Consider the following 144,179-nt stretch of genomic DNA (forward strand, 5'->3'; position numbering starts at 1 on the left):
TAGGGCTCTTAATCCTACGTTTGTTGGCGGCTCTCACAGTCTGCGCCCTGTAACGGCAAAGTGCAGACCTGACCCTCCTCCAGGTGCGCTCACAACGTTGGACAAAAGCCTGAGCGGAGGGAACGCTGGACTCGGCGAGCTGGGACGAGAACAGAGGAGGCTGGTACCCAAGACTACTCTGAAACGGAGATAGCCCGGTAGCAGACGAAGGAAGCGAGTTGTGAGCGTATTCTGCCCAGGGGAGCTGTTCTGCCCAAGACGCAGGGTTTCGAAAAGAAAGGCTGCGTAATATGCGACCAATCGACTGATTGGCCCTTTCTGCTTGACCGTTAGACTGGGGATGAAACCCGGAAGAGAGACTGACGGAAGCACCAATCAAACGACAGAACTCCCTCCAAAACTGTGACGTGAATTGCGGGCCTCTGTCTGAAACGGCGTCTAACGGGAGGCCATGAATTCTGAACACATTCTCAATGATGATTTGTGCCGTCTCCTTAGCGGAAGGAAGCTTAGCGAGGGGAATGAAATGTGCCGCCTTAGAGAACCTATCGACAACCGTAAGAATCACAGTCTTCCCCGCAGACGAAGGCAGACCGGTAATAAAGTCTAAGGCGATGTGAGACCATGGTCGAGAAGGAATGGGAAGCGGTCTGAGACGACCGGCAGGAGGAGAGTTACCTGACTTAGTCTGCGCGCAGTCCGAACAAGCAGCCACGAAACGGCGCGTGTCACGCTCCTGAGTAGGCCACCAAAACCGCTGGCGAATAGAAGCAAGCGTACCCCGAACGCCGGGGTGGCCAGCTAACTTGGCAGAGTGAGCCCACTGAAGAACAGCCAGACGAGTAGAGACAGGAACGAACAGAAGGTTACTAGGACAAGCGCGCGGCGACGCAGTGTGAGTGAGTGCTTGCTTTACCTGTCTCTCAATTCCCCAGACAGTCAACCCGACAACACGCCCCTCAGGGAGAATCCCCTCGGGGTCGGTAGAAGCCACAGAAGAACTAAAGAGACGGGATAAGGCATCAGGCTTGGTGTTCTTATTTCCCGGGCGATAAGAAATCACGAACTCGAAACGAGCGAAAAACAACGCCCAACGAGCTTGACGTGCATTAAGTCGTTTGGCAGAACGGATATACTCAAGGTTCTTATGGTCAGTCCAAACGACAAAAGGGACGGTCGCCCCCTCCAACCACTGTCGCCATTCGCCTAGGGCTAAGCGGATGGCGAGCAGTTCGCGGTTACCCACATCATAGTTGCGTTCCGATGGCGATAGGCGATGAGAAAAATAAGCGCAAGGATGGACCTTATCGTCAGACTGGAAGCGCTGGGACAGAATGGCTCCCACGCCCACCTCTGAAGCGTCAACCTCGACAATAAATTGTTTAGTGACGTCAGGAGTAACAAGGATAGGAGCGGATGTAAAACGCTTCTTGAGGAGATCAAAAGCTCCCTGGGCGGAACCGGACCACTTAAAGCACGTCTTGACAGAAGTCAGAGCTGTGAGAGGAGCAGCCACTTGACCGAAATTACGAATGAAACGCCGATAGAAATTAGCGAAACCGAGAAAGCGCTGTAACTCGACACGTGACTTAGGAACGGGCCAATCGCTGACAGCCTGGACTTTAGCGGGATCCATCTGAATGCCTTCAGCGGAAATAACAGAACCGAGAAATGTGACAGAGGAGACATGAAAGGCGCACTTCTCAGCCTTCACGTAGAGACAATTCTCTAAAAGGCGCTGGAGTACACGTCGAACGTGCTGAACATGAATCTCGAGTGACGGTGAAAAAATCAGGATATCGTCAAGGTAAACGAAAACAAAGATGTTCAGCATGTCTCTCAGTACATCATTAACTAATGCCTGAAAGACAGCTGGAGCATTAGCGAGACCGAACGGCAGAACCCGGTATTCAAAATGCCCTAACGGAGTGTTAAACGCCGTTTTCCACTCGTCCCCCTCTCTGATGCGTACGAGATGGTAAGCGTTACGAAGGTCCAACTTAGTAAAGAACCTGGCTCCCTGCAGAATCTCGAAGGCTGACGACATAAGGGGAAGCGGATAACGATTCTTAACCGTTATGTCATTCAGCCCTCGATAATCCACGCAGGGGCGCAGAGTACCGTCCTTCTTCTTAACAAAGAAAAACCCCGCTCCGGCGGGAGAGGAAGAAGGCACCACGGTACCGGCGTCGAGAGAAACAGACAGATAATCCTCGAGAGCCTTACGTTCGGGAGCCGACAGAGAGTATAGTCTACCCCGAGGAGGAGTGGTCCCCGGAAGGAGATCAATACAACAATCATACGACCGGTGAGGAGGAAGAGAGTTGGCTCTGGACCGACTGAAGACCGTGCGCAGATCATGATATTCCTCCGGCACTCCTGTCAAATCACCAGGTTCCTCCTGAGAAGAGGGGACAGAAGAAACAGGAGGGATAGCAGACATTAAACACTTCACATGACAAGAAACGTTCCAGGATAGGATAGAATTACTAGACCAATTAATAGAAGGATTATGACATACTAGCCAGGGATGACCCAAAACAACAGGTGTAAAAGGTGAACGAAAAATCAAAAAGGAAATGGTCTCACTGTGGTTACCAGATACTGTGAGGGTTAAAGGTAGTGTCTCACATCTGATACTGGGGAGAAGACTACCATCTAAGGCGAACATGGGCGTGGGCTTCCCTAACTGTCTGAGAGGAATGTCATGTTTCCGAGCCCATGCTTCGTCCATAAAACAACCCTCAGCCCCAGAGTCTATCAAGGCACTGCAGGAAGCAGCCGAACCGGTCCAGCGTAGATGGACCGACAAGGTAGTACAGGATCTTGATGGAGAGACCTGAGTAGTAGCGCTCACCAGTAGCCCTCCGCTTACTGATGAGCTCTGGCCTTTTACTGGACATGACATGACAAAATGTCCAGCAGAACCGCAATAGAGGCAAAGGCGGTTGGTGATTCTCCGTTCCCTCTCCTTAGTCGAGATGCGAATACCTCCCAGCTGCATGGGCTCAGTCTCTGAGCCGGTGGGAGGAGATGGTTGAGATGCGGAGAGGGGGAACACCGTTAACGCGAGCTCTCTTCCACGAGCTCGGTGACGAAGATCTACCCGTCGTTCTATGCGGATGGCGAGTGCAATCAAAGAGTCCACGCTGGAAGGAACCTCCCGGGAGAGAATCTCATCCTTAACCTCAGCGTGGAGTCCCTCCAGAAAACGAGCGAGCAACGCCGGCTCGTTCCAGTCACTGGAGGCAGCAAGAGTGCGAAACTCTATAGAGTAATCCGTTATGGATCGATCACCTTGACATAGGGAAGCCAGGGCCCTGGAAGCCTCCTTCCCAAAAACTGAACGATCAAAAACCCGTATCATCTCCTCTTTAAAGTTCTGATAATCGTTAGAACACTCAGCCCTTGCCTCCCAGATAGCTGTGCCCCACTCCCGAGCCCGACCAGTAAGGAGTGATATGACGTAAGCGATCCGAGCTCTCTCTCTTGAGTATGTGTTGGGCTGGAGAGAGAACACAATATCACACTGGGTGAGAAAGGAGCGGCACTCAGTGGGTTGCCCAGAGTAACATGGTGGGTTATTAACCCTAGGTTCCGGAGACTCGGAAGACCAGGAAGTAGCTGGTGGCACGAGACGAAGACTCTGAAACTGTCCTGAGAGGTCGGAGACCTGAGCGGCCAGGGTCTCAACGGCATGACGAGCAGCAGACAATTCCTGCTCGTGTCTGCCGAGCATTGCTCCCTGGAACTCGACAGCAGTGTTGCGAGAATCCGTAGTCGCTGGGTCCATTCTTGGTCGGATTCTTCTGTTATGCTGGTGAATGAGGACCCAAAAGCGACGTAATAGAAACAGAGTCTTTATTCCAGTCTTAAACAAACAATGATTCTCCTGGATATTATCAAAGGTAAATCCAAAACAGGAAACTGAAATCCTCTCGTCAGAAGAGAGGAACGACTGGAGACGCGACCACAGACTGCAGGTCGCTTCAGGAAGGCACAGGCCGTAGCTGACATAGACACCTGCTCACACGCAGCATCTGAAGAAGGCAAAAACACGACAGGGCGGAACAAGGACACAGAACAGCAAACATCAAACAAGAATCCGACAAGGACAGAAGCGGAAGACAGAGGGAGAAATAGGGACTCTAATCAGAGGGTAAAATAGGGGACAGGTGTGAAAGAGTAAATGAGGTAGTTAGGAGAATGGGAAACAGCTGGGAGCAGGAACGGAACGATAGAGAGAGAGAGCGAGAGAGGGAGAGAGGGAGGGGGAGAGAGAGGGATAGAAAGAGGGAAAGAACCTAATAAGACCAGCAGAGGGAAGCACAGGGACAAGACATGATGATCAATGACAAAACATGACAGTTATTGACTGTATGTTTGTTTATCCCATGTGTAACTCCATGTTGTTGTTTTTGTCACACTGCTTTGCTTTATCTTGGCCAGGTCGCACTTGTAAATGAGAACTTGTTCTCAACTGGCCTACCTGGTTAAATAAAGGTGAAATAAATTACATTTAAATTAAAATTGAGTCTTGGTTTTAACTTAACAGCCCTGTCAAACAAGTAGGCTTTCATAAATTTCTTAAATAGGAAGAAATTGGCTCCAACTCAAAGCCCTCTCTCTTGTTGTTAATAAAGTCTAATTAAAATGGAGACAAATGTTTCTACTGAGCTGTCCTTTTACGATTGATTGTGTGTGCCTCGGCTGCTGCTTCAAGTTTCAGCACCACAATGTAAGTTACTCGAATCTGGTTTATTGTGAGGTCAATAACTCTGTTAAATACATAATGGGCAAGAAACATATTGTTTTTTAATAAAAAACAATTATAGTAGTAGCAAGCTATTTAAATTGCACGCCCAGCGGAGAATCAGAGATGAGGGGTGGCATTAGGCACACATTGATATATAGCCTAATAAGCGACTAATTCTAAAACACTGAGAAATATTTACATTTCATAAATTACAAAGTACACGACCCTCCCCTGGACTAGATTTAAAAATAATACTAAACCCTCCCCTTGACTGAAATTGAAAAAGCATGACCCTCACCCATTTTCCTCCAGGTAATCATTCTGTAAGTTTTGATGCTTCCCTAACCAAAAATATTGTATTTTCGGCTGTTTCAAGCTGGTGTACAAAACCGAAAGTAAAAGACTCAAAATCGAAACTTAAGCATGAGAAGCATTGAAATAGTGCACATAGAACAGATATATTGCTTCTTAGACTTGCTCTCAATGAGAATGGCATAACTCATAATTCTATGTGAATTTGGTTGGGTCACCCAAATAGTTACATATTTCAGTTTTACAGTTTTTACAATCACTAGGACCCATTTCTCAATGCTTAGGTCACTTTTTCAAAACTCTTCACACAGTGAGCACAACAGCAGTCTATGTGGGCTAAACTGTGGATCATTTTTCATTGCTTGTCACAAAATGCATTCAATGACCACATCTTTATAAATTTCATTATTTTGTCACTCATACACAACCATCACCAAAACTATATGTACCTACAGGCCAATTTGCACATGTTTACAAACTCTTTTCAAAACTGTTAAACTTAAGTTCAAAACCTAACATAACACAAAATTGAATAAGACAGCAACATTTCTACAGTAATACCGTATTGAAATATATTCCAAATCTAAAAAATGAAATGCAATCAAAACAATTAGACCAGCCACAGCTGATTCCCATTGTAGCTGAACACCTACCCAGGTGTTAGTCTTTCAATTTCATTACCATCTATATACAAGGTGACAATGCTGTACTGTAATGTAAACATGGACCCAGCCTGAGATAGAGAAGTGGCTGACAGAGGAAGAAGAGTGGCTGGGAGAGGGAGAAGGAGAGGAGTACGTATGCGTGGTGGAAGAAGACTGAGAGGAAGCTCAAGAGCTGTAGTCTCAGATGAGATTAGGGCTACTATAATTGATCATGTTGTCATGACGTTGCCCTCTTTGGGTACAGCGAGCACCACCCCCCTCTCTCTGTCTCCCACACCCAGGCTGCTATGGTCAGAGAGAGGTTGTAAATTCCTAGGGAAGATCCTGCCTCATGGCCAGACAGTATAGAGAGAGAGTGAGTTTTCATAGAGAGAACAAAGGAACTTCTTCCACCTCACAGAACTTGAGGTCCGAACAACATTTATGTTCTGGAGAAGGTATAAAAGATCGGTGAAGAATCCAGCTACGAACTGGTCCATTTGGTACAATTTTGTGAAACTCATGAGAGACAATACGGCCACATTACCATAACGCTGTTTATACAATAGCCTCAGATATGAGGCTTACATCTAATTGTTGTATAAGATGAATGAGTGAGGATGATACTGTTTGTGAAATTGTGTAATGTGATTTTGGACTGTTTAATGAAGGAAACTCCAATTCCTTTTGGAGTTTAACTAAATCATTGGGCCCATGAGCACAATTATGGTCAGGCATCCTGGGACAGGCCCTTTTCTGCTCTTCCGAATAAAACCCCCACCTGGGTTTTCTATCACCAGACCAGCTTACCTCGATAACGAGAGGGCCAATGTTTGAGAGGAGACCATAAACCTAAGGTTTGAGTAGAGGGCTGAATCTTTTAACCACACCACATGAATGTCACTCTGAACTATCCATTCTAACCACGACAGAGACAGAGAGAGGGCAGACAAACTCTCCAACAGAAACAAACTTTTCAACAGAGATCCCGATATATATTGATTGCAGTTATTCCCGAATGAGTGAGCGTTCATGTGCAAAGGATTAGCATTTCAATTGTTATAATTATCAACTTTGTAGTGTCTCATCTCAGTTGACCCCCACTTCCCTTTTTGTCCACCAAGCCGCGATACCGGTTTATCCCACTAGGGAAACTCCGTTATCATTTCCTTGTAACTATCTACTGTTTGTTTATGCATTTCTGTGAATTACTTAGTTAGTAAATAAATATTTTAAGACAATTGATGTATGGGTGACTCATAGTGAAGACTGGGTTGTGCAGATAACCAACAATTTACGACGTTTGGAATGAGACTAACATGAGGTAGATAATGATTCATTAATCAGAAGACTAATTGATCAGATATTAAAATATCTGAAAGTTATATTGGGAAAATTATAACTTTGTAATCTGAATATTTTCCTTGGTGCCCCGACTTCCTAGTTAATTACAGTTACATGATTAATCAGTTTATTCGCATAATAATAATTACAGAGAGTCATTTGATAAATAAGTCTTCAGTTTAATGATGCCAAAGACACGACAATGTAATAAATCATGGTCTATCAATGAGAGAGGCTGGTCAGTGGCATCTATTGTGAAAAATTTCTGGCAAAACAACAGGTAAGATGTGCATTCTGCAAGGGCATCTGGCTAAACTGCACATTACAGAAGTAAATTTGGCAAAGCCTCCAAACCCACTTGTGTGTAATTGTTTTTGTATTTCTGCTTAGGACCCAACAGTTACCTCCCACAGGCGGGAGAGGTAGGATTTTCACTGCTCGTTGATATGGTCATCAGAAACAATGGCATAAAACTCACAGAGATTTGGGACAGAGTGTTGGCAGACAACATTACATTTGGAAATATTCACAATGTAAGCATAACAACTATTTCTAGGGTCCTGAAACAACATAAAGTCAGGAGGAAGCAGGTGTACACTGTCCCCTTTGAGAGGAACTCTGAACGAGTCAAGCAACTCAGGAACCAATATGTCCAGGTAAGATGATTATAAAATACAGAACTAGTTTTGAACAAAACCAAACAGGGCAGAGGCACACAATGGCATGTTTTTAGGTATAATGTAAACTACCGTAATAGCCTAACTCTTATATTGGCTTGTGGATTTATTTGAGAGAGTCATGGAGATTGAAGCCAGGCAAACACCCCACATATTTATCTTTGTGGATGAGGCTGGTTTCAACTTGGCCAAAACACGGCGGCGAGGAAGTAATGTGATTGGGAAAAGAGCCGCAGTGGATGTCCCGGGCCAGAGGGGTGCCAACATCACAATGTGTTCAGCAATATCCTCTGATGGATTGCTGTTACACAACCGCAGAAGACAGGGTTGACTAGCATTGCTCGGTACTGGGAACTGTCGCCGGAAGCTCTGGACTGGGAACTGTCGCCGGAAGCTCTGGACTGGGAACTGTCGCTGGAAGCTTGGTGCGTGGGGCCGGCACGGTACCGGGCTGGTGACACGCACCTCAGAACGAGCGCGAGGAGCAGGCACAGGACATACTGGACTGTGGAGGTGCACTGGAGGCCTGATGCGTGGGACCGGTACAGGTGGCACCGGGCTGATGACACGCACCTCAGGGCGAGTGCGGGGAGGAGGCACAGGACGTACTGGGCTGTGAAGGCGCACTGGAGACACAGTACGTATGGCCGGCGCAGGATATACTGGGCCGTGGAGGCGCACTGGAGGTCTGGAGCGTAGAGCTGGCACAATGCATCCTGGACAGAGGACCACCTTCGCACGGTACGTGCGAGGAGCTGGCACAGGACGCACTGGGCTGTGGAGGGCGCACTGGAGACACGGTGCGTAGAACCGGCACACATTGTACCGGAACGGTGACACACACCTCAGGGCGAGTGCGTGGAGGAGACACAGGACGTACCGTACTGGGGAGGCGCACTGGAGGCCAGATGCGTGAAACTGGTGCATATAACACCAGACTGGTGTCTTGCTCCTCAGCACGCCCGCTCTGCAGCGCTCTCAACGCCAGCACCTCTCTCCGGAATCTTTTGTCGAGTTCCTCACTCGACTCCCTGACAGGTTCTGGTTCACCCCTCAGCTCCGCCGACCACTCCGTGTGCCTCCCCCCAAAAATGTTTTGGGGCTGCCTCTCGGGCTTCCGTCGTGGTTGCGAATCCCGGAGTCGTCGTTGATTCTCCCTCGCTGCCTCCGTCTGCTCCCATGGAAGGCATTCCTTTCCAGCCAGGATCTCCTCCCATGTCCAGGATCCCTTACCGTCCAAGATATCCTCCCATGTCCAGGATGTCTGCTCCTCCTGGCCACGCTGCTTGGTCCGTTTGTGGTGGGATCTTCTGTCACGATCGTCATAATGATTGGACCAAGATGCAGCGTGGTATGTTTCCATCCCTTTTATTAGGAAGAGAAAACTCAAAGAACAAAACAATAAAGCGAACAAAATGAAACGTGATTTTTAGGTCATTGTTTTATGAGTGACAAAGTGTGATTGTTGGGTGACAACCTTTGCTATTGTTATGGAAGATTGAGTTGATTTGAGAGATGTATGAAGTGTTTTGGTAGTTTTAGTGCATTTTGGATGTGAAATGAACTGCTGTACCAAGCTGAAAGTTGGTTAGGAGAACTGTGTGACGAGTTTTGAAAAAGTGACCTAAGTATTGAGAAATGGATCCTAGCAATTGTATAAAACTGTAATTATTTAATGTATTTTACATGTGATAAGACCACACAGAGGGCCAGAGATGATTACAGACATCTGTACAAATCTGAAGTACCCAAAAGGGCTACTAAATGTCTTGTAATAGATTACATAAAATCCTTGAAATATTCGAGTAGTTTAGTGATAAACAAACATTTCCAGTAATATATCCTGCCTTTGCAACCCTAATCACAAGACACAGGAGAACTCCAAACAGTCAGGTAAATAAAACACATGGCTCTTTGATGTATAAAAATGAAACATCTCTCTACTCAGCATGTTAAATATATTTTTTATTTGCGTGCGTGCGTGCGGTGCAGTGTGTGTGGGGTGTGTCATTTCTGCGCTCATGTGTACATATGTATGTGGTATCAGGGGCCCAGACACCTGCTGTGTTAGAGACCCTGGGGGGTGTGGAGGCTGCCTCAGGAAGGCACAGCGAGGCGAGGCCTCAGAGCAACAGGAGGCAGTGACATCACCATCGGAGAAGTACAGTGCCTTTGAACAACTGCTATAGGAATCCCTTGGTCTAGTTATTATATAGTGTCATATGTACACACTACCAGATCAAAACTGAGACAGAATGACAATGCTACAGCACCAGTCCTTTGTAGAAGAGACTGGAATGTTGAGTGAAGAACAGAAGTTAAAAAAACGTTTAGTAAATTTGACCCTGTGTTGTCTTCCTGATACAGCTTTTCTTCCATTTTTCTTCCCCTCTTCTCTGTTCAGTTCTGTTTTGATATAAGTCTGTCTTTGTCTTTTTGTGTGAATGGGTAAAATGGTGAATTATCAGATACGAACAAATGTATAAAACATTAAAGCAACGTAGCAGCCGTCTTCATGCTAACACAAACACACATCCTCACTAGTTCTGTAGTGATAGAAGTCTGCCTTTGTCATCTCTCTCTCATCTCGTCCTCTCTCCATCTCTCTTTCCATGGTGTGTTTATGCACTAATGTCATGTGTGCCCTGCGGCCCTGTGTAGTTGTGGGCTTGTTTAGGGCTCATTACTCCTCTCTTGGGGGTAATGGTGCATTGCTGCTCCCTCTGCCTTGTGTGTGTGTGTGTGTGTGTGTGTGTGTGTGTGTGTGTGTGTGTGTGTGTGTGTGTGTGTGTGTGTGTGTGTGTGTGTGTGTGTGTGTGTGTGTGCGTGTGCGTGCGTGCGTGCGTGCGTGCGTGCGTGCGTGCGTGCGTGCGTGCGTGCGTGCGTGCGTGCGTGCGTGCGTGCGTGCGTGAGATGTAGGGTACTGCATTAAAAATGGCTCTACAAATATTTAATCGGGGGGTGTATTTACTAGGAACCAAACAGAAGCAAACAGGCCGAAACAGGGAGGGACCCATCTGAATTTGTCCAATAAGAAGATATTGTTTCCCTTGCAAAATGTTTTGCTACGGCGTGCACTAATAAATACACCTCTGATGCTGCACTTGATGATGTGACTGTTGTTGTGACCTGTACCCTTAAGATTTCCTCTTAAGCCTAGGTCAGAGAGGGGAGGTGGGCCCATTTGAAAGTGTCAAACTAGGGATTTTGTTCACACCCACCATTCCAGGGGAGGCTAAGATGGACTTCCACATCAAGTTCTCCAACCCAACCTGTGAATCGGTAAGATTTCCCTCATGAACTAACACTAGGCCTACACTCTGCTAGTTACAGTTGAAAACTCACAGTAAGACCAAAAGCATATTCAACCAAAGCCAACATTTATGACAAAACAACTTACCTCTCGTGCTTTGAGAATTTGGAGTGATGTAATCAGTAAAATAATATTTACTCAATATTTACAATATAATGTGTGAAGACTAATGAGAAGAACGTCACTCTGGCTTAACCTTGGAAATGTCCAGGCACTAGTTTTGATTGGCGGGGGCCTCGTTCATTCACAGATATCCATTGGAGTCCGAGGGACGGCTGTGTGCGTGCCTATGTGGGTGGCTTAGCCAAGTCCAAAGCAGATGGGTCCGTCAATTGATCAGAAAGGGTCATTCGTTCACGTTATATACAGTAGAGCTTTGCAGTTTGCTTATTAAATAGTTTTGTATTAGAAAAAAAAGACAAGGCCTGTGCCGGAGTCAGGTCTAGTAGTAGTGCTGACAACTGTGTTACAAATCCTGCCTCTGCCTTTCCTCTCTGTCCCTCCATAGCTGTCTCCTTAAAAACGAATGCAGTGTAATAACACTTTTCATGCCGTTCATATTTGACACATTTATAGAATTTGATTGTAGCTGCTGTTGCATATTCTGAGTACTACTCTGACACTGTCCTATTTAGCATGTGTAAAATTCTGTTTTTACAGAAAAACAGCTCACGGAAATCCCATGCAATCACACGGCAGCACTTACTCAAGCTTTCCTCACATGTAACTCGGCAAAGATGGGGACAACCCAGAATATACAGTACATAATATTCAATAACATAACAAATGGCATGGAAATGTATTAGGCTTCACTTAAACCCCCAAAACCCTGGGACTACTGAATTGGATGGGGTCAAAGAACGCTGGATAAGCTGGTTCTGCTCTTGCTGTTTGAGATCTCAATCCCCTCTGCTTTAGATATGGGATTGAACAACAGCAAATCATTTCTTATTATGAATGTGAGACATTATGCAGAGGGTTAAGAAAGCTCTGCCAGCAATAACATTTACAGGCATGTCTCTCCACCTGCGTGTCTGTGTCACACGTCATAGAGCGAGGGTGGATTTGTGGCAGCTGCCATCTGGAAGCTGGAGCGCACAAAGTGCACGTGATGATGTGATGACAGCGACTCCGAAAATGACAGCTTTTACCCCCCCATGTCCCCAAAAACAGACACCAACTAGCAGCATACAATATGTTACTTTTGCTTTTTAGTCAATGGTTTAAAGTAATAATATACTGTATACAGCACTTGAAATATTTTGGGGGAACAGCAAGAGCAACACCAACCAGAATAACGCAATATGACTTAACTTTTGAGCCAACCATTAAAATATAGCCTAGAATAACAGTCGTTGACAAATTTCTGAGAAATGCGAGAGAAACACCAACCAGAGTTACACAATAAACCACTTTTGACATATTTCAGGGGACAGCATGTTTCATCTCAAACACCAAATCAAAGCCAAACATTGAAAACCATTTCCCACTAACACCTGCACTAAACCCCAAAGACGACAAAGCAGACAACGTGCTTTTCCTAAAACCACCTCCTTCCCTCTTTCTTCCCCCATTTATGTATAACAATACCTCCTGTATGCACAACCGTCCTCCTCTCACCTAGAGGAGAGAGGCTGTGTTGATTAATGTCTTTTGTTTCTGACGCCGCTCCTCTTCCTCCAGAATTAATAGTTGTTCTCTCCACCGCCTCACTTTTGAATCGAAGCCGGCAGATTCCTAAAAATAGAGAATACAGGTGCCTAGACATTTCTACATTCTGCAATTGCCCTCTCTTGAGTTGGTTGATTTAGGGTTTATCTTGTGACATTGCCAGGAGAAAGGAGACATGGCTGTGGTAGTGGTGGTGGTAATTACCCAGACTATTTCTGGGGTTTAGGGTATCCCATCAGGCCTTGGGCCACATGGGGTTTCACCAAGTGTGCCATCTGTACGTGCAAGGGATGGAAAGTGGCAACAGCTACAGTATAGCCATTGTCACCTTGACTAGTGACGGATGTTAGTAGAGGCCTAAACCTTAACAAGTCATGAATGTTAACAATTATTATTATTATGGGAAAGCCTGGTCCCAGATCTGTTTTGAATGACAAGGAGTGGCAGGATGGCACAAACAGACTGATACCCAGTCTATCCATCGTCACCTTCAGCACTAAACCTTCACCAGTCATGGATTCTATCATAAAATGGGTGCGAGCACTCTAGTCAGTCAGCTTTACCTTAACCAGACGACATTGTAAGGAAGTCTATCAGCCGAAACAAGCCTCATCAAAAATTATAATATCATTCCACCATAAAATGTATGTGCCTTAGCACTTTAACTAGTATAACTGTATACGCATTAAACATCCACCAGTCATGGGCATTATCACTAAACCCCAACTGGTCGAGCGTATTAGAATATAATACTTGTCTAATACCCTTTTGATAAACATGGACTTATCCAGTCATGAACGATGGGTGTCAGTTCATATATAGGATGGGGAGCATCACTGCACAGCTACTTTCAGGTCTCTCCAGAGATGTTTGAGACATTCAGAGACTTGTCCTGAAGCCACTCCTGCATTTCCTTGGCTGTGTGCTTAGGGTTGTTGTCCTGTTGGAAGGTGATCCTTCGCCCCAGTCTGAGGTCCTGAGCGCTCTGAAGCAGGTTTTCATTAAGGATCTCTCTGTACTTTGCTCCGTTCATCTTTCCCTCGATCCTGACTAGTTTCCTAGTCCCTGCCGCTGAAAAACATCCCCACAGCATGATGCTGCCACCACCATGCTTCACCGTAGGGATGGTACAAGGTTTCCTTCAGCGTAACGCTTTGCATTCAGGCCAAAAAGTTCAATCTTGTTTTCATCAGACCAGAGAATCTTGTTTCTCAAGTCCTCTAGGTGCCTTTTGGCAAACTCCAAGCGGGCTGTTATGTGCCTTTTACTGAGGAGGGGTTTCCGTCTGGCCATAAAGGCCTGATTGGTGGAGTGCTGCAGAGATGGTTGTCCTTCTGGAAGGTTCTCCGATCTCCACAGAGGAACTCTGGAGCTCTGTCAGAGTGACCATCGGGTTCTTGGTCACCTCCCTGACCAAGGCCTTTCTCCCCCGATTGCTTGGCCGGGCATTTGGCCGGGCGGCCAGCTCTAGGAAGAGTCTTGGTGGTTCCAAACTTCTTCCATTTAAGAATGATGGAGGCCACTGTGTTCGAGGGGGACCTTCAATGCTTCAGAAATGTGTTGTTACCCTTCCGCTGATCTGTGCCTCGACACAATCCTGTCTCGGAGCTCTACGGACAATTCCTTCGACCTCATGGCTTGGTTTTTGCTATGACATGCACTGTCAACGTGGGACCTTATATAGACAGGTGTGTGCCTTTCCAAATCATGTCCAATCAATTGAATTTACCAAAGGTGGACTCAGATGGACATCAATTTGTAGAAACATCTCAAGGATGATCAATGGAAACAGGATGCACCTGAGCTCAATTTCGAGTCTCATAGCAAAGGGTCTGAATACTTATGTAAATAAGGTATTTATTTTTTGGATTTTTTTATACATTTGCTAACATTTTTAAAAACCTGTTTTTGCTTTGCCATTTTGGGGTACTGTGTGTAGATTTTAGAGTAAGGCTGTAATTTAACAAAATGTGGAAAAAGTCAAGGGGTCTGAAAACTTTCCGATATGCTTTATTGTCACATACACCGGATAGGTGCAGTAAAATGTGTTGAGTAGTTAGAGAGTTAGAGAGTTAGTTTTATGGAGAGTCATGCCTCATAATTAGAGAACATACAGTAATCGGTCATCCTTTTACCTAGAGCCATAGTATATATATGGTATATACAGTACCAATCAAAAGTGTGGACACACCTACTCGTTCAAGAGCTTTTCTTTAAACAAATCAAAATATATTTTGTATTTGAGATACTTAGGTATCCCGCCTTTGCCTTAATTACAGTTTTGCACACTCTTGGCATTCTCTCAAATAGCTTCATGAGGTAGTCACCTGGAATGCATTTCAATTAACAGGTGTGCCTTGTTAAAAGTTAATTTGTGGATTTTCTTTCTTAAAGCAGAAGATAGCCCTATTTGGTAAAAGACCAAGTCCATATTATGGCAAGAACAGCTCAAGTAAGTAATGAGACATGACAGTCCATCATTACTTTAAGACATGAAGGTCTGTCATCGAGTGTATAAGAGGCGAAGTCAGGTGCAGGAGAGTAGAGTGATGTAAACAGGCGCACTTTATTTTAGTTCCAAAACGAGAGCACTACATAAATCAAATGCGCTCAAAACACAGAACATAACAAGAGTAAAGCGCAAAATAAAACACCACAATAACATGAAACAATTACACACAAAACATGATGGGAAACAGAGGGTTAAATACAAGTAGATTGATTGGGGAAATGAAAACCAGGTGTGTATGGAAACAAGACAAGACAAATGGATATATGAAAAATGGAGCGGTGATGGCTAGAAAGCCGGTGACGTCGATCGCCGAACGCCGCCCGAACAAGGAGAGGAGCCGACTTCGGCAGAAGTCGTGACAAGGTCAGTCAATGCAGAACATTTCAAGAACTTTGAACGTTTCTTGAAGTGCAGTCGCAAAACCATCAAGCCCTATGATGAAACTGGCTCTCATGAGGAACGCCACGGGAAAGGAAGACCCAGAGTTACCTCTGCTGCAGAGGATAAGTTCATTAGAATTACTGCAGCCCAAATAAATGCTTCACAGAGTTCAAGTAAGACACATCTCAACATTAACTGCTCAGAGGACACTGCGTGAAGCAGGCCTTTATGGTCGAATTGCTGCAAAGAAACCACTACTAAAGGACAACAATAAGAAGAAGAGACTTGCTTGGGCCAAGAAACACAAGCAATGGATATTACGCCAGTAGGTGAACGGATTATGTCCGCATGTGTGGTTCCCACCGTGAAGCATGGAGTGGGAGGTGTGACGGTGTGAATGTGCTTTACTGGTGACACTGTCAGTGATTTATTTAGAATTCAAAGCACACTTAACCAGCATGGCTACCACAGCATTCTGCAACGATACGCCATCCCATCTGGTTTGCGCTTAGTGGGACTATAATTTGTTTTTCAACAAGACAATGACCCAACACACACCTCCAGGCTGTGTAAGGGCTATTTGACCAAGGAGAGTGAGGGAGTGCTGCATCAGATGACCTGGCCAGCACAATCACCCAACCTCAACCCAATTGAGATGGTTTGGGATGAGTTGGACCGCAGAGTGAAGGAAAAGCAGCCAACAAATGCTTAGCATATGTGGGAACTCCTTCAAGACTGTTGGAAAAGCATTTCTCATGAAGCTGGTGACAGAATGCCAAGAGTATGCAAAGCTGTCATCAAGGCAAAGGGTGGCTCTTTGAAGAATTTAAAATCTAAAATATATTTTCATTTGTTTAACACTTTTTTGGTTACTACATGATTCCATATGTGTTATTTCATAGTTTTGATGTCTTCACTATTATTCTACAGTGTATAAAATAGTCAAATGTAAGAAAAAACCTTGAATGAGTAAGTGTATCCAAACTTTTGACTGGTACTGTATATATTGAGATCTCGTCACATGTCTCTGCTTTCACCCACAAAATGATGAGTTCATTAGACTGCTCTATCCAATTTAAATCTGAAATGGCTATAATTGATTATGGGTCTTTGAATTCCTGGGAGAGCAGTTTGAAGGTTGTCATTTGGCTCGGGTAAAGATGGCTGCTTCGACACCCCTGAGTGTCCTTGTCTCTGGGAGAAGAGCCATCTGTTTGACCCCCTATTCAAAGTGGGTCACATAGTTGGAAAAAGGAAAAACGAAGGAGTGCGCCCGTTCGGTGGCGCCTGACAAAATAATTTCGCTGCGGGTTCAAGACGTCTCACCTCAGTATCCCTGAAGAAAATGGACATGATGGAAAAAACTGAGTCACTTGAGTGGAGCTGTTGAGAAGGGAGCTTGTGTGTGTGTGTTGTTAGGCTGCATGGAGAATTCCCTGGGTTGGCATTCATTTATATCACCACAGCTACGTCAGGAAACTCTTCGCCACCAGCACTACCATCTGTTGGATCCCCCTGAAATTGGGTCAGCTACAGTGCCTTGCAAAGTATTAATCCCCCTTGGTGTTTTTCCTATTTTGCTGCATTACACCCTGTAATTTAAAATACATTTTTATTTGGATTTCATGTAATGGACATACACAAAATAGTCCAAATTGGTGAAGTGAAATGAAAAAAAAAATAATAATAATAATTTTAAAAAACGGAAAAGTGGTAGGTGCATATGTATTCACCCCCTTTGCTATGAAGCCCCTAAATAAGATCTGGTGCAACCAATTGCCTTCAGAAGTCACATAAGTAGTTAATTAAAGTCCACGTGTTTGCAATCTAAGTGTCACATGATCTCAGTATATATACACCTGTTCCGAAAGGTCCCAGAATCTGCAACACCACTAAGCAAAGGGCACCACCAAGCAAGCGGCACCATGAAGACCAAGGAGCTCTCCAAACAGGTCAGGGACAAAGTTGTGGAGAAGTACAGATCAGGGTTGGGTTATAAAAAAATATCAGAAACTTTGAACATTCCACGGAGCACCATTAAATCCATTATTAAAAAATTGAAAGAATATGGCAACACAACAAACCTGCCAAGAGAGGGTCGCCCACCAAAACTCATGGACCAGGCAAGGAGGGAATTAATCAGAGAGGCAACAAAGATAACCCTGAAGGAGCTGCATAGCTCCACAGTGGCGATTGGAGTATCTGTCCATAGGACCACTTTATACCGCACACTCCACAGAGCTGGGCTAGAAAAAAGCCATTGCTCAATGAAAAAAATAAGCAAACACATTTGGTGTTCGCCAAAAGGCATGTTGGGAGACTCCCCAAACATATGGAAGAAGGTACTCTGGTCAGATTAGACTAAAATGTTGCTTCTTTTTGGCCATCAATAAAAATGCTATGTCTGGCGCAAACCTAACACCTCTCATCACCCCGAGAACACCATCATGGTGGTGGCAGCATCATGCTGTGGGGATGCTTTTCATCGGCAGGGACTGGGAATGTGGCCAGAATTGAAGGAATGATGTATGGCGCTAAATACAGGGAAATTCTTGAGGGAAACCTGTTTCAGTCTTCCAGAGATTTGAGACTGGGATGGAGATTCACCTTCCAGCAGGACAATGACCCTAATTATACTGCTAAAGCAACACTTGAGTGGTTTAAGGGGAAACATTTAAATGTCTTGGAATGGCCTAGTCAAAGCCCAGACCTCAATCCAATTGAGAATCTGTGGTATGACTTAAAGATTGCTGTACACCAGCGGAACACAACCAAGGAGCTGGAGCAGTTTCCTTGAAGAATGGGCAAAAATCCCAGTGGCTAGATGTGCCAAGCTTATAGAGACATACCCCAAGAGACTTGCAGCTGTAATTTTTGCGAAAGGTGGCTCTACAAAGTATTGACTTTGGTGGGGTGAATAGTTATGCACGCTCAAGTTTTCAGTGTTTTTGTGTTATTTCTTGTTTGTTTCACAATAAAAAATATTTTGCATCTTCAAAGTGGTAGGCATGTTGTTTAAATAAAATGATAGAAACCCCCCAAAAATATATTTTAATTCCAGGTTGTAAGGCAACAAAATAGGAAAAATGCCAATGGGGGTGAATACTTTCGCAAGCCACTGTATATGTGATTGGTTGGGAGAAAACGAAGACGTTGTTACATTACAGCAGTACCTACCAGGCAATTTGTGTTCATGTCACCCATACACTCACACAGTCCCCTCTCTGACTTCCGCATTAAATACCTACACTGTAACAAAGGGACATCCCCAGGAGTCCGTTGTGCACTGTACTGTACACTCACCTTGAAATTTGCTTTGTGACTGCCCTCTTATAGTTGATTTAGTATCCCAGCCATCTAAAATGTATACAACAAATTCATAAACTGATGAATGCCGTTTTTAGCAGTAGCTTGGTGATCAATGTCAACAGTGAAATGTGTTGTCATAGACATAATACCGCTCTAACTTACTGAATGGGCTCTCCGTTGAGTTAGCAGCCCTAACTAACTACTAACTAGTACAGGGCCTAACCAAACAGCACTGTTGTCTGTTGTATTGCAGAGCAACCACAGATCTCGAGGTGTGTCCAGAGATGAGGAACCACATCGGGATCCTGCCATAAGACCGGCTACATCCAGGCCAGGTCCAGTTTCAGCTTATATTCCTGCCAGGTAACCACACAGATACCAGGGTCATATTCATTAGTACATACCCTAGAAAAATGTAGCAAAACATTTTGCAACGGAAAACTCAAACAAGCATTTCTTATTGAACAACTTCACGTAGTCCATCCCTGTTTTAGGGAAACAGTTTTCTTCCGTTTGGAGCCTAGTGAATACAATGATAATGGATAGTTGATTGTCGTTCTACGTGCTGAAAGCTGGTTATACATCTATAAACCCTATAAAGGTACTCTGGTCAGATTAGACAAAAATTTTGCTTTTTTGGCCATCAAGGATATGTCCATAATGCTTTACTCTAAAATGATGGTGTGCATATTTCAGACCATATTCAATTAAGCCCTCTAGAGCATCTTTGTTTTACTGCCCGTTAATTTCTTATTCTGAAACTGGAGGCATATCCCTGAGAAAGGAGTTTGCCTGTGAATTTGAGTGGCAGACTGGTATTCTTAGGTAATGGAATTGAACTTCAGTTCAATGGAAAAACTAATGGCAACAACAAAAAATCCCGCCACTGCCAGGAATTACAATTATGAAACATGTCCTCCATCATCTTCACCATTTAACCAGCGCACAGCGAATCACTCCCAACACAGAAATGGAATGCCATGAAGGCTTCAGATAATGGTTTTTAATGACTTTGAAGGACATGGTAATTTCTGGGAGGATGGGTGGGCTATTTTTGGGACGGTGAGGCTGAGTTGAGCTGCAGTTGTAGCACCAGGGGAAGGGAGAAGAGGACCTTCAGGGCATGGATGAGACGCGTACAGCACGCTGAGGAGAGGGGGCGAGAGTTCTCGTTCACGCCTCTCTTAGTTTTTTCTCCTCCAGAGTTTGACATATTGATAGATAAGAAGATTTTCAGTCTGCTGATGGCAGTGGAAGATGAGGGTGGTTTTACATTACAAAGGGTAATGGCACATCGGATGGCCAGACCCAGAGTGCTGGACGAGAAGTGGAAAACAACAATAATCTGCTTTAGTAAATCAGAGAGAGGTTTAAAACCAGGATTAAGGGGAGAGAATATAACTGCTGCCATGCCACGGTGGGAGGCATGCCCCTTTTCCCTCTCTCTCTCTCTATCTGCTATTTCTCTCTCACTCCCCCCTCCTCTCTTTGCTTCTATATCTCTTTTTTCTCTCTCTGCCCTCATCCCTCCATTAAGCAGTAGAAGACCTGCTTATGTATCCAGCACAGTGCTTAGTTACATAAAGGTCTGGGCCGACGCACACAGGCCCATTCTGAGCTCTCTTGGAGAGTACATCTATCCTTAACATGCTCTAAGCTCCTAGACGTCCTAGCCTCAGCAGAAAGGAAATCCAGACGGAAACTATAAGTGAAACAAATACACTACATGACCAAAAGTATGTGGACAACCCTTCAAATTAGTGGATTCGGCAATTTCAGCCACACCCGTTGCTGACATGTGTATAACATCGACCACACAACCATGCAATCCCCATAGACAAACATTGGCAGTAGAACAGCCCGTACTGAAGAGCTCAATGACTTTCAACGTGGCACCGTCATAGGATGCCACCTTTCCAAACAAGTAAGAGCTGCCATTGGACTCTGGAGAGGTGGAAATGCGTTCTCGCGCTTCACCATCTGGCAGTCCGACGGACAAATCTGGGTTTGGCAGATGCCAGCAGAATGCTACCTGCCCGAAAGCATAGTGCCAACTGTAAAGTTTGGTGGAAGAGGAATAATGGTCTGGGGCTATTTTACATGGTTCGGGCTAGGCCCTTTAGTTCCAGTGAAGGGAAATCTTACAGCATATAATGACGCTACAGCATACAATGACATTCTAGACGATTCTGTGCTTACAACTTTGTGGCAACAGTTTGGGGAAACCCTTTCCTGTTTCAGCATGACAATGCACCCATGCACAAAGCGAGGTCCATACATAAATGGTTTGTCAAGATCGGTGTGGAAGAACTTGACTCACCTGCACAGAGCCCTGACCTCAACCCCATCGAACACCTTTGGGACGAATTGGAATACCGACTGTGAGCCAGGCCTAATTAGCAAACATCAGTGCCTGAGCTCACTAATGCTCTTGTGGCTGAATGGAAGCAATTCCCCTCAGCAATGTTCCAACATCGAGTTGAAAGCCTTCCCAGAAGAGGGGAGGTTGTTATAGCAGCAAAGGGGGACCAACTCCATATGAATGCCAATGTTTTTGGAATAAGATGTTTGACGAGCAGGTGTCCACATACTTTGGTGTATCCCATGATCTCTAGTGTTTACAAAAACATAACTTCTGTCAAGCATAAAGAGCTGGGCGCAATGGCCAAAATATAATAAAACGGTATTTAAATTTTTTTAAATATGGTATGACGGTATTTGACGGAATTTTATCTTTTTGAATAACAAAAGTTCTAAATCTGTGTAAAGAGTAGTGCATGACCCTAGGGTGGCAACACATAAAAAGAAACGTCCTCTGACAGTCAACTGCGTTTATTTTCATTAAACTTAACATGTGTAAATATTTGTATGAACATAACAAGATTAAACAACTGAGACATAAACTGAACAAGTTCCACAGACATGTGACTAACAGAAATTGAATAATGTGTCCCTGAACAAAGGGGAGGGTCGAAATCAAAAGTAACAGTCCGTATCTGGTGTGGCCACCAGGTGCATTAAGTACTGCAGTGCATCTCCTCCTCATGGACTGCACCAGATTTGCCAGTTTCTGCTGTTAGATATTACCCCACTCTTCCACCAAGGCACCTGCAAGTTCCCGCACATTTCTGGGGGGAATGGCCCTAGCCCTAACCCTCCGATCCAACAGGTCCCAGACGTGCTCAATGGGATTGAGATCCAGGCTCTTCGCTGGCCATGGCAGAACACTGACATTCCTGTCTTGCAGGAAATCACACACAGAACGAGCAGTATGGCTGGTGGCATTGTCATGCTGGAGGGTCATGTCAGGAAGAGCCTGCAGGAAGGGTACCACATGAAGGAGGAGGATGTCTTCCCTGTAATGCACAGCGTTGAGATTGCCTGCAATGACAACAATCTCAGTTCGATGATGTTGTGACACACCGCCCCAGACCATGACGGACCCTCCACCTCCAAATCGATCCCGCTCCCGAGTACAGGCCTCGGTTTAACGCTCATTCCTTCGATGATAAACGCGAATCAGACCATCACCCCTGGTGAGACAAAACTGCGACTTGTCAGTGAAGAACACTTGTTGCCAGTCCTGACTGGTCCAGCGACGGTGGGTTTGTGCCCATAGGCGACGTTGTTTCCGGTATGTCTGGTGAGGACCTGCCTTACAACAGGCCTACAAGCCCTCAGTCCAGCCTCTCTCAGCCTATTGCGGACAGTCTGACCACTGATGGAGGGATTGTGCATTCTTGGTGTAACTCGGGCAGTTGTTGTTGCCATCCTGTACCTGTCCTGCAGGTGTGATGTTCAGATGTACCGATCCTGTGCAGGTGTTTTTACACGTGGTCTGCCCCTGCTAGGACGATCAGCTGTCCGTCCTGTCTCCCTGTAGCACTGTCTTAGGCGTCTCACAGTACGGACATTGCAATTTATTGCCCTGGCCACATCTGCAGTCCTCATGCCTTCTTGCAGCATACCTAAGGCACGTTCACGCAGATGAGCAGGGACCCTGGGCATCTTTCTTTTGGTGTTTTTCAGAGTCAGTAGAAAGGCCTCTTTAGTGTCCTAAGTTTTCATAACTGTAATTGCCTACCGTCTGTAAGCTGTTAGTGTCTTAACGGCCGTTTCACAGGTGCATGTTCATTCATTGTTTATGGTTCATTGAACAAGCATGGGAAACAGTGTTTAAACCCTTTACAATGAAGATCTGTGAAGTTATTTGGATTTTTACAAATGATCTTTGATAGACAGGGTCCTGAAAAAGAGACATTTCTTTTTTTGCTGAGTTTACATTCTAAGTGATTTCGATGGTCTTTTGCCATTCTGATTGTTATACTGTTCAGTTAAACTCCATTTTCATACATTTCTGCATTTCGTGCACTCATTTGAGGTCATTTCCACACTGCCACGTAGGGCTGCACGATATTGACAAACAATCTAGGCCTTATTTTTAACTAAATGTTGCAATTGCGATTTGACTTGGGATTTAGAGCAAAACACTTGGGTGAACTGTTGGGATCATGGAAATAGAATGATTATTCAAATTCTATAGTTAGAATATAATAGTGGGCACTTTGAATACAGTGTTGTTTGACATGACAATGATTGAAAATGTCAGGAGGAGTTATGTTATGACTTCCATCGAAGGTGGTTCCTCTCCCTGTTTGGGCGGTGCTCGGCGGTCGGCGTCACCGGCCTACTAGTCATCACCGATCCCTTTTTCCTTTTCCGTTTGTTTTGTCTTTGGTTCTTTCACACCTGGTTTCATTTGCTTTAATTTCTGTGTGTACCCCTGTTGCCTGCTTAGGTTTGTGCAGGATTATTCGTGTCATGTTGCTCGTTGAGATTGTGCTTTATTTATTTTCACGTATTATACCGAGTGTGTATAAGTTTAGGAGCGTTGTTTTCCTCCTTCCGTGAGTAACTGGTTTCTCTTTTGTCGAGGGTGTTTATTTTGGTATTGTACCTGACCTATATGTTCGTGGACTTGCCTATTAAAAAACGCTACTCGGACATCTCTGTTCTCCTGCGCTTGAGTCCTTCACCTACCTCTAAACACAATATCATAACAAGTTATTGTAACATGGTCAGAACAAATTTTAATACGTGTTTCCTAGGGGACCCTATAGTCTTTGGCTACATTGAATATTTTCTCTTAACTACTTCATGTAGCTAACATATTCATGATTTGCGTATTCCTCTTTGATGTAGAAGATACTGTTGAACAAACAACATACTGATTTAGGTCTACACCATCACTGGTATTATCAGGCTGTATAGCTAGTTACGTTTGTTCAAACTCAGTACATTTATTAGCAGCAAATTAGCAGTTAGTATTAGCGGCTAACACGATTTAGGCCCAACTTGCTAAGAAAAGACAAACTAGCCATTTTCAGATGTAAGAAACAAACCAATAGTGTAATTATAGAACGCTAGTGGATGTATATTAAGAAGAAAAGGGAAAGCAGCATCGTTGTCATCAACATTGTTGCATGTACTGCATTGACCATGCAAACTGAATGCAAGAAGGTCGTGGTCGAGGAACAACAAATGCGCTCCTTGAGTAACAGGGGGCAGGGCTAGGTCTGTGTGGAAAGCGGCATGAGAGAGAGAGAACTTTGCAACTTTTGTCAACTATGAAAATGGACGTTGCACATGGCGTATCACATTTAACAAACCAAACATTCAAATACCGTTATAGAAGGTAACATACACTAACAACAACAACCCAAACTGCACCTGGATCAATACCGGTATATCGTAACATACGGTATACCGTCCAGCCCTAAGCACATACACTAGCTTGGCTACCACGACTAGCGCTGCAGCTGGTGGGTAGTGGTTGTACCATGCACCATGTGTGTGTGCGTTTCTTTTGTCTTAAAGTAAAACTATTTCACTAATTTTATAAGCAATTATAGGTCATATTTCATAGAAATCTAGGAACACGTGCAGTTACTTTAAACCGAATGTGACTGTGTGACATCCAAACTGGCAGCTTTGGTACTGCTAGATCCGTGGCAGTAAGATTTGTGTGAGAAGATGCCGTAGGTTGGCCAAATCCTCACCACCCGCGCAGGCAGGACCGTTTCATCTCACTGTTAGATGAGTAATTTGTTATATATTCTTCAGACGGCCGTTTATTTGCCTCTGCCTCTCCTCCATATATTCTCACTGTGAGTGTAGTCAGTGGAGGCTGGTGAGGGGAGGACGGCTCATAATAATAGCAGGAACGGAGCAAATGGAATGTCATCAAACACATGAAAACAATGTGTTTGATGTATTTGATACCATTCCACCCATTCCTCTCCAACCATTACCACGAGCCCGTTTTCCCCAACTAAGGAGCCACCAACCTCCTGGGGTGTAAATGTAGTGTACATTCCTGAACCAAGGACGGATTGACCTCAGGCTGCAGAATACTCCACAGACCTAGAACTTTCACTTGCTCTCGTTCTGTCTTTCTTGCTCTCTCTCTGTCTATTGTTTCTCTCTCTCTCTCACTCGCTCTGTCTTGCTTTGTCTTTATCGCGGGGGTAGACTATGGGGTAGGCCGTCATTGTTAATAAGAATTTGTTCTTAACTGACTTGCCTAGGTAAAGGTAAAAAAAAAAAAAAAAGAATCGCCTCAATTGTCTATCTTTTCTCTCTCTCCCTCTCTCCATCACTCACCCTCTGTCTCTCTCTCTCTCTCTCTCTCTCTCTCTCTCTCTCTCTCTCTCTCTCTCTCTCTCTCTCTCTATCAGCTCTCTCTCTCTGTACAGTACATATCTAGGCCAGAATATATGTAGTAGTAGATCATCTCTTATACTGTGGGTGTAAATAGCCTAGCTTTTTGTTTCGGGCAGATATTGTTTGCTTCATCCACTTTTTTTGACATACTCTATATACTTGGACCAGTTTTGCTTCATATGAACAAGGGGGACCTGATCCATGATCAGCACTATTACTCTGAGGAGCATTATGAATACAGGCCCTGGTCAGCGGTCAGGGACCTGTTCTGGATCATAAATGGTTTATGTCTAATCTGTAGAAAGTGGGAGATGTGGCCCAGCTCAGGCTGGTAAAAGGGTGATCACCCAGATAACATTTAACAGAACTTCTGCAGAGCATGCAGTGCATCATTCACTGGTCTACAACACTAACATCTGTAAATGTTACTGTATGCGAGTTACAGGGAAGGAAAAATATGTCTTGTCAAGAATATGATTTGGGGGGATGTGAGTTGTCAAGGGTGTTTTTCCTCCTTTTCCAAAATGTGATGCTGCTAATCTTCTTTAATCTGTTTTGTAATCCTTGTTCATAATTACTGTTTTGATGTGGAGCAGGAGCCCATATTGACTAGGTATGTATTTGTCCAAATATACCGTGCTGCCTTTTATCAGGTAGCCTAAAGTTTAAATCACTGTATAGAACGAACGTTGCCCCAAAATTAGACAGTGGTTTGTTTTTACGCTGTCACAGAGACTGATGGATGTCTCGCTCTCTCTCTCTCACTCTCACTCTCTAACTCTGTCAGTCTGCTGAGCCTTCCACTGTTAGGATTATAGGTGGTCTACAGATGTATGATCTTAATTTGAGCCAGTTTGCTCCAGCAAACTGCCTTTTGTAGGCGTTGATACATTTTTCGTAAGCAACAAAACAAGTCTGAAATTTCGAAATGTAAATTACAAACTTCAGAAGTACCTCAAATACACTACAAGTTAAAAATGTCCTGCAGGAAAGTTCTCCTGCAACAGGTTGATCAAATTAAGATCTTATATCTGTACAGATTATTGCGTTTTAGACTTTTTTAAGCGGTGACACGAAATTACTCCAAAAGGATCTTTTTGCCACTTGTGTTGTGGCTCAGGCAGATGGCGATAAAATGTTCATTGAAATGTCACCCTAATATTTGACTGCTGATGTGAGGATAATATAATGAATAGTGTTTTTACTTTACACACAATAAGTGCTTTCTACACACCACCGGTACAACTATTCAGTGTAAATCTAAGTTCTCTTATTCCCTTAGAATTACCTTGTTGAAGACTGTACACGTGCATAGTGTTATTTGGGTAAGATTTGGAGGAGATATAGGCTATAATGGATAAACTGGTTACCGAGTGGCATGAGGTAAAATTGCGGAATGCCAAAAACTTGAAACCTCATCCATCCGAACATTTCCCCTCAGCAGCATATGGGTCTGGCGACATCCTGTCAGGCTTTTCCACTCTGCCAAGCTAATTCAAGAGTGACTTTCCAGAGATTCTATTAGCAGAGAACACAAGGGCTTCCTTAAATAAGTTGTCTGTGCTGATTGGTCAAGGCTTTGCAACGGCAAACAACCCTTTTGCGTCTCTTTTGATATTTTAAATAGAACTTGTGCACCAATATTGCATTTTAAAAGCTGACATGTTAAATGAAGTTTCCTTTAACATAGTCCACATGGAAAACTCTATAAAATAGATGTTTTTATATGAATAAAGACTTGCTAAAATGCTGAAATTCAGCATTTTGACATCTCCCTCTGTGCACTCTTTGTGACTTCTAGCAAGATTTTAACCCACTTAAACCCAGCATTTCTCCAACTTCACCATCATTGTAAAGCCCTAGTTATTTTGTTGCTTTAAATAGGAATTTCTGAAGATTTACTATTTATTTCATGTGATTCATTTTAAAGTAAAGAAAATAGCTGTCCCTCATTTTAAGGTCAACCGTGAACTGAACTTTCGTTTAAATATGGTGAAACTTCCTTTTAAGAAACATTGAATAGTAAAATCATAGTGTAAAAGCATGTCACTGGTTGTACTCTTTTCAGCCATTTTCTGGTAATTTGTGGTGGAAAACTGAGTGGGTTGAGCATAACCCTATTTCACATAATAAAAATTAGGTGGGTGCTTACATTTGTCCTATTTCATACATGTACAAGTGTGTATTTTACGCATGTGAATTGAAAATTAGTTTTTTTGCATATCCCACTATCCCTGAGACACCCTCGGAGAGTGGGTCATGGCCAGGGATCAGCCATTATTGATGGTAACCCTGGAGCAATTGGGTGATTCTCGTGAAACCAGTTTTAAAATGTCTGTAGCAAATAATAGTATAATTACATTTGAAAACATATATATTTTCATGGTTATGTTTAACTCAGGCCTTTACATTATGAGCAATGTAAAAACATTTTTTTTATTACTTTTTTGGACGTAAGGAGAATTTTGAGAAAATGTTGGCAAATACATAATATCTTCATAAAAACATAATAATAATTATGAAATAGTACAGATCCTAGTGATTCAAGAGAAAAATATGTAAAAAAGTGCCTTGCCTCAGGGCACATAGACAGATTTGTTCACCTAGTCAGCTCGGGGAGTCAAGCTTGCATTCAATTGCCCCTCCCTGCAGTAGCAGTGCATGGGTGAAATCACTGGGGAAGCCAAGCCAGGAAAAAATTGCCATATTACAACCTACAGTTGAAGTCGGAAGTTTACATACACCATAGCCAAATACATTTAAACTCAGTTTTTCACAATTCCTGACATTTATTTCCAAGTAAAAATTCCCTGTCTTAGGTCAGTTAGGATCACCACTTTATTTTAAGAATGTGAAATGTCAGAATAATATTAGAGAGAATTATCACATTCCCAGTGGGTCAGAAGTTTACATACACTCAATTAGTATTTGGTAGCATTGCCTTTAAATTGTTTAACTTGGGTAAAACGTTTCGGGTATCCTTCCACAAGCTTCCCACAATAAGTTGGGTGAATTTTGGCCCATTCCTCCTGACAGAGCGGGTGTAACTGAGTCTGGTTTGTAGGCCTCCTTGCTCGCACATGCTTTTTCAGTTCTGCCCACACATTTTCTATGGGATTGAGGTCAGGGATTTGTGATGGCCATGCCAATACCTTGACTTTGTTGTCCTTAAGCCCTTTTGCCACAACTTTGGAAGTATACTTGGGGTCATTGTCCATTTGGAAGTCCCATTTGTGACCAAGCTTTAACTTCCTGACTGATGTCTTGAGATGTTGCTTTAATATATCCACATAATTTTCCTTTCCTCACCCATTTTCCTCCAAACATAACAATGGTCATTATGACCAAACAGTTATATTTTTGTTTCATCAGACCAGAGGATATTTCTCCAAAAAGTACGATCTTTGTCCCCATGTGCAGTTGCAAACTGTAGTCTGGCATTTTATGGCAGTTTTGGAGCAGTGGCTTCTTCCTTGCTGAGCGGCCTTTCAGGTTATGTCAATATAGGACTTGTTTTACTGTAGATATACAGTAGATACTTTTGTACCTGTTTCCTCCAGCATCTGTTTACTGTTGCTGTTGTTCTGGGATTGATTTGCACTTTTCGCACCAAAATACGTTCATCTCTAGGAGACAGAACGTGTCTCCTTCCTGAGCGGTATGACGGATGCGTGGTCCCATGGTGTTAATACTTGCATAATATTGTTTGTACAGATGTACATGGTACCTTCAGGCGTTTGAAAATTGCTCCCAAGGATGAACCAGACTTGTGGAGGTCTACAATTTTTTTTCCTGAGGTCTTAGCTGATTTCTTTTGATTTTCCCATGATGTCAAGCAAAGAGGCACTGAGTTTGAAGGTAGGCCTTGAAATACATCCACAGGTACACCTCCAATTGACCCAAATGATGTCAATTAGCCTATCAGAAGCTTCTAAAGCCATGACATCATTTTCTGGAATTGTCCAAGCTATGTAAATTCACAGTCAACTTAGTGTATGTAAACTTCTGACCCACTGGAATTGTGATACAGTGAATTATAAGTGAAATAATCTATCTGTAAACAATTGTTGGAAAAATTACTTGTGTCATGAAAGTAGATGTCCTAACCAACTTTCCAAAACTATAGTTTGATGACAAGAAATGTGTGGAGTGGTTGAAAATGAGTTTTAATGACTCCAACCTAAGTGTATGTAAACTTCTGACTTCAACTGTATTACAATTACTGTATACACTTCAACAGTGTTTACCAATCCTGGTCCTGGGAAATATAGGGTTACACATTGTAACTATGCAATAGACTAGAAACATGATTTAACTAGTTAAAGGCTGATTTATAATTCATATATACAGAAACATAATTTAAAAAACAGTACACTACACTTCCTATGCATCAGGTAAATACTCTAAACCGATTCATCTCAATATCTAATTTCTTTCATCTGCAGTGATCCGAGGACACAGGATAGGTGTAGTATTTCATCAAATGAGAGACTTAATTTCAATCAGTAGAGAATGTGAAACACTTTTTTGAAAGAAGTTCATTATCCAAGTGTTATAAATACATAATACATGCATTATAAATATTATAATTGTAATATTATATTATAAATAAAAGTAAAATCTGTACTTCAATGCACATCTGGTGTGCATTATAAAAACAGAGGAAGAAAGAGGAGGTGGGGAGAGAGAGGTAAGAGAGTGTAAAAGACAGAAAGGGAAAGAGGTAAGAACAGAGGAGCAGGGAAGATTAACAAATTAATGAATTACAGTGCTACTGAACTTAATATTCTCTCAGTTCATCACAATTACATAATAGTGTCTCTAACGGTGTTTTCTAACCAGTCTAGGGCCCCCAGTTGGACCGAAAGTTATCTTAAGAGCGGGTGAGGTGGCAATGACTGGACTGGGGTTTGGCATCCTCTCTCACATCAAAACATACCTGCAGATGAGAAACAGATGGAGAGAGAGATAGCATGATTAATCCTTGTGGTGGGGGGGGTTTCTAACACTATCAGTCATCATAATCATCAGGAGGTGAAATTCAAAACTGACCTTGGATAATTTACTCTGGGACTACTACATCTTTATCTATATTTCAATGTAAAGCATCTCTTTAACCTCTTAATGATCTCTACAGATTGATGTCCCACCCACGATACGTTTGAGCTAATGTGCACTAATGCGATTAGCATGAGGTTGTAAGTAACAAGAACATTTCCCAGGACATAGACATATCTGATATTGGCAGAAAGCTTAAATGCTTGTTAATCTAACTGCACTGTCCAATTTACAGTAGCTATTACAGTTAAAGAATACCATGCTATTGTTTGAGGAGAGTGCACAGTTATGAACTTAAAGTTATTAATAAACCAATTAGGCACATTTGGGCAGTCTAGATACAGCATTTTGAATCGAAATGCAATGGTTCATTGGATCAGTCTAAAACTGTGCACAAGAATATGCCTATCCTTTCTTCAGGTCCTAAGCTACAGGCAGTTAGATTTGGGTATGTCATTTTCGAGGAAAACTGGAAAAAAAAGGGGTGGATCCTCAAGAGGTTTTAATAATACTTCCTGTTGACCTGACCAAGAGACCTTTCACCTCTGATCATGCTGTGACCTCTATGTAGCCAGTTCAGATGTGGGAGGGGTTCACCGACACAGCTGATATAACCTAAAGGATTTAGGGAGAAGTGATGAAGTGAAGGAGAGAGACTGTTATTGAGAAAAGAAGGTAGTTGAAGAGACAGTGTTCAAGAGTAATCTGTGTGTGTGGCCTCACCTGGTGTCCACACTAAGTGGCTGCAGAAAAACATGCACAGACACACGAGGACAAACAATATAGTGTAGTTCTATAAATATAAACAATTAAGTGTCTTACTATTCTCCATGGTTGGAAGAAGACACAGTTATATACCTGAGCCTGCTTACTGCACAACACAATCCATTAATCAAATTGATACACAAGTGTGTAGTTGTGGGTTATAGTGTGTCTAATTGCTCTAAATGTGTTCAATATGGGTGACTCTTATACAGACATCACCCTTACCTAAACAGCATCCTCACCTGAGAAGTAGAAATCAAAGGGAGAGAAACTGGGAATTTAATAACTGCAGTAGACATAGCTAAGTAAATGGAAGAATACTCTAATTGCAATGTGGATGGGTCTTAAAAGAGCCTTTGGTTGTGCATAGTGTAGTCTATGGTGTTTCCAGTGAACAGCACCCTCTTTGAAGAAGTAGGAGGTGAAGATCTCCCACACACGGTTTGCCTCCCATGCTGCCTTGGTCCCCATCCTTGAAACATCCTGCAGAGCAGCAGACCTCTCCTCTGGCACATGGCGGTGAGCTGCAGATCCCCTCCTGGTCTTCTATCCTCATGAAGTTATGCAGGACACACGTAGCCTTCACACGCCTGAATTCCCCCAGGAGGCAGTCCCAGATGGCCCTGGTCACCCAACTGTGCAGTGCCCTACACGGTAACTCTAGGCAATCGTTTTGAAGGAATCTCCAGTTACAAGGTATCTGTAGGAATATATAGGAAGATAATTTCATTATTAGACTTTTACATCACCAGGTCATTGTGGATTACTAAAGCATAATATCTCTAACATTGGATAGATAGATGCATGTGCACCCACATGTGTAGCATGTGACACCAGCAGGATCATATCAAGGATAGCATAAACAATTAATACAGAAATACCACTTGAAGCTTGATGATGAGTTGATCATTTGAATCAGCTGTGTAGTGCTAATGTGCACCCCTTTGAGTCGCCAGGACTAGCACTGAGAACCACTGCTCTTCATTGGTACCTTTTCATCGACACACACACTTTCACAGCTCTCTGTATCTGAGGACAGAAAACATCACAAGAATAATACTTCATTAGACTGCACTGAATATTATGTTAGCATTATCTCCATCCTTACTTCTAGGGACTGGAACTACACAAAAGCACCTGCCCTATCCAGAATAGCCTATTCTCTCACTTTGACAGTTGGGGCTGCTATCCTTTCACCCTCCTCCATGGCTGTTAGCTAGCTACCTACAAATGCATTTGGAGTTTATTTTTTACAATGATAAATACATCAAGATAGCTAGCAAATATGAAGTTAGGTTGCTGGTGATATTTAATTCACTTAGCTAGCTAGCTATACAGTATGTCAACATTTCCAAACAGAGAGAGCGGGGAGTCAGAAGTGGGCTGGGATTGTGCTCCTCACTGTGGATTGACATCTGACCATTGTTTTCATGATAATAGAATCTTAGCTGCGTAGTAGTAGAGAGATGGTGCTCTCATGGGAGCAGTTATCCACCTGGGGTATTGATGGACATTGTGCTTTACATAAGCTCTCTGTATAACTGCGAGCCCTCTTTGAGGGGTACTTACGCCCAACATCACCATGGCTACAGCCAATAGTAGCACAGATAGAACAATGGCGCTCTCTTGCATTCCCTAGTGGTTCTACAGATCTAAACGGGGATAGTCGTCCTGTTTTAAAGTGAAACGCTGAACGTTTTCCACCATGGTCTCTCTATCCCTCGCACTGAGCATTATCTTATTTGTTGAGGGCTGGGACATACAGTGGGGTCTAAAATGATTGACGCTCTTGATAAAGATGAGCAATAATGACTGTATAAAATAAAGAATTAAAATACTGAGCTACAGTGCATTTTGTTGTTACAGCCTTATTCTAAAATGGATTAAATACATTAAAATCCTCATCAATCTACACACAATGCCCCATAATGACAAAGCAAAAACAGATTTTTAGATTTTTGAGCAAATGTATTAATTAAAGTATTCAGACCCTTTACTCAGTACTTTGTTGAAGCACCTTTGGCAGCGATTACAGTCTCAAGTCTTCTTGGGTATGGCGCTACAATCTTGGCACACCTGTATTTGGGGAGTTTTTGCAAATGTATAAAGAAAAAAACATATAAAACATTGCTATAAGACTCGAAATTGAGCTCAGGTGCATCCTGTTTCCATTGATCATCCTTGAGATGTTTCTACAACTTGATTGAAGTCCATCTGTGGTAAATTAAATTGATATTGGAGTCCACCTGTAGTAAATTCAATTGATTGGATATGATTTGGAAATTGCACACACCTGTCTATATAAGGTCCCACAATAGACAGTGCATGTCAGAACAAAAACCATGAGGCTGAAGGAATTGTCCGTAGAGCTCCGAGACAGGATTGTGTCGAGGCACAGATCTGGGGAAGAGTACGAAAACATTTCTGCAGCATTGAAGGTCCGCAAGAACACTATGGCCTCCATCATTATTAAATAGAAGAAGTTTGGAACCACCAAGACTCTTCCTAGAGCTGGTCACCCGGCCAAACTGAGCAATCGCGGGAAAAGGGCCTTCGTCAGGGAGGTGACCAAGAACCCAATGGTCAATCTGACAGAGCTCCAGAGTTCCTCTGTGGAGATGGGAGAACTTCCAGAAGGACAACCCCCTCTGCAGCACTTCACCAATCAGGCCTTTTTGGTTAAGTGGCGGAAGCCACTCCTAAGTAAAAGGCACATGACGGAAGCCACTCCTAAGTAAAAGGCACATGACAGCCCGCTTGGAGTTTGCCAAAAGGCACCAAAAGACTCTTAGACCATGAGAAACAAGTTTCTCTGATCTGATGAAACCAAGATTGGCCTGAATGCCAAGCGTCACATCTGGAGGAAACCTGGCACCATCCCTACGGTGAAGCATGGTGGTGGCAGCATCATGCTGTGGGGATGTTTTTCAGGGGCAGGGACTGGGAGACTAGTCAGGATCGAGGGAAAGATGAATGGAGCAAAGTACAGAGAGATGAAAACCTGCTTCAGAGCGCTCAGAACCTCAGACTGGGGTGAAGGTTCACCTTCCAACAGGACAACGACCCTTAGCACACAGCGAAGACAACGCAGGAGTGGCTTCGGGACAAGTCTCTGAATGTCCTTGAGTGGCCCAGCCAGAGCCCAGACTTGAATCCGATCTAACATCTCTGGAGAGACGTGAAAATAGCTGTGCAGCGACGCTCCCCATCCAACCTGAAGATCTGCAGATAAGAATGGGAGAAACTCATCCAAATACAGGTGTGCCAAGATTGTAGCGTCATACCCAAGAAGAGTCGAGGCTGTAATCGCTGCCAAAGGTACTTTAACAAAGTACTGAGTAAAGGGTCTGAATACTTAAGGAAATGTAATATTTCAGTTTTTTATTATCAATAGATTTGCTCAAAAATCTAATCTGTTTTTGCTTTGTCATTATGGGAATGTTGACACCCCTAAAGATCCTTATAAAAGAAATGTTGACACCCCTAAAGATCCTTATAAATGAAGTGGTCAAAAGTGTAGTATTTTGTTCCATATTCCTTTGAATTGTGACACTACAAACTTGTTGGATACATTTGCAGTTCGTTTTGGTTGTGTTTCATATTATTTTGTGCCCAATAGAAATTTGTGGTAAATCATTTATTGTGTTATTTTGGAGTCACTTTTATTGTAAATAAGAATACAATATGTTTCTAAATACTTCTACATTAATGTGAATGCTACCATGATTATGGATAATCTTGAATTCATCATGAATACGTGGAGTGAGAAAGTTACAGAGGGTCAAAGATACCCCCCAAGACATGCTTAGCTCCCCTGTTATTGGTGATGGTGAGAGGTTAGCATGTCTTTGGAGTATGATCTTTGACCCTCTGTAACTTTCTCCCTCATCATTATTCACGATTCACACAAACTTTCTTACTCATTTTGCTCATCTTTATCAAGGGTGTCAATCATTTCAGGCCCCACTGTATGTGTGGATGCAAACTTTGTATTATGACATCATACATAGTGGGGCGACTTAACGAAATCAAAAACAAAATTCCAATCTAACAAGACTGCTACCATTGGCTCTTTCCAATAGTGGCAACCTTGACAGATTGTTGTTGTTTATAAGCAGGACGTTGCCCCACTGTGTATGATTGTGTCATTTTGCAGAGTCTACCTTTAATGTATAATTATTTCCTGTGTTCTTATACCCACTACTTTGTTCTTCCCCCCTAGATGTTCCATGTCCGAGGATACAAAGGCATTTTTTGACAGTGAAAAAGGAGTGCTGGAAGTCCCCTTGACGGTGCAAGTGGTTGATCAGGTTTGTTGCACTAATACGCTCTAAATTTACAGGCCAGAATTCAATTGTGGCACAAAAATTAAACAATCTGTATCAGTCAACTACCACTGATAATATCTGTTGAAAATGTCCCCAAAAGGCCAGGGATACAGAGGGAAGCAATTTGGGAGATGGAGTTGGCCTCAAATACTGCAAAGACAGCCTTCTAGAGATTGCATTGTGGAAAATTGCAATATGCAATGATTGTATTCTGGCCACAGTCTACAGTGTGAAGTGTCATACAGACAACAGCCCATCTCAATCTAAAAGGCAGCATTGAGTACTTATTCATAAGTAGCAAGCCTCCTGCAGGTCCCCATGAAGGGCAAAGGCGCTGAAGGATGGTAGCAAGCAAAAATGATCCACCACCCCAAGGCCTGCGCTGTTCCATGAGTGCTAATGAGCCAAGCATAAAGGTTATTCCACATTGTTTTAATGAAAAGGTCTAGATAATATAATCTGGGAATCTTCGTTTTTCATGTTTCCCCTCTATTTTAGCTTTACATTCTGGGTGTTTCGCATGTATACTGCTGATCAGATATTACAACTGGAAATCATAAGGGGATAATTTTCAGGCACTTATTTGTGATGCTGCAGGGATTATTCTGGATATCCCAAATAAAGACCAATCCACCTATTGATGTATGATAACAGTAAAACCAAACATTTTATAAATTTATCAGGGATTGTTGAATTCCTTTCACACCAATGACTGTATTTGAATAGACAAAGCCATTGATCACGTGACACCATTAATTCCTATGTGAAGACTCAATAGCGCATTTGAAGCCAAGGAAGTCGGGTTTAGCGGGGAGATTTATGTAGACATAACATGCACTGTTTGAGCTACGTGAGGAAGTGATGTTGAAGGCTAGCTCAGGGCTGCGCCCTCTCATTGAGTATCTCAAGTTGAAGGTCGACCGGTGTACTGCAAGCTGCCAGTAGCATCTGAATTATCTTTCTAACTTCTTCTGTGTGCGATTTTAAAATAATCCGTTCAAGGACATATATCTGGTGTAATAGAATTAATGACTGGTACCATGACTGTCTTCGGTTTTCTTATTTATTTACACGAAGATTGTCCACGAAGATGATCATTTTCTGAAAACAATGCCTGTAGTATCGCGGTCGGCCTTAAACTTCGTGGCTTCAATGAGACGGGGCAGTCGTTCTCCCCCTCAGCCAAATCATTACCTTACCCGCCCTGTCCCACATGCCCCTCGCCCGCCTCCCAAACCCACACCCCTATACTGGGGAGGAGAGGATTTGGAGGCATTAAGTTCTCACAGAGCCACAAGCAGACCACCAGGATGCTCCTGCAGAGACTAAAAGCTGTGCCCCCAGCCTTGAGCCCTGCCTCCTCTCCAGGCTTCCCTCTCTGGCCCTCTCCTGGCCCTCGCTGGCCAGGAGAGCGCCGGTGCTGAGCGCGTGACTGGAAAACAAGGTAATCTGCCGCGCCCAGATACGGTACATGGCATTATTATTACATGGACAGGAACGCTGCTCTCAGGACAACAGATTGTGTTAGTTTTGAATGGAGTTGTGCACAACATATGGCACAGGGATTTGGTTTGGAATAAACAAATTGACTAATTGTTCCACCTGGATCAAAAACGGATTTGCTTTGATTCTATTACTTTAGGATGTGCACTTGATTTAGCTTGCCTGGTGGACTATGTGTGCAGGGTTTGCACTTTTGGGACAATTTCATTGTTTCTATTGTGCCAGGCGTAATCAAGTGCACCTATTGGGATTGAAACACATACATATTGGACCATAGACTTCTATTTTTGGACCCATTACTACTAATTGTTTGGACTAAAATGAACAAACTTCATAAAATGCCTCCAGATACAGGTTTATGTGTTTGAGGTGTTGTGAGTATGCATAGTCTTTTTGGACATGGAAAGGGTTATTTTGCATAGAAAAGAAATTGACAGCATAGGATATTATTTCATAAACAGAAAAAAGCATAAATACTCTCGAACAATTACTTCCTTTCACTGGGCTTTCAGGTGTGGCCTGTTCCCGTCACGGTCCATGCAGTCATAACCTTGTGCTTTGACCGGACAGAGGTAGACTTTGGCCACTGCTCCATCTACGAATAAGTGAAGACCAACATGCGCCTCACGAGCCTTGTCCTCCTGCCCCAGGAATTTGGCTTTCTGGGCATACTGTACCTCAGGTACGGTCCTCCATCTCCCTGACTTACAGCAGCCCTATGGATTGACCTTTGACCTCATTTCCTACTCAATGCTTATATCTCTCTACAGTATAGTCCACTATTCCACCTTGGCTAAATCAGGCCGGCATCATGAGCCATCAGTAGGAAAACACTCCTGTTATTCATTTGGATTATACTAGTTTTGCTCTGATGTGCCAGTTTGGCCTATGCTAATATAATAATAATAATAGTAATAATTAGGTGGGTGCTTATATTTGTCCTATTTCACATGTGCTCATGTGTGAATTGGGAATGTGTTTTTTGCATATCCCAAATCCCCCTGATATGAACTCAGCGAGTGGGGTCACAGCTATGCTATTCTCTCTAGCAGGTTATATCTGACCATTAAATTATAATGAATTATATTTCTGTGTATTTGACTCTGTGTCTGCTGTTATGCCTGTGGCTTTAGACCTCTATATCTCACCTGAACCTGTCCTGAATAGCTAATCCGCCCCTATGTAGGTTCTCTGCTTTCAGTCAGTCAGGACTCAGGACTAAAGCATTTGGATCATATGTGCCGTGATGTGACTTTTCATTAGACTGTTATATCAAATATATTATTTATGTGTAATTATTATTATGTGACTAAACTAATCATGTAACATTAATTGACTAAGAAAATGTTGTTTAAAGAGTTAATATTTCCCCAATTTAACTCTCTTCAGATATTTTCATATCTTATCGATTACAGTCTCTTATTAATGTATTATTACCTCATCAGTCATTCTGAACGTCGTAATTTCTTGTAGTCTGCATGAACCCTACTTTATTGATGAATCAGCGATACACAAATTGTCTCAATTGATGTATTTACCAACTAATTAAACAGTTACAGAATACACAAATACACACTAACATTATACAGTAAATAGTCTCTAGAAGACTAACAAAACAGGACAATTTGGTTATAACACGGTGGTGAATTCAGAGAGAGGAGGGGGGAGGAAGTGAGACAAAGGAGTTACTCTATCGGATATTGGGAAGCTACGCTCACAAAAATACAAAATCTTAAGCACTCTAATAACCGCTCATTTGGAAATAAAGAATGAAATTTATGTATTTACGATTGAGCTGTCCTGGATCGTCCAAATCCTTTGGTCACGGAGATGTTGGGTGTACGACTCTGGTTCGGCCACCAGAGATCACCATGTCCTTAGGTAGAGCTCCTGGTCATGGTGGTGGTAAGAATGGACATTTCGACGTACCCTGTACAGTAATTCTCAGAGTTAATCTCGTTAGAATGCTTCAGAGGTTATGGTGTTCTCATCCTAGGCTACGTATGTTTCCAGCTGCAGATTGATTACGCGACGTCTAGGATTGGCTTCTTCTGTAGTGATCGATAGTTTCAGAGTTTATAACCATTTTGCAACATCCGGCTCACGCCTTAGTCTGCTTGGTCTATAGAGTGATAGATTTCTCAACCATTTCAACATGTCGCTACAGCTCCATGCTCTCTGGTCTAATATGTTCATTCTTCAGCGCATCCTTTTAAACACTTGGAGAAAAAGGACGTTCCATTACGATTTGCATAAACTCTGTGCTCACGTGGGTGTGGTTACTGACTTGGTGAACTTTACATGAAAAATTATTTTCTAATTTAGAAGACTAAAAACCCATTTCTATCTTTTCAAAAGTATTCTGATACTTAATCATTCATTTTATACAACATTCAGATGCAAACTTCAAAATTGAGAAGTGTAGACAAACAGAGGTACAGTTATGTGGTTCTACCGTCTTTCATGATGTCACAACATCAAAACGAATTTGACATGAGGGTTATTTTAGTCTCCACTGAACATTTCCACATTCTCAAGAAAATAAATATTGTTTAATTCTCCAATTTTGGGGAGGTAGGAGTTTTGGTGGGAGAAGGTCCTTTTTCTACTAAGGTCTCTCCCTCCATACTGCTTGGCAAAGGGAAGGTATTTACGACCATCATAAAACTGTCCAACAGCCCCAGGAGAGGGGGGGGGGGGGGTCTAGCTGGCACCCCCGATCTCCATCTCAGGACTGGCAAGTCATGACATAGGATTTGGATGGCCTGAGCACTAATCAGTTGAGCAGTTTTCTCCTCCTAGTTTACAGAGGTGATGAAAAAAAAAATGACTTTGGCACTCTCCTCCCATTACAGCACAACAACAACTTTGGCACTCTCCTCCCATTAGAAACCTTGGGGGTGGATATGATCTTTAGCTCCAATAAGGCATGAGGGTACAGCTTTCAGCTAAACTGCAAATCTGGAATTAAAAGGTAATCAAGGTTTCGTTCCTTCCTACACCTTGTCCTGTCGCTGAATTCAGCGCTATCAAGTACATTTCACCACATTACTATTATTTATTTGTGTTTTTCCCCATGGTTGCTATAGACTTCACCCTGTCGTGCCGTGCGGTTCCTGTGGAGGTCCACCAAGGTGTCCATGAGCCCCAAAACAGACAGCCCTTCAGAGACCCCAACTAGCCAATATACAGCCAGGGTACGGCTCATCTACACTACCACAACTATCACTTATATAAGATACCATGCATACATTCATTGACATTTCAGTGAAAACGTACCACAAATGTTTACTTAATCATGAGGCAAATGTCCTCTTCAAAGCATATCTATGTTAAAAAGTAAAACACTTAGACCGAGGTTGATTGCAAGCAACATAATCTAAGGAAATATATATGACATCATTACATTTACCCATCTGCTTCACACCTTGCACTGCGTTTAGTGCGTTTATTTTTTTCCGTTTAGTAAGTAATGCATGTTGTCTTCTCTGAAATAATGACAGAGGCACTGGCTGGAATCTTTGCACAAATCATGTCAGCTAAAATGATTTATGTTTAGGGTTAGGATTGGGCCCATAGTTAGGAAGGTTTGTGTTGTTTGTTCCCAGGTCAGAGGAGTACGCTGCAGGCAGGGCCTACCTTCTGCACTCCTTCCCTGCACTAAACTGTCGCTACGTCATCCCTTGCTTCGTGTCCGCCAGGCCACATCCTGCAGGTAGGATACTGTACACACTATAGCAACATGTAGATCCTGGAGATCCATGGAGATACTATACAATATAAAATGTACTGTACAAACTAAAACTCCTTTGTGAAGCTATTCAATATCAACTTTACTGTACACACTACAACTCCATTGAGCTCCTAGTCCTTTACTGTTGTCCCACATTTGGGTATTTTTTTAATGTGGTCACCCTAGTTGTTGTATTGCTGACGAGCTTTCTTCTGTTCCAACGGCCCCATCAACACACTGTACCTGGAGCTGCATTTCCCAGTCATCAGGCCCCCCTAGTGGTCAATCAACTACAACCAGGTGGCTGTGGGTTAGTCCATTCAAATGTATTATTCTGACCAGAGCTTGGTTCAAATACTATTATCTTTCACATACTTTGAGTGTTTGCTTGAGCCTGCATGGAGTAACAGATGGACAGGGTTTGTGTTTTTGGGACTATTCTATTGGTTTATTAATATTTTGAACCAGGAAAGATCCATCAAGGACAGGTAATAAACTATTTGAAAAAATTGTATTTGGACCCAGGTATGATTCTGACACTGGCAGTTTTTTCCCCCTATTCACCCTTGCCTGTGAATACATCTCTACATATGTCAATTATGTGTTTCTTTTCTTCCAAAAACGGCCGATTGTAAATCACAATCTGGGTCAGGTGGGCATCATTTGAAAGTTTGTTCTATTGCCAGTTTGTTCTATTGATCTCACAGTGTTAGGCTTTCACAAGACAATTCAGAGAAACAGATTGTAATTTTGGTGCGCATAGAAAGGATTCATGAGTGCATTCAGGTGCCTGTTCCGCGACAAATTTTCTTCACAATAGACAAACAGGCTCATTCTGTTCAGAACAACCCAGGGTATGACGCCATGTCATCTTGTAACTGTACATCAAACATAGTGATCATAAACGTTGACACTGTATATGACATGAGTGTTATGATATGGAAATGTGATGTGCACATTTGGACTCACAGGTGTTTGGCCTGCTTGTATGACATCAAAGAGGTATTTATTATCATCCTCAACTTCTCATCTTTCAAAATACATTGAGTCCTCTTAGTTTACAGCATTTCCCTCACTCAGACAAAATTTTTCAAGTTTCAAAAGTTGCTCAATTAGCGGGAGGGATGGGGGCAACTTTTTGTAGCGTGCGGTGCTCAAGTTCAGAACAGCTGTCAGTCAAAACCCATACAGTAATTTTGAACCAGTATACAGGTACGAGTGTAAAAGGTTACTAGTCCTGGATTCTTTCTCTCCCATCTCCTAATGGCCAGGGACCCAGAACTACAGCGGTCTGAGTGTGTTCAGTGTGATGCCCACAGAGGGCGCCATCACCCCAGGAAAGAGCCAGGACATCACTGTGACCTTCCTGTCAGACCACGAGAGCCTCCACTACCTGGTCAGACTGGCGGTGGAGCTCATGAACAAGGTGCCACAGAATCAAATCATCTAACTCTCATTAAGACACACTGTGTCTGAAATGGCTCCCTACTAATTCCATATATAGTGCACTTTTCACCATAGGGCCATGATCTAAATAAATGCCCTATATAGGGAATATGGTGCCAATTTGGACACAACCAACACCTCTGCTTATTTTTTTAAATGTTTATAGTGCGGTGTTCAAATTAAACTTTATTTAAACCCCCCCATCACCAACCCAGTGGCAGTCCTAAGAGATGATGCAGTCAGTGAGAGCAAGGCCTAAGAATTACAGGCAATCTAACTTTACTAGGCCACTCATCTCCTCCCTTTAGGACAGCAGCAGTGCTAGGCCGCAGTGCTCACGTACGCACACACATAGCTGAATATAGAGCATGTTTTCAGTATGAACCAGTTTCCTGATAAAGGCTTTTATGTTTGGTTGGCAATAAATGGGAAGGTGTCTAATGCAGAAGTTCAGTATAACTATAAAATGATTTACTGACGCAGGATGTTTCAGATGTAATCACTATCTCAGACTGTAAAGATAAATTGACCCCTTTTCTGTCACTATGGATTGTATAAACAGAGCATGGGCTGCTCTAACACCCTGCCGCTCCTTCTCTCAGAGAACAGTGTGTGTCATGGTGCTGAAGGGTGCTGCTCGCTCTCACACTATTTACCTGTGTGGAGGAGACCCGCTGGCAGTGCCCACTGATGCCCTCCAACCTCCTGGGGATTTTGAGCCCACAAATAAGTAAGTCTCTCTCTCTCTCGTCACTGTGAATCTGTTTAGCCTGTTCTCTTCTCCCTGTGTAGTAAACTGGGAGAAGCCCCCCCTGCCTGTGCTGCTCCTCACCCTCAGAGGGGTCTACAGAGAGGGGGCCGTGACCCCAGCGGTCAGAGAGCTGGATGTGGGCGGCATCCGCTCCACATCCCTTGGTGGTAAAGGTAGGCTAACGCAAATGGTCACAATAATACTTATACTAATGCTGAATCAAAATGTAAAGACAAGGTAGTTGACTTCTTCTGGAGACAACATCTTCAGTACATTGAGTTGAGACATGGCCAGGTTCACTGCTAGCTCACTGGTTACAACAGCCTTACAAGCAGGTTGAAATAACATCATTACAAACAGGTTCAAATCTGGTTATAATAACATCAATACAAACAGCTTGAAATCTGGTTATAATAACATCAATAGGATGAGTACAGATTCATATGGAGATCCTAACATTGGGAAGATAGGGAAAGAATAGGACCGCAGCCAAAGTGTGCACCGCTCCCCCTTATTCCCTCTCTGTCATGGATTCAAAAACAGTGGATTCTTGTGAGCATGGACTAGGGAGTTAGTTTCTACCATATTTCTTACAAAACTCCCATGCTTTGTATTCCATGAGATAGGGTGAGTAACTGCACACTTCGGACCACATGTCTTCCCCTCCCTCTCTTCTCTACTTCTGTGTTCACCTAACCTATGTTGTGACCTTTGCCCTCTGCCATCCATGTGAAGAATGTGGAGTTCAGCTTGGAGCCGACCCAGGGGCACGATGGACGCCGGCCACGGACGCACCTGCACAATCTCCATGATCTGGACTCCCCTAGTGGCCTTAAGAAGCGACTGCCGTCTAAAAGCCTTATCATGAATGCACCGTATTTATGGGGTTGGGCTTTGGGGTCAATTCAGTTCGAGTCATAAAAAAAAAAAAATATCCCAAGAGGAAAATGTGGTTGAAAGTTAATCAATTCATGAGTTGAATTGCCATTAATCTCCTGAATGGACAGATCAAGAATGGTCCTGTACTTTAAGTGTTTCTCAAGGTGGGCATATTTTTGTTCTAGCCCAGCCCCACTACCACACCAGTTTCAACATATGAACTCATCACCAAGCCCTTGATTAGTTGAATCAGGTGTGGTAGTGTAAAGGACCTCACGCTGCTTGCTTAGCGAGTACCACTTCCTCCTGATTCGGCTCATGCCTTGCTAGCAAACGTGACCGCCCTCCTGAAGTGTCGCTGGTGCAAGTAGGGAGACTTAAGGCTGAGGATTACGTTTCACACATCCCAATGTGCTACATTAGCTCTGGATTATAACAAAAATGTGCACACCCTAGTAGTCACGCAGGAATAGATTGAAAAACACTGCTCTGTTGTGCAGCATTGGCCACCCATTCAGATTAATTATCACCCAGGATATTTTATTTATTTATTTATTACTAGGCAAGTCAGTTAAGAACAAATTCTTATTTTCAATGATGGCCCAGGGTTAACTGCCTTGTTTAGGGGCATAACAACTGATTTTTACCTTGTCAGCTCGGGGAATCGATCTTACAACCTTTCGGTTACTAGTCTAACCACTAGGCTACCTGCCACCCCTAGTTACCAGACACAGCAAGCTGTCAAGGTATTTGCCCAGGACCCACACAGTTGACTTTCTCTCCATGTGGAATCACATTTTTAAACTTCCATTTTAAAGTACTAGTTGCTGGGGGTTCGTTTGAATTTACAAAATGCTCCGTTATTAAATAAAATAATGGTTTTGCTCCACGAAGTAATCCAACAATGTGTACGCCGACATCTTGTCAATTTCAAATCTTCTCTAATTGATTGAGACAGGTGGGTGTGCCGCAAGTGCCGCATGTCATGATGACACACCTTTCACAATCAATGAGAAGATTTTAAATAGACAAGATGGTGGCATACACATTGTTGGATTACCTCATGGAGCAAAACATTTAATAACGCAGAATTTTCTAAATTAAAACGAACCCCCTACAACTAGACATGGAAGTTTAGAAAACATGTTGCCTTCCAAGTCAGGACTTTAGAAAGTATCGCCAAGTAAAGGTTGGTCGAAAATGTTCTGTGCTACACTTAACATCAGTAAAGTCTATCAGCCAGCTGGAACGGTAATAATGGTCTGACTAGCTGATATTTTTATAGATACATGCAGAAATGTCAAAATAAAAATCTGAACTAAAATTAGCTCTGTTAGGTTGTTAAAGCAAAATTATGTAATCTGTTGTGGATTATCTGAATCTGATTACCCCACGACTACAGTGACATGTGCTGGTAGCAGCTTCAGAGGGATGCTACTTAACTCGTCCAGATTATAGGAAAAACTGGGTTCAGAACCACAGAGAAGGGCGATTCCACACTAGCGTGGTCCAAAAATAATGTTTGTATTGTTCTGCCTATTCCAAAATATAAATGTAATTGGAGGAAGGATGTTCACATGCTTTTTATTTGTATTACAATATTTTTTTTCAAAATCATTGTAACGGCATCCTTCCCTCTCTTCACGAGAAGAGAGGGTGTAACAGGGATCGGACCAACACGCAGCGTAGCCAGTGCTCAACATGTTTAATAAAACGATAAACAGTGAACACGATACAAAATAACAAATGTGGCAAACCGATACAGCCCTATCTGGTGCAGAGAAAACACAAAGACAGGAAACAACCACCCACAAACCCCAACACAAAACAAGCCACCTATATATGATTCCCAATCAGAGACAACACAAAACACCTGCCTCTGATTGGGAACCATATTAGGCCAAACACAGAAACGACAAACTAGACACACAACATAGAATGCCCACCCAGCTCACGTCCTGACCAACACTAAAACAAGCAAAACACACAAGAACTATGGTCAGAACGTGACAGTACCCCCCTCCTAAAACTCTAGGGGAGGGTCTGGGTGGGCATCTGTCCGCGGTGGCGGCTCCGGCGCTGGACGAGGACACCACTCCACCATTGTCTTTGTCCCCCTCCTTAGCGTCCTTTGAGTGGCGACCCTCGCCGCCGACCTTGGCCTAGGAACCCTCACAAAGGGCCCCATCAGACTGAGGAGACAGCTCCGAACCGAGAGGTAGCTTAGGACAGAGAGGTAGCTTAGGACAGAGAGGTAGCTCAGGACAGAGAGGTAGCACAGGACAGAGAGGTAGAACAGGACGAATGGCAGCTCCGGACTGAATGGCAGCTCCGGACTGGAGGGCAGCTCATGACTGGAGGGCAGCTCATGACTGGAGGGCAGCTCATGACTGGAGGGCAGCTCATGACTGGAAGGCAGCTCATGATTGGAAGGCAGCTCATGACTGGAAGGCAGCTCATGACTGGAAGGCGGCTCCTGACTGGCTGGCGGCTCCTGACTGGCTGGCGGCTCTGGCAGCTCCTGACTGGCTGGCGGCTCTGGCGGCTCCTGACTGGCTGGCGGCTCTGGCGGCTCCTGACTGGCTGGCGGCTCTGGCGGCTCCTGACTGGCTGGCGGCTCTGGCGGCTCCTGACTGGCTGGCGGCTCTGGCGGCTCCTGACTGGCTGGCGGCTCTGGCGGCTCGGGACAGACGGGCGGCTCTGACGGCTCGGGACAGACGGGCGGCTCTGACGGCTCGGGACAGACGGCTCGGGACAGACGGGCGGCTCTGACGGCTCGGGACAGACGGGCGGCTCTGACGGCTCGGGACAGACGGGCGGCTCTGACGGCTCGGGACAGACGGGCGGCTCTGACGGCTCGGGACAGACGGGCGGCTCAGACGGCGCTGGGCAGACGGATGGCTCAGACGGCGCTGGGCAGACGGATGGCTCAGACGGCGCTGGGCAGACGGATGGCTCAGATGGCGCTGGGCAGACGGATGGCTCAGATGGCGCTGGGCAGACGGATGGCTCAGATGGCGCTGGGCAGACGGATGGCTCAGATGGCGCTGGGCAGGCAGGCAGCTCAGACGGCGCTGGGCAGGCAGGCAACTCAGACGGCACTGGGCAGGCAGGCAGCTCAGACGGCGCTGGGCAGGCAGGCAGCTCAGACGGCGCTGGGCAGGCAGGCAGCTCAGACGGCGCTGAGCAGGTAGGCAGCTCAGATGGCGCTGGGCAGGCGGGCAGCTCTGACCTGCTGAGGCGCACAGTAGGCCTGGTGCGTGGTGCCAGAACTGGTGGTACCGGACTGGAGACACGCACCACTAGGCGAGTGCGGGGAGCAGGAACAGGGCACACTGGACTCTCAAGGCGCACTATAGGCCTGGTGCGTGGTACCGGCACTGGTGGTACCGGGCTGAGGGCACGCACCTCAGGGCGAGTGCGGGGAGAAGGAACAGTGCGTACAGGGCTCTGGAGACGCACAGGAGGCTTGGTGCGTGGTGCCGGAACTGCTAGTACCGGGCTGGAGACACGCACCACAGGGAGAGTGCGTGGAGGAGGAACAGAGTTCTGGAGACGCACAGGAAGCCTGGTGCGTGGTGTTGGCACCGATGGTACTGGGCTGAGGGCACGCACCTCAGGCGAGTGCGGGGTGCTGGAACTGGAGGCCTGGTACGTGGCGCCGGCACCGGAGAGCTGGTGCATGGGGCTGCCACAGGAGAGCTGGTGCGCTGAGCTGGCACAGGACATGCAGGGCTAGGAAGGCGCACAGGAGGCCTGGTGCGTGAGGCTGGCACAGTCTTCACCAGACGGCTAGCCCGCACCTCAGGACGAGCATGGAGAGCTGACTCAGGTGACATCAAATCCCCGACATGTTCCATTGGGCGGATGTCGTGCCTCATGCACCAAACCAGCAAATCCCTCATTTCTCTCTCCTCCAATTTCCCCATTAGATCCTTCACAGTCTCTACTTCGCTCACCTCCAATACCGCCCTCACTGGCTCTGGTTCCATCCTTGGCTCCCTACGGTAAGCAGGTGGAGTTGGCTCAAGTCTCCTACTTGACCCAGCTACACACCCCTTTATCCCCCCCCCCCAAGAAATTTTTGGGGGAGCCTCTCGGGCTTCCAGCCGCTCTGCCTTGCTAGCGCCTCATAATGCCGCCTCTCTGCTTTTGCTGCCTCCAGCTCTGCTTTAGGGCGGCGACATTCCTCTGGCTCTGCCCAGGGTCCTTTTCCGTCCAGCTCATCCTCCCATGTCCACTCCTGAACTCGCTGCTGCTGCTGCTGCCGCCCGTTGCTACGCTGCTTGGTCCGGTTTTGGTGGGTGGTTCTGTAACGGCAGCCTTCCCTCTCTTCACGAGAAGAGAGGGTGTAACAGGGATCGGACCAACACGCAGCGTAGCCAGTGCTCAACATGTTTAATAAAACGATAAACAGTGAACACTTAACACGATACAAAATAACAAATGTGGCAAACCAATACAGCCCTATCTGGTGCAGAGAAAACACAAAGACAGGAAACAACCACCCACAAACCCCAACACAAAACAAGCCACCTATATATGATTCCCAATCAGAGACAACACAAAACACCTGCCTCTGATTGGGAACCATATTAGGCCAAACACAGAAACAGACAAACTAGACACACAGCATAGAATGCCCACCCAGCTCACGTCCTGAACAACACTAAAACAAGCAAAACACACAAGAACTATGGTCAGAACGTGACAATCATGAAGGTGGCAATTTTAGGCCCTTTTTGAAGCTATACATGCCTCCTGTAAGACCCTATGTATCATGACACAAGGCAAGACCCAGATGCAGACACAGGAGGCAGATGGTTGGAGTCTTACAATATTTATTAATCCAATAGGGGAAGGCAAGAGAATGGTTGTGGACAGGCAAAAGGGTCAAAACCAGTTCAGAGTTCAAAAGGTACCAAAGGGCAGGCCAAATCAAGGTCAGGCCAGGCAGGATGATCAGGCAGGTGGGAAAGAAGTCCAGAGTCAGGCAGGGGTCAAAACCAGGAGGACTATCAAAAAGAGAATAGCAAAAGGAGTATTTGGGGGAAACCACGCTGGTTGACTTGACTAACATACAAGACGAACTGGCACAGAGAGACAGGAAACAGAGGGATAAATATACTGGGGAAAATAAGCAACACCTGGAAGGGGTGGAGACAATAACGGGGACAGGTGAAACTGATCAGGGTGTGACACTATGATCTGTGAACCGTACGATACAGACAACATCTTGGTGTCATTATACTCCTTATATTGTTCTCTAAAATATGGAGTATGTCTACATTCTGAAATATAATATTTCACAAATGTATTCAACAATAAACATTAATATAGAAATTGACATTAATCGTTCAGAGGCTATCCCCATCAAAATCCGCCATTTTATGTTAGAGAGTTTTTTTGTTGTTGCATGGGCTGAATCTCAAACCACCACATCTACTTATGTTGGCCTTATTATTACTAGTATTTATTTTTGGGAAAAATATAGGCCTGCTTTTTTTGGGAGGGGGAAAGGCTGTCTAAAATAAAATAAAATGATCTGTGTGACATTGCTACATAGCTTACAAGGATAGACCATTACATTAAAAAAATGTAAACTGTTTTATGACAGTTTTTAGGAGTGCGCTCCATTAAAAAAGGACGCACCGGTAGCCTACAAGTTGGCCAAATGATGAGTAGACATTGGACGGGAAGCGCAGCAAAATAGCCTCAATTAGCCTTGTTACTTTAGCTAGCTATAGCTGGCTACTGTCGCTAGCTAGCTTCTATGGGCGCAACAAGTTTGTTGAACTAGTGCAAGACGGTTTGGCTACTTTCTCTCTCTCCCTCTGTGCAACACACAGACTGTCACACACACCGGCCATTGCTCTTTTCACACTCCTCCCCCACCCTTCTGTTGAAACAAGTAGAACACAGTGCAATTGTAAATCAAACATGTATTAGCACATGTATTTTGACTATCCGGATATCTGAAAAAAATATTGTGATATTATTCAAATACTGCAATCATTTCAAATGCCCATCCCTAGAATACTAATATTTTTAATGTTGAATAAATTAATGTGAATCATTATATTTCAGAATTTAGACATACTCCATATTTTAGAGAACACTATAAGGAGTATAATGATACCAAGATGTTGTCTGTATCATGTACATGTCACGTTCTGACCTTAGTTCCTTTTTTATGTCTTTATTTTAGTTGGTCAGGGTGTGAGTTGGGGTGGGCATTCTATGTTGTTTTTCTATGTTTTGTTCTGTTGTTATATTTCTATGTGTTTGGCCTAGTATGGTTCTCAATCAGAGGCAGGTGTCAGTCGTTGTCTCTGATTGGGAGCCATATTTAAGTAGCCTGTTTTCTAGTGTATTTTGTGGGTGGTTGTTTCCTGTTTCAGTGTTTGCACCATATGGGACTGTTTCGGTTGTTTGTTTTTTGTTCTGTGTTCATTTTGATTTATTAAAAATCTATTATGGACACTTACCACGCTGCACATTGGTCCGATCCTTGCTACTCCTCCTCAGACGAAGAGGAAATCCGTTACAGTACAGTTCACGGATCATAGGGTCTTACAGGAGGCATGTAAGCTCTAAAAAGATCTGAAATGCACACTTTCATCATGATTTTTTTTTTACAAATACAAATGTAAAAAGCATGTCAATCATGCTTCGTCTCAATTAAATTTGTGAGTATTGCCAATCTGAGATACCAAAAATATTTTCTGTCCACGCTGGTGTGGAATCGCCCAGGAGGCAGATCACTTACCTTTCCAGTGTGGCCTGGTACTTCTGCAGGAGAAAGGAAAACATTTTTAAACAGCAGTATAATGAAAGATCAATCAAAATAAATACACACAGTGCCTTCAGAAAGTATCCACGCCCCTTGACCTTTTCCACATTTTGTTGTGTTACAGCCTGAATTTTAGGTTGTGTATCACTGATCTACACACTACACTATAATGTCAAAGTGGAATTATGTGTTTAGAAATTTTTACAAATTAATTAAAAATGAAAAGCTGAAATGTCTTGAGTCAATAAGTATTCAACCCTTTGTTTATGGCAAGCCTAAATAACTTCAGGAGTAAAAATGTGCATAACAAGTCAGATAATAAGTTTCATGGACTAACTTTGTCTGCAAAAACGGTGTTTAACAATACTTTTTTAATGACTACACAGTCTCTGTACCCAACACATACAATTATCTGTAAGGTCCTTCAGTCGCGCAATTAATTTCATGCACAGATTCAACCACAAAGACCAGGGAGGTTTTCCAATGCTTCACAAAGAAAGGCACCTATTGGTATATGGGTAAAAAAATGTTAATAGCAGACAGTGAAAATCCCTTTGAGCATGGTGAAGATATTAATTACACTTTGGATGGTGTATCAATACACCCAGTCAGTACAAAGATAAAGGAGTCCTTCCTAACTCAGTTGCTGGAGAGGAAGGAAATCGCTCAGGGATTTTACCATGAGGCCAATGGTGATTTTAAACCAGTTACAGAGTTAAATGGCTGTGATAGGTTTAACCTGAGGATGGATCAACAACGTTGTAGTTAAGCCACAATACTAACCTAAAAGGACCGAGTGAAAAGAAGGAAGCATGTACAGAATAAAAATATTCTAAAACATCCATCCTATTTGCAAGAAGGCACTAAAGTAATATTGCAAAAAATGTGGTAAATAAATCAACTTTCTGAATACAAAGCATTATGTTTGGGGCAAATCCAACACAACACATCCCTGAGTGCCACTCAAGCATTTTCAAGCATGGTGGTGGTTGCATCATGTTATAGGGATGCTTGTTATTGACAAGGACTAGGGATTTTTTTGTGATAAAAATAAAAAGGAATATAGCTAAGCAAAGGCAAAGTCCTAGATGAAAACCTGGTTCAGTCTGCTTTCCAACAGACACTGGGAGACAAATCCACCTTTCAGCAGAACAATAACCTAAAACTCAAGGCCAAATATACACTGGAGTTACTTACCAAGACGACATTAAATGTTCCTGAGTGGCCTAGTTATAGTTTACATAAATCGGCTTGAAAATCTATGGCAAGACTTGAACATGGCTATCTAGCAATGATGAAAAACCAACTTGACAAAGCTTGAAGAATGTTTTAAAGAATGGGAAAATATTGTACAATCGAGGTTGGCAATGCTTTTATTAAGACACTATTCTTACAGTACGCTCTGCTGCTTTATCAAAGGGCTTTCTTACTGCATCCGAGAACCTCAACTTCTGCTTTAAGAGCTCCTGTGCAGTCTTGACTTCTTCCTGAAATTTAACAGCATAATGAAGAGAAGTTGAGGGGCACAGTAGTAGTGTGGATGGATACTTTACCATCGAGGACCACTTTGGAAACAAGTGTTTTAATTAATGCGTTGAAGTGCCATCCTCTAGAGATCCAATGTACATTTCCTTGCATTATTCCCACCCCCAAAAAATTATTAAATTCAAACAACAAAATTCACAAAAATAACATGCATACAAATATGTATTTTTGGTGCTGTATTTGTTTGATTTACAATTACACAGAACCAAGAAAATAAAAAACGTACAATGTTAATGAAGGCGTGACATTGGATGGCTAGGTGCCCAATCTGGGGGGCCTGGAGTAAATTATTCAGAATTCAAATTTATTTGGTTGGAGGCAGGTGATTCTCGTTTACTGTGCAATTTATCTCACCTTTGGGAATTAGCAGGTTCCTACCTACAGGGTTAAAAATGCCATTCAATTAGTTTTGAAAAGAGAAAGCAGAACATTCTGCTGTTGCATGCCCCCCCCCCCCCCAGATTGGGCACCAAGCCATCCAATGTCACAAGGTACCACGTTCATGACCTTGTTTAGGAAGCTCATTGGATCCCACCCAGGGCGGGGTCAAATTGACAGTTTTTTTCTAAATATTGTAGTCATAGTATTAGGACCAATACTGTGTGTAGCCTACTAAAAGAAGTAAGCAAACTTTCACTCATTCATTCATTTACGTTACAGTCATTGCGTGATATGCTACTGTAAAAGTGAAAAATGACAGACTACTCCCCCCCTACTAATTACTCAATTTTTGACTGCTTTAATACACAAGTTAATTTTTCCCAATACTTTTGGTCCCCTGAAATGGGGGGACTATGTACAAAAAGTGCTGTAATTTCTAAACGGTTCACCCAATATGGATGAAAATACCCTGTCAGTCTGCACTTTAACCTCATAGTCATTGTTTCATTTCAAATTCACACACACAAGTTCTCAGAGGGTCTTTCACTACTTTACTAATTACTCTTTTGATTTGCTGAAGGTGTTAGCTGTGAAAATCTCTGTCGTGGGCTCTGCCCTGTGAAGTTGTGTAACCTGTGAAGGTCTGTGTCTGAGTGTTGCTGCCTCTGTCTGAATCAGGGGTTAACATGATATAGATGGGTCAGTACAGGGAGACTGATGTCCTTCAGTTCAATACTCCGGTTGTTAAAGGTTTTAAATAGTTAATTAACTGTACAGTGAACAGGACTGTATTCTTTGTTTATTAGTCCAGACAAGACCATATTTTTTACTTTTGGGATTGTTTGATGGTATAGAGAACAAAACTATTTTTTTACTTGTTTGACTACAGACAACAGGATAATTTAATTGGTTAATTGTCCATACAACAGGACTGTACCATTTGATTGAAGGTACAGAGAACAAAACTATTCTTTAATTGTTTGGCTACAGACAACAGGACAATTGAATTGGTTAAATATTACAATGAGTCATCCTCCTATACATCTGCCCACCAGCCTCCTCTGGTACATTGTAATTGGTGTGTAGCCCTGCTCATACCTTCTCTAATTGAATTGTTCAATTACTACTACTGTAATACAAATGATCTAACTACACACCGAAAAAATAAAGTTATTCACTATTACAAGTGCAGATAATTCTTGATATAAAATGTAAAAGTATAATAGTAATAATTAATACACACATGAATTAGAAATGTGTTTTTTTGCATAACCCACTCTCCCTGAGACACCCTCGAGTGGGGTCCACAGCCACTGTCTGCCATTATCAACGGTGACCCTGGAGCAATTAGGGTTAAGTGCCTTGCTCAACGGCACATCAACAAATTTTTCACCTTGTCGGCTCAGGGATTCGATTACTGGCCCAACGCTTTAACCACTAGGCTACCTGCTGCCCAGTGAAGAGAACTTTACTAGCAACATGTTAAAACCAATACATACAGTAGCTCTCTGTAATAATAAATCCATGTCACTTGTAAAACAACAAGGCTTTGACGACGAAATGAGCAGTATATACACTACATGACCAAAAGTATGTGCACACCCCTTCAAATTTGTGGATTTGACTATTTCAGCCACACCCGTTGTTGACAGCTGTATAAAATCAAGCACACAGCCATGCAATCTCCATAGAAACATTGGCAGTAGAATGGGCTGTACTGAAGAGCTCAGTGACTTTCAACTTGGGAACACCTTCAAGTCAGTTAGTCAAATGTCTGCCCTGCTAGAGTTTCCCTGGTCAACTGTAAGTGCTGTTATTGTGAAGTGGAAACGTCTAAGAGCAACAACAGTCTGGGGCTGTTTTTCATGGTTTGGGCTAGGCCCCTTAGTTCCAGTGAAGGGAAATATTAACGCTACAGCGTACAATGACATTCTAGACGATTCTGTGCTTCCAACTTTGTGGCAGGAATAATAGTCTGGGGCTGTTTTTCATGGTTTGAGCTAGGCCCCTTAGTTCCAGTGAAGGGAAATCTTAATGCTACAGCATACAATAACATTCTAGACAATTCTGTGCTTTCAACTTTGTGGTAACCCTTTCCTGTTTCAGCATGACAATTGCCCCGTGCACAAAGCACAGTCCACAGTCCATAGAGAAATGGTTTGTCGAAATCGGTGTGGAAGAACTTGACTGGCCTGCACAAAGCCCTGACCTCAACCCCATCGAACACTTTTGGGATGAATTGGAACGCAAACTGCGAGTCAGGCTTAATTGCCCAACATCAGTGTCCGACCTCACTAATGCTCTTGTGGCTGAATGGAAGCAATTCCCCACAGCAATGTTCCAACAACTAGTGGAAAGCCTTCCCAGAAGAGTGGAGACTGTTATAGCAGCAAAAGGGGGACTAACTCCATATTAATGCCCATTATTTTTGGAATGAGATGTTCAATGAGCAGGTGTCCACCTACTTTTGGCCATGTAGTGTATTATGTTCCTATTCATTAATTTAAAATGGATTTCTGTCATTACATGCTAGACAGCACTGCTACAAAAGAGAATATAAGGAATATGAGAATGAGGTTCTTAGTTTAAACATATGGCAAAGCTCTATATAGGAACAGCATATGTCAGTAATGCTGTGGTGGGCCAATAGCATCCATCCATTCTGTAAGATATATTAGTAAGCATTTATCAGAGATTGAAGCAGATTACACTAAATCAGATTAGTGCAGCTCATCCAGGCTATAAAAAGCAAGGTCATTATGAGCTTAATGTAATGTCACCCGTTTTATGAATTGTTTGAGATCATATTTGTGTTGCCATTTCGGCTTTTTGTAATCTGATTTATTTTCCATTAAGTCCATTAATACTGCTACTTGCTTTCTATGATCAGTGGTGTGTGTGTGTGTGTGTGTGTGTGTGTGTGTGTGTGTGTGTGTGTGTGTGTGTGTGTGTGAGAGAGAGAGAGAGAGAGAGAATTTCCATGCATTTTTCTGAAACGTACATTGAAGATGTGAGGGGCCAGTATAACAAGACTGCCAATGACTAGAAGCAGTTACTGTCTTAAGCCACTGGGTGGAAACATTTCCCCGTTTTAGAGTCCACTAACATTTTACAGTAGACCTATTATGCTTTAAACGTCACAAATGAGTGACTTAATAAAGTGTAAAATAATGGGAATTTCCCAGATTAAAATGGCAAAACTGACACTGCATGACACATTACTTTACTTTATTTTGATTAAAAAGCTATCTTTGATACATCTTTCTATAAACCTGTTTCGTAAACAATGGATATTACAGTGAGGCTTTCTCTTACCGCCTATAAGTCAAAGGCAAATGCAAGTCAGACAATCTTTGAAAAGGTTCCCTGGGGCATATGGCATTAGCTTCACAACACATGCATGCAGACAGTGTAGCCAGGGCAACTAAATCTCACCAGCACTCAGGTCTAGCTGAGATGGGCTGGGCTGTGCAGATGAGTCCCTCTGGAACCAGCCACCAACTTAACTCAGAGGTGTTGGCTGAAGAGATAGCAGTCTCTACACTCCACAGGGTGTATGTTTTACAGAGGAATTCGCTCAAATGTATGCAGTACACACACACACACACACACTCAGAGTTTGGTGTAAATCTGTGACACTTTCTGTATTTTGAAAGTTCTATATATTGAAAACTTGATTGTTGACATGTAAAACATTTTGGGGCTGTATCAACATTGGACTAATTAAACAAATACCAAAATATAAGTTTCAAAATACTTAAACAGGGTTGCATTTCAGTAGAATAAACACTTCACTGACCCAATAACCCTCATAACACTGCTCAGATATAATGACATACAAATGGTCCAGGCTGACTGGGGTGTGCATCATGTTACCACTAGTGGCCCATATGATATCAGAGAGGTCATTGTGCAGGTGTCATCTCTGTGAGCACATTGTACAGTATGCTGAACAGTGCCATAATTTCCTCTGGACTAGAGCTGTGTGTTGTCACTCAGTGCTTTCAGGCCTCAAAAGTGACCTGAGCAACACAGGAAATTGCAGAGATATGTAGACTCAGGTGACCTGGTAGAAGGTGTGTGCCTGCCAATATAGCACACACACACACACACACACACACACACACACACACACACACACACACACACACACACACACACACACACACACACACACACACACACACACACACACACACACACACACACACACACACACACACTCTGTTGTCCTGTAACACACCTACATACCTACACCCTGACAAAAATGAAAATAATTCTGATGCATGGGCAGGATGCATTTTATATTCTCAGAACAGAGTTTGTGTAGTTTTACATGATTATCATGCCTCTGTCTCGAGCTAATAGCAACATGTCATTTTATGATTTACTAGAATGAAGCATTTGCACAAATTCTCCTGTCTATACTTCACAGCAGATAAGCCCCAGAGACTGGGTAGGGTAGTAGAGGATGTCTGGTTATACAGAAGTATCATTGATCCTAAAGGCCCAAAGTATATGTTTTTATTTCAATATAAAATCATTTATGGGTGACAATCAAGTACATTACTGTAATAGTTTTCCCTTAAAATTGTCAAAAAGCCACAAATATAGCTTTTTACAAAAAATAAGTCTCAAGCAACAATTTTGCTAGGACGGTATGGGAGTGGTCTGAGTGAGGGACCTAATTGGAGGAGCCTAATGGAAGGGTTATGTTACCTGAAAACTAGCTGTTATTGGTATATTAACCTATAACGTCTGGTGAAGCCAATACTCCCCCCTTGCAAAACCTGCTGATTAGAAGGTCCTGTGTAAATTGTATTTTCAACAACCAACTATCAGGAACTAACATTGACCACATTTTTTCACACTTTTACAGTGTTAGTTGCATCAGCTGTTGTACAATATGTTAAGAAACACAGATAAACATCATTTTGACTGCACTGGGCCTTTAATGAACTTAAGCTCCAGGAGAGGGGTTTGTTGATGCTGCTGTCTCCCCTGGGTAATGGACGAGGGGATATTGTGTTCCAGGTGTCTAAGTAACATCTTAACCCACTGAGCATCATCAGCCCTTCCTCTGAGCGCTGTTACACACACTAGCTGCTGGTGATAATGATCTGTTGTCTCTGTGTGGACTGATATGTTCTTCTACTAGACAGAGATGGTATAGTCCCCTGACAATTTTAGCTTTCACTGGTACTTCTGTTTTCTCTATTAAAGCTATACCTTAATTTAAACAATAACAAAGTGGGCACCCCACCTTTGTTTTGGTAAAAAGCTGAGGGATGGGCCTGGAGAAATGTAACCACTCTCAAATTCCTAGACAGAGCTATGGATGCAAGGACTGACCATCCATGAAATCAAAATGATAGTTTTAACCATGTTTTGGGGCTATATACGGTGTGTTTACATTTACAATGTTTACTAACATTGGAGTAAAACAAGCTTATACTTTGGGTTCTGATGGGGTATGACAGTTAAACTAAGCACATGAGGCATTTGTAAGTTATTTTCTTCAAGAATCAATGGGTATTTATCAATAATTTATAAGTCCAAACATAGTTGTAGCAACTAACAACCGGTATTAGCATTTTTGGCCCATCATGTCCAAATCATCCGAAAATATCTACAAGTTATTGTGAAGCTCAACAAAGTCACTTACAGATGTTTTGAACATGATGCGTGGAAAAAATGCTAAAATCGGTCCCATGACTTGAATGTGATTTGTGCAACAAATGCTAAGACGTTAGCATGTGGTCACAGTGCCAGGGAGACCCAAGAATGGATTGTTGTCATACATTGTCCACAGACTGCTTACAGGGTAAGGAAACCAATGTGTCAATTTGTAATATGGGTGAACTATCCCTTTAATGTTAACACCCATTTATGGGAGTACAAACTAAAATCACATGAAAAGCCAATATTTTGGTTTTCTATTACGCTAGCTACCAGCAAAATGACCAAGGCCCAGATTTTTTAAGCGACGACGAACCTTTGCTGTGCGTTATGACGCACCCGTAACGTGGGGTTTCCTAGAGCTGAGAGCAGGGTTACCGCGCCCATCGCTGCTGTTTGAGGGCAGTAGGAAGAGTTTGAGATATTACTTGTGTGAATAAGTAGTGAATAGGGGAACGGTGGGAAAGACAAGGACAGAAGATTGGAAAGAGGTTGTTGTGAGTTAGAAGACCGTCCCTAGACTCAAACTCATTGCTGTTCCACAAAGGAGTTGGTAGGGTTAACATTGCCTCATCATTGTGCTGGTGTGTCTCCCCTTGGCGGATCGAAAGCTGGGTTCGGGGAGTGCCGCTCCTCGATAGCTTGCTAGCTCTAGTCTGTGTGCTAGTAGGCGGAGAGGAGTCGATCTTCGCTGTTTCCAGTCAATGCGATATAAACAACGGATACCCTCGACTGAAAACGGGTAAGTTATGATTTGGGACGGAGGATTGACAACTTATATATTTTTTTTAATGTAAGTTAGCCTGCTAACATTGGTTTACTGTGGCTAACTAGCTAGGAAGCCAGGCGAAAGGGGTTAGCTAAATTGGGTTGAGTGACTCGCTGGTTGAATCTGACTTTACTGCGACGGGGGTGGGGGTAGGTACCTAACTAAATAGTTGATCGACAATACACTCACTTTAAATGATTCGATGTTGAACTACTTTGAGTTGTGGTCGTAGCTACTCACAGTATAAAACAGTAACTTTATGCAAATGTTTATAGTGCGGGTTAGTTATTTACCGTGGCTGGGGTTTAACTTTAGATGTTTTGCAATACTGTACATTGAGTGGGCTAGCAAGCTAACAAACGTTAGCTACCATACTAGCAGCTAAATTTAAACTTCAAAATTAGTGGTAGCTAGTACTAGTTGCTAAGATCGATTGATAGCTAGTTAACGATAGGTAGCTACTGTCAACATCTGCATTTCTGAGTTGCACTGCCTGTCACTCATCTAACTAACGTTAGCTAAATAGCAAACGTACTGTAGCCAACTAATGAAATGGTGTGAGTGGATTCAGTCTACTGTAAATTTGATTTTGAAAAGATGAATATGTTGGTTGACCGACATTCCATAGATAGCTAGCTATTTACAGTAGCTAATTAGTAAATTAGCAATGCTAGTTCTTAAATGCTAGTTAAATACTACTGTACCAAGTGGCAGAGATGCTGATGCATAACGTTCGGATATATCTGACTTTGTATTTTTACAAGGATTAATTGATACGGTTATCCCGTAGAGGATTTGTTTTAATTTAATACAAGTCAGTGAGACTACAAATGTCTGGTACACCAACGCTGGAGCCGACAGCTAGCTTCTACGATCCCCACTTTTTCGTAGTCCATACCTGACATAGACACTATAGAAAGCCGTAACGTTACAGCCTACGTTTGCTGGTTAGCAAGACAGTGGGTGTTTGCCTGCCAAGAGGAGCCAACCAAGATGTAACGTTAGCTAGTTGCTGCTGGGACATTCGTTTTGTGTCCAGCCTAACACTGTCGTCTAGCTAGCTAACGTTAGTTATGTAGAAAGTGTTGCTGGTAGGCAGTAGTCTGGTTAGCCAGCTTGCTACTTTATTCGTGTACGGTGCATTTAATTTGTCTTAATTTGAGCCTCAACGTTTAATGATCTAGAGATGTAGTAAACTAACGTTAATTGGATTTCGACAATCTGTTCACCCTTGCCATGTGTCTATTAGCTAGTGTACAAGTGGTTACACCTAAATAGTAATGCCGCTCCAGTGTGAATATTTAATGGAGTAAGCTAGAGGAAATGAGTAACGTTCACTTAAAATGAGGAAGCACCTAATCTTGTTAGTTTCTAACTATATAAATAAAACTGTAGGGAGGAGACATCTTATGCAAACATTTTAACGCGCGGGACTTTCAGTTCCATTGAACCAGACATTGTCGCACAATGTTGAGAACGAGTAGTAACAATGTTGCCATTATCGAACTCTGGGTAAAAGAAAAATCACCGATTTTTTTACATTTTGAAAAACAATATAGGACGGCTGTAGTTTTGGTTTTCCCCTGTAGTTATTTGCTAGCGTTAAACATTTTCCGTCTATCAAAAGGGCTATTTGTAATTCTTGCTTCACAAAGATGAATTCATTTTGCTAGTCCGCCACCCCCCTCCCTGAATGAATGGGTTCCTGTATTCAGGGCCCAGGCAGCTGCAACGAACAAGATGGCGTTCAAAGCCTTTTTCCACACCGCTTTTTTACCCAGACTGAAAGACAGCAGCCCAGCATCGGATGTATTCAGGTTTACCATAATAGATATTGGGAATGTTACTTAATATACAGAGTTGTTAGTAAATATACGACTTTATAGTGTATGAATAAATGATTCAAATGATATTAAAGTGAAACCGGTGTTGATAGTGTGGGGTGTGGGACATCTTCAATATTAGCCAGTGAGCTTCTACATTCAGAAATATTCTGTCTACGTGTACAAATATGTAATAGCACTATCGACTTAACTGTTCTTCATTTGAATGAGATTTATTTGTTTTAACACTATGCATTTGAGTCAGTATTCTTCCAATACCACTGTATGTTTCATTTTGATGTACGGTATTAAGGTAGTGTGTATGTGTGTATATATATATATATATATACATGTATACACGTGTATATGTATATACGTGTGTGTGTATACATACAGTTGAAGTCGTAAGTTTACATACACCTTAGCCAAATACACTTAAACTCAGTTTTTCACAATTCCTTTATTCCTAGTAAAAATGTCCCTGTCTTAGGTCAGTTAGGATCACCACTTTATTTTAAGAATGTGAAATGTCAGAATATTTCAGCTTTTATTTCTTTCATCACATTCCCAGTGGGTCAGAAGTTTACATACACTCAATTAGTATTTGGTAGCATTACCTTTAAATTGTTTAACTTGGGTCAAACGTTTCAGGTAGCCTTCCACAAGCTTCCAAAAATAATGGGTGAATTTTGGCCCATTCCCCCTGACAGAGCTGGTGTAACTGAGTCAGGTTTGTAGGCCTCCTTGCTCACACACGCTTTTTCAGTTCTGCCCAGACATTTTCTTCAGGATTGAGGTCAGGGCTTTGTGATGGCCACTCCAATACCTTGACTTTGTTGTCCTTATGCCATTTTGCCACAACTCTGGAAGTATGCTTGGGGTCATTGTCCATTTGAACAAAGGGGGGGTCAAAAGTAACAGTCTGTATCTGGTGTGGCCACCAGCTGCATTAAGTATTGCAGTGCATCTCATCCTCATGGACTGCACCAGATTTGCCAGTTCTTGCTGTGAGATGTTACCCCACTCTTCCACCAAGGCACCTGCAAGTTCCCGCACATTTCTGGGGGGAATGGCCCTAGCCCTCACCCTCCGATCCAACAGGTCCCAGACTTGCTCAATGGGATTGAGAACCGGGCTCTTCGCTGGCCATGGCAGAACACTGACATTCCTCTCTTGCAGGAAATCACGCACAGAATGAGCAGTATGGCTGTAGGCATTGTCATGCTGTTGGGTCATGTCAGGATGAGCCTGCAGGAAGGGTACCACGTGAGAGAGGAGGATGTCTTCCCTGTAACACACAGCGTTGCGATTGCCTGCAATGACAACAAGCGCAGTCCGATGATGCTGTGACACACCGCCCCAGACCATGACGGACCCTCCACCAAATCGATCCCGCTCCAGAGTACAGGCCTCAGTGTAATGGTGTAACGCTCATTCCTTTGACGATAAACGCGAGTCCGACCATCACCACTCTTGAGATAAAACCGCGACTCATCAGTGAAAAGCACTTTTTGCCAGTCCTGTCTGGTCCAGCGACGGTGGGTTTGTGCCCATAGGTGACGTTGTTACCGACGATGTCTGGTGAGGACCTGCCTTACAACAGGCCCTCAGTCAAGCGTCTCTCAGCCTATTGCGGACAGTCTGAGCACTGATGGAGGGATTGTGCATTCCTGGTGTAACTCGGGCAGTTGTTGTTGCCATCCTGTCCCACAGGTGTGATGTTCGGATATACCAATCCTGTGCAGGTGTTGTTACATGTGGTCTGCCACTGTGAGGATGATCAGCTATCCGTCCTGTCTCCCTGTAGCGCTTTCTTAGGTGTCTCACAGTACGGACATTGCAGTTAATTGCCCTGGCCACATCTGCAATCCTCATACCTCCTTGTAGCATGCCTAAGGCATGTTCACGCAGATGAGCGGGGACCCTGGGCATCTTTCTTTTGGTGTTTTTTAGAGTCAGTAGAAAGGCCTCTTTAGTGTCCTAAGTTTTCATAAGTGTGACCTTAATTGCCTACCGTCTGTAAGCTGTTGGTGTCTTAATGACCGTTCCACAGGTGCATGTTAATTAACTGTTTATGGTTCATTGAACAAGCATGGGAAACGGTGTTTAAACCCTTTACATTGAAGATCTGTGAAGTTATTTGGATTTTTACGAATTATCTTTGAAAGACAGGGTTCTGAAAAATGGATGTTTCTTTTTTTGCTGAGTTTGTGTGTGTACCAGTCAAGTTTATACTCACCTACTCATTCAAGGGTTTTTCTTTACTTTTACTATTTTCTACATTGCAGAAAAGTAGTGAAGGCATCACCTATGAATTTACACATGGAATCATGTAGTAACCAAAAAAGTGTTAAACAAATCAAAATATGTGTTAGATTTGAGGTTCTTCAAAGTAGCCACCCTTTGCCTTGATGACGGCTTTACACGCTCTTGGCATTCTCTCAACCAGCTTCACCTGGAATGCTTTTCCAACAGTCTTGTAGGAGTTCCCACATATGCTGAGCACTTATTGGCTTCTTTTCCTTCACTTCAGTCCAACGCATCCCAAACCTTCCCAATTGGGTTGAGGTTGGATGATTGTGGAGGCCAGGTCATCTGATGCAGCACTCAGCACTCTTCAAAACTCTTCCTGGTCAAATAGCCCTTACACAGCCTGGAGGTGTGTTGGGCCATTGTCCTTTTGAAAAACAAATTATAGACCCACTAAGCACAAACCATAGGGGATGGCTTATTGCTGCAGAATGCTGTGGTAGCCATGCTGGTTAAGTGTGCCTTGAATTCTAAATAAATCACAGACAGTGTCACCAGCAAATCCCTGAATACAGAAAATGAATGGCGAGTTAGTTTCTGGACACGGTAGTGCCCTCTTCCTCACCACTCCATTTGAGGATATGTGTCTCGGTAATGATTTAAGATAAAATAATTCATAGATTTTTGTACATATTTGCCAACTTTGTTGTTCAGTGACCTTTTATATGTATCATATGTTTTGATAAAAATGCTATCCAAATGAAAAGTGAAGGCTTGCTGTATCTGTGAACTTTAAATATCAGTGTACTGGGTCTGCTCCTTTACTATTGTCACATTTTGATTATAGGCTAGTCCTACATGTCTTTTCTAGACTTAAATAAGTTAATTTGACTTGGAGCAAAGCAAGTACTGTGGATGAGGGGCATTGTAAGGATTTGTGGACACTGTGAAATATCATATTGCTTGGCCCACTTCTGCCATTACTTAACTTAATCAAAACCACGTTCAGTAAATTAACTTTTTGTTTTGATGCACATGAACAACAATTAGTGAATTCTCCCTACTTGCCTATACCTACAGGGTACTGGCCATCAAGAAGACTGAAGCCTTTGGGTCCTTTAATATGTATTCACTTCTGTCTGTGCCAGGAGAGTGAGTGACTTAACCAGCACTTGCCCCCCCCCCCCCCCCCCCCAGCTGACTCTCCTGATACTTTCTATGCCTGTTATATGTGGTTGTCCCATCTAGCTTCCTTAAAATGAACACCTTAACTATAAATTGCTCTGGATAAGAGCGTCTGCTTAAATAACTAAAATGTGACTTTCACTTACTCCCGAAATAGTCGTCACCTAATTTCTCAGTCTTACTCACAGAATTCTGAGCGCCACTGTGGTTTCTCTCACCCTGGAAGTGTGATTGAGTCTAATCAGTGACTACAGTATTCAGGCCTCCTGGCTCTCTGATCTCATAGCTCTCGTCTCATAGTTGCTTACAGGTCAGAACACCACACACCTCCAGTAGAACATGGGGAGATGCTTTGCACAAATCTACGTCTCCCTTCTGTGTCATTTCATGTAAGCTGTTGTCTAAAAGACTTTCACTCATCTACATGTGCATATTTTGTGCGACTGCGACACCGCTGTAACCTTACATGATCCACTGCCTCATGTTGACTTCTGGCAGGAACCAGGAGGGTGAACAGGGAGCACATCAACAGTTGAAGTCGTAAGTTTACATGCACTTAGGTTGGAGCCATTAAAACTCATTTTTCAACCACTCCACACATTTCTTGTTAACAAACTATAGTTTTGGCAAGTCGGTTAGGACATCTACGTTGTGCATGACACAAGTAATTTATCCAACAATTGTTTACAGACAGATTTTTTCACTTATAAGCTTGGTTGCAATGGGTCTTCTAAATGGACAATGACCCCAAGCATACTTCTGAAGTTGTGGCAAAATGGCTTAAGGACAACAAAGTCAAGGTATTGGAGTGGCCATCACAAAGCCCTGACCTCAATCCTATAGAAAATTTGTGGGCAGAACTGAAAAAGCATGTGCTAGCAAGGAGGCCTACAAACCTGACTCAGTTACACCAGCTCTGTCAGGAGGAATGGGCCAAAATTCACCCAACTTATTGTGGGAAGCTTGTGGAAGGCTACCTGAAAAGTTTGACCCAAGTTAAACAATTTAAAGGCAATGCTACCAAATACTAATTGAGTGTATGTAAACTTCTGACCCACTGGGAATGTGATGAAAGAAATTAAAGCTGAAATAAATCATTCTCTCAGCTATTATTCTGACATTTCACATTCTTAAAATAAAGTGGTGATCCTAACTGACCTAAAACAGGGAATTTTTATTAGGATTAAATGTCAGGAATTGTGAAACTGAGTTTAAATGTATTTGGCTAAGGTGTATGTAAACTTACGACTTCAACTGTATACATATATAGTGCCTTACATGGAGACTTCAGTCGGTGTCTATCAGACTAGTGGAGTTGACACGTTAGTTTGATGACTGTCATACTAACGTTTGCCTTGACAATCAGGACGCGAAAGCAGACTCCGAATTTGTCTGTGACATTTTCCCCACTGGCTTGACTTGTTCATCTTAGACTGAGAGATGACATGATGAGCATGATCACTACCAGGGGATGAGCTGAATTATCTGCCCTTTGGGTAACCAGAGGGGAGTATTTGTTTTGTTTTAAACATATTTTCATCCTACTGGATTTTTGTGAGCGTAGGGAATAAAAGGGATTAAAATCTTACCGTCTGTGGATTTCAGCTTTTAGGATTACAAGGTTTCGTCAATGATAGTGCTGATTTTCCTATGATCCTGCTTTTAGCCATATGGAATTTCTTACTGTCACAATAGCAGTACCGCCCTGTTATCATGACTGGGACTGCCACAGCCAGACTAGATGGGATTATCTATAAGTGAATTGTTGGTTAGTTTCTGACTAGTGATGGGGGAGAAAATCGATACAATTACATGTTGGGATATGTCGGCTGTGCCAAAATGCCAGAATTTTTCCTTAAATAGCTTGTTCCCCTTCTTTTTTAAATGGACGGACAATATGTTTTCAGCACTTATTTCCATGACTGATCAAAAATAGTTTTTTCTCTTGTCCCTCTGCGCAGACCTATATGGTGATCAATATGTTTGGAACATTGAATCGCAGTATCAAATCACAATTCCTATTGAATCGTGATGAATATAAAATCGCAATTCATATCGTATCGGCACAAGTGTCGTGATATCGTATCGTGAGGTCCCTGGCAATTTCATCCCTATTTTTCTACCGACCTACACCCTTTGTTTTACTGTAGACGTGTTTATTTTGGATATTCTGCTTCACATAACTATATTGCACTTTTGTACAAATTTCCACAGTGTGAAATCTTTCCTGACTCTAATAATGATGACACTGATTAAGTTAAAAGGAAAACCATACAAAATTTGCTATGATATGTTCACATTAAGAATGTTCGTACTGGGGCAATATTTAACTTGGCAGCCCAGTACTTGGGGCTGAGAAACACTGACAGGCATTAACATCCCTCAGTAAGAGGAACACCGGTCATGAGCAAAAGTTTCCTGTCAGAATATTCTCTCCTGTTGTCTGTCTGTCCTCCCATGTTCCTTACTCCATCATTTTAGCACACAGTTGGGTCAGATCACCCAGGGCAGGCAGCAGGCGTTTGACTGCTAATATTAACCTCCCTTCAACGGCTGTACAGTCGGAACCAAGTCATTCCAATAGATTTCCCAGACAAGTTCCTTTTCCTTGCTTGTCCCGTTCTTACCCCTTCCTCAACCTCAACTGTAGTGCAGGCTGACAGCTCGTCTTTACTTTAGGGTTCATAGATGAGCTGTCATCCCTGTTTTACCAAATCTGACCCGTTTCCACCCGTGCTTAAGATTCTGAGATTCTATGCTTTCCATTCTCTCTCTCTCTCAAGCACCATCCACTCTGCTACACTCACTCCCTCCTGCTATTCCCCCAATGGGTCACGGCATGGCTGACATGGCAGCCACAGCAGCAGTGCTCTTCCATGGGGCTTGGCTATTTCCGATGCAGCCCTACTTTTGAAATTTTTTAAAACCCAGGTGCCAGTTGAATAGTGACTGGGCACTAGAGCGCTGGCCAACCCAGCCTGCTCTGCTCTCTCTGGGCTGAGTGAAGGGTGGGATGTTGAAGCCTAGCCTGGGCCTGACCCCCTGAGGTCGAAGTATATTTGAACACAAACAAGCACATCTTCACCACCACTGGGTTATTTTAAGTATTGGCTGCATGTGACTGGCCACTCTTCTTCTCTGCTGTTCCACTCCCCCCTTTCTCTCTTCTGTCTCCCCCCACACCCCCTTTCTCTTCGCTCTCAGCTGTATGACCAGGTCAGTGGTGGGGGGTGTGCCGAGGGATGGACACCCTGGTTATTCTGGGCATCCCAGGTGTGTGTGTGTGTGGTTTGTGTTAGATATCGGCTTCATAATCTGCATTTCTTTCGTGGTTTACCTGAGGACAAACATGTCCTTTGTCAGTGCATCTCCTCTGATCCATTGTTAGTTGTCCCAATGTGTGGGAGAAAGCCAAGTAAATACAAGCCACACAGTTTCAGTTAGCTGTATACCAGGAGAGCTGTGTTGTGGTAACCATTCTGCTCACCAACTAGTTTGAATGAAGGTCCGCACTGTGTGGCCCTGGCTTTTTCAGGGATGACTGCACGGCTGAGGGCCCCACTATGTTTTGAATAGTCAAAGTGAGTGGCGACAGGGCAGTTAGTGAGCCCTTTACTCCTGTGTCATCGGTCGTTCCACTGCTCTGGAGTCCTGTCAACCTAAAACAGAAACAGCACTTTGCATGGGGAACCTCAGGGTGCTGCTTCTGTGAAGAAAAGCCTATTGCTTTCTATTTACATTCAGCCCCATAGATTTGACTGCCTGCTGGAAAATGTGACCAAACCAGAAATCTGACAGGAAGGCATTGAGTTTTTATACGTCAGAAAAAGAGACAGTGAGTCGCTGGAGTAAAAAGGACTGGCTGACTGTCATGTGACACTTTACACGTGTTCTTCTCTTTTTGGTATTTGGGAGAGAGAGCAGGGGGAGGGGTAAATATATTAAAGGAGTGTATTTTGTTTTTTAAACAGTCATGCTTTTGGCTTTGGGCAAGCTTGACTTGTTTTTTCTGTGCCTTAATTTTTCCGTAATGAAAAAGCTAGTTGTGCAAATGTCACAAGCACAAATGGAAAAAAATGGTGTGGCATTTGGAGTAAGTCTGCCAGCATGGGCACTATCCTGTGCGGATGGGTGCCTGGGAATTTAGGTGCTAGAGGACAGGTGAAGGGTTACCGACACCCCCAACAGCTCTGTTTCTCTTAATGACTCTGTTCTGTTTGGAGTGGTAAAGTTCAGAAAGCTCCACTTTACTATGACCAGAATGCCTGATAGTGATTTGGACATAGTTATCATTGTGTTAATCTCAGTATTGTGGTTGTATACAAGTATGACCACCTGAGAGAAATTAGAAAAAATAAAGATACCCCTCTGCGCTTATGCCATGCTTGTGGGAGTTTGGTATTGTTTTCACTGTTTATTGTGGCTGGTAGTCTGGACACCTGTACAGCACAGAACACACCTGCCATTTCCACCCAGCCCAGCCGCCTGTCTTCCTATTTCATTCCATGAAATGTTTCATGAATCAATCAATTAACTTCTTATGGCTGCATCCCGCTACCGGGATCGATATGACAGCAGCCAGTGAATGTGCAGGGCGCCATTTTCAAAACATCAAAAATCTCATAATTAAAATTCCTCAAACATACATGTATCTCATACCATTTTAAAGCTATTCTTGTTGTTAATCCCACCACAGTGTCCGATTTCAAATATGCTTTACAGCAAAAGCATCACAAACGATTATGTTAGGTCACCACATATAGCCACAGAAAAACACAGCCATTTTTTTCCCCCAGTGAAAGAGAGGAGTTTCAAAAAGCACAAATAGAGATAAAATTAATCACTAACCTTTGATGATCTTCATCAGATGACACTAATAGGACTTCATGTTACACAATACATGTATGTTTTGTTTGATAAAGTTCATATTTATCAAAATATGAGTTTACATTGGTGCGTTACATTCACTAGTTCCAAAAACATCCAGTGATTTTGCATAGCCACATCATTCAACAGAAATACTCATAAATGTAGATGATAATACTAGATATACCTCTCCTTAATGCAACCGCTGTGTCTGATTTCAAAAAAACTTTACGGAATAAGCCAGCCATGCAATAATCTGAGACGGCGCTCAGAAAAATTTGTCACAATTAGCCGCCATGTTGACGTCAACATAAACAAGAAATTACATGATAAATATTCCCTTTGCTGATCTACATCAGAAAGCACTCCAGGAATCCCAGGTCCACAATAAATGTTTTTGTTCGATAATGTCCGTTATTTATGTCCAAATACCTTCTTTTGTTAGCGCGTTTGGTATACATATCCAAACGCTCATTCTGGTCAGCGTTACATCGGACAAAAACTTCAAAAAGTTATATTACAGGTCGAAGAAACATTTCAAACTAAGTACAGAATCAATCATTAGGATGTTTTTAACATATAGCTTCAATAAAGTTCCAACCGGAGTATTCCTTCTTGTCTTCATGAGAAAAAGGAACGCAAGTGGGTACCATGAGGAATAAGCGTGATCAGAAAATGGCTGACTGCCAGACACCTGAAAGATTCTGCTATCATTCACTCCCACAACACCATAGAAATCTCATAATTTCTATTGATGGTTGACATCTAGTGGAAGCCCTAGGCAGTGCAACATCATTAATATCTCAAGGGGATTTCATTGGTGACTCTGGTGAATACATACAAAGCTCAGATTTCTCACTTCCTGTTTTGATTTCTCCTCAGGATTTTGCTTGCCATATGAGTTCTGTTATACTCAGACATCATTCAAACAGTTTTAGAAACTTGAGTGTTTTCTATCCAATACTAATAATAATATGCATATATTAGCAACTGAGACTGAGGAGCAGGCCGTTTACTTTGGGCAACTTATTCATTTTGGGCAGCTACTCAATACTGCCCCCCAGCCATAAGAAGTTAAACTTCCCATCAATGTGGTGTTTATCATCAGGCGATCTCTACAGAAAGCACTAATCACCCACGAGCACCAGTCTTTACAGAAATGGGACCATTTTAACCTCTACTTCCTCAGAAACCCGGGTCCGGGAGCACCCCCACCAGTAAAAAAGCTGACTAGCATAGGCTAGCATAGCGTCACAAGTAAATAGTAGCATCTAAATATCATTAAATCACAAGTCCAAGACACCAGATGAAAGATACACATCTTGTGAATCAAGCCATCATTTCTGATTTTTAAAATGTTTTACAGGGAAGACACTATGTAAATCTATTAGCTAACCACGTTAGCAAAAGACACCACTTCTATACTCCACCATTTTTTTTACTCCATCAGTAGCTATCACAAATTCGACCAAATAAAGATATAAATAGCCACTAACCAAGAAACAACTTCATCAGATGAGTCTGATAACATATTTATTGTATAGCATATGTTTTGTTAGAAAAATGTGCATATTTCAGGTATAAATCATAGTTTACCATTGCAGCCACCATCACAACTCTCACCAAAGCGACTAGAATAACTACAGAGACCATCGTGTATTAGCTAATTACTCATCATAAAACATTTCTTAAAAATACACAGCGTACAGCAGATGAAAGACACAGATCGTGTGAATCCAGCCAATATTTCAGATTTTCTAAGTGTTTTACAGCGAAAACACAATATAGCGTTATATTAGCTTACCACATGTGCAAACATCACCCCAGCATTGATTCAAGGCAAAAAGAGCGATAACGTATAAACCACCAAAATATATTAATTTTTTCACTAACCTTCTCAGAATTCTTCAGATGACAGTCCTGTAACATCATATTACACAATGCATATAGAGTTTGTTCGAAAATGTGCATATTTAGCGGCACAAATCGTGCTTATACAATGAGAATAGTGTCCAAATACTCAAGCAATCTGTCCGGCGCCATCTTGGAAAGGCACCTATTCTTATCGAAAACTATTCATAAACTTGACTAAAAAAATACAGGTTGGACAGCAATTGAAAGACAAATTAGTTCTTAATGCAATCGCTGAATTACATTTTTAAAATTAATGTTACTGCGCAATACAGGGTGCGATAAAGCAAGGCTACACTGCAAGTAATGGCGTCTAATGCATTTGACTTTTTTCAACAGAACAATGAATTATCAGCATAAATAGTTCTTACTTTTTGATGACCTCCCATCAGAATCTTGGGATAGGTGTCCTTTGTCCAAAAGAATCGTTGCTGGGTTGGAGAAAGTCATCTTCCACGTTGCAATTAGCAGTAAACAATGGCATGCGAGAGAGAGATACCCAACTTCCTACAACGCCAGAAAATGAAATACCCGAAAATCGCAATATACTGACATAAACTGATATAAATCGGTTTAAAATAACAAGATTATGATGTCTTTAAAGCCTATATCGAATAAAAACAGAGCCGGATATATCTAGGAGCTAAAACAGGAGCTTCTAAAACGACATGCCAAGGTCCTCACTGCGTCAGCGCGAAGAATCAAAAGCGGGGACACATCGATTCCAATCAATTTATAGACTTTCGGATCTGCCTAGAGACTCCATTTCAAGGCCCTCTATTCGCTGACACCCAGGGGAAGGTGTATGCAGTGCATCTCAACCAATAGAAGACAGGCAGAGTTATACACAGGTCTGAGAACAGGTTGGAAAAATCTGCATTCTCAACTCCACATAGGGAAATTGCTCTAAGTCCAGTTCTGTTTCACGCACAGACATAATTCAAACGGTTTTAGAAACTAGAGAGTGTTTTCTATCCAATAGTAATAATAATATGCATATTGTACGAGCAAGAATTGAGTACGAGGCAGTTTAATTTGGGAACATCAAGAAAAAATAGTGCTAACAGCTCCCCCTATTGACAAGAAGTTAACCTCTCTGGGATATGTGGGACGGTAGCGTCCCACCTGGCCAACATCCAGTGAAAAAGCAGAGCGCCAAATTCAAATAAATTACTATAAAAATTAAATTTTCATGAAATCACACATTCAATAAACCAAATTAAAGCTACACTTGTTGTGAATCCAGCCAACGTGTCAGATTTTTAAAAAATGCTTTACGGCGAAAGCAAACAATGCTATTATCTGAGGATAGCACCCCAGCTAACAATCACAGACCATCATATTTCAACCTTCCAGGCCCGACACAAAACGCAGAAATAAAGATATAATTCATGCCTTACCTTTGACGAGCTTCTTCTGTTGGCACTCCAATATGTCCCATACACATCACAAATGGTCCTTTTTATTCGATTAATTCCGTCGATTATATATCCAAAATGTCATTTTATTTGGCGTGTTTGATCCAGAAAGACACTGGTTCCAACTTGCACAACGTGACTACAAAATATCTCAAAAGTTACCTGTAAGCGTTGTCCTAACATTTCAAACTACTTTTGTAATACAACTTTAGGTATTTTTTAATGTAAATAATCGATAAAATTGAAGACTGGATGATCTGTGTTCAATACTGGAGGAAAACAATGTGTAGCATGCTTTCTGGTCACGCGCCTCTAACAAACACTACACTTCACTGGAGCCTCATTCTGAACATGGCTACTTCTTCATTTTTCAAAGGAAAAACCTCAACCAATTTCTAAAGACTGTTGACATCCAGTGAAAGCGATAGGAACTGCAGGAAGGTCCCTTAGAAATCCGGATTCCCAATGAAATCCCATTGAAAAGAGTGACCTAAAAAAAACAATCTGAATGGTTTGTCCTCGGGGTTTTGCCTGCCAAATAAGTTCTGTTATAGTCACAGACATGATGCAAACAGTTTTAAAAACGTCAGTGTTTTCTATCCAATACTAACAATAATATGCATATATTAGCATCTGGGACTGAGTAGGGGGGCAGTTTACTCTGGGCACGCTTTTCATCCAAATGTGAAAATGCTGCCCCCTATCCTTGAAGTTAATGGAAATAACACAAACCTTCTTGTTAACTGACTCTGAGGATGGCCAGCTTTTCTATGCATGTGCCTCGTGTAAGAAAAGTATATATAAATGTACTGTATGTGTGCTGTCGTATGTTGGGCCTGCGTGGCCATGGATTTAAGTGTAGTGCTCCTTTTTTAATTAATCCTTTAATTGAATTGCGCAAGTGTTTTTCTTCCCCACATCCATTCTGAAGTCAGTCCCATGGTTCGACAGCAGAGGGTTCTTGTTTACCGAAGCCACGTTTCTAACCGTAGTGGGGGTCGTCGTCCCAGTTGTAGAGGAAATGCAAGGGACTTCGCTAGTTGCCATATGCATGTAGCCCCTGGGCGTGTAGCTGCTGAGCAGGAACTGCTTTTGTGTAGACAGAATATACAGTATATAGAGTCCTGATGCTAGTGTCCTCAGAGTGGGGCCTTTTATGATGGCCAACCCATCCCGTCTATCCCCATCAGCCCTGAGGTCCTGACTTCAATGGGACTCACATCATAATAATACATTGAAAGGATACTTCTGTGTTGGGCCTTTTTGTCAATGTGTACACGAGCTCAAGTATTGTGTGTGACCATCTTTGTCATTTTCTCAATTGTATGTCTAGTCAGCTCTGACAGAACAGCATAAAGAGTCTCTCTAGGTCAATTAAGTGAATAAGCAAAAACAATTGTATTTGGTACAAGCAGTCACAAAAAAAAGTGTTTGCCGTTAGTGAGGCTACCGTCATTGGTAAGAGTACTGATACTGTTACATATGCCTAGTAGATATTGCAGAGGCACACAGCAAGACTGTAACAATAAAAACACTGCTGCAAGTCTGAATATATGGATTTATACAAGGAATTACCAGATCAGAGGAACCCTATCCCAATCAAAAGCGTTTCACGTTATGTATTCTAGCCCCAGGATTTTGGATCCAAGTGTGCTTTGCTCTATTTTTGGTGGTGGGAAAGTAGGCTAGTGGGTACTCATTTCAGTTCATTGATACTTTCCTATAGGTTTTGGAATTCACCCATTCCTGACATGGGCCAGTTGTAGTCAGGTGGTCTCTATTCCCCAGTCCCACAGTGTAAAATTGTCATGGTTATAAGAGGCTGCCTCATGTGAAAACATGCCAATGTCTATACTGTGGTGTCGTTCTATGCTGTGGTGTGTGCGTGCGTGCCATATTCTGGGTTGTTTGCGGCTCTGTTTGGGATCATGATGAATAGCGGGCAGTGGCCCCCTCCCAGTCATGGCAGTGTCTGGCTGTCTGATTTGAATTTGTATGTTCTACAATAACCGTTTGCTCTCTTTTGCTTTCTCTCTCGCATTCTTTCTATCTCTCTCTCTCTCTCTCTCTCTCTCTCCAGTGTTTTCCGCTAGCACCGGCAGTCGGCTATACAGCAGATTATACTAATTTTCAGCTGTGTACTTTTTCCACTTAATTTAACTAGGCTACTTATCTGGTCAGAAAAGTCAGCTGAGCCCCCTCCTGCTAGAATGAACGATATGCATCTTCTAGCGATCTATTGATAGGATAGACTTACACAGTTACAAAGTGAGGGATGACAGGGAGACGCTGCTGGTTTGACAGTCTCTGTCCCGCCTCTCGGTACCTTGGTGTGTACGCTGTGGTTGCAGTCTAATTTCTTTACACAGAGGGACAGGGCATGAATTGGCATGTCCCATATAATGTGGTAACGATGAGTCAATCCACCTTGTCTATTTGTTCTCTGGCACAGTCATTTATTTTCTTTAGCGTGCAGGGTCTGACATTAACGGTGCCCTGGACCAGTGGGCCAACTAAACCTGTGGCCAGTGGATCTTGTAACTTTTCAGCGCATTTTGGCATTCCAGTTCAACATTTACCTGCTCTGTCGCAGTCTACGGTTGGAAACTACGCATAAATGTTATGCTGTTTGTATTTATTTTAGGGAAAGTGATTTACAAAAGTTAACCTTCTATAGTGAACATGCCAGCAATATGCTGGCTACTGTTGATCGTCTGCAAAAAGAAACCTTCAAAAATATACCTAGCATTTTTCTTGGCTAGCCTACATGTCTCTTTTGGAATATTCCTTAAAGGGGCAGCGTCCCATTTTCAAATCTTTTCAATTACATACTTTAGAAATAAAAATTAATGCAATTTATACAATGAAATTCCAAAGAATATAGTAATACTTGCATTGCTAAATTATATTACACAGCTTTTTAATACATATAAGAACCAAATGTAGCCTATTAACTTCTTATGGCTGCATCCCGCTACCGGGATCGATATGACAACAGCCAGTGAAAGTGCAGGGCGCCAAATTCAAACAACAGAAATCTCATAATTAAAATTCCTCAAACATACATGTCTTATATCATTTTAAAGGTAATCTTGTTGTTAATCCCGATTTCAAATATGCTTTTCAGCGAAAGCACTACAAACGATTGTTAGGTCACCACCAAACCACAATAAGCACAGCCATTTTTCCAGCGAAAGATAGCTTTCACAAAAAGCAGAAATAGAGAGAAAATGAATCACTAACCTTCGCTTATTTTCATCAGATGACACTCATAGAACTTCATGTTACACAATACATGTATGTTTTGTTTGATAAAGTTCATATTTATAACAAAAAATCGGAGTTAACATTGGCGCGTTACATTCACTAGTTCCAAAAACATCAAGTGATTTTGCATAGCCACATCGTTTCAACAGAAATACTCATCATAAATGTACACATGGAATTATAGATATACCTCTCCTTAATGCAACCGCTGTGTCAGATTTCAAAACAACTTTACGGGAAAAAGCAAATCATGCAATAATCTGAGACGGAGCTCAGAACAATAGCCAAATTAGCCGCCATGTTGGGGTCAACAGAAACCAGAAAATACATGATAAATGTTTGATGAACTTCATCAGAATGCAGTCCTAGGAATCCCAGGTCCACAATAAATGCTTGATTTGTTCGATAATTTCCGTTATTTATGTCCAATTAGCTACTTTGGTTAGCGCGTTAGCGGTAAACAATTCCAAAGTCACAAAGCGCATCCGCTATAACGTGACGAAATGTCCAAAAGTTCCGTAACAGTTAGTAGAAACATGTCAAACGATGTACTGAATCAATCTTTAGAATGTTGTTAACATACATCTTGAATAACGTTCCAACCGGAGAATTAGATTGACTTCAGAAGAGCGGTGGAACAGAGGTCCTCCTCATGTGAACGCGAATGTGAAAGCATGGTCAGCTCGTGGCAGTGGTGACTAATTCCTGTCTCCTTTGGCCCCCCTTCACATTAGTCATCAGACAAAGTTCTATTGACTGTTGACATCTAGTGGAAGCCGTAGGAAGTGAAAACTCATCAATATCTCGCTGTAATTTCAATGAGAGCTTGGTTGAAAATCTGCCACCTCAGAAACAATTCAAACAGGAAGTGGAACTTCTCATGTTTTTGCCTGCCATATGAGTTCTGTTATACTCAGACATAATTCAAACAGTTTTAGAAACTTCAGAGTGTTTTCTATCCAAATCTACGAATAATAATATGCATATATTAGCAACTGGAACTGAGGAGCAGGCAGTTTACTATGGGCACCTCAGTGCACCTTTCATCCAAGCTACTCAATACTGCCCCTGCAGCCATAAGAAGTTAATAGCTGAGTATAGAGAGAAAGCATGCCAACCTATATAGGCCCTGCATGACCGTAATCATTTAAGAACTACACTATCTCCAGGCCAGTAGAAATTCTGTTTGGGCCAGAAGATTTTCGGCCAGTGAGAAAACAAGTTAATGTTGGTCCCTTGCGTATTTCATATGCAGCCTCGGAGTGGTGGTGCAGAGACTTCTTACTGTGCTTTGATTGACGAACAGCAAGCTTGACTAGTTTTACAAAAGGTGTGGAATTGACTGAATAAAGTCGATCTCATATCCTTGCCTAGTTATGTCCATGATATCGCATCGGGACCAGTAAACTAAAAATCTCGTTTGTATTTTCAATATGAAGTCAATCAGGAGTTGCCAGACAGTGATGTTAAAGTGAGTGACTTTTCGGTAGCCTACCTAATTGCATCAGTAAGAGAGCTGTTCATTTGGCACCCAAATGTATGTACTGGTAGGCTTTTTGTCCATTGTCAGCATATAAATTATGACATCATTCGATGAAGATGGTGAATCCTCATCACTGCAGGAACAATGTGTAGGTTAGTGGAGAGAGCCAACACTCTGGTCCAAATAAAATAAAACAGATTGAAGTGTTTTTTTTTTTTTTTTTTTTTTTTTTTTTTTTTTTTTTTTTATAAAGCTGATGATAATTATATGGTATTGATATAGGTCACAGATATCAAATCACATTTTATTGGTCACATACACATGGTTAGCAGATGTTATTGCGATTGTAGCGAAATGCTTGTGCTTCTAGTTCCAACAGTGCAGCAATATCTAACAAGTAGTCTAACAATTCCACAACAACTACATAATACATACAAATCTAAGTAAAGTGATGGAATAAGAAAATGTACATATAAATATGTGGATGGGCCATGACCGACCAGCATAGACGAGATGCAATAGATGGCATAGAATACAGTATATACATCTGGGATGAGTGGTGCAAGATATGTAAACATCATTATTAAAGTGACATTAATGAAGTGACTAGTGATCCATTTGTTAGTGGCCAATGATTAAGTCTACTGTCGTGGCCAAAAGTTTTGAGAATGACAAATATTAATTTTCACAAAGTTTGCTGCTTCAGTGTCTTTAGATATTTTGTCAGATGTTACTATGGAATACTGAAGTATAATTACACGCATTTCATAAGTGTCACAGGCTTTTATTGACAATTACATGAAGTTGATGCAAAGAGTCAATATTTGCAGTGTTGACCCTTCTTTTTCAAGACCTCTGCAATCCGCCCTGGCATGCTGTCAATTCACTTCTGGGCCACATCCTGACTGATGGCAGCCCATTCTTGCATAATCAATGCTTGGAGTTTGTCAGAATTTGTGGGCTTTTGTTTGTCCGCCCGCCTCTTGAGGATTGACCACAAGTTCTCAATGGGATTAAGGTCTGGGGAGATTCCTGGCCATGGACCCAAAATATCCATGTTTTGTTCCCCGAGCCACTTAGTTATCACTTTTGCCTTATGGCAAGGTGCTCCAACATGCTGGAAAAGGCATTGTTCGTCACCAAACTGTTCCTGGATGGTTGGAAGAAGTTGCTCTCGGAGGATGTGTTGGTACCATTCTTTATTCATGGCTGTGTTCTGAGGCAAAATTGTGAGTGAGCCCACTCCCTTGGCTGAGAAGCAACGCCACACATGAATGGTCTCAGGATGCTTTACTGTTGGCATGACACAGGACTGATGGTAGCGCTCACCTTGTCTTCTCCGGCCAACTTTTTTCCGGATGCCCCAAACAATCGGAAAGGGGATTCATCAGAGAAAATGACTTTACCGCAGTCTAATCCCTGTATCTTTTGCAGAATATCAGTCTGTCCCAGATGTTTTTCCTGGAGAGAAGTGGCTTGTTTGCTGCCCTTCTTGACACCAGGCCATCCTCCAAAAGTCTTCGCCTCACTGTGCGTGCAGATGCACTCACACCTGCCTGCTGTCATTCCTGAGCAAGCTCTGTACTGGTGGTGCCCCGATCCTGCAGCTGAATCAACTTGAGGAGACGGTCCTGGCGCTTGCTGGACTTTCTTGGGCGCCCTGAAGCCTTCTTCACAACAATTGAACCGCTCTCCTTGAAGTTCTTGATGATCCGATAAATGGTTGATTTAGTTGCAATCTTATTGGCAGCAATATCCTTGCCTGTGAAGCCCTTTTTGTGCAAAGCAATGATGACGGCACATGTTTCCTTGCAGGTAACCATGGCTGACAGATGAAGAACAATGGTTCCAAACACCACCCTCCTTTTGAAGCTTCCAGTCTGCTATTCGAACTCAATCAGCATGACAGAGTGATCTCCAGCCTTGTCCTCGTCAACACTCACACCTGTGTTAACGAGATTATCACTGACATGATGTCAGCTGGTCCTTTTGTGGCAGGGCTGAAATGCAGTGGAAATGTTTTTGGGGGGATTCAGTTAATTTGCATGGCAAAAAGGGACTTCACAATTAATTGCAATTCATCTGATCACTCTTCATAACATTCAGGAGTATATGCAAATTGCCATCATACAAACTGAGGCAGCAGACTTTGAAAATTAATATTTGTCATTCTCAAAACTTTTGGCCACGACTATGTAGGCAGCAGCTTTTGTGTTAGTGATGGCTGTTTTAACAGTCTGGTCTTGAGATAGAAGCTATTTTTCAGTCTCTCGGTCCAAGGTTTGATGCTATATATGGATCTAGGTCTACTGATTTTAATCAAAGCGTTGACTATGGAGTAGTCAACTGCTGCTTTCTGTGTCGCAAAGCCCATGTTTTAACACCTGCTTCATTCTTCAGTCATACTTCTTTAAAGGAAGCTTGACACATGTGGACTCTTCCATGATTCTTTAAAGGCCCATTGCAGTAAATTTTAGTTTTACATCATATTGTACAACAGCAGATGAAACTAACACTGTAAAAGTGTAAAAAATGATCAGTGTTACTTACTGTGGGTTGCGATTTGGTTGGCTATTCCATGAGCTTGTGGAAACACTTTCTGTCTCGTGCTCGCTCGCTCTCTTTTCCTTAATGCTACTGCTGGACTCCATTTGGCAAAGAGAGGGCCTGAGAGCCGGAGTGTGTGCTTGAGTGAGTGTGGCCGAGGCTTTTAAGAAATGGCTGGGAGTGATTCCTGCCTTTCCCCATCAGCCCCCTTGTCCTGGACCTTTTTGTGACCTTGTGTTTCAGCTCCCTTCACATGCATGACTTCCTCACAGCACTTGGCCCCCTGTTCAGACACTGGCCGCACACTGTCCAGCCTCCCGTCCACTCTGCACCCAGTAGGCCTTCATCCCAGTGACGGTGCAGGATTTTGGAAAGCCACCCTATGTACCCCCATAAGGAGGGGGGCTGGTAGAAGGGAGTGCCTGAGTTCATCCCTGCTCCTTAAGGTGGATCAGTAGAAGGGGTAGGATTGTCTCGGTGCTGGAGGAGAGGTGGAGAATTAAGGGGAGAACTGATGGGGGGTATTCACATCACATCACAGTAACCTGGAACTCTATTTGAGAAGCAAACCAGTGGGAAAAGGGGTGAGTATGGAAGCCCAGTTCATGTTTGTGCTACAGTATGGAGAAGAGCGATAGCTTTTGTTTGGCTGTTCCTCCATATTTTCAGTTCCCTGTCCTCACGAAAGACTGATGTCCACCCGGAATGTGTTTGGTTTCCTTTTGATTCTTGACTTTTTGTGCTCGGTACTGTCCAAGTAGCCAGGGGTTTATGGAAGTAGGCTAGTGGAATGAAGGAAGAATGTGGTTTGTCTCATGTAGCTAGTTTAGGGAGACCAGTTAACCACAGATTTGTTTCAAAATGTTAGTTCTTAACCTAGATTACAGTACATATGTTGGACAAACAGGTTTGGTAGGTGGTGTTTTCATGAGACCGCTATTCTTATTGAGATTTGCTCAAGGGTGTTTCTCCAAATTACTCAGATTCTCTCCCCCGCTATTCATAAACTAGCCTATTTGATTTGAATGGCTTTGAATTTGTGGTTTGTATGGTAATAATATATTGGTACATATCTGGTACTCCTTCAGTCTTGTAGTTCAATAGAAAAAGAACTTCAAATCACATTTTATTTGTCACATACTTTATCAATAACATGTGTAGGCTTACTGAAGGGGCCTACACATGCAACAATGCAGAGAAATAATAACACAAGGAATAAATACACAATTTGTAACGGTAACTTGGCTGTATACACAGGGTACCTAGTCGGGGCAGGGGTACAAGGTAATTGAGGTAGATATGCACATAAACACAGTGCATTCGGAAAGTATTCAGGCCCCTTAATTTCCCCTTCATTTTGTTACAATACAGCCATATTCTAAAATTGATAAAAATGTTTTCCCCCTTATCCATTTACACACTACCACATAATGACAAAGCAGAATTTTTTTTTGCAAATGTATACAAAAACCCCGGAAATATCACAATTACATAAGTATTCAGACTCTTAACAGAGTACTTTGAAGTACCTTTGACAGCGATTACAGCCTTGAGTCTTCTCGGGTATGACTACAAGCTTAGTACACCTGTATTTGGGGAGTTTCTCCCATTTCTTCTCTGCATATCCTCTCAATCTATGTCAGGTTGGATGGGGAGCGTCGCTGCACAGCTGATTTCAGGTCTCTCCAGAGATGTTCGATCGGATTCAAGTCTGACCTCTGGCTGGGCCACTCAAGGACATTCAGTGAAGCCACCCCTGCATTGTCTTGGCTGTGTGCTTAGGGTTGTTGTCCTGTTGGAAGGTTAACCTTTTCCCCAGTCTGTGGTTCTGAGCTCTCTGGAGCAGGTTTTCATCAAGGATCTCTCTGTACTTTGCTCTGTTCATCTTTCCCTCGATCCTGACTATTCTCCCAGTCCCTGCCACTGAAAAACCTGCCCACAGCATGATGCTGCCGCCACCATACTTCACCGTAGGGATAATGCCAGGTTTCCTCCAGACATGAAGCTTGGCATTCAGGTCAAGTTCAATCTTGGTTTCATCAGACCAGAGAATCTAGTTTCTCATGCGCTGAGAGTCTTTAGGTGCCTTTTGGCAAGACCAAGCGGGCTGTCCTATGCTTTTTACTTAGGAGTGGCTTCCGTCATGTGCCACTCTACCATAAAGGCCTAATTGGAGTGCTGCAGAGGAGGTTGTCTTTCTGGAACGTTCTCCCATTTCCACAGAGGAACTCTATAGCTCTGTCAGAGTGACCATTGGGTCCTTGGTCACCTCCCTGAACAAGGCCTTTCTCCCCCTGATTGCTCAGTTTGGCCGGGCGGCCAGCTCTAGGAAGATTCTTGGTGTTTCTAAACTTCTTCCATTTATGAATGATGGAGGACACTGTGTTCTTGGGGACCTTCAATGCTGCAGACATTTTTGGGTATCCTTCCCCAGATCGATGCCTCGACACAATCATGTCTTGGAGCTCTACGGACAATTCCTTCGACCTCGTGGCTTGGTTTTTGCTCTGACATGCTCTTTCAACTGTGGGACCTTATATAGACAGGTGTGTGCCTTTTCTAAATCATGTTCAATCAATTGAATTTACCACAGGTGGACTGCAATGAATTGGTATAAACATCTGAAAGATGATCAATGAAAATAGGATGCACTTGAGCTCAATTTTGAGTCTCATGGCAAAAGATCTGAATATTTATGTAAATAAGGTATTTTAGTTTTTTTATTTCTAATAAATTTGTAACAAAAATCTAAAACCTGTATTCACTCTGTCATTATCGCTTTTAGAATAAGACCGTAATGTAACAAGATGTGGTAAGTCAAGGGGTCTGAATACTTTCCGAAGGCACTGTAGGTAGGGGTAGAGTGACTAGACAACAGGATACATAATAAGCAGTATCAGCAGCGTATGTGATGAGTCAAAAGTGTTGGTGCAAAAGGGGGTCAATGCGGATGGTCTATGTAGCTATTTGGTTAACTATTTGTCAGTCTTATGGCTTGGGGGTAGAACCTGTTCAGGGTCCTGTTGGTTCCAGACATGGTCCACCACTTGCCGTGCAGTAGCAGAGAGAAGTCTGTGACTTGGGTGGCTGAAGTCTTTGACAATTGTTAGGGCCTTCTTGGTATAGAGGTCCTGGATGGCAGGTAGCTCAGCCCCAGTGATTTACTTGGCCTTATGCACTACCTTCTGTAGCGCTTTGCGTTTGGATGCCAAGTAGTTACCATACCAAGAGGTGACTCAGCCAGTCAAGATGCTCTCAATTGTGCAGCTGCAGAACTTTTTGTGGATCTGAGGGCCCATATTAAATATTTTCTAGCGTACTTACTGTGATGATCATTTCAGGTCACACTGAGCTAGTGTTGAATGATTTTTTTGAATGTGGAATAGGCTAAATGTGGAATAATTTGACTGAGGACTAGTGTGTCAATCTACGTGTGCTGCAGCAGCCTCAGCTGAGCTCACCATCCACAGCACCTCTTGCTGCTCAGGCAAGCAGTAGCCTCTGTGGCTTGGTGCTGTGGCACACAATAGAACAGGGACCGAGCATCCGACCATGGTCAAACACTGGAGTTTTGCTTGCAGACCGGTCAGATGGTATTTGTCACATGTCTGGAGTATTACCCGAAGGGAGAGGGTGATTGAAAGAGATTGTTTTGGGAGGATGCGCTGTCGCCACTTCCGCTAGGTGTTTCGACAGAGGGAGAGAGACAAGCAGCAAAGGAAACACCCTTTGAGAGGAAACGCCCGTTCAGAGGCTCCACGCTGCACTTCCTGGTGAAGAGGGAGTGTGCTGACATACACCAAATAAATGGCTGAAGTACTGACATGCAGACAGTCTCACTGTGTAACATCATGGAAGGAAGATCCGTCCACTACTCCTCTCGCTTTTAGAAATGAGCAAATCTGGTCATGAGGTAAATAGCGCCCAAGGAATAGTAATGCGACGGTGTGAAGTCTAAGATCAGCCAGGCAGGAAGGAGTAACGCCACATCATGCAGGGGAGGAGTGGGGCAGCTGGGAAGGGGTCTTTAATTATTAAGACCAACCCCCTCCTCCTCACCCCCATGCTGCTTCAACAGGGCCTCATGGTTAATACTTAATACATGGCACAGTTTGGTGAGAGGCAGGATTTAACTCTCACACACTGACCAAATCTCAGCCAGTTCAACATTAAGATTTCCTACACCACACTTTTTCTATTTTCAAATGCTGCCCCAATTTCACACCAATGTAGCTGACGGTACCATTAGATTAGGTGGGTAGATTGATAGTCAGGGAAGTCATCATTATGTCATAAAATATATGGTTGTTTTGTCAGAGCCTCGTGTGAAGTGTCCATGGTATCAAGCATACCAGTGGTGAAACATCCACAGGCCACCGTCGATGTTTTCAGAGCCATTTCCTAGATTTAGGGAGCATGAGTTTTCTGATCTGTATAACAACAATAAGGGCTGTCATGGGTTAATGTGTTAATTACAGTTACCTTTTAAGTGTTTTTTTTTTTTTAAATCTTCATTTTTTTCACCAAAAAATGTGCTTCCACACGATCTCTTTTAAGCACCACGCATCCTGTTTCTTTAGATGACAGCTAAAACTTACTTTGTAGTTATGCTGAAGTTAGCTAGCTAACCTAAAACAAGACTGTTTAGAATTAAAACATTTTATTTAACCTTTTATTTAACTATGAATGCCATGGCTGAATGCCTAGATTGAGCAACTCATTTCCCACAATGATTTTAATCATTTACATTTAAGTCATTTAGCAGACGCTCTTATCCAGAGCGACTTACAAGTACATACATTCATATTTTTTTTTTTTTGTACTGGCCCCCCGTGGGAATCGAACCCACAACCCTGGCGTTGCAAGCGCCATGCTCTACCAACTGAGCCACACGGGGCCCTAATCAGAACATAACTTCCATTCCATTTAGCTACTGTTTCTGTTGTAGTTTTCAGGTCAAAAGATTAAAGCAAAGGATCCCAATTCTAGTACAGTAGCAGCTTGTGACTAGTAGGGCTGTGACGATTATGGAATTTTGGATAACTTTTGTCATGAAACGTAATGTTTTTTTCGTTTTATTCAGAAAATAACTTATCTGTTGTGACTGAGTTGATGCGTCCTCTCCTTCAGTTCAGTAGCCTATCAAACTTTTATGCATGTAACTGCGTAGGACTGTCATAACTGTGTGCACAGTGCGGGAGACATAGCTACTCGCGCCAACGAGAGGTAGGCCGATCCCTGTTTCTGGTAGGTTATTCGTACATCTGCGTGGCACCTTCAGCATTCAGATGCTTGTAAAATGACTTCCGCAATGTCAAGTCACAGGCTTTATTAGTTGAGTTACAACCAACGTAACTCATTGTTACCAAGTGTGCTGTAGAATTATTTTTATTTTTTTACTGAGTTGTGTAGCCTACCGGAATGGACACAACTAGGGCTGTGGCGGTCACGAAATTGTCAGCCGGTGATTGTTAAGCAAATAACTTCTTATGGCTTAAATCCCGTTAACGGGATAGATATGACAACAGCCAGTGAAAGTGCAGGGTGCCAAATTCAAACAAATCTCATAATTAAAATTCCTCAAACATACAAGTATTTTACACAATTTTAAAGATAACCTTGTTGTTAATCCCACCATAGTGTCTGATTTCAAAAAGGCTTTACGACGAAAGCACACCAAACGATTGTTAGGTCAGTAAGTTACCTAGTCACAGAAAAACACAGCCATTTTTCCAGCCGAAGAGAGGAGTCACAAAAAGCAGAAATAGAGATAAAATGAATCACTAACCTTTGACGATCTTCATCAAATGACACTCATAGGACTTCATGTTACACAATACATGTGTGTTTTGTTCGATAAAGTTCATATTTATATCCAGAAATGTCAGTATACATTGGTGTGTTACGTTCAGTAATGTTTTGCTTCCAAAACATCCGGTGATTTTACAGAGCCACATCAATTTACAGAAATACTCATCATAAATGTAGATAAACACAAGTGTTATGCATGGAACTTTAGATAAACTTCTCCTTAATGCAACCGCTGTGTCAGATTTTAAAAAAAACTTTACCGAAAAAGCACACCATGTAATAATCTGAGTACGGCGCTCAGACACAATAACAAGCCATACAGATATCCGGCATGTTGTGGAGTCAACAGAAGTCAGAAATAACATAAATATTCACTTACCTTTGATCTTCATCAGAATGCACTCCCAGGAATCCCAGTTCCACAATAAATGTTTGTTTTGTAAGATAAAGTCCATTTATGTCCAAATACCTCCTTTTGTTCGCGCCTTTAGTTCACAAATCCAAATTCACGACGTGCAGGCCAGACAAAGTCAAAGAATTCCAGTACAGTTCGTAGAAACATGTCAAACAATGTATAGAATCAATCTTTAGGATGTTTTTAACATAAATCTTCAATAATGTTTCAACCGGAGATTTCCTTCGTCTTTAGAAATGCAATGGAACGCAGCTACCTCTCACGGGAGCGCACCTGAATGAGCTCATGGCACTCTGGCAGACCTCTTACTCATTCAACTCTCATTCTCTCCCACCTCACAGTAGAAGCCTGAAACAAGGTTCTAAAGACTGTTGACATCTAGTGGAAGCCGTAGGAAGTGCAATCGGACCAAATGTACACTATCTTGGATAGGCAAAGAGTTGAAAAACTACAAACCTCAGATTTCCCACTTCCTGGTTGGATTTTTTCTCAGGTTTTGGCCTGCCATATGAGTTCTGTTATACTCACAGACATCATTCAAACAGTTTTAGAAACGTCAGAGTGTTTTCTATCCAAATCTACTAATAATATGCATATCTTAGCGTCTGGGCCTGAGTAGCAGGCAGTTTACTCTGGGCACCTTATTCACCCAAGCCATAAGAAGATAACTGTCATTCTCACGGTAGTTGACTGTTAATTAACAAACACATTTAGCATCTCCTGGCTTCCATGCAAAAAAGTAGGATACATTCATGTAATATAGCCTACACCTTCACAATAAATCCATTATTTTATACAGGTCTAAAGAAACATGATATGAAGAGAATGTAGTCTATTTCAGAAGAAAATAATAGCATACTCTGAGTTGTCCTTATGCTAGGTCCTGATGTGGCTATGCCAAATGGCTGTGGGCTACACTAGTTATTTTAGTATGAAGAATACTACTATATGCTTAATTTAGAGTTCTTAATATAACTTTAGTTGTTCTACAAACGTTGGCCTCTCCATCACATGATCGGGTTTTTCTCACAGGCTACAATGGAAGACAGACACATCGGGGACGCAACTGCGCGTGTCCTTATTCAATTCCGAGGTGCTTATTCAAATTCTCTCCACATTTAGTTTATCAGCCAACAAGATGAGTAGGCCAAGCAAACAGCAAAAGCTCTAGCATATGTCAATTTACTATCCCCCATAGTACAAAAGTCGACTTACTCTGTGCAAGAAATACATTTTCCAAACATAGTCTTGGACAGTTGTGGGGTGCAATAGATCCCAAATTAAACTAGATCCCAAATAAAACTATTAGGCGAAGGTCGAGAGCCGAGCGTTCTCCGAAACACGACCCAGCCAAGCTGCACTGCTTCTTGACACAATGCCCGCTTAACCCGGAAGCCAGCCGCGCCAATGTGTCGGAGGAAACGCCATACACCTGGCTATCGTGTCAACGTGCATGCGCCTGGCCCGCCACAGGAGTCACTAGTGCGCGTTGGGACAAGGACATCCCGGCTGGCCAAACCCTCCCCTAACCCGGATGACGCTGGGCCAATTGTGCGCTGCACCATGTGTCTCCCGGTCGCAGCTGGCTCCTCGAACGAGGATCTCTAGTAGCACTGCGATGCAGTGCCTTAGACCGCTGCGCCACTAGGGAGGATCTTCTCGTGAAGTGTTTTGATATAGATTTTCTAATACATTTGCGTTGATGTCTGAATGATTAGAGGGACAATAGAGTGCTGAGTACCAGGCATTTAGCAAGTTTGGTAGGCTACTATTGACCAGCAGCAACATCAGAGCTTGGAGAAGCCTAATTACCGTGACTATGACTAAACGGTTACATGGAATTTGACTGCCTTCATGACTCGTGACCGCCAGTGTGGCGGTAATATTTCGATTATTCCGGTTTACCATAAGAAGTAGTTTTGGTAGTTTTGCTTTAAAAAGTCAGTGTATTTGGTCACTTTTAAATGAACATGATAATTTCATAAAGGACCGCAATAATTTTTGCGAGCTGCACATGGTCGTATTCATAGGTCAGTGGGAGAAGCTCTCTGTAAAATTCAAAATTGTCTTATTTTGAGACTGGGTAAAATGCATTGCATTAATTGGCTAAATGTCTTCTAATTTCTAACGATGAATATTGACATAGTAGCATACTAGCTCAAGTCATTTTTGCAGATTGAAGATAAGTTAATCAGTGGGGGATGGTGATTTCAGATTAAAAGTGGGTGGACAAAAAGCATACATTTCCCCCACCCGTGGTAGATGCTCAGTCTGCCATATGGCTCAGCTCAGGTGCCTACACACACACACACACACACACACTGAGGGCCACTCTGGTTAGCAAAGTCATCTCTGACAGAGCCATCTCAGAGAGGCCCAGTTTGAGCTCCCATCAGCAGCAGATTAATTTACATAGAAAAAGGAATGTGTTCACGCAACAACAAAACATTGGTGTATCGTATCCAGCCGAATCACATTAGGGGAACGAACTAATCAAAACGAATCGCACCGAACAAATGTATTGTTCCTGTATCGTGTCGGACCCATGTATCTAGATGCATATCGAATCGTTCATGAAAGGAGAGATGCACATTCCTACTATCTACTTGAAAATAAAGTTGAACCCCCGCCCTCCTCCTAAAAGGAATGTATTATGACGATATGTTTATCGTCCATAATTGACGGTTACATGATTATACAGTTATTGTCCCAGCACTAGTGACTAGTTCATGTGGAAGAACATGGATAAGAAGTAGCCTAGGCTAAATCTAATAGCTGTAGCTATTATATTTTACATGAACTTTTATATCAGACCTGGCTGATTTTTTATTTTTTATTTTCGTAGAATACGGTTTCTTCCCCTATAATCAAAATAGATTATACCTACAACCCATGTAATGTGTTTTAAATTAACATGTTTAATTAGGGTCAAATTTGAATGATTTATAAAGTTGCCATTAATCATAATTCATTAGAGAACCATGCAATTAACTCGATTTTATTTGTTTGACAGACCTATACGTTTCAAAACCTGAAATTTGAAACAATCGGGGATGATAGTGATAAGCCCGTAGAAATCCTTGGCCAAGTCCACTCAACTTATGACCACTTGGACTCTCAATTTAGTCTGTAATAAATGTCAAGATGATAAACTTAAGAGTCAATAACCACAAGGCAAACGGAGTTTGTCAGTGTTGGTTTTGGGTTAAATGAATGGCCACTGTGTGTGTGTGTGGCCATCAGACCTGGGTTAAAATAACTATTTAAGATATCTCAATTACTTTCACATACATTCGAATTAAGTATTTGGAAATACACCTGGAACGTTAAACCTAGGTAATTTGACAAACAGTTGAAGTTGGAAGTTTACATACACCTTAGCCAAATACATTTAAACTCAGTTTTTCACAATTCTGGACATTTAATCCTAGTATAAATTCCCTATCTTAGGTCAGTTAGGATCACTACTTTATTTTAAGAATGTGAAATGTCAGAATAATAGTAGAGAATTATTTATTTCAGCTTTTATTTCTTTCATCACATTGCCAGTGGGTCAGAAGTTTACATACACTCAATTAGTATTTGGTAGTATTGCCTAACTTGGGTCAAATGTTTCAGGTAGCCTTCCACAAGCTTCCCACAATAAGTTGGGTGAATTTTGGCCCATTCCTCCTGACAGAGCTGGTGTAACTGAGTCAGGTTTGTAGGCCTCCTTGCTCGCACACGCTTTTTCAGTTCTGGCCACAAATTTTCTATAGGATTGAGGTCAGGGCTTTGTGATGGCCACTCCAATATCTTGACTTTGTTGTCCTTAAGCCATTTTGTCACAACTTTGGAAGTATGCTTGGGGTCATTGTCCATTTGGAAGACCCATTTGCGACCAAGCTTTAACTTCCTGGCTGATGTCTTGAGATGTTGTTTCAATATATCCACATAATTTTCCTCCCTCATGATGCCATCTATTTTGTGAAGTGCACCAGTCCCTCCTGCAGCAAAGTACCCCCCACAACATGATGCTGCCACCCCCGTGCTTCACGGTTGGGATGGTGTTCTTCGGCTTGCAAGCCTCCCCCTTTTTCCTCCAAACACAACGATGGTCATTATGGCCAAACAGTTCTATTTTTGTTTCATCAGACCAGAGGACATTTCCCCAAAAAGTACAATCTTTGTCCCCATATGCAGTTGCAAACCGTAGTCTGGCTTTTTTATGGCGGTTTTGGAGCAGTGGCTTCTTCCTTGCTGAGCAGCCTTTTAGGTTATGTCGATATAGGACTCGTTTTACTGTGGATATAGATACTTTTGTACCCGTTTCATCCAGCATCTTCACAAGGTCCTTTGCTGTTCTGGGATTGATTTGCACTTTTCGCACCATAGTACGTTCATCTCTAGGAGACGGAACGCGTCTCCTTCCTGAGCGGTATGATGGCTGCGTGGTCCCATGGTGTTTATACTTACGTGGTACCTTCAGGCGTTTTGGAAATTGCTCCCGAGGATGAACCAGACTTGTGGAGGTCTAAAATTTATTTTCTGAGGTCTTGGCTGATTTCTTTTGATTTTCCCATGATGTCAAGCAAAGAGTCACTGAGTTTGAATGTAGACCTTGAAATACATCCACAGGTACACCTCCAATTGACTCAAATGATGTAAATTAGCCTATGAGAAACTTCCAAATCCATGACATCATTTTCTGGAATTTTTCAAGCTGTTTAAAGGCACAGTCAACTTGGTGTATGTAGACTTCTGACCCACTGAAGTTGTGATGCAGTGAGTTAAGTGAAATAATCTGTCTGAAAAATTACTTGTCATGCACAGGGTAGATGTCCTAAATAACTTGCCAAAACCTATAGTTTGTTAACCTCTCTAGGATACGTGAGACGCCCTGTAGCGTCCCACCTCTTCAACAGCCAGTGAAACTGCAGGGCGCCAAATTCAAAACAACAGAAATCCCATAATTATAATTCCTCAAACCTACATGTATTTTACACCATTTTAAAGATACACTTGTTGTAAATCCATCCACAGTGTCCGATTTCAAAAAGGCTTTACGACGAAAGCAAACCAAACGATTATGTTAGGTGAGTGCCTATTCACAGAATAACACAGCCATTTTTCCAGCCAAAGAGAGGATTCACAAAAAGCAGAAATATAGATAAAATGAATCACTAACCTTTGATCTTCATCAGATGACACTCATAGGACTTCATGTTACACAATACATGTAAGTTTTGTTCGGTAAAGTTCATATTTATATCCAAAAATCTGAGTTTACATTGGCGCCTTACGTTCAGAAGTTCCAAAACATCCTTTGATTTTGCAGAGAGCCACATCAATTTACAGGAATACTCATAATAAACATTGCTAAAAGATACAACCGTTATGCATGGAATTTGATGCACTTCTCCTTAATGCAACCGCTGTCAGATTTCAAAAAAGCTTTAGGGAAAAAGCAAACCATGCAATAATCTAAGTAGGTGCTCAATCAAGACACAAATATATCCGCCATTATTGTGCAGTCAACATAAGTCAGAAATAACATTTATAAACATTCACTTACCTTTGATCTTCATCAGAATGCACTCCCAGGAATCCCAGTTCCACAAATGTTTGTTTTGTTTGATAATGTCCATCATTTATGTCCATATTCCTCCATGTTGTTCTAGCGTTCATTACACTTTCCAAACTCACGACGCGCGGGCAAGCCCAGCGGAAAGTACGGACGAAAAGTTTAAAAATTATATTACACTCCGTAAAAACATGACAACGAAGTATTGAATCAATCTTTAGGATGTTTTTAACATAATTCTTCAATAATGTTCCAACCGGAGAATTCCTTTGTCTTCAGAATTGCGATGAACAGAGCTCGCTCTCACATGAACGCGTATGGTCAGCGCATGTTCAGCTCATGATAGACCTTACTCAATCCCCTCTCATTCGCCCCCACGTCACAGTAGAAGCATCAGACAAGGTTCTAAAGACTGTTGACATCTAGTGGAAGCCTTAGGAAGTGCAACATTACCAATATCCCACTATCTTCAATAGGAGCTGAGTTGAAAAACTACAAACCTCAGATTTCCCACTTCCTGGTTGGATTTTTTTCTCAGATATTCTAGCTTTTATGGCTTTGTAGCAGGCCGTTTACTCTGGGCCTGCTTTTCATCCGGACGTGAAAATACTGCCCCCTACCCCAAAGAAGTTAACAAGAAATTTGTGGAGTGGTTGAAAAACATGTTTTAACTCCAACCTAAGTGTATGTAATCTTCCGACCTTCAACTGTAAGTGTGTAGTAGCACCGATCTCTCAGGCTGCAACCTTAAGAGGCTCCCAGCAGTAGCAACAAGGTGACTGGGTCTGTGCGCCTGCTCCGCTGGGTTCTTAATGTTGTGAAGGTTACCACACCCTGTTCCCCTTCACCAAGGGGTTAATTAGCAGGTTTCCTCCCAATCGTCCTCTGCTTGTTAAATCTCATTAGGCTAATCTGGCTCTGTCCTCCCTCCGCCTCTCCTCCCTCTCCTCTATCCTCCTGTGCAGCAGAACATCTCCCTAAATACCCACCCAGCCTTCCTCAGTCCCCTTCTTCATGCCATGGGGAGGCGCTTCCCTCTTCTTTACACCACAACAACCCAATTATGATTCGGCAGTTATCTATACTAGACAAAAATATAAACTTAACGTGTTGGGCCCGTGTTTCATGAGCTTCAGTAAAAGATCCCAGAAGTGCTCCATACGCACAAAGCTTATTTCTCTCAAATTTTTGTACAAATTTGCTTACATCCCTGTTAGAGAGCATTTCTCCTTTGCTAAGAATGCATCCACCTGACAGGGATGGCATATCAAGAAGCTGATTAAACAGTATGATCATTTATACAGGTGCACCGTGTGCAGTTTTGTCACACAACACAATGCCAAAACTGTTGTGTACAATTGGCTTTCTGACTGCAGGAATGTCCACCAGGGAATTGAATGTACATTATTCTACCATCAGCCTCCAACGTCGTTTTAGAGAATTTGGTAATACGGCCAACCGGCCTCACAACCGCAGGCCACGTGTAACCACACCAGCCCAGGACATCCACATCCGGCTTCTTTACCTGCGGGATTGTCTGAGACCAGCCACCCGGACAGCTGATGAAACTGAGGAATATTTCTGTCTGTAATAAAGCCCTTTTGTTGGGAAAAACACATTTTTGATTGGGTGGGCCTGGCTCCCCATTGGTTGGGCCTATGGCCTCCCAGTCCCCACCCATGGCTGCACCCCTACCCAGTCATGTGAAATCCATAGATTAGGGCCTAATGACTTTATTTAAATTGACTGATTTCCTTATATGAACTGTAACTCAGTAAAATCATTGAAATAGTTGTTTATATTTTTGTTCAGTATATTTCCATTTTGAATCAAACCGGTCTGTTTTAATGGTATTTTTTATGTGAATAACGTTTGCGTTTATACTGGGGGTAGGAGAAATTGGGTTCTGAGAAGTGATTTGACTGCTTTGTCTCAGAACCTAGAATGTGATTGGAAAGGTGGCTTAGTAATGACTATCTTATCCACTTTTATTCTGATCAAATCTATAGCTGTTATTGCATGTGAAGTAATTGCCACTGGATGCTTTTGAAAATGAAGGAATTCCTCAACAGTTTCTATGATTCGTTTATTAGGCTTTCCTATGCCAAATAGCAGTACAATGTGGAATCAGGGCTTGATAAGGTAGTAAATGCTGATTTGCTTCATAGGAAGAAGTAATGCCTTTAAAGCGCTGGTCCCCCCTAATTTCACTTCCCTCTCCCTATGTCACTGCATTGTGCTTGATGGAGCCAATAGAACTGGCTGGAAAATGTGAAGTCTGCTTCCCTCCTCCACCACCTCTCTAAAAATAGCCGGCTGAGAGAGAAGGCAGCAGCATAGAGACACACTATCAGTGGGCCTGCCAGCGGTTTCAACACACTCCCACCACCAGAACAGAAAAAGGCCCTCTGAATCACACCTCTGCCGCCATCACAGAGCTCCCCCACAAATAAATATCACACTTACATCACCAATGTAGTCTCCCCAGGCTGCCCCTAAATCCCACTTCTGCCACCATTTACAGACCCCCCCCCTCCACTCATATTTCTGCCACCATGGTTGGTTTCAATGCCATCTGTTTGACCAATTTGGTTTGTATATATTCCATCTCAGCATATTAATGCCCCCTTTTTTTTCTTCATGTAACTGACTATTGTAATGGGATTTATAATCTTATTTTGTCACCACCAACATCCAATATAGCACAATAAATAAATCTTAGACATCCCTAAGCTTACTCAAGGCACCCTGTAGTAGGGCTGGGCTGTATACCGTTTATTGCGATAAACCGGTATTGATGCACGGACCGATTTGGGTTTTTACTTTACCTTCTATACCAGTATTTGAATGTTAGGTTTGCTAAATGTGATACGGAGTGTGTAACGTCCATTTTATAGTTTACTTCGCTACTTGAGTTCTCTCTCCACTCTATGCCGCTTTCCACACAGACCTAGCCACGCTTCCTGTCACTCAAGGAGCGCATTTGAAGTTTTTCAACCACGAGACACTTGAGTTCAGTCTGCATGGTCAATGCATATGCAACACTGTTGATGACAACGATACATTTGTCACTGCTTCTTAATATAAATCTACTAGCATTCTAATTACACTATTAGCCTGTGTTTCTTACATCAGCAAACAGCTCATTTGTCTTTTCTTAGCAAGTTGTTCCTAAATCTTGTTAGCCGTTAATGCTAATCGCTAGCTAGCTAATACATGTACTGAATAAACGCAAGCGTAATTAGCTATACAGCCTGATAATACCAGTGATTGTGTAGACCTAAATCAGCATGTTGTTTGTGCAACAGTGTCTTCTAAATTAGAGGTAAACCGAAAGCAAGCATATGTTAACTACATGAAGTAGTTTAGAGAGAACATTCAATGTAGCCAAAGATTATAGGGTCTCCTAGGAAACACCTATCAACACAGTTTCTACCCTGTCACAATAACTCCTCCCTGGCATTTTCATTCGTTGTCATGTCAAACACTGTATTGAAAGTGCCCACTATTATATTCTAACTATATAATTAGAATAGACATTCTATTCCCATGATTCCAATAATTAACCCAAGTATTTTGCTCTAAATCGCAAGTCGTACTGCAACATTTGGTTAAAAAGAAGGCCCATATTACTTGCCCATATCGTGCAGCCCTACGTGGCAGTGTGGAAATTATCTCAAATGCAGAAATTGATAAATTATTTCTGGGGGGTTGAAGTTGAATTGAACAGTATAAAACATTGAATTGAACAGTATAAATCATAATGGAGAAAGACCCATTTGAAATCACTTAATGTATGTGTTGCCACCCTAGGGTCACACACTACTCATAAAGCAAATTTAGAACTTTTATTATTAAAAAACATAAAATGACGTCAACATTTTTTATTTTTTTATACCGTGATATAATATTTTGTCCATATCGCCCAGCCCTACCCTGTAGTTTAGAATACTCACAGTAGACCTTACTACTCACTTACACTTACAAGACAAAGTGTATTTAGTTGAAATAACGTACAGATCTGCCTGTATGGCTTTGGTTCTGGGAAAGGGCCACACACAGGTCATTCTAACTGGCTCTCGTCAGGGAGAAGACAAGGAGAGTTAGTAATATTATCATGACACATTTTTATCAACACGATTAGGGGGTTAAGTCTCATTGCTTAGAAGTAGACCCAGTTAGCCCGTGAGCCAATCAGGTGGCAGGTAGCTGCTGAGATGGCTCAGGTGTTTGAAGGATAAGGTACTTCATTCAGAAGGTCTCCAAGCTCTTAGAACACACGACCCATACAGAAAAGACCGAGAGAGAGGGAGGTAAGGAAAATAGACGGGATGGTTGAAATGTTTTGCAAAACTCGGAAACTGTTATAGTCTACATACTTGGACTAAGGAATGTGGATATTTGTGTTTCTTTAACTGTGTTGTCAATGACAAAGGTGGATGTAATGGTTTCCCCCCAATGTTTGCACGAAACAGTTTAAAGAAATGCTTCGTTTAAATTTATTACCTATGTACATTGAAGATGTTAAGATCAATTTCCTAATTTGCTGAATTCCTTTATCCCTGTCTTGGTCAAACCTACAAATCGTAAAGCTGGAAGCCTGTTAATGTACTAACACAAAATACATTTTTCTTGTAAAAACCAATGGCAACTGGTTGACGATGACCATGGGTTATTTTTTGATTGTGGAACCAGTTGGTAGAAATGTAAGATGAGCATTGTTGCATAGTGATCGAAGGTAGCATCGGTGCTTAGCAGTCTCGATCAAACGTAGCCTTAGCCAATAATGATCTTCAACCCAGACTGTCAATATGCAGAACTTCCAACTTGTACTGTAGCATTTATCACTACACTAAGTAGCCTATACTTTTGTGTTTGTGTCTCGTCTCCAGACAGTGAAAGTGTCAAGGCTAAGCCCGTCCAGAGGATTGGGGTCAGCGGCATAGCCACTGCTTTTAGGATCATCAGCAGGTTTTGTCTTAACCGGATTTGGTTGGAGGAGCTGAATCAACTGTGTCCCAGGATTACAGGAATGACATTGGGTGGAGAATTCTGAGCCCACTGACCAGGGCCAGAGTGTCTGAGAGCTGAACTAGTGCTTGTCCTTGTCACCTGAGCACCTTTATGCTAGAAGTAGCTCACAGAACCCACCAGGCTTCTCTCTTTTCGCGTTCCAGCCCTCTCCGTTTGGCAAGCCAAAGGAGGGGTATGTTCTCAATGTTTTTGCAGACTCAATGGATTTCCGCCAATGGATTTCAATTTCGCCTCAGTTGTCCAGGAATGGCTACCGGCCACCATATGTTTGCCTCGAGTTGGCCAGTCTCTCGAGAGGGGATGGGATGGGGGATAGAGAAATTCTGCATCATTTTTGGAAATGGTGATCTTTAGCACAAACTAGCTGCAGAATCCTGTTGCTAGGTAACCGTTTCTTGCTGGCAAGGACACATTTTGGTTTCTCTAGGGTTGGGATTCTGGGTTGGGATTCTGTGATTCCCAGTGAGTTTGTGTGACTTTATGAATCTTTCGGGGGGGTGATGTGTGATTCTGAGCAGGAATTGTCTTTACTGTGAATTTTACAGATGCTAGTGTATGCTGAGTCCAAATGCCGAATTTTCTTCTCAACAGTTACGTTCTTGGATGTTACGTGAAAATGTGATAGGAAACTGCTTCATTTTCTTCTTTCACAACACAAAGGTATTAGCTTAAATCTAGTCTACTATTTAGAAATAGCATCTGATCATAACATGGTCTCTATGTCTGGAACATTCAACCCTAGTGCCCTGAGCTTGTCCTTGCTATTTCGGGAATTGCGAATTGAGCCCGTCTCAGGGATTTGGACGCCCACTTGTTAGGGACCCCGTAACAGCTGTTTATTTAGCTGCCTGTGTGTACCAGACCTGGTTTCAGAGGGCGTTTGCTTGAGCCTGCCTGGAGTGCCAGATGGGCTGGGTTTGTACTTTTAGGATTTTATCAGGTTGTAAATACTGTTTGAACCATGGTCTGGTAAGTAACACTAATTGCTAATAGGAAAAACTGTGTGAACAGGGTGTTGAGCTTGTCTCTCCTCTTTCTCGCCCCTCAGATCAGCACGAGTCCCGGCGGCGGAGCGAAGCACCCCATTAGCAGAGGAAAATGAGCGAACTAGACCAGCTACGCCAGGAGGCCGAGCAGCTCAAGAACCAGATCAGAGTAAGTCCCCTACAATCGTCCTCTCCCTGATTTCTTCTCATAAATGCATTGTCTGTGCAGGGATTTTACATAGAGCCACTAGAGGGCACTACAATTCTCGCAGATGTACCTAAAGCCTAACACTAACTTTGTTCTCAGTTGAACATTTACATTTTAGCACTTAAGAATGCTACAATCAGCGTTATCTTCTCTTTTATCAAAATATAACATACTCAAGCATCTGTTTTAGTCTCAGACAATTCTCTTGTAACGAGCTAGCTATTGCTAGTGAAATCTCTGCAAGATGCTAGCTGGATAGCAAAAGTGAGGAAACATTTTTCAGTTGTGATGCGTTTAAACACCAAAAATAACACAATTGGGCTTGTGGTCTAGATTGAAATTGAATTGTTTTGGGAGGTTTAAACGCATCTCATTTTAATAGTGTAGCCATGATCTGACAAATTAACAAAAAGTTGAACTCACAGGGCCTAGAGCCCCACCTTCCTTGCCTTTCTCCCCTTGCTATTGGGCTCCCCTTCTCTACTGAGTGATTACATCACTATGCATGTTTGATGCTCTAGTGTGTTTGGCTTTGCTCTTCACGGCCTGCCTTTTCCGTATCCCACATGATTCAAGGATACAGCAATATGTGATTCAAGGATACAGCAATGCAAACACTGAGATTCAGAATGTGTCTAGTGGCATGTATGTATAGCTATATTTTAGATTTACAAACAGCAAGTTAGAGGAATGTGTAGTATGGTAAGGTGTGTATGTTAGGGAGATTTATCTAAATGTTTGCTGTGTGTGGTGGTCTGATGAGTGTTGCATAGGTATGTGTCTGTAGGATAGATGTTTGTACGAGTATTTCTGTATCCTCAGTGTGTAGAGCCGCATTAAACTGCTGTTCTATTTTTTTGTGTCTTAAGGACCATGTATTCGCTGGGATATGTATAACTTGATTGTTTAGTGTTATGATTTTATAAACAGTTTGTCTAGATATGTTTAGCATGTGGATTTACACTGATGTCACTGCTGTTTTTGTGTCTGTTTTATATGGATTGAGCAACTAGCACCTCAATGGCACAATTTTCTGACTGTTCACATTTATCTTTATTTGAAAGGAAATATGCTTAAGTGCACTGGTTTTCTGTGACATCGGCACATCTTTATGTTAGATAATGGTAAGGCCTTGGTTGGACATGGACCTGCATGGGGATCCATACTTGAGGCCCAAGTAGTGAGCTACCAGATATTAAATGGGCAATGGGATCAGTCAACACTGAGCCCAAATAAGTGGGTTTAGAGAGGCAAGTGATGGTGTTGTTTATCAAGTCAGTGGGAATGGTAATTTTATTACCGTGATGGCTGAAATGATTGGCTCAACACTTTGATTCATTGAGGTGGAATTCTTTGAGAAATTGTCACGTTATCAGAAACTTATGTGGGATAGAATAAGGACTTGTCTATTTAGATCAGTGCTAATGAAATTTAACTTTTTTTGTTACTTCCAGGATGCCAGGAAAGCGTGTGCGGATGCTACCTTGTCTCAGGTAAGAGACCTTCCCACCTTACCCCACAAATAGATCCCGTAGAGTGCAGTTCAGAAATGAGATTGGAGGGGATGGGGAACCACTATAAAGCCTTCCTCATTATTCAGGATACAGGTGAAGGGCCATGTTAAACCTGTTGTCAAAGCCTAGTAAAGTTTAAACTGGGATAGGTAAGCGAGATGCACTGGGGTCCAATGTTTCCACGGCTCAAAGGCTGTCCTTAGATAGCAGCAGAGATAGCTCACTAGAATAGAGCCTGCTCTTGCTAGGCTCTTTGTCACCCAGCCAACAAATGCTAGAAGCAGCAGCACCCACTCTCTGTACTTTTATAAATGCAACATGGGGGCTGATGAAGGAAAGGCAATTGTTTCACAGAAGAGAACCTAGTAAAGAGCATCCCATGCAGATACACCGCCTATTTTGTCATGGTCATTGATTGTTTCCCCCCCCTTCCCTTCAGATCACAGCAAACATCGACCCAATTGGCCGAATTCAGATGCGCACTAGAAGGACACTGAGGGGGCATCTGGCTAAAATCTATGCCATGCACTGGGGCACTGACTCGAGGTAATCTTATTTAGCCACATTCTGTCCATTAACTAAATAATTCAACCCCTCTCCCTAAATCCAGGAAGTTGCCATAAAATATGCTAATTTTTCCCCCGATGTGTAGGTTCCCTGTATAGAGATTCCAAGATGACTCCCTCGCAATTTAAAACCTAAAAAAAAACATTAACGAGTTTAACTTTTATGCTATGTGTTTGTGGACAAGTGTTTTTGTGTCGTTTGTTGCATGTGTACTGTGTGTGTGGTTTGGTGGGGTATGCGGGTAGATAAAATATTCAAAATTGAGTTGTCCATTGTTTAGTGGTATGGCTGGCTGCTCTTCCCTGAGTGTCAGTCAGTGCTGGTGACTCCTGTGTTCCTGAGCTTTGGGGGCCTTCCCAGGAGCCCCTAGCCCAGCAGCTCTCATCTCAGCAACCAGCCAACTAATAACACTCCGCTCCATAGAGACACCACACACACACACGCACCACACTCACCCCAAACCAAATTGCTTTGTCATCTCGCTTTGTTGCTCCAATTCATTTTTATCAACCCACCCCAATTAAAAGAAGAGACCATTCTTTACGGGTGAGCTCACAATGATGCAACAGAAAATTATTACAATTATTATTCTCCCACCTTTATCCGTAAAGTCATATTACTGTGTATTATTGTCTTTGTTTTGGCGGGGTGAAGAATCTAAATAGTAGTGAAGTGCAGTCGACCAGAGAGATGTAAGTATTGACCCAGAGTCGGGTGCTATTTCGGCACAGGGACTCTGTCTCTCGCTCTGGTTTTTATCCAGGCTGTATCACATCCGGCCATGATTGGGAGTCCCATAGGTCGGCGCACAATTTGCCCAGCGTCGTCTGGGTTTGGCCGGGGTAGGCCACCATTGTAAATAAGCATTTGTTCTTAACTGACTTGCCTAGTAAAATAAAGGTTAAAAAAATACATGCATACATACAGTTGAAGTCGGAGGTTTACTTACATACACTTAGGTTGGAGTCATTAACTCGTTTTTCAACCACGGCACAATTTTCTTGTTAACAAACTATAGTTTTGGCAAGTCGGTTAGGACATCTACTTTGTGCATGACACAAGTACATTTTCCTACAATTGTTTACAGACAGATTATTTCACTTATAATTCACTGTATCACAATTCCAGTGGGTCAGAAGTTTACATACACAAAGTTGACTGTGCCTTTTAAACAGCTTGGAGAATTCCAGGAAATGACTTCATGGCTTTAGAAGCTTCTGATAAGCAATTGACATCATTTGATTCAATTGGAGGTGTTCCTGGGGATGTATTTCAAGGCCTACCTCCAAACTCATTGCCTCTTTGCTTGACATCATGGGAAAATCAAAAGAAATCAGCCAAGACCTCAGAAAAACAATTGTAGACCTCCACAAGTCTGGTTCATCCTTGGGAGCAATTTCCAAACGCCTGAAGGTACCATGTTCATCTGTACAAACAATAGTATAAACACCATGGGACCACGCAGCCGTCATACCGCTCAGGAAGGAGACGCGTTCTGTCTCCTAGAGATGAACGTGCTTTGGTGCAAAAATTGCAAATCAATCCCGAAACAACAGCAAAGGACCTTGTGAAGATGCTGGAAGAAACAGGTACGAACGTATCTATATCCACAGTAAAACGAGTCCTATACCGACATAACCTGAAAGGCCGCTCAGCAAGGAAGAAGCCATGGCTCCAAAACTGCCATAAAAATGCCGGACTACGGTTTGCAACTGCACATGGGGACAAATATTCTACTTTTTGGAGTAATGTCCTCTGGTCTGATGAAACAAAAATAGAACTGTTTGGTCATAATTACCATCGTTGTGTTTGGAGGAAAAAGGGGGAGGCATGCAAGCCGAAGAACACCATCCCAACCGTGAAGCATGGGGCTGGCAGCATCATTTTGTGGGGGTGCTTTACTGCAGGAGGGACTGGTGCACTTCACAAAATAGTTGGCATCATGAGGAAGGAAACTTATTTGGATATATTGAAGCAACATCTCAAGACATCAGCCAGGAAGTTAAAGCTTGGTCGCAAATGGGTCTTCCAAATGGACAATGACCCCAAGCGTATTTCCAAAGTTGTGGCAACATGGCTTAAAGACAACAAAGTCAAGGTTTTGGAGTGGCCATCACAAAGCCCTGACCTCAATCCTATAGAACATTTGTGGGCAGAACTGAAAAAGCATGTGCTAGCAAGGAGGCCGACAAACCTGACTGAGTTACACCAGCTCTGTCAGGAGGAATGGGCCAAAATTAACTAAATTATTGTGGGAAGCTTGTGGAGGGCTACACAAAACGTTTGACCCAAGTTAAACAATTTAAAAGGCAATGCTACCAAATACTAATTGAGTGTATGTAAACTTCTGACCCACTGGGAATGTGATGAAAGAAATAAAAGCTGAAATAAATCACTGTACTATTATTCTGACGTTTCACATTCTTAAAATAAAGTGGTCATCCTAACTGACCTAAGACGGGGGATTTTTACTAGGATTAAATGTCAGAAATTGTGAAAACTGTGTTTAAATGTATTTGGTTAAAGTGTATGTAAACTTCCGACTTCGTGTGTGTGAGAGATAGATATATATAAAATCTCACACACACACTACCGTTCAAAAGTTTGATTTCCCTTCGAAATGTCCTTGTTTTTGAAAGAAAAGCTAATTTTGTCCATTTTAAAATAACATCAAATTGATCAGAAATACAGTGTTGACGTTGTAAATGACTAATCCAAGTTTATCATTTTATAAGGCTAATTGATCATTAGAAAACCCTTTTGAAAATATGTTAGCACAGCTGAATTTTAAGAAAGGCATTGATGTTTATGGTTAGGTACACATTGGAGCAACGATACGCACCGCATCGATTATATGCAACACAGGACACTAGATAAACTAGTAATATCATCAACCACGTGTAGTTAACTAGTGATTATGATTGATTGATTGTTTTTTATAAGATAAGTTTAATGCTAGCTAGCAACTTACCTTGGCTTCTACTGCATTCGTGTAACAGGCGGGCTCCTCGTGGAGTGCAATGTAATCAGGTGGTTAGAGCGTTGGACTAGTTAACTGTAAGGTTGCAAGATTGAATCTCCCGAGCTAACAAGGTAAAAATCTGTCGTTCTGACCCTGAACGAGGCAGTTAACCCACCGTTCCTAGGCCGTCATTGAAAATAAGAATGTGTTCTTAAATAAACTGACTTGCCTAGTTAAATAAAGATTAAATAAAGGTGTAAAGAAATATATATATTTATGTTTTCGGCCTATTCGGTGTCCAAAAATACCGATTTCCGATTGTTAGGATAACTTGAAATCGGCACTAATTAATCGGCCATTCCGATTAATCGGTTGACCTCTACTTCTGGGACACAATATACAATAAGCAAAGCCAAGCATCACACAGTTCACCCTTTCCCCTCTGTGTCTCACTCACTCAATTGCGTTCCTACCGCTCCCTCTACACACACGTGCTACTGAAATAAATGCCTATAAAACGTATCTAACTGATAAGATACACAAGCTACATTCCTTGCCAAATGATGACAGTTTAATCACAAATTCTAAATGGACTGGTTGACAGCAGGGAAAATGTGTTCCAACAATGATCTGCCGTTTTCAAATAATTGCGTAATTTTGTGGTTGTCACTACTTGCCACAAAGTCAAAATTGTCTAAATCGTAAAATTTAATGAAAAAAAACATTTGCTTTTTGGTATTAATTTAAGGAAAGGCAAAAGGTTAATAGTGTGGTTAAGGTTAGGGGTTAGGTTTAAAATCAGATTTTTTCAAAGCAAATTTGTAGAAACAGGCAGGGTTTATGACTTTGTGGCTGAGGTAACTAACTGCGAACTGTAAGTGGCATTTAGAATTGGAATCGGCATTAACAGGTTCCACACTGAAATTATACAAAAACAGTAGTTTGATAAAGACTGAGCGTATTTACACTACCGTTCAAAAGTTTGGGGTCACTTAGAAATGTCCTTGTTTTTGAAAGAAAAGCTACATTTTTGTACATTAAAATAACGTCAAATTGATCAGAAATACAGTGTAGAACTTGTTAATATTTATTGTAAATGACTATTGTAGCCGGAAACGACAGATTTTTTTAATGAAATATCTGCATTAGGCGTACAGAGGCCCATTATCAGCAACCATCATTCCTGTGTTCTAATAGCAAGTTGTTAGCTAATCCAAGTTTATAATTTTAAAAGGATAATTGTCATTAGAAAACCCTTTTGCAATTATGTTAGCACAGTTAAAGTCTGTTCTGATTTAAAGAAGCAATAAAACTGGCCTTTAGACTAGTTGATTATCTGGAGCATCAGCGTTTGTGGGTTCGATTACAGGCTCAAAATGGCCAGAAACAAAGACTTTTCTTCTGAAACTCGTCAGTCTATTCTTGTTCTGAGAAATGAAGGCTACAATGCTGTGTACTTCTACCTTCACAGAACAGCTCAAACTCGCTCTAACCAGAATAGAAAGAGTGGGAGGCCCCGGTGCACAGCTGAGCAAGAGGACAAGTTCATCAGTGTCTCTAGTTTGAGAAACAGACGCCTCACTAGTCCTTAACTGGCATCTTCATTAAATAGTACCCGCAAAACACCAGTCTGGCTTTTTCTTTGCAACTCTGCCTAGAAGGCCATCATCCCGGAGTCGCCTCTTTACTGTTGACATTGAGAATGGTGTTTTGCTGGTACTATTTAATGAAGCTGCCAGTTGAGGACTTGTGAGGCGTCTGTTTCTCAAACTAGACACTCTAATGTACTTGTCCTCTTGCTCAGTTGTGCACCGGGTCCTCCCACTCTTTCTATTCTGGTTAGGGCCAGTTTGCGCTGTTCTGTGAAGGGAGTAGTACACAGCGTTGTATGAGATCTTCAGTGTCTCTGCAATTTCTCGCATGGAATAGCCTTCATTTTTCTGAACAAGAATAGACTGATGAGTTTCAGAAGCTAGTTCTTTTTTTCTGGCCATTTTGACCCTTTTAATCGGACCTACAGATGCTGGTGCTCCAGATACTCAACTAGTCAAAAGAAGGCCAGTGTTATTGCTTATTTAATCAGAACAACAGTTTTCAGCTGTGCTAACAGCAAAAGGGTTTTCTAATGATCAATTAGCTTTTTAAAATGATAACCTTGGATTAGCTAACACACCGTGCCTTTGGAACACAGAGTGATGGTTGCTGATAATGGGCCTAGTAGTTATAACCCCCAAAAATCTGCCATTTCCAGCTACAATAGTCATTTACAACATTAACAATGTCTGCACTGTATTTCTGATCAATTTGATGTTATTTTAATGGACAAAAATGTGCCTTTTTTCCAAAAACAAGGACATTTCTAAGTGACCCCAAAACTTTTGAACGGTAGTGTGTGTGTATATACAGTTGAAGTTGGAAGTTTATATACACCTTAGTTAAATACATTTAATCTGTTTTTCACAATTCCTGACATTTAATCCTAGTATAAATTCCTTCTCTTAGGTCAGTTATGATCACCACTTTATTTTAAGAGTGTGAAATGTCAGAATAATAGTAGAGAATGATTTATTTCAGCTTTTATTTCTTTCATCACATTCCCAGTGGGTCAGAAGTTTACATACACTCAATTAGTATTTGGTAGCATTGCCTTTAAATTGTTTAACTAGGGTCAAATGTTTCAGGTAGCCTTCCACAAGCTTCCCACAATTAGGAGGGTGAATTTTGGTCTATTCCTCCTGACAGAGCTGGTGTAACTGAGTCAGGTTTGTAGGCCTCCTTGCTAGCACATGCTTTTTCAGTTCTGCCCACACATTTTCTATAGGATTGAGGTCAGGGCTTTGTGATGGCCACTCCAATACCTTGACTTTGTTGTCCTTAAGCCATTTTGCCACAACTTTGGAAGTATGCTTGGGGTCGTTGTCCATTTGGAAGCCCCATTTGCGACCAAGCTTTAACTTCCTCACTGATGTCTTGAGATGTTGCTTCAATATATCCAAATAATTTTCCTCCCTCATGCCATCAATTTTGTGAAGTGCACCAGTCCGTCCTGCAGCAAAGCACCCCCATAACATGATGCTGCCACCCCCGTGCTTCACGGTTGGGATGGTGTTCTTCGGCTTGCAAGCCTCCCCCTTTTTCCTCCAAACATACCGATGGTCATTATGGCCACACGGTTCTGTTTTTGTTTCATCAGACCAGAGGACATTTTTCCAAAAAGTACGATCTTTGCCCCCCATGTGCAGTTGCAAACTGTAGTCTGGCTTTTTATTGCGGTTTTGGAGCAGTGGCTTCTTCCTTGCTGAGCGGCCTTTCAGGTTATGTCGGTATAGGACTCATTTTACTGTGGATATAGATACTTTTGTAGCGGTTTCCTCGATCATCTTCACACGGTCCTTTGCTGTTGTTCTGGGATAGATTTGCACTTTTCGCACCAAAGTACGTTCATCTCTAGGAGACAGAATGCGTCTCCTTCCTGAGCGGTATGATGGCTGCGGGGTCCCATGGTGTTTATACTTGTGTACTATTGTTTGTACAGATGAACATGGTATCTTCAGGCGTTTGGAAATTGCTCCCAAGGAAGAAGCAGACTTGTGGAGGTCTACAATTTTGGGGGGGATCTTGGCTGATTTCTTTTGATTTTCCCATGATGTCAAGCAAAGAGGGACTGAGTTTGAAGGTAGGCCTTGAAATACATCCACAGGTATACCTCCAATTGACTCAAATTAAGTCAATTAGCCTATCAAATCTTCTAAAGCCATGACATAATTTTCTGGAATTTTCCAAGCTGTTTAATGGCACAGTCAACTTAGTGTTTGTAAACTTCTGACCCACTGGAATTGTGATATAGTGAATGTATCTGTCTGTCTAAACTAGAGGTCGACCGATTATGATTTTTCAATACCGATACCGATTATTGGAGGACAAAAAAAGCCGATACCGATTAATTGGCCGATTTATTAAAACTTTTTATATATATATATATATACTGTATATCATACACACACACACATTTTTGTAATAATGACAATTGCAACAATACTGAATGAACAATGAACACTTATTTTAACTTAATATAATACATAAATACACACACACACACACACACACACAGCTCTGAAGTGACAATGATACTGAAGAGTCTGTTTAGGAGACAAATACTCTCAACTGTTTGAATAAAAATAGTTTAAGTTACCTGTGATGAATGTTGAAAACAAAAACTTTAATTTCTTTATGCAGGAAATCCTATTTTAATAATGGGCATGGTAAGAATTGACGACCAAAGTGCGAGTCATAATTCCCATGACACCTAGCAAAATCTGAAAAGCGGTTCCTTCATTTATTCCATAGGATATTTTTAGATTCACTTAAAATAAGGTCTGTGTTTCGTGTAGGCTTACATCACTGTGACAATTTTATAACTGTGTAGATATCCATAGGACAAGGTAACTCTGATCAATATTGGCTAAATATAAGCGAAGATTTTAAAAAATGTAGAGTGGATTTATGAAAATATGTTGACAAACGTTACCTTATCCTAGTGAGATTTACACGGGTATCAAAACGTCGAGGCGGTTTAAGCCTGCACGAAACACAGACCTTTTTATTTATTTTTTTATTTATTTATCCATTATTTTACCAGGTAAGTTGACTGAACACATTCTCATTTGCAGCAACGACCTGGGGAATAGTTACAGGGGAGAGGAGGGGGATGAATGAGCCAATTGTAAACTGGGGATTATTAGGTGACCGTGATGGTTGAGGGCCAGATTGGGAATTTAGCCAGGACACCGGGGTTAACACCTTATTTGAAGTAGATCAAGACATTCTCTATGGAAGACATGAACGGTAAAATAACGAAGGAACCCCTTTCAAATTCAGCCGCAAGTTATTACAGGAATGATAACGCGTTGAATATTTCTCTCTAAACCATATACCTTTGACTAATCCGGAAACTATCACCTCGAAAACAAAACGTTTATTCCGTTCCGTATTTTATCTAACGGGTGGCATCCATGAGTCTAAATATTCCTGTTACATTGCACAACCTTCAATGTTGTCATAATTATGTAAAGTTCTGGCAAATTTGTTCGCAAAGAGCCAGGCGGCCCAAACTGTTGCATATACCCTGACTCTGCATGCAATGAACGCAAGAGAAATGACACAATTTCACCTGGTTAATATTGCCTGCTAACCTGGATTTCTTTTAGCTAAATATGCAGGTTTAAAAATATATACTTGTGTATTGATTTTAAGAAAGGCATTGATGTTTATGGTTAAGTACATATTGGAGCAATGACAGTCATTGATTGTTTTTTATAAGATAAGTTTAATGCTAGCTAGCAACTTACCTTAGCTTACTGAATTCGCTAACAGGCAGGCTCCTCGTGGAGTGCAATGTAATCAATGCAAGATTGGATCCCCCGAGCTGACAAGGTTAACAATCTGTCGTTCTGCCTAGGCCGTAATTGAAAATAAGAATGTGTTCTTAAATAAACTGACTTGCCTAGTTAAATAAAGATTAAATAAAGGTGTATAAAAAAAATACAATTTCAAAAAAAAAAACGGAAAATCGGCGCCCAAAAATACCGATTTCCGATTGTTATGAAAACTTGAAATCGGCCCCGATTTTAATCGGTCGACCTCTAGTCTAAGCAATTGTTGGAAAAACTGGTGTCATGCACAGGGTAGATGTCCTAACCGACTTGCGAAAACTATAGTTTGTTAACAAGAAATGTGTGGAGTGGTTGAAATCAAGTTTTAATGACTCCAATCTAAGTGTTTGTAGACTTCCGACTTCAACTGTATAGTAATAATAATTATAGCTCCCTTCCTGGTGGGTTTCCTTTAATTGACTCAGAGCAGGGGTCTATTCATGAAGTGTCTCCGAGTAGGAGAGCAAGTCCTCAAGTCACTTGGAATGCCTCTGTTCACATTGAGGTGCCAGTAGTCTAATGGAAAAGCAGAGGTAATTGAAATGCAAATGTGTAATCAGTAAATGTAAGTGAATAGAGCAGCGCTAAGCTAGTAGACGAGCGCTAGTTCATTCCAGTCCTGCTTTATTGCAGGCGTGTTTGGAAAGTTAGATAATGCGCTGCAATCTCTGCTAAGCATCTTACTCACTCTGGAGAAACTGCTTGGACAGTGACACACCGACCGTGGTTCAAAGTAAACTTTCCACTAGAGCTTATTTTTTCAAAACTCACCCAAAGCGAAAATAAATCCATACAAGCCTGGTTTATTCATTATTTAAAAAATGTCCTATTTTTTTTTTTTCTCCAAACGTGCTACTTTGACCCTCTTTTAAGCATGCAACAGTTTAGCGTGCAGGAGTTGGAAGGCTAGTGTACCTGAGGCAAACACCTAGCAGTGTTTCATCAGCCTCAACCAACAGCAGATGATTTCAAACCACAGAGACAGGAAGAATTGAATCACTGCCAGTGCTGAAGCTACCGCTTCTAACCCACTCTTACAGTTTTACACCCACCACACCCATAATATAGGTTTACCTACCTTGTCCTTCCTATTATGCGTGATAGGGATGTTGAAGAGTAAAGAAGTGGGTGTGCGTGTTAGCGTGCGTGTGTTATCATGTGTGATTTGCATACACTGAGTGGGTCCGAAGGGAGCCAATGTCCCCCAGCCAGCCATCTCTGGCCATAAGGGCCTGGTTTCCGTGGCGACTCTGTTTTGATTTGCCCAGATAGTGGTGAGATGCTCCCCAGCCATAAAGACCCCTGGAAACCACACCACCACTAAAATGCAAAACATGGTTTCACCCTATGTTCATAGGGAAGCAGTTCTCTCTGCGTGCCTGTGTTCTGCTTGATGTCTTTTGTTATTATTAACAGTTCCAAACTTAACATGTTTTGTTTGGATTCGTGGTGTGTGCATATCAGTCAATCATGTGCCCTAATAATACTAGTGCTCTTAAGATTTCCTTTAATATCACTGGTTTAGTCATTGCTCTCCTTTTGCCCCGTAGGCTTTTAGTCAGTGCCTCCCAGGATGGTAAACTCATTATTTGGGACAGCTACACCACAAACAAGGTAAGGTTGACCTGTCCACATCTTTAAGAATCAAAAGGAAGCTCTCACACTTGAATGCATTTTTGTTCACATTTTATTATTTTACCTAAAGACATGAGGGCAACTAAACAAAAAGATTCTCCACCATTTTTTGTTTCATGACAATGACATAGGATGTCCAGTATATGTGATATAGGCTTCCCAGTATATGTGGTCCATGCTGGAATCAAACCAAGTGTTCCCGCCTGTCTCTCTCAGGTCCACGCCATCCCACTGCGCTCCTCCTGGGTGATGACGTGCGCCTACGCCCCCTCTGGGAACTACGTGGCCTGCGGAGGCCTAGACAACATCTGCTCCATCTACAACCTCAAGACCCGCGAGGGCAACGTGCGTGTCAGCCGTGAGCTGGCCGGACACACAGGTACGGTAGTCACCCCTAATAAGTACCACAGTGTACACACACGGACAGCTCACCTGTAACACAGGATAGACTATGGTCAACGTTCAGTTTGCAGGAGAGGTAATGTTTATGCACTAGATTTTTTAATATTTTTTTACCAGTACCTTGGAAGCATTGGATATGTTCAATGCCATTTATTTCAGTCTCATGACAGGAGCTGTGTCTGTCTAGTTGCTGTGAAAAGGCACATTAGTGTTATTGAGCTGGTTCTGTTGTACACATTCACTTCTTATAAACTATTTGTACCCTTCAGGGTCAGGCCTATAATCTACAAACTGTAATGTAGTTCAATTAGTTTCTCCTTCTGTCTTGAGACCATTTCCCCTGTGTGTTGTGACTGCTTCTCAATGCTGGCTGACTGACTGACTTACTGTCTGTTCTGCTGTGGCATCCAGGTTACCTGTCCTGCTGTCGCTTCGTGGATGACAGCCAGATTGTCACCAGCTCTGGAGACACCACCTGGTGAGTGAGGGAACTGTGCCTGCCTGGGCGACAGGCAACCCAACCCTGAGGAAGAATGGGTGGATGGATACCCATCCCATGTTCACTGAGTGGATATGCCAGTTCTGCACTGTTGTGTTGATAACATTTTGAGAATACATGAAAAGGCAGATATCTGAATGCAAACCAGGAGTATGACAGAAGGCACTCACTCCAAACTCCCCTCAGATGTTTTCTCTTTTCTCCTCCCTCCCACTCTCCGTCCCCCAGTGCTCTCTGGGACATTGAGACGGGCCAGCAGACGACCACGTTCGCCGGCCACACCGGTGACGTCATGAGCCTGTCGCTGGCGCCCGACACCCGGCTGTTTGTGTCCGGGGCATGTGACGCCTCCGCAAAGCTCTGGGACGTCAGAGAAGGAATGTGCCGACAGACCTTCACCGGACACGAGTCGGACATTAATGCCATCTGCGTAAGTCAATCACACGACCCGACCGCCGTTCAACCTACTTAGCTACACCTCCGTTCAAAACGGAGCCGCAAACTCAACTGTGATGCCAGTGTCTTTTGTCACCAGTGTTTCCGCTGCGCGCTGCCCACACCTGTGGTTGTCTTATTCATTCAGACGTACAGAGACTTCAAAATAGACATTGTATACACACTAACGTAAACTCACATAAACTCGTACATCGCCTTGTTCCGTACAATTGCCCTTATTTTAGCGCCCCAAAACGTAATACTTCCAGATCAACTGTAATGTCAATACCATTGTAAAGCACAATTTCTCCCCTTTCCAACAGAATAAATTACATGACCTAAACACTGCCCGTTTCTGCATAATTCAAGCAGGCAATGAGCCCCGTTGGGTCTTTTTAAAAATGGCGGGTGGGGAAGCGAAACTAATGCGTGAGTGTGAAGGAGAGATATTGTGTGGGAAAATTGCTTTTTTTCACTCAATCTGTCCAATTTATCACCTTATCGCCTCTAAAATTGAAATAAAACACTATAAATAGTTTATATAATGTGTCATCGCATACATATTTGAAGGTTTGTGTTGAATTTGAATCGGGTTTTTAGGGCGGTGCTAAAGTGACCTTAGAAGGTAACAGTGGCTTTGAGAATGATGATCGCATGCAATGAAGATGTAAAAAATTACTAGGTATCCCCCCTTACCCCGTCACTGTCCATTTCTTGTTTTTAAAGGATGAGAGAAGTGCTACACCTGGTGGAGAGAGATTGTATGACAGAAATAGTTGCTTTATGAGTGCTGTACGTTACGACATGACACGTCTAGATGTAACGGAGGGTCCGTTTTTTTCAACTTTTCTCCAATACTATAGAGCCATTACCATGTCGATCAACGCTTGAATAGAAACCTAGTTCACACCCAGGATTTTGAAGTCAACACAGTCGCTACAGTCCTATTAGTTTTCTTTGCAGCCTCGTTTGAATGTTGCGGTTGCGCACATTTGTACGGAGTGGGGTGAGTTTACGCTAGCTTGTTAAAGGGTGGTCTATATTTATGTTATATGTGATTGTGGACATATCTATTGTCCATTGGCAACTTTAGTATGTGTGGTCACTTGGTCAATACCAAGTGCTTTACATTATGAAAGGTATCCTCATTACCAATGTATAGCACCCACCTTGGTGATGCTGTAGCAGCCATTATGTACTAGCTCATACAAACACACCGCATGTAGAGCGTTGAGGAATTTATCAGACCAACCCTCACTCTCTCCCCCCCTCTTTCCCTCCCTCCAGTTCTTCCCCAACGGCAACGCCTTTGCCACGGGATCGGACGACGCCACCTGCAGGCTGTTTGACCTGCGCGCTGACCAGGAGCTGATGGTCTATTCCCACGACAACATCATCTGCGGCATCACCTCGGTGGCTTTCTCCAAGAGTGGCCGCCTGTTGCTCGCCGGCTACGATGACTTCAACTGCAACGTGTGGGACAGCCTCAAGGCCGACCGTGCAGGTGAATGCCGGGCAAGTGTGACTGGGTTAAAAAGCAACCTAACCAGAGGTCTAGAATCAGGTCACCGTACTCCCCAATCCCATCGTTAATGGTTAGGGGGGAAAACACTAAACTGACTAGATCTAGAGCCAACTTCATCCTACTTTGAAGCGGCCATGATGACAAAAGTCGGGGGTACAGTGGCAGAGCAGTGGTCAAGCTACATTCTGACGGTTGTACACCTATATTTGACGTCATCAGCATCTCCAGGTAGTGGAACAGGGTGGAATGTAGCTAGTGCAGCCAGTGCTGGTGAAAAGGGGTGTGGTGTTGGAATGGACTAGATCTACTAGGTGTGGTTCTACTGTAGCAGGGATATTTTGACTTGGTACTGCTACCCCCTTTCTTAACTGCATTGTTGGTTAAGGGCTTGTTAGTAAGCATTCCACAGTAAGGTCTACACCTGTTGTATTTGGCGCATGTGACAAAATGTGTGGAGTCCCTGAGAGATATTGATTTGGAGCATCTCCGTATTACAGGAATGACTGGGGTCCTGTAGGTATCAGATGACAGCAGGGTTACTTTAGTTGAGCACATCGGAGGTACCGTCTGGGGCCACACAGGTCGGTGTTGTAGCCAGACTAGTTCCTCAAGTACAGCAGGGATACTGCAGACATACAGCAATTCTGGGTATAGAGCAGATTGAACTAGGGAATTCCAGATTATCCACCTTCTTCCAGAATTGTGCACTTAGACTTCCCTTCGTGGATTCAAAAGCATAAGACTGGTGGAAGCATTGGCTGGAGGGAGTTTTCACCATTGTTAAATCTATGACAGGGAGTGTGCAAGTGAAGGCTAGTTTGTACAGTAACGGGGTTTGTGGATGCAGCCCCTGCTGTTTCACCTGCTCCAGCAGCGGACGAGCTCCCACAGAGGCATGAATAGTTTAGTGCTTTTGACTGTGGTCTGGATCCAAGGAGAAAGCGATGGGCTGGATCTGACATGCACTTGTACTAGTAACATTTGCTAATAACTGATTCTTCCATTTATACAATGCAATAGAACTCATACACAGAATTATAGACTAGCCAGGTTGTTCATGGAATTATCTTTTAAGGGTCAAACTAAGTGAGCAGAGGAGATGGTGTGGTGTTGGCTGAGAGTGTTGTGATATGATCTCATGGTCTGACCCTGCTCTGTCCCTAGGTGTCCTGGCTGGACATGACAACCGTGTCAGCTGCTTGGGTGTGACCGACGACGGCATGGCCGTGGCAACAGGGTCCTGGGACAGCTTCCTCAAGATCTGGAACTAGATTCTGAAGGTAACTACACTTCACAGCCGCCCTCCCACCACAAGTATGCCTGACATGCTATGGCACTCTCCTCATCTCTCCCCATAAAGAAAATGTAACCCCAATTTAATTCACTTCACCTTGACCTTTTCTGAAGTTGTAGAATGTCAGTTTTGAGTCAAAAGCCCTGTTTTGCTCCAAATTTCTCTATTGAAGCTTAAAGTGTAATATGTGTATATTACTATGGTTCTACTCTGAATATAATTTTTCAACTGGAAAAGTTCCAAAATATCTGGAGGTGGACTATAACTTATGTTCATGTAAACATCTCAATATGCCTTACAGTAACATAGACCCTGTAAATTAAGACATGAATGCGTGATTGACTTGAATAGGAATGTAGTTGTACTTGCTCTATGTCCTGGGTGAAGAAATGTATTTTTCCTCATTGTTTCATTATGCCCTATAGTTCCTCTACAGCTACATTGGTAACCAGAATGTGTTTACTCAGCTGAACACTGTGCAGATGCGCTATATGAAACTATAATTATACTGAGTGGAAATAGCCTATGGTTTCAATTGAGTTACTGTGTATTGTTATGAAATAACACCAAGTAAAGGTGCCATGTAGTTGCATGGTATCTGTGCCACTTCGTAAAGTGGGTTGTTCTATTTGGGTTGAGCTGCCATGAGAATGCATTCTGTATCAGTTGATGGATAAAATTGGTTTCTCATGAGGGGACCATGTACCCGTGTAACTTGGCTAAAGATTGATCTCATCATCCTTGCCTAATTGTATTTGAGTGGATAGAGTGTTGAGGTTGTGTAATAGACTATATATGCAAAATTATGTGTACAGCCCTTCAAACAAGTAGATTTGGCTATTTCAGCCTCACCCCAGTTGCTGACAGGTGTATAAAATCGAGCACACAGCCATGCAATTTCCATAGACAAACATTGGCAGTAGAATGGCCTTACTGAAGAGCTCAGCTCCTAGAGTGACTAGGAGAAACAACGGTTCAGCTACACAAGCTCACAGAACGTGACCACCGAGTGCTGAAGCGCGTAGCGTGTAAAAATTGTCAGTCCTCGGTTGCAACACTCACTACTGAGTTTCAAACTCCCCCTGGAAGGGGCATCTCTGTGGGTGACGAAGAGCACAGAATGTCATTATTTGCTGATGTGCTTTTATACATGTCTAAACCAAAGACCTATGTCACTGCAGTAATGGACATCATATCTGAATATGGTAACCTGTCAGGGTACAAAATTAACGTGGATAAATCCATGTCTATACCTTTGAATATCCCCTCTACAATCAACTGAGATATGATATTGCCATTCCAGCTGTCTGAAACAGGCTTGGAGTACTTGGGCATATATGTTACTCCAAATCTTAAAGACCTGTTCACTTCAAATGATATGCCTTTGCTCACAAAGATTAAATAGGACCTGGTTAACTGATCTCCTCTACCAAACTCTTTTTGGCATGATTAATGTCGTCAGGATGAACATCCTTCCTCAGCTAAATTATCTATTCCAAAATATCCCTTGGCATCTATCTCAGTCCTTTTTTTTAAAGAAAAGGAATGCAAATATCTCTAAATATATCTGGAACAATAAGAAACCTAGAACCTAATTTACCAAGTAAATTAAGCTTAAGGATTTAGAGAGGGGTCTCTTTGCCAAATCTGCAACTATATTACTGGTCTGTTCAGATCAAGCACATGATTAGTTGGTACCTAGACAGACGCCACTCACTTTAGAATGGAATCAATAGCATGTCATCCAAGAGCAATAGCTTCCTTAGCATTTTATTAATAGTTTTGGAAAGATCCAGGCATTATCTGACAATTTTACAGTACATGATACACTCTTAGCTTGGGAAAGATGTAAGGAGAGGTACTTGCAGATTCCAGACCATATATCACTCTGGTCACTGATTGCCCTTAATCCAGACCCCCCCCCCCCCCCCCCCCCCTACACACAATAAGGAGTATTGAACTTCTGGACTGGAAGACAAAGGGTATTGCTGACTTTACGCCTTTATTTACTCAGGACACTCTTAAATCATTCCAACAGATAAAAACCGAGTCTGACCCCCCCCCCCCCCCCCCCCCCCCACTTCATAGAGGGTCAGAAGAAAGTCGATTTTAAACTACATTTTCAAATGATTGAAGTTCGGAGAGGTTTAATCTCTGACTTGTATTCTATTTTATTGAACAGAAGTGCCTCATCCTATGACACTTTGAGACATGTTTGGGAGAAAGACATTGGACATGCATTCGGTGAGGAAGAATGGGCTTCTATCTGTGAAAGGGTCTCCCCCAAATGCACCTCCATAAGCACACAAGAACTACATTTCAAATGTTTTCATTGAACCTACTTTACACCTGTCCGCCTTAAAAGAATGTTTTCCAATGCATCGCATTTATGTTTCAAATGTAAACAGGATACTGGCACCTTCATGCACGTTTTTTTGGTAGTGTAGCAGAATCCTGTCTTATTGGAATGATATTCATTTACACATCCAGAACATCTTGGATAGACAATTTGCTTTTTCGCTGAATTTATTGTAACGTTGTGTTAGACCCTGACTCTAAACATCTGTTCAATACACTTGTTTACTTAGCAAAAAAAATGTATATTGTTATTATGGTCCACACCTGAAGTACCATCTGTGAGAATGTGGCTTTCTCAAGCTTCTGCTATTCTACCCCTAGAGAAACTTACCTTTGATTTACACCAGAAGTCTGTTACATTTTGGAAAATCTAGTCACCATTGTTGTCCTGTAGAAAACCTCCCATAAATGCCCCATGTTATCATTGTGAAGTAACATTTTGTTCTCCATTTTATTACTGCTTTTGGTATAATGTTTTGCTGTATCCTTATTCCTTTTGATTGTACTTAGTCTATGTGGTACGCTTAGTTTGGTTGTCTATGTAACCCCTGTTAAAAGAAAATAACATTCTAATAAAAAGATCATTACAAACGGCCTCTGGAAGCACTGTCAGCACAAGAACTGTTCATCTGGAATGGGTTTCCATGGCCAAGCAGCCACACAAGCCTAAGATCACAATGAGCAATGCCAAGCGTCGGCTGGAGTGGTGTAAAGCTTGCCGCCATTGGACTCAGGAGCAGTGGAAACGTACCATCTGGCAGTCCGACGGATGAATCTGGGTTTGGCGGATGCCAGGTGAACGCTACCTACCTGAATGGTTTGGTAGAAGAGGAATAATGGTCTGGGGCTTTTTTTCATGGTCTGGGCTAGGCCCCTTAGTTCCAGTGAAGGGAAATCTTAACGCTACAACATACAATAACATTTTAGACTATTCTGTGCTTCCAACTTTGTTGCAACATGACAATGCCCCCGTGCACAAAGCAAGGTCCATACAGAACATTGACTGCGAGCCAGGCCTGTTGCCTGACCTCACTAATGCTCTTGTGGCTGAATGAAAGCAAGTCCCTGCAGCAATGTTCCAACATCTAGTGGAAAGCCTTCCCAGAAGAGTGGAGGTTGTTATAGCAGCAAAGGGGGGACCAACTCAATATTAATGCCCATGATTTTGGAATAAGGTGTTCGACAAGCAGGTGTCCAGATAGTTTTGGTAATTTAGTGTAGCACTGGATATCATATTCTCTAGTTTGAATGTCTGCTGCCATCTGGGGGTGAACATGGGAAGATCACTAAAATCAAGTCAAGCTCAGTCTTAACTTTGCTTGTAGGTTTGCGGCCATCCAGTTTGTAGCTCACCGTTGACCAGTTTTGTTTGGTTCAATTTTAAGAGGTTAATTGTCTACAATGACTGTACACTTTTAGGAAGTCCTTTTGTTGCAAATAACAATAATTGTGTTTCTCTTTGTCCTGCTTTCTTTTTTCAGATGGTGTCCGGACTCAAGTTGAGTGGAAGACCATTCCAACATAAAAATGTTCAATTTTTTGCATATCCAATTTTCTCAAAACATCACTATACTGACTCCCAACACCCCAAAAAACCAAGGGCAAAAATTCTCTCCTCTAAAAGAGCACAATTGTTTATCACTCAGCTAAAAAAGATGAGGATTTGCAGTGGTATGAAATGGAATGGGAAAGAAATTGTGCGTTCCTCCTGGGACCATTTTCTGATATTGTGTTGAATGAAAATACATTCACCACCACGCAAATATCATCCATCTTCAATACACAGGTTTGAGTGAAGGTCATTTACACAACGATGATCGAACTCTTGATAGATTTTTGGCCAGCCATGTTTATTTTATTTTTCGGTCATGTTACTTTCCTTTTTTTTCTTTTTTTCCCCCAGAACTAGATCAGTGGCCTCCTGTTGGTAAATTGAGGATCAAAAGCTTTGTTTTTTTCTGTTAGTCTTGATATATTTTAGAATCAAGTTTTGTAGGTTGGAAATAAAAATTACAAATGATCATGTCATTTTAATCCAGCTTTATCACATCAGAAAAAAGGGCAAGAGAATTGAGCTTCAACAGGGCCATGAGCCACCGACAGGGTCTGGCCATTCTGAATATTTAGTCCCAAGATGCTTTACTCAGTTTTTTGGGGGTTTCTGTCTAGTCAAGAATTTGTTTGTGCACAATTTTACTTTGCATATGCAGAATAATGTTTAAAGAGAAGTTAACTAACCAAGCACATGCTGTTTGTGATAATGAATGCTAATTTTAAACAAATCAAAACTTTTTTTTTTTTCTCTTCACCTTTTGTTTGGTGACAATGTAGAATAATGAAATGAAGAATCCCATCGGTTCACTTTATTTTATTTCCCTTTTCTGTTGACTGTGGTTGGGACCGGTGACGTGATTTGGTTGGGTAGGGAAGCCTCCACTTATACCCCGGTTTCTTTCCGGAGTTTCGAGAGGAACCCATTCTGTGCTTGGAAATGCAGTTATTACTCTGAACGACATGTTGTATAAATCAATGTTCGAAAATAATGATATTGAAACTTTTTAAGTAAAAAAAATATAAAAAAAGTTGTCTGCCATGGGTGGGTTAACTCTTAGGATCGCATGCTGTAGAATTGCTTAAAAAGAGGTGCATATGGAACTAAGTCCTTTTGATGTTTTTCTTTTTAAGAAAATAACCTGTTAAATATATCATAATTACAATGGTATTTATATTGTTTTTGGCTAATCTGTGCATAAATAATTCAATTAAAATGTCAAAGCTATGCACTTGAGAGCAGCAAACACCATAACATAAACAGTTACCTGGTCTTATATCCATACTTGGGAAGGATTGCTTGATTTAAAAGTAATGTAAACATTTAAAACACATATGCACGCACAGACACACAAATGGAACAAAGAAATGTTAATTTCTTCTGTAGCAAACAAATTCCAGTGACAAAAAAAATAAACATTTTGTAACAAACAGGTTTTTTTCTGTCCTTTAATAATAAAAAAGAAGGAACTTGCAGCATCTGAATGGCAGAATGTTCTGTGCCCCTCTCCTTGCAAACAGACTCTTTCTTTAGCAGTAGTGGCATTTTTTCCATTCTGTTTTCTCTGCGACATTCTGTACAAAAATGTTCTGTAATTGTGCGTTAGGCGTGGAGTCGGCAATAAAAATAAAAAAATATTAAATGAATTTCCCTTTCCTTTTTCTCTCCATGAAATAACTGTAGATCTCTACACCCCCACTGTTCCCTTCTCACCTTTTTTGTATTTAATTTTAGACTGTACAACTGAAAGCTGGATGCAAGATAGACTCTATATTAAAATGTATTGTTATTTAAGATATAATAAAATGCCATTTGAGATGTGTTGCGAGTATAATTATTTGAGAAAATATGCTAGTTCAAATGTTTAGCAATATTAGTTATTAACTACAAATAAAGTGATTTATTTTACACTTAAATAATTGTTGCTTTTTACATTTGCATTAGTTATGTACTATAGCAAACACTTATGCTGAACGATGTCTCCAGTGAAATATTGTTTAATGCAGGAATGAAATTAATTGAATGCCACCAATCACCCTAAAGTTGCTTCATCACATCTCAAAGCTCCTATTAACACCCTTTATAAATACATACACACTACACAGTAGATGCATTTGTAATAATCCCACACTATAAAAAAAGCTCATGGTTCCTTATAAGACCCTATAAGCCAGTGGCTCATAGAAAGTGTTACCAAAACGTCACTTGTCTTAATTTTCCTATCAACGAGAGACTGCGTGACAACTCAGGAAAGAGAGTAGTGGGGATGGCATGCATTTCAAATATATATATATATAAAGAGGACTAATTATTGGAGTTCCATAGCTTGTCTAGTTTGGAAAAACTGATTTCTACAACTTCTACCTGAGCTTAGTTATCACTTATTTATTTCACCTTTATTTAACCAGCTAGGATGGTTGAGAACAAGTTCTCATTTACAACTGCGACCTGGCCAAGATAAAGAAAAGCAGTGCGACACAAACAACAGCACTGAATTACACATGGAATAAACTAACACAGTCAATAACACAATAGAAAAAGTCTATATACAGTGTGTGCAATGGAGGTAAGGCAATAAATAGGCCATAGCGGTGAAATAATTACAATTTAGCAATAAAACACTGGAGTGATAGATGTGCAGAAGATGAATGTGCAAGTAGAGATACTGGGGTGCAAACGAGCAAAATAAAATAAATAACAGTATGGGGATCAGGTAGTTGGATGGTCTATTTACAGATGCAGTGATCTGTGAGCTGCTCTGACAGCTGGTGCTTAAAGTTAGTGAGGGAGATATGAGTCTCCAGCTTCAGTGATTTTTGCAATTCGTTCCAGTCATGGCAGCAGAGAACTGGAAGGAAAGGCGGCCAAAGGTGAAATTGGCTTTGGGGGTGACCAGTGAAATATACCTGCTGGAGCGCATGCTATGGGTGGGTGCTGCTATGGTGACCAGTGAACTGGGGCTTTACCAAGCAAAGACTTATAGATGACCTGGAGCCAGTGGGTTTGGCGACGAATATGAAGCGAGGGCCAGCCAACGAGAGCATACAGGTTGCAGTGTTGGGTAGTATATGGGGCTTTGATGACAAAACGGATGGCACTGTGATAGACTGCATCCAATTTGCTGAGTAGAGTGTAGGAGGCTATTTTGTAAATGACATCGCCCAAGTCAAGGATCGGCAGGATAGCCAGTTTTACGAGGTTATGTTTGGCAGCATGAGTGAAGGATGCTTTGTTGCGAAATAGGAAGCAGATTCTAGATGTAATTTTGGATTGGAGATGCTTAATGTGAGTATGGAAGGAGAGTTTACAGTCTAACCAGACACCTAAGTATTTGTAGTTGTCCACATATTCTAAGTCAGAACCGTCCAGAGTAGTGATGCTGGACGGTCGTACAGGTGCGGGTAGCGATCGGTTGAAGAGTATGCATTTAGTTTTACTTGCATTTAAGAGCAGTTGGAGGCCATAGAAGGAGAGTTGTATGGCATTGAAGCTCGTCTGGAGGTTAGTTAACACAGTGTCCAAAGAAGGGCCAGAAGTATACAGAATGGTATTGTCTGCGTAGAGGTGGATCAGAGAATCACCAGCAGCAAGAGCGACATCATTGATGTATACAGAGAAGAGAGTCGGCCCGAGAATTGAACCCTGTGGCACTCCCATTGAGACTGCCAGAGGTCCGGACAACAGGCCCTCCGATTTGACACACTGAACTCTGTCTGAGAAGTAGTTGGTGAACCAGGCGAGGCAGTCATTTGCGAAACCAAGGCTGTTGAGTCTGTCGATAAGAATGTGGTGATTGACAGAGTCGAAAGCCTTAGCCAGGTCGATGAATACAGCTGCACAGTATTGTCTCTTATCGATGGCGGTTATGATATCGTTTAGGACCTTGAGCGTGGCTGAGGTGCACCCACGACCAGCTCAGAAACCAGATTGCATAGCGGAGAAGGTACAGTGGGATTCGAAATGGTCGGTGATCTGTTTGTTAACTTGGCTTTCGAAGACCTTAGAAAGGCAGGGTAGGATAGATATAGGTCTGTAGCAGTTTGGGTCTAGAGTGTCTCCCCCTTTGAAGAGGGGGATGACCGCAGCAGCTTTCCCATCTTTGGGGATCTCAGACGATACGAAAGAGAGGTTGAACAGGCTAGTAATAGGGGTTGCAACAATTTCGGTGGATAATTTTAGAAAGAGATGATCCAGATTGTCTAGCCCGGCTGATTTGTAGGGGTCCAGATTTTGCAGCTCTTTCAGAACATCAGCTATCTGGATTTGGGTAAAGGAGAAATGGGGGAGGCTAGGGCAAGTTACTGTGGGGAGCGCAGGGATGTTGACCGGGGTAGGGGTAGCCAGGTGAAAAGCATGGCCAGCGTAGAAAAATGCTTATTGAAATTCTCAATTATCGTGGATTTATCGGTGGTGACAGTGTTTCCTAGCCTCAGTGCAGTGGGCAGCTGGGAGGAGGTGCTCTTATTCTCCATGGACTTTACAGTGTCCCAGAACTTTTGGGACTTTGTGCTACAGGATGCAAATTTCTGTTTGAAAAAGCGAGCCTTTGCTTTCTAACTGCCTGTGTATATTGGTTCCTAACTTCCCTGAAAAGTTGCATATCACAGGGGCTATTCGATGCTAATGCAGTACGCCACAGGATGTTTTTGTGCTGGTCAAGGACAGTCAAGTCTGGAGTGAACCAAGGGCTATATCTGTTCCTTGTTCTACATTTTTTGAACGGGGCATGCTTATTTAAGATGGTGAGGAAAGCACTTTTTAAAGAATAACCAGGCATCCTCTACTGACGGAATGAGGTCAATATCCTTCCAGGATACCCGGGCCAGGTCGATTAGAAAGGCCTGCTCGCTAAAGTGTTTTAGGGAGCGTTTGACAGTGATGAGGGGTGGTCGTTTGACCGCAGACCCATTATGAGGCAGTGACCGCTGAGATCCTGGTTGAAGACAGCAGAGGTGTATTTGGAGGGCAGGTTGGTTAGGATGATATTTATAAGGATGCCCGTGTTTACGGATTTGGGGTTGTACCTGGTAGGTTCATTGATAATTTGTGTGAGATTGAGGGCATCAAATTTAGATTGTAGGATTGTCGGCGTGTTAAGCATGTTCCAGCTTAGGTCACCTAACAGCACGAGCGCTGAAGATAGATGGGGGGCAATCAATTATGGGGGGGCAATCAATTATGGGGGGGCAATCAATTCACATATGGTGTCCAGGGCACAGCTGGGAGCAGAAGGTTGTCTATAGCAAGCGGCAACGGTGAGAGACTTGTTTCTTATTTTTAAAAGTAGAAGCTCAAATTGTTTGGGCACAGACCTGGATAGGATAGTAAGACAGAACTCTGTTGGCTATCTCTGCAGTAGATTGAAACGCTGCACCCTTTGGCAGTTCTATCTAGTCAGAAAATGTTAGTTATGGATGGAAATTTCAGTGTTTTTGGTGGCCTTCCTAAGCCAGGATTCAGACACGGCTAGGACATCTGGTTTGGCAGAGTGTGCTAAAGCAGTGAATAAAACAAACTTAGGGAGGAGGCGTCTAATGTTAACATGGATGAAACCAAGGCTTTTACGGTTACAGAAGTCAACAAATGAGAGCGCCTGGGGAATGGGAGTGGAGCTAGGCACTGCAGGGCTTGGAGTAACCTCTACATCACCAAAGGAACAGAGTAGGAGTAGGATAAGGGTACGGCTAAAGGCTATAAGAACTGGTCGTCTAGTACGTTCGAAACAGAGTAGATTTCTGGGCACGGTAGAATAGATTCAAGGCATTATGTACAAAGGTATGGTAGGATGTGAATACAGTGGAGGTAAACCTAGGCATTGAGTGACGATGAGAGAGGTATTGACTCTAGAGACACCATTTAATCCAGGTGAGGTCACTGCACGTGTGGGAGGTGGAACAAAAGGGTTAGCTAAGGCATATTGAGCAGGGCTTGAGGCTCTACAATGAAATAAGACAATAATCACTAACAAAAACAGCAATGAACAAGACATATTGACATTAGGGAGAGGCATGCGTAGCTGAGTGATTATAGGGTCCAGTGAGTAGCTAGGCGGGCTGGAGACACGGCGATTCAGACAGCTAGCGGGCCGAGGCTAGCAGAAGGGCCTCAGAGGGACGTCGCGACGGAAGAAGTCTGTTGTAGCCCCCTCGTGCGGTTACGTCGGCAGGCCAGTCGTGATGGATCAACAGGGCTCCGTGTAGTAAAAGGGTCCAGGCCAATTGGCAAATAGGTATAGTAGCCCAAGAAATTGGCTGATGGACCTCTTCAGCTAACAGTCCGATATGCTCTAGACAGCTAGTGGGCCGCGGCTAGCAGATGGGCATTCAGGGGATGTCGAGATGGAGGAGCCTGATGAAAAATGTAAGGCTCAATTACTATAATTATATGTTTGTCATCTCCAACCAAACGACCATAGCTCAACTAGCAGCAAGATGGCAGTATTATTACTTTTAAGATGAATGACATAAAATAAATATCGCAATTTTGCAGCCGGTTGAGCTATGGTCGCTTGGTTGGAGATTACAAACATATAATTATTGTTTTTATTTAAACAGGGAAGTCCCATTGAGAGCAAGGCCTCTTTTTACAAGGGAGCACTGCACACAATCATACAAATTCACAATATTTACAATTCCAACGCAATAAAAACAAATTTACAAAAATGTTTACTTAAAAGTAAATTAGAAAGGTTATATATAACCCAACCAAACAGAAGAAGGTGGACTGTGGCTCAAGAAACGCAAGATGACGTCAGTAATTACAGAGTTCGCCTGGATAGCGTTAGCCTTTCATCTTTGTTGTCATCTTATTATAGCTCAGTGGTTATAATTGCTAGATAGCTAGTAGTTTAACAGCAACACACAACAAGCTATCTTATTTTAGCTATTTATTTAAGCAGGGAGTCACTATTGAGACCAGTCTCTTTCACAAGGGAGCCCTGCATATACAATTTCATAAGACAAAATCAAATACAATATAAAACAGCACAACACACATATACTCAAGAAGAAAAATTACATTCCTCAATAAGAAGGTCCCCAATCAATAAATTGCCAGAGCGGCATCAGAATATCCAATTGTGATGTATGTATATGTAACAGTTTAACTTTATGGCGTCCCCTCGCCCCGACCCCGGCGCGAACCTCTGCACACATCAACAACAGTCACCCACGAAGCGTCGTTACCCATCGCTCCACAAAAGCCGCGGCCCTTGCAGAGCAAGGGGAACCACTACTTCTAGGTTTCAGAGCAAGTGATGTAACTGATTGAAACGCTATTAGCGCGTACCCGCTAACTAGCTAGCCATTTCACATCCGTTACACTCACCCCCCTTTCAACCTCCTCCTTTTCCGCAGCAACCAGTGATCCGGGTCAACAGCATCAATGTAACAGTATAACTTTAGTCCGTCCCCTCGCCCATACCCGGGCTCAAACCAGGGACCCTCTGCACACATCAACAACAGTCACCCACGAAGCGTCGTTACCCATCGCTCCACAAATGCCGCGGCCCTTGCAGAGCAAGGGGAACCACTACTTCTAGGTTTCAGAGCAAGTGACGTAACTGATTGAAACGCTATTAGCGCGTACCCGCTAACTAGCTAGCCATTTCACATCCGTTACATATAGTTGGTTAAAGCTCGACAACTAACGTTAGCTAGCTAGCTTACGTTATGAGATGCACTACCGCTGGTACCAGCCAAATGTCAGACCAGTGGTCAGTCTCTTTTAGAAAAACAGACGTCAGCTAACCTGCGGGATAACTAGAGGCGACAGGTAGTTTAGCGGTACGCGGAAAACTCTCAACAACAACTGCTTCCCGGGCGCACATGACATGGACGTCGATTAAGGCAGCCCCCCCTCTGATTCAGAGGGGTTGGGTTAAATGCGGAAGCCATATTTCGGTTGAATGCATTCAGTTGTGCAACTGACTAGGTATCACCTTTCCCTAACTAACTAGCAAGCTGTCTTGGTTATTATGAAATAGTTAACGTTAGTTATCATAGCTAATATAATATTTGACTCGCTAACAAAAAACACTTAAAAATACATGGCTCTGGCTGTAGCTAGATAACTTAGTGCTAAAGGAATTACATCATGATAATGCCCAGTTAGTAAGACTACATTCATGGGTAATGTAATCTGCACAGTGTTTCTGTGCAATAACTTGAGCCTCCATACATGCAGATGCAAGCCCAATGTATTTTCAAATGTTTGTCACATGCTACTGACTAGATGCTTTGTAAATGTTGCACATACTGTACAAAGAAGAGCAAGTGCACAAGTGTATCTTACATGAGTACTACTCTGACCATGCATTCTAAGCTAGCCACAGTATCATTTGGAGTTTCTGTCAACACTAACCCAAAGCTAAACCTTATAGACTCATAAGCATTTGAAGTAACCCTGCCTTGTTGACTGAAGACCCCAAGCTTCCATTTTGGTCCCTCTTGGCCTGTGTGTTTCCTATCAGACTGAGCTGAGATGGAAACTGGAGAGCAGGTTGGAGTGGAGGCTGTCCCCTACTGCTGTTCTGCCTGCGATGGTGGGGAGACCCCCGCCCGTGACCTGGCCTGCCGCACCAGAAAGACCCGCAGCCTGAGCACCTCGTCTGCCACTGCTTGCGACTACAGGTACTGTATTATCACCCCGTTTTCATTTCACCTTGTGCAATACTAAATGATGGAATAATTATTTTTTTTAAATACAAGTGCTAAGAAAAATGTCAAGTGACTTGGTTTTCTTACTACCCTATTTTTTGTCATTATTGCCTTTTTTTATTTTCAATGTGTATGCAAATTGCTTTTTGGGTGTGAATCAACACCATGCTACCCCCATGACTAAAGATCTGTGCTGACAAAAAGTTACTGTGTGTTGCTGCTCTGTTAGCTACTGAAAATGGTCATATAGTATGAGTATGACAGTTGAATCAACCTAAGATGCTTTTTATTTGAGAGAGATTTCCTGGTGAGCAATGTTGGTGAGCAATGTTTTTCAGATGACACCAGGACCCACTCTTACACTTTCATTTATTCTGTCTTGGTAAATGTGCTAGCTTCTCATTTGCAGTATGGTTTAAGGTTGTGACTTGTGAGAGAGTACATTTGAGGCAGACCGTTACGACATGTCCGTGGTTTGCAATTGCACCATCCCAAAAATGTGAAAGACTGTACAGTCCCTCAAGCCACTAGAGCAGAGTTTTAGAGGGAACGGCACGTCCGTTTGTCTGTAAGTGCGTTTGCCCACGGTGGATGGTGCAAGTGTGTTGGAGGGAGTGTGTGTGAAGGAAACCACCAGCTGAACCCATCTACATGGAGCAGTAAATGATCATCTGCTTTGGCATCACACACACACACACACACACACACACACAGTGATCTTGTCTGCAGCCTGTAGTTTAGTAGCAGATGGTGAACTTTTAGAACCAGACAACTAATAGGATTTGCTAACCTGCCACGTGACTTGACTGTCCAGAGGGCCCCCTGAGAGGGGAGGAGAGGTGGCCATCTTGTCGAGCTCCGTCAGAGCAGGTGGACCCATTCAGATCAAATGGAAGTGGCCTTTCACCCTTAAAACAGTCAAAGCTCTCATACAGTTACTGCTATTTTAACGAAGTTTAGAAAATATAATTAATTCAGGACTTTTCAACTGCTGTACTCTTGAATCACGCTGCTTTTGAGACATCTGTATTTGAGAAATTAGAAAATAAAATGTCACTGTGTCGTCTGTGTGTGAATGTTTCTTTGCTTGTAGCCTAATTTATATTATTTCCTAATTTGCTGGTGCAGTATTTGCAAAACTGAGGTTGGAAATTGATTAAAGTATTTGATCAGTGTTTGAGATTCATATATACTGAACAAAAATTTAAATGCAACATGTAAAGTGTTGGCCCCATGTTTCATGAACTGAAATTAAAGATCCCAGAAATGTTCCATGTGCACAAAAAGCGTATTTTTCTCAAATGTGCACGAATTTGTTTACATCCCTGTTAGTGAGTGTTTCTCCTTTGCTAAGACAATGCATCCACCTGACAGGTGTGGAATATCAAGAAGCTGATTAAACAGCATGATCATTACACAGGTGCATCTTGTGCTGGGAACAATAAAAGGCCACTCTAAAATGTGCAGTTTTGTCACACAACACAATGCCACAGATGTCTCAAGTTTTGAGGGAGTGTGCAATTGGCATACTGACTGCAGGAATGCCCACCAGAGCTGTTGCCAGAGAAATTGAATGTTAATTTCTTTACCATAAGCTGTCTCAAATGTCGTTTTAGAGATTTTGGCAGTATGTCCAAGCGGCCTCACAACTGCAGACCGCATGTAACCACGCCAGCCCAGGACCTCTACATCTGGCTTCTTCACCTGCGGGATCGTCTGAGACCAGCCACCCAGACAGCTGATGAAACTGAGGAGTATTTATGTCTGTAATAAAGCCCTTTTGTGGTGAAAAACACTTTCTGATTGGTTGTGGGTGGGCCTATGCAATCCATAGATTAGGGCATAATTCATCTATTTCAATTGACTGATTTCCTTATATGAATTGTAACTCAGTAAAATCGTTGAAGTTGTTGCATGTTGCATTTATATTTTTGTTCAGTATAATCTTTCTCAATTGGTTTAGATTTGAGATTTAATAGATGGGTGTTTTCATAAATATCAGATTTAACTTGATTGATTTACATCCAAACTAATTTGTATTACCGGCTCCAGATATGAAGCATATTTGTATCTGAAACATGCTAAAAGTTTAACATCTCCCGAAAATTGTCCCCATCTACCAACACAAAATGACAGTAGAGTTAAAAGATCATTCTTCGTGGCAATTCTTTTTGCAACTTCACATTATACGACTTCCGTGAGAGGATGGTGAAAATGTAGGCCCAGCCCATGTAGGATGGGTGCTTTACAGTTGCTTAACAAACTTGTTTTGAAAAAGGACCCAGGGCTGAGTATGCATTCTTATGGTTAAAGAGATAGAGAGTAAATTATTTTGAAAGGATATCCTGAGGTGTCTCGACACATCTACCAGTATTATTTTCTGACTTTTGTGAGAGCGTTTTGAACCTGTAAACAACGTCTTTTTTCTCTCTGTCATTCAAATGTTTCAGGAAAAATCAGTCTCTACATGGAACAAGTCCTGTGACCACTTTTGGACCAAAAGCATGTATGCTGCAGAATCCACACGCAGTCATGTAAGTTACTATCAACTGATGTTTTTAAGTGACACTTAGTGCATGTGATTCTTACCAACTGTGGGGAAAAGTCTCGGGCTGTGTCCCGAAATCTGTCTTGACTATTACAGTACTTTCTAAAATGACATACTGTGTACAAGTTGTACGACAGATAAAGCTCCATTACCAACAAATGTCAACATACTAGGCTCATCCATACTGAGAATGTGTCATCTAATTTGCTCCAGGGGCGCCGGTGTATGTGATAATAAAAACATATATTTTTTTTTCTCTAATTGGCAGTATCATTTTGGTACAGCGCATCACCTTATCTGATTATCAGGCTGTTGTCAAACACGTGGGTCTGGAAAGACTGTTATCTTCCTCAGTAGTGTGCATTGATTTCTACTACACTATACAAAAATATAAACACATTAACATGCAACAATTTCAAAGATTATACTGAGTTACAGGTTATATAAGGAAATCAGTCAATTGAAATATGTTTATTCGGCCCTAATCTATGGATTTCACGACTGGCAATACAGATATGCATCTGTTGGTCACAGATACCTTAAAAAAACAGTTAGGGGCATGGATCAGAATTCCAGTCAGTATCTGGTGTGACCACCATTTGCCTCATGCAGCACGATATCTCCTTTGCATATAGTTAATCAGGCTGTTGATTGTGGCCTGTGGAATTTGGTCCCACTCCTCTTAAATGGCTGTGCGAAGTTGCTGGATATTGTCGAGAACTGGAACACGCTGTTGTACATGTTGATCCAGGGCATCCCAAACATGCTAAATGGGTGACATGCCTGGTGAGTATGCAGGTCATGGAAAAACTGGAACATTTTCAGCTTCCAGGAATTGTGTATAGATCCTTGCGACATGGGGCCATGCATTATCATACTGACACATGACGTAATGGTGGTGGATGAATGGCACGACAATGGGCCTCAGGATTTTGTCACAGTATCTCTGTGCATTCAAATTGCCATCAATAAAATGCAATTGTGTTCGTTGTCCGTAGCTTATGCCTGCCCATACTAGCCGAGGTGAGTAAAACATTTAAACGTGTTAACCCTCGCAAGGCTGCAGGCCCAGACGGCATTCCCAGCCGCGTCCTCAGAGCATGCGCAGACCAGCTGGCTGGTGTGTTTACGGACATATTCAATCAATCCTTATCCCAGTCTGCTGTTCCCACATGCTTCAAGAGGGCAACCATTGTTCCTGTTCCCAAGAAAGCTAAGGTAACTGAGCTAAACGACTACCGCCCCGTAGCACTCACTTCTGTCATCATGAAGTGCTTTGAGAGACTAGTCAAGGACCATATCACCTCCATCCTACTGGACACCCTAGACCCACTCCAATTTGCTTACCGACCCAATAGGTCCACAGACGACGCAATCGCAACCACACTGCACACTGCCCTAACCCATCTGGACAAGAGGAATACCTATGTGAGAATGCTGTTCATCGACTACAGCTCAGCATTTAACACCATAGTACCCTCCAAACTCGTCATCAAGCTCGAGACCCTGGGTCTCGACCCCGCCCTGTGCAACTGGGTCCTGGACTTCCTGACGGGCCGCCCCCAGGTGGTGAGGGTAGGTAACAACATCTCCACCCCGCTGATCCTCAACACTGGGGCCCCACAAGGGTGCGTTCTGAGCCCTCTCCTGTACTCCCTGTTCACCCACGACTGCGTGGCCATGCACGCCTCCAACTCAATCATCAAGTTTGCGGATGACACTACAGTGGTAGGCTTGATTACCAACAACGACGAGACGGCCTACAGGGAGGAGGTGAGGGCCCTCGGAGTGTGGTGTCAGGAAAATAACCTCACACTCAACGTCAACAAAACAAAGGAGATGATTGTGGACTTCAGGAAACAGCAGAGGGAGCACCCCCCTATCCACATCGACGGGTCAGTAGTGGAGAAGGTGGAAAGTTTTAAGTTCCTCGGTGTACACATCACGGACAAACTGAATTGGTCCACCCACACAGACAGCGTTGTGAAGAAGGCGCAGCAGCGCCTCTTCAACCTCAGGAGGCTGAGGAAATTCGGCTTGTCACTAAAAGCACTCACAAACTTCTACAGATGCACAATCGAGAGCATCCTGTCGGGCTGTATCACCGCCTGGTACGGCAACTGCTCCGCCCACAACCGTAAGGCTCTCCAGAGGGTAGTGAGGTCTGCACAACGCATCACCGGGGGCAAACTACCTGCCCTCCAGGACACCTACACCACCCGATGTCACAGGAAGGCCATAAAGATCATCAAGGACAACAACCACCCAAGCCACTGCCTGTTCACCCCGCTATCATCCAGAAGGCGAGGTCAGTACAGGTGCATCAAAGCAGGGACCGAGAGACTGAAAAACAGCTTCTATCTCAAGGCCATCAGACTGTTAAACAGCCACCACTAACATTTAGCGGCCGCTGCCAACATACTGACTCAACTCCAGCCACTTTAATAATGGGAATTGATGGAAATTATGTAAAAATTTACCACTAGCCACTTTAAACAATGCCACTTAATATAATGTTTACATACCCTACATTACTCATCTCATATGTATATGTATATACTGTACTCTATATCATCTACTGCATCTTGCCATCTCTATGTAATACATGTATCACTAGCCACTTTAAACTATGCCACTTTATGTTTACATACCCTACATTACTCATCTCATATGTATATACTGTACTCTATACCATCTACTGCATCTTGCCTATGCCGTTCTGTACCATCACACATTCATATATCTTTATGTACATATTCTTTATCCCTTTACACTTGTGTGTATAAGGTAGTAGTTGTGGAATTGTTAGGTTAGATTACTTGTTGGTTATTACTGCATTGTCGGAACTAGAAGCACAAGCATTTCGCTACACTCGCATTAACATCTGCTAACCATGTGTATGTGACAAATAAAATTTGATTTGATTTGATTTGACTATAACAGGACGCCATACACACTGTCTGGTACAGTTGAAACCGGGATTCATTCGTGAAGAGCACACTTCTCCAGCGTGTCAGTGGACATCGAAGGTAGGAATTTGCCCACTGAAGTCGGTCACGACGCCAAACTGCAGTCAGGTCAAGACCTTGGTGAGGACGACGAGCACGCAGGTGAGCTTCCCTGAGACATAAATTCTTCAGTTGTGCAAACCAACAGTTTCATCAGCTGTCCGGGTGGCTGGTCTCAGACGATCTCGCAGGTGAAGAAGCCGGATGTGAAGGTCCTGGGCTGGTGTGGTTACATGTGGTCTGCGGTTGTGAGGCCGGTTGAACATACTGCCAAATTCTCGAAAACAACGTTGCGGCTTATAATAGAGAAATGTACATTCAATTCTCTAGCAACAGCTCTGGTGGACATTCCTGCAGTCAGCATGCCAATTGCACGCTCCCTCAACTTTAAACACCTGTGGCATTGTGTTGTGTGATAAAACTGAACATTATTTAAACTGCAGCGCCCCACCACTTCTGATTTGGTTAAATAAAAAATGTACGCAAAAGCATTGAAAACATAGACAAAGTAGGCCTACTGGTTTTTTTTAGACTGACTTGCCTCATAATTTGTCAACTCGCGCACTATGTCCTCAACAGAGTGCTGCAGGTTGTGTGTGTGTGTCTTGACTAGGGCTGTTACGGTGACCGTATTACCGCCACACCAGCGGTCACGAGTCATGACGGCAGTCAAATTCCACGTGTTTAGTCACGGTAATTGGGCTTCTCCAAGCTCTGATGCTGCTGATGGTCATTAGTAGCCTACCAAACTTGCTAACTGCCTGGTACTCGGCACTCTATTGTCCCTCTAATCACTCTGACATCAATGCAAATGTGATCGAAAATCAAACACTTCATGAGAGCCCATGAGCTCATGTTGTGCAACATTTCTATAGGCTATGCAATTGCGTATGAAAACAGAGTGATGGCCTCCAGTAAAAAGAGGAGGATCCCATCAGCTTTCTATAGGCTAGGCCTACTATTTTTATTTCTCAACTTTCCTAATATTAAGCACATTTCTTCTCTTTACAACAGGAGTATAGCCTACCTGGCTGGCATGAAAATAAACCACAGGAAGAACGTCCTCCATTCGTTATTTAAGTGTACAGATGACATGTATTTTTTCCCCTGCCCCTGTTTCGAGACAGGTGCATGATAATGGTCCATTCTAATTCAAAATAAATTCCACACATATATTATTTAGTATATGTAAAGATAAGATTACATCAAGAACAGTCTGATGAGTGACAATATTAGCATATCACTTGTGAATTATATATTATCACTTGTGAATGGTGCCCAGTTTGTGAGCAGTAAGGCAAGATACAATGCATGCCTTTTTTACGACTTTTTCAAATCATAGTCGCACACCTCATGTAGGCTAGCCCATAGGCCTATGTGTTTTGATAAGGTTTGTATCACAACTAAAGTGGCCAAATAACTTCTTGAAATTAAGCACATTAATCCGCTTTACAATGGGTGTAGAGCCTTACTGGCATACATACGCAATGCGTGAGTTTCAAGTTTGGGGGAGAATTTTCACCATAAAAATCCACCTTTATAATAAAAGCATTACATGCATAATTGCATTTGCGTTCACTTTTGACAATTGTGTTTTCCCGCTAATTGATTGCATTTTGGAACATTCACGTTTATAGGCTACTGCCGTGTGCATTGCTGCACTTATAATGTGAAGAAATAGCCTAATAGTTTATCAACATTTTAAGCTAAACGTTCTGATCTGTTGCGTCAGTCTCATTGCTTAAAAAGTTTTTGTGATGCTAGTGGTTGCATCAATTTGGGATCTATCGCATCCCACTGTCCCAGACTATGTTTGGAATATTTATTTCTCGCACAGAATAGGTCGACCTTTGTACTATGGGGGATAGTAGATTGATATAGGCAGCCCAATATGTCAGTCTACTATCCCCCATAGTACAAAACTTGATAGGCTAGTGCTTTTGCTCTTTGTTTGGCCTACTGCCGAAAAATACATGTGGACAGTTCATCCAATATCTTCAATATGCACCTCAGAACTGGTTAAGGACGCGCACAGTTGCGTCCCCGATGTGTTTGTCTTCACTTGTAGCCTGTGAGAATTAGCCAATCACGTGACTGGCATTGGCTAATAAGAATTGAGATATCTGAGAGAGCAATGTGAGTGAGAGGTACATCAGAGCATCCAGCCGGGAGAAAGGAATTATAATTATTATATTCAGCCAAGGGCACAACAGCCACTGGCCGCAAAAGGCATGGATTCTTTAGGGTGTATTAAAGCCACACAAAGGGGATGCCCTGGGAAATTCAAGACATTATCAAGTGTTTGTCAAATTGTGAATGAGAGACTGATGAAGTGTGTGCAGCCTGCGCAAATAACAAAGCAGAGCTCATGCCTTTTATGCTACTTTTTAAATCATCATTAGTCACTTCATGCAGCCTTAGAATGTATTAAAAATCCAAACATATAGCCCAACGTTTGTATCACAACTAAAGTTGCATAAATAACTCTAAATTAAGCATATAGGAGGAACTGTTTCTTTAACCTCTCAACACAGAATAGCCGCATGTGCGCACTCCCTCAAATCGTTTAGAGAAAATATCCTTTCTATTTTATTCAGCTATGTTCGATTGTGTTCTTCATACTATAAAATAATGCCACTGAATTCTAAGCAAATCTTGTCTGCTAAATTAACTAGTGTAGACTACAGCCATATAGCATAGCCAGATCAGGGCCTAACATAATGACAACTATGAGTATGCTATTCTGTTCTTCTGAAATACACATCATTTTTCTTCATATTTTGCTTCTTTAGACCTGCCTAAAATAAATTATGGATTTATTTTAATGGTGTAGGCTATATTACATGAATTTATTAGACTTTTTAAAATGTAGATGTTCGAAAGGTCTGCATCAGTGGCTTGTAGGCTATGCGTGGAAGCCAGGAGATGCTAAATGTGTTTATGTTAATTAACGGTCAATTACCGTGAGACACGCAGTTATTTGCTTGACAATCACCGGCACAGCCGTAGTCTTGACCAATCAGATTCACGGAAATCACTGGTTGCGCGGGTCGGGCATGGCACACGTCGATAGAAAGCAGAGCGCACTCTCCACTTTCCTCAGGTTCAGTTGAAGTCGGAAGTTTACATACACCTTAGCCAAATACATTTAAACTCAGTTTTTCACAATTCCTGACATTTAATCTTAGTAAATATTCCCTGTTTTAGGTCAGTTAGGATCACCCCTTTATTTTAAGAATGTGAAATGTCAGAATAATAGTAGAGAGAATTATTTATTTCAGCTTTTATTTCTTTCATCACATTCCCAGTGGGTCAGAAGTTTACATACACTCAATTAGTATTCTGTAGCATTGCCTTTAAAATTGTTTAACTTGGGTCAAACGTTTCGGGTAGCCTTCCACAAGCTTCCCACAATAAGTTGGGTGAATTTTGGCCCATTCCTCCTGACAGAGCTGGTGTAACTGAGTCAGGTTTGTAGGCCTTCTTGCTCGCACACGCTTTTTCAGTTCTGCCCACAGATTTTCTATAGGATTGAGGTCAGGGCTTTGTGATGGCCACTCCAATACCTTGACTTTGTTGTCCTTAACTTCTTATGGCTGGGGGCGCTATTTTCACATTCGGATGAAAAGCGTGCCCAGAGTAAACTGCCTGCTACTCAGGCCCAGAAGCGAAGATATGTATATTATTAGTAGATTTGGATAGAAAACACTCTGAAGTTTCTAAAACTGTTTCAATGATGGCTGTGAGTATAACAGAACTCATATGGCAGGCAAAAACCTGAGAAATCCAACCAGGAAGTGGGAAATCTGAGGTATGTAGATTTTCAAGTATATGCCTATCCAAGATACAGTGTAAATTTGGTCCAATTGCACTTCCTACGGCTTCCACTAGATGTCAACAGTCTTTAGAACCGTGTTTCAGGCTTCTACTGTGAAGGGGGAGCGAATAAGAGCTGTTTGACTAAGGTCTCTGGCAGAATGCCATGAGCTAAGTCACGCGCACGGCCGTGACTTAGCTGCGTTCCCTTTCATTTCTAAAGACAAAGGAATTGTCCAGTTGGAATATTATTGAAGATTTATGATAAAAACATCCTAAAGATTGATTCTATACATCGTTTGACATGTTTCTACGAACTGTAATGGAACTGTTTTGACTTTTCGTCTGGACTAAGTGCCTTTGCCTTGTGAATTTGGATTTGTGAACTAAACGCGCGAACAAAAAGGAGGTATTTGGACATAAATGATGGACTTTTTCGAACAAAACAAACATTTATTGTGGAACTGGGATTCCTGGGAGTGCATTCCGATAAAGATCATCAAAAGTAAGTGAATATTTATAATGCTATTTCTGACTTCTGTTGACTCCACAACATGGCGGGTATCTGTATGGCTTGTTTTGGTGGCTGAGCACTGTACTCAGATTATTCCATAGTGTGCTTTCGCTGTAAAGCTTTTTTGAAATCTGACACAGCGGTTGCATTAAGGAGAAGTATATCTTTAAGCCATTTTGCCACAACTTTGGAAGTATGATTGGGGTCATTGTCCATTTGGAAGACCCTTTTCCGACCAAGCTTTAACTTCCTGACTGATGTTTTGAGATGTTGCTTCAATATATCCACATCATTTTCCTCCCTCATGATGCCATCTATTTTGTGAAGTGCACCAGTCCCTCCTGGAGAAAAGTACCCCCACAACATGATGCTGCCACCCCCCGTCCTTCACGGTTGGGATGGTGTTCTTCGGCTTGCAAGCCTCCCCCTTTTTCCTCCAAACATAACGATGGTCATTATGGCCAAACAGTTCTATTTTTGTTTCATCAGACCAGAGGACATTTTCCTAAAAAGTACGATCTTTGTCCCCATGTGTAGTTGCAAACCGTAGTCTGGCTTTTTTATGGCGGTTTTGGAGCAGTGGCTTCTTCCTTGCTGAGCGGCCTTTCAGGTTATATCAGTATAGGACTCATTTTACTGTGGATATAGATACTTTTGTACCTGTTTCCTCCATCTTCACAAGGTCTTTTTCTGTTGTTCTGGGATTGATTTGCACTTTTCGCACCAAAAATTAAATATCCACTGTAGCAGGTAAAAATATATATTTTGTGACGCCCATACTGGAATTCTTTGCCGTTTGGTTGTATTCAGTTTTTAAAAATCCCTTGCCTAATGGGACAACCACAGAGCAGACTCAACTTTCCCAGCTGCTATAAATGCCATAAATTGTCTGTCTTTCACTTTAACAATGGGGATGAACCAGGAAGATCAGTTTTAGGCTACACCTACTGGAATTCCTTACTGTTTTGTTGTTTTCAGAAGAAAAAAAATCACCTGGGCCAACTTTAGAGCAGGCTCAACTTGCCCGACTGCTCAGCTCACTTGCCCCAGGCATTACGGCAACCCTTAAGGTCCCTGCTACATCTAGGTTCCGGAGTTTTACCTGGTTACCATTAGGATAAAAAAAATTGCTGCACCACTCTGGGACCAGAGTGGTGCCACCTCTGACAGGGGGACATGTCAAAATGCAATTTTTTTGCAATTTAGCAAGTCTTTATTTATACAAAAAATGTATAGAATTTTCCATGTGGTCTATATTAAAGGGCACTTCATTTTTTTAAATTCAACATTGGTGCACAATTTCTATATAAAATACCAAAGGGACTCAAAAGGGACTCATTTTGCAGAATGACCCCGATAATGTTGCATGTAAGCTTATATTATTTATGGATGGATCCTACAGAAATATCAAAACATTCTTTCAACACCTTCAAATTGGTGCGGAAACTGTCTATGGCGTGGGAACTGCTGACTTACTGCCCTTTTCTAAGACAACTGCTGGTAACTCTTAAAGGAAAGGTTCACCCATTTTGAATGTTATATTGTTTTTGTGCATCTCTGAGTGATGTTCTATTGATTCCCTGGGTCATTTCATGTTTTCATGTGTATCTGAGTTATTGGCGTTCTATTGACGTGGCACTGGGATAAAGTCGCTCTCACGACACTGGAAGTTAATAGGAATACGACTTTTAGATCACTATTTCAATACTTGCCGTTGTCATAACTTGGAAGGATGTCTTCTCTCGAATGCGCTATTAATCATATATTTTTGCGATATTCCTACCTCGAAATGTGTAATAGCATGATGTGCAGGGTGCATTGCATGATGCCGTTGCCAGAATATTATAGAAAGGAGATAGGAATCCAATGAAGGAAGGAATGTATAACACCCCACCCAGCAGACTGTCGACCAGACGCATTCATGTTGTCATGCTAAACTAATCGTCACGCAATCCCTTCTCAAAGTCAGTGTATGTCGAGAAACGTGCCTATTATCCTTAAAAGTACGTAATGTCACAAATCCTAAGCTATACGATACTACAGATGGCAAGTTAATTATCTCCCATCTCGGAAAAGATTTGTAATGTTTATATTTTGGGTTCTGATGGAGTACAACATTTTAACTAAGGTCATGAGGCATTTCTAAGTTATATTGTTCAAGAATCAGTGGGTACATATAATTTGGTTATAAGTACAAAAATGGATTTAGCAACTGCAGATTGCCCCTTTTAAGAAGAAAAAAAAGTTAAGTTAAGTTGTAGGTGCTACACAAGATTTTTTTAAATTTCTGCATTGTCATTTTAGAAAATGTCCATAATATACCTGGCGCTAATAGTGGAATGATAGTGTTAAAAGCCATTTTTCCGCATTTGTTTTGAACATCTATTGCATTAAGGTACTTAATTATTACCAAGAAATTATTTCAAATTGATATAAAAACAACTGCATTGGGCTTTCTTTTTGTGATAGATTTTTTATTTATTTGTCATTTAGCAGACGCTCTTAACCGGAGTGACTTACAGTTAGTGCAGTCATCTTAAGAGAGCTCGGTGGGACAACTATATATCACAGTCATAGTAAGTTAATTATTCCTAAATAAAGTAGCTATCAGTAAAGTCAGGGCTAGTAAAGGGGGGTCAAGTGCGAGTGTTAGTTCACAAAAGTAAAACATTTTTGTGAGTCAATAAGTATCCAACCCTTTTGTTATGGCAAGCCTAAATAAGTTCAGGAGTAAAAATGTACCTAACAAGTCACACAATAAGTTGCATGGACTCACTCTGTGTGCAATAATTGTGTTTAACATGATTTTTGAATGACTACCTCATCTCTGTACCCCACACATACAATTATCTGTAAGGTCCCTCAGTTGAGCAGTGACTTTCAAACACAGATTCAACCACAAAGACCAGGAAGGTTTTCCAAAGCCTTGCAAAGAAGGGCACCTATTGGTAGATGGGTAAAAAATAGACAGACATTGAATATCCCTTTGAGTGAAGTTATTAATTACACTTTGGATGGTGTATCAATACACCCAGTCAGTACAAATATACGTCCTTCCTAACTCAGTTGCCAGAGAGGAAGCAAACCGCTCAGGGAATTTCACCATGAGGCCAATGGTGACTTTAAAACAGTTACAGAGTTTAATGGCTGTGATAGAAAACTGAGGATGGATCAACAACATTCTAGTTACTCCACAATACTAACCTAATTGACAGAGTGAAAACAAGGAAGCCTGTACAGAATAAAAATATTCCAAAACATGCATCCTTTTTGCAATAAGTACTGCAATAATCACTAAAGTAAAACTGGAAAAAATGTAACGAAGAAATAATCTTATATTTGAATACAAAGCGTTATGTTGGGGCAAATCCAACACAACACATCACTGAGTACCACTCTTCATATTTTCAAGCATGGTGGTGGCTGCATCATGTTATGTGTATGCTTGTCATCGGCAAGGACTAGGGAGTTTTTTAAGATAAAAATAAGTGGAATAGAGCTAAGCACAGGCAAAATCATAGATGAAAACCTGGTTCAGTCTGCTTTCCAACAGACCCTGGGAGACAAATTCACCTTTCAGCAGGACAGTAACCTAAAACACAAGACAAAATATACACTGGAGTTGTTTACCAAGACAACATTTAATTGAAGGACCTGTGCTATATAAATTGCAAAATAGTTGGGAAGAGATTTTCGATGTACCGATTCCATGGCACGTGGTTTATGAATTGACATGCAAAACGACACCAGATTCAATACTTAGAATTTTTTCAATTTCAATTATTATACAAAATTCTTGCAACCAATAGAATGTTATATATATGGGGGATACAATCTTCCCAGCTCTGCAGATTTTGCTGCAAGGAGGCAGTGTCACAAGATCATTTATTTTGGTACTGTCCATATGTAGCTCGTTTTTGGTCACAGGTCCAGGAATGGCTGAAGAATTGCAACATGTACCTAGAGCTAACGCTGCAGATAGCAATACTGGGTGATTTGAAAAGTCATAGTCAATCGATCAATAACATGATAATTATTTTAGCAAAATTTTTTGTAAATTAAAGATAATCTGTAGAAACTATGAGAATAGAAAGGTTCAGTATTTTTGTGAAGCATCACAGCACAGTTGAAAAATATATGGCAAATAGAAATCCAAAACATAATTGCAAAAGGGTTTTCTAATGATCAATTAGCCTTTTAAAATTATAAACTTGGATTAGCTAACACAACATGCCATTGGAACACAGAGTGATGGTTCCCGATAATGGGCCTCTACGCCTAAGTAGAGATTCCATTAAAAAATCTGCAGTTTCCAGTTACAATAGTCATTTACAACATTAACAATGTCTACGTTGTATTTCTGATCTATTTTATTTTATTTTAATGGACAAAAAATGTGCTTTTCTTTCAAAAACAAGGACATTTATAAGTGACCCCAAACTTTTGAACGGTAGTGTGTGTATGTGTGTGTGTGTGTGTATAGATATATTTACCCCAAAACATATTTGGGGGATTGGAAATTATGCAGACAATTACATTGATTGAAGGAACAATCTATCTGCAATATTAAAGCTGATCCACCCCCTAAAAAATAAATATAAAAATGGAGAACATTGAGTGTTCTTTAGTGGCCTAGTTACAGTTTTGACTTAAATCGGCTTGAAAATCTGTGGCAAGACTTGAAAATGGCTCTCTAGCAACGATCAACAACCAACTTGACAGAGGTTGAAGATAAAATAAAATAAAATTGTACAATCCAGGAGTGCACAGCTCTTAGAGATTTGCCCAGAAAGACTGTAATCGCTGCCAAGGTGATTCTAACATCTATTGACTCGGGTGTGAACACTTATGTAAATTAGATTTTTCTGTATTTCATTTTCAATAAATGTGTGAAAATTTATAAAAACATATTTTCACTTTGTCGTTATGGGGTATTGTGTGTAGATGGGTGAGATAAAAAAAAAAATAATATTTAGTCCATTTTGAATTCAGGCTGTAACACTACAAAATGTAGAATAAGCCAAGGGGTATGAATACTTTCTCAAGGCACTGTAAATGAAGGTCAGATTAATGAAAAGCCGATTTTTGCTGGGGTCTTTGGACTGATGGGATCAAACTGAAAGTGAGAGTTTGGCAGGTTTGATGCCGAAAAAGAAAGGAAATTCTTGCCTATGTAACAGTATAACTTTAAACCGTCCCCTCGCCCCGACACGGGCGCGAACCAGGGACCCTCTGCACACATCAACAACTGACACCCACGAAGCATCGTTACCCATCGCTCCACAAAAGCCGCGGCCCTTGCAGAGCAAGGGGCAACACTACATCTAGGTTTCAGAGCAAGTGACGTAACTGATTGAAACGCTACTAGCGCGTACCCGCTAACTAGCTAGCCATTTCACATCCGTTACACTCACCCCCCTTTCAACCTCCTCCTTTTCCGCAGCAACCAGTGATCCGGGTCAACAGCATCAATGTAACAGTATAACTTTAAACCGTCCCCTCGCCCCGACCTCGGGCGCGAACCAGGGACCCTCTGCACACATCAACAACTGACACCCACGAAGCGTCGTTACCCATCGCTCCACAAAAGCCGCGGCCCTTGCAGAGCAAGGGGAAACCCTACTTCAGGTCTCAGAGCAAGTGACGTAACCGATTGAAATGCTATTAGCGCGTACCCGCTAACTAGCTAGCCATTTCACATCCGTTACACTCACCCCCCTTTCAACCTCCTCCTTTTCCGCAGCAACCAGTGATCCGGGTCAACAGCAAGAATGTAACAGTATAACTTTAAACCGTCCCCTCGCCCCGACACGGGCGCGAACCAGGGACCCTCTGCACACATCAACAACGGTCGCCCACGAAGCATTGTTACCCATCGCTCCACAAAGGCCACGGCCCTTGCAGAGCAAGGGGCAACACTACATCTAGGTTTCAGAGCAAGTGACGTAACTGATTGAAACGCTACTAGCGCGTACCCGCTAACTAGCTAGCCATTTCACATCCGTTACACCTACTTCACCCATATTTTGGATTTTCTGTGTATAGTTCCAGTAGTTAGCTACACCACTACATTAAGAAAAGTGATTAACTACTGAATACAATATTTGAATTTAGTCCAACTACCACCAAGCTACTGCAAAATGTAGTTTAATTACTAGTTGAACTACATGTACTGTAGATCACTACTCCCCAACACTGCATGTCACACATTGTGGGACAGTCGGCGTACAGTTATGAAAGACTCTTACCAAAGCAATTTGACTGTCTCTTTTCTTAGAGATTGGCCAGAGCCTTCCTTGGCACTTGACTCGGGCCGCCATGTAACTTGTCAGCTTTAAGCAGAAATAATAGATGGATTAGCATCCTCAGTCAGGTGCAAAGCCTCTCGGCTGTCCATAAGTAGCAAAGATAGTTTTATAGACTATGATACAGCCTGCCTACCGGTACTCCCTGCTAAATATATAACTGAGTATTGGTGTGGGTAGAGGGTCTGCTTTAGAGGGAAGACAGACAAACTTGAACGTCAGCCGTGCATGGGTGGTCATCCTATCACCTCTTACCACAGAACATCGGCCGTCTTTTTCTATTATTTTGAATCGACACCTTTCATCGACACCCAGCAGGTGACATGTTAGCATGTCTTCCATTTTAGGGTTAATTTTTTATCAGTGAAGGCAACAAAGGGCTACCAATCACTCTCAATAAGTGTTATTCATATGTTGTCTGTCTGTCTGTCTGTCTTGAGTGACATCTTGTGCTTTCATGGAAGGGAGGGTTTAACCTAATGGAAGAAATGTTAAAGTAACTGTCCAGTGTTTACAGATTTCTATGAAATATGATCTATAATTAATTACAATATGAGTAAAATAGCTTTCCTTCCAAAAAATAGTCATTAAGTACTGTATGTTAAAAAGTAGCTTTTCTCTGTTGGAATACTGTGGGCGTACCCAAACAATATACGAAATATTCATGTTCTATGAGGAAATAGCAAGTATTTTTTTAAATCATCTGTTTGAAATACAAGTTTTTTTCTCAAATGTATCATTTGACCGTACATACGAGTGTAGAACAGGTCAAAAACATTATTTCGGTTTGAGTTAACAGAATGTAAACTTTTAAAAGTGAGAATTTCACTGGAAAGTTACTTTAAGAAGATGAGTGTCAGACCATGACCTGTCAGGTCATTGCTCATTGGATGCTTCCTGAGGCCTGAAAGAAGAGAGGCCACTTCAATCGCTCTTACTGTGGGTGATTCTTTGATCCACCTCTACGCAGACGACACCATTCTGTATACATCTGGCCCTTCTTTGGACACTGTGTTAACAAACCTCCAAACGAGCTTCAATGCCATACAACACTGCCAATGACTGGGGCGAATTGCAATAATCAGTGAAGTTGGAGACTCATATCTCCCTCACTAAC

The 144,179-nt window shown here is 42.2% G+C and overlaps 1 protein-coding gene across 1 annotated transcript; it reads left to right on the forward strand.

Annotated features, from left to right (window-relative positions):
* Window positions 1-58,861: 58,861 nt before the first annotated feature.
* LOC120059271 (guanine nucleotide-binding protein G(I)/G(S)/G(T) subunit beta-1) lies at window positions 58,862-120,036 on the forward strand. Its single transcript, XM_039008189.1, has 11 exons — window positions 58,862-59,245; window positions 97,894-98,000; window positions 99,494-99,532; window positions 99,993-100,099; window positions 110,065-110,128; window positions 110,366-110,528; window positions 110,963-111,029; window positions 111,279-111,480; window positions 112,773-112,989; window positions 114,175-114,290; window positions 118,144-120,036. The coding sequence occupies exons 2-10, from the start codon at window positions 97,944-97,946 to the stop codon at window positions 114,279-114,281; spliced, it is 1,023 nt and encodes a 340-aa protein (XP_038864117.1). The 5' UTR covers window positions 58,862-59,245; window positions 97,894-97,943; the 3' UTR covers window positions 114,282-114,290; window positions 118,144-120,036.
* The last annotated feature ends 24,143 nt before the right edge of the window (window positions 120,037-144,179 follow it).

The sequence above is a fragment of the Salvelinus namaycush genome, chromosome 14 (genome assembly GCF_016432855.1).
Source record: "Salvelinus namaycush isolate Seneca chromosome 14, SaNama_1.0, whole genome shotgun sequence".
Classification (NCBI taxonomy): Eukaryota; Metazoa; Chordata; class Actinopteri; order Salmoniformes; family Salmonidae; genus Salvelinus; species Salvelinus namaycush.

Bases quoted from the DNA above. Each gene is read 5' to 3' on its own strand.
- LOC120059271 (XM_039008189.1), top strand. From the start codon at position 97,944: ATGAGCGAACTAGACCAGCTACGCCAGGAGGCCGAGCAGCTCAAGAAC. The intron at 110,529-110,962 runs GTACGGTAGTCA...TGTGGCATCCAG, and splicing joins TGAGCTGGCCGGACACACAG to GTTACCTGTCCTGCTGTCGC. The intron at 111,030-111,278 runs GTGAGTGAGGGA...TCCGTCCCCCAG, and splicing joins AGCTCTGGAGACACCACCTG to TGCTCTCTGGGACATTGAGA.